Raw genomic sequence first — 144,179 nt, forward strand, 5'->3', positions numbered from 1 at the left:
TAATGGCATTCAAACCGTTTTTAGAAGTTATATAACAAAATAATTAATTAACATTGAAAATAGACATGCACATTAAGTATCATTATTAGTGATGAATGCCTATGAGGAACACGAAAGGAATAGCTTAATGGACCATTGACTTATTTCAAGTACTATATATACACACACTGAGATTTGTTTTGTCATAACAACAAAGATATCACCCTTTACATAAGAGGTAAGAATGATGGACAACCAATCTGCCAAAAATGTCACAAAATTCCTCATTCAATTTCAAAAAGGTTTTTTTCCTCAAAAGATGTTATCTTTATCTGCATTTTCGTTTTCACATGAGTTGAGGTTTTGCTATTGCTTTCTGGTGTCTTTCTTACGATTTTTGCGTTTACAAATACGGCTTTAGGGGAATATAAACCAACAGATCCACCTTATATTCATCTCTTGAGGCTTAAATGATATACCTATCACGTATGATACCATCCAATAGAGATATGTTTGATAACATACCTGATTTTGTAAAGACAATGTTTGCCATATTTGCTATCCTTTGTTCATGTTATGTAGCATTTGTAAGAGAAAAAAATGTTATAAATAAATCATTCCTATTAAGATTGTAAGCCAGACACAAAATTTGTTTGAGTTTTATGTATGATTGCTTTAAAATGTTTACACTTTTAAGTTGTAGTATCATGTTTTGTTGCAACTCATGAGTTTTTGAAAAGGACTTGCAATCATTGAGTTTTTTTTTTTAAAGAAAAAAATATCTTATTTTGTGTTGCTTAAGGAATTAATTTACTTCTTTTATTTTATTTTTGAATTGCTGGATTATCTACACTTTAGTGAGTTTACTTTATTCTTAAACCAATTATAATGAAACCTACAAACTATTTTAGGTAAGTTTTTATGATTGTGCATAATTTATCAAAAATCTAATGCTTATTCCTTCTCTTTTCTCTATTATTCTGTTTGTTAAAATTGAAGAGGTTCTTGCTTTGCAATGCTTAAAGGGTTTAATATACCTTTTTGTTGTTTGATTAATTTTTCATTTTTGTAAAATTTAAGGATCAAAATGCAAAATTTGAAAAATTATAACAATGAAGAAATTTGAAATTCTTAGCTTTTAGGTGTCATTCAAAATTCTCTAAATTTAACTTTAACAAAATACTTCATAAATTTCTATCATTTTGAAATTCTTTAAATTATTATCCAAATTCCAAATAATGGGATTCACCTAAAATTATTTGAATTCTCTCAAAACTTTACATGACCTCAAAACATTCCTCTGTTCAACGCACACTCTAAAAGAATGTGATGAATTTCATTCGATTCCATCTCACTTAGATTAAACCTTGCTCAAACTCTTCTAATTTTGTCACACCATTTTAATCTGACCGTAATCAAATTAGATACAGGTTCTTTATGTTCACCACATTTCAAGTTTTTTTTTTTTTTTTAAATTATTTAGTGATTTCACTAGTTTAAAATTTCATGATAGTTCGTGTAATTATGTTGAGTAGTTGTTATGAAATGACATTCTACTTTGTGTGTTTTTGGAGATTTGATGGGTTTGTTCAGATCACATGAAATTGCTGTTTTTTAATATATTTTTCTGGTAAATGATTTTCCTCAAAATATATATGTCTATACTTTGAAATTTTAATGAATGAAAAAAGAGAGGTTCAATGTATTGTTTACTGTTTACAGTGTGGTGAAAGATTCCATTTTTAGTTGTTGCTAAAAGTATTTTACTAAGGCATTATTTGGATAAACAACTTAATTAAGTGCTTATCTTGAAGAAAAAAACTTAATTGAATGCTTATAGTATAAGGTATTATGTACAAATTAGGCTTGTCTGGATTAAGTTATTTGAGATTGTCTACTAGCGTAAGCACTGTGATACTGTTTGGGAGAACTTTGAAAACACCTTATAATTGTACATAAGTTGTTTCAAGCTTACTTTTATAAGTTTTTCAAGATAGTTTACATAAACAAATTATAGGAAAAAAACTGACAAGTTCATAAGCCGTTCTCAACATTATTGACAGTATAGTTTATGAAAATAGCTTATAGGAAAACAATTTAACTTTATTTTATATTTTGTTATAGGAATAACTTATCCATTAACACTTATCGTAATAAGCGCTTATGCTACAAGCTATAAATTAAGTTGTTTATCCAACTTATTTGACAGTATCAAGGATCAAATTGATAGACAAAATAAATAATGGAGGGATCGATTTGATAGTGAATAACATAATTTAGGGACCAACTTGATTTTTAACGAATAATTCAGGGATCGTTCAACAGTATAACAATTGGTGTTGACTTTCATTTAAATTTATTTTTTTTATTAAAAAAGTTAAAAAAAAATCGATCAAATCCGTCCTTGTAAACCTGGAAGCTGACTTGGAACTCCACGTCAGTACTTAACGTGACATGTCAACACTGTTAACAGCAAGACTTGACGGAGGGACTATATTGATTGACATTTATAAAATTCAGGGACGTATTGACTATTTTGGAAAATTTAGGAATGAAATAGACCGGTGCATGCAAATTTGAGGACCAAAATGCCTATTCACTCAATAGAGATGTGTTAAAAGGAAAAAATTGATAGAGAGTAGCGCTAGCAACACTCTCTTTTGAACACTTTCTCTAATACTCACTCTTTTATTAGTTTAAATCACTGTGAGTCTACACGTTGAAAATAGAACCCACAGCGGTGGAACATACATTAATTTCATCAAATAAAAGAGTGAGTGTTAGAGAGAGTGTTCGAAAATGAATGTTGCTAGCATTCCTCTTTTCTCAGGAATTGAAGGGTTAACGCAAAAAATAAAATAAAACTATATATTTGGAAAAATCAAATTTATTTTTTTAACAAAAAATTGTTTAAAATAAAAATGGATAATTTTTTTTTGACAAAATAAAAATAGATACATGAAGAGCTAAAATTTTATAAATTTGACAAATAAGTAATTTAAATATTAAAAATTAAAATACACTAACGTAAATGAGCAGTACTAATTACAAGTTAATTTTCTTCTTTTAAAAATGACATCACAATCTAATTTGGAGCTGGTAGAATTTCCTTTGGCAAATAAAACTATGAAAGTAACACAGGTAGTAGTCCAACCCTTCACTCATTTTCTTATAAAAATCCTTTTGGATATTACATTGTGACAAACAAAATTTTATAAAACGACGGTTAATGTCACTTTAAATAATCATGATTTTTTTTAAGAAATAATCATGATTTATCTCTTCTCCAATTTAATAAAGAAACATAACATAAAGATCTTAAGAGTAAACTGAAAAAAGTTTAAACGTACATTACTTCATTTTCATAGATGTTCATTCTCAACTTTCAAGTAATATTATTTCTAACATTTCATTTTTTATTAGATGAAATGAAAGATATATGGATGAAGGATAAATAAGTATCGCTAGCATTAAAATGAGTATCGCTAGCATTATTCATAATTTCTAACATGTTATTCATGATTTTTTGAATATTAAAAAATATATTAAAATGAGTATCTCTAGCATTATTCATAATTTTTTGCAATTATATCTCATTATTTCACATAATTTTTTGCAACCAACGAAAAATACTAGGATGAAGGATAAATTTGTAAACACAATATTAAATTCAAATGGACCTAAAATGTTAGAACGAAAAGGGGAAAAGGGATTACGAAAACAACATCGTTGTACTATACATTAAAGGTCCATTAGATTTGCAAAAGGTAAATCCTAACAGAACAACACAAAACATAACAATACAAGATAAATTTCTAACGTATTAAACAAATATTTGTCTTTTACAATATTTGGTGGACAACAGATTATTTTATTATTTGAGGCAACTTGATTTTTTTTTTTCCTTCTTCTTTTCAAACACACCTAAGGAAACAAATATCTTTGCACCATGAAAAGAAGAGACTCATTCCATTGACCAATGAATCATAAGTTCATAACAAATATAAGCATGTCTATGAGCTTTAATACTTCTAAAATAATGCAAGTCTAACTCACCATCAAATTTTGAATAACAACGAACAAATAAAGATACTAGCAGAGTACATAAAGAGCTGTTTTAAATCTTCTTTATTTAAATTCAAACATTCTGAGTTCTGGACACCCCTTAGCTAGTCAATCACTCTTAACCTGTTGTAAACCAACCCCTTGGAGAGGTAATGTTCTGCATCCAAAGTTGCAAGCACCCTGCACCAAAAACAAAGAAAACTCTTTTGAAACATAACCTAACTCTGATTATTAATTGTAATTATTGTAGATATTGTAAGACCAATAGGCAACAATAACTATCAAAGCCAAAGAAAGCATAACACTTAATATTTTTACAACATGGTCAGAATTGTATCTAGTTCAAGTACACATGACAAAGCAATGTGGAGATTCCCAATGCATGCAATTTATCCTCTAACTAATGAATATGTATTATCATTTTTCCGTTTCAAAAACAAACGTACAAAATAAATCAGCTTCAAATTTACAAATACAATTAAACAAGAATTTGGTATTTTGAATATTCATTGTCAACTTTATAAATGAGCCTAATGGAAGAAGTTTCCATCACAAGTAAACAAAGGTCATCAAATAATTAGGGGCAAAAACTTTTGCTAATGCCAAATTATAAACAACTCCTATCATGACATTTAAAATGTTCTTATAGTTCACAGTAAAAATTACTGTGATGATAACAAAGACAAAAACAGGTAAACATGAGAACCAAATTCTAAGGACCTATAAAAGCAAGGAGAAAGTGGTATGACACGTTATTACGACCAACATGCTCAAGGTCAACATGCTTCCAAACAAATTTATATTGAATTCGTTTACATGTCACAGAAGAAACTCTGGGCCCAGCTAAATGAATTGATTGAAGGTGTTAAATTTAAATCTAATGGCATCTAAGCATGTACTATTCAATAATAATATATGCACCTTTAATGATCCATCACTTCTGAAGGTCCCTCAGAAACATCCAATTTTTAAAGGGAACAAGCATTCAAAAACATTATTGTCTTAGTGACATGAGGTACTAATAATGTTGACTGAAGTTTTTTGCTGAAAAGCGAGTTAAATCAGATACAGAATGGACGAATAACCTCAAAAACATATCCTTACAATAAATATCACGTTTCACTTGTCAGTCTCATACTTTATGCCATGGTTTGGGTTTAACTTCTAAATTCAGTTAATTAACTAATTCCTATGTTAGAAAAAAAAAAACATAGTTTTATATGAAAAAGTTAAATGAAGGCAAATGCCAATTTCACTTATACAAGAATGTATTCTTTAGGAAATCTCTGACCCAATATAAGATCATTTAAATACGAACTAGTTGCAAGATAACTTACTCAATTACAAAGGCAACTTTTGACAATCCACTCTGGAGGTGGCCAGAACAAGTTAAAATATTCAGGACAATCAGAGAGATGTGAAAGCCGACCTTTGATCCAAGTGAAAAACACAGGTCCCAAACCACATGTTTTTAAAATACAGGAAGTCGCCACCATCAGTAAAGACGACGCAATTTCCTCTAGGAACACACAAATCCGAAGCACAAGCAGAAAACGAACATTCATTCCCCAAGAACAAAACACCATCCCCTAAAGTTGTTAACTTCACCCACTTCTTCTCCTTCTCATCAAGCTTAAACACATCAATCCTCATAGCATCAGGACCCGGGAACTCGAAACAAAAACACTCATAAATGTCCACTAGCAGCAACTCTCCCTATCTCTCGACTAAGAATTTTTTGTCCCCGCCACCAACCAAAGGTTCAGAAACTAAGTAGACATTCGAGTTGTCCGGCCCAACCATAACTGTCAGACCATTTTTGTCGACAACATAAAGTCGCCCTTTGAAAAGGCAGATGTCTCCAAATTTAATTGACATGTCGGGGATCACCTTCCAATTATCATTGCTAAATTTCAACAGTACTGGTTGAGGGGAAAAGGTGAATTTGCCAAGAACAATAGGGTTTTTTCCATGGAGTGTGAGAATAGCGATCTTTTCAGGAGTGTATATGAAGTCAAAAGGAGATAGTTCAGGGAATTTGTTGTCTATAGTGAACATGCATCCCAAATGGAGGAGGGAGAATTTGTTGAGGTCGAGCACGTTTGGGAAATGAAAAGGGTCACATGAGTCAGTTACAGATAGTGGATGATGCAGTTGGGTATTTCCAATTGAGTTTTGACAATTCTTATCAACCAAGGGTGTAGGGTTTGTTCTTGTTGTTCCTGTTTTGGTTTGATGAGGAAGATAGTGTTTTTGGAGAGGTAACAAAATGAAGTATTGTCTTTGTTGTTGATGAAATCAATGTCGATGATATATGTGTTTGAGAATTTGAGGAGTAGGAACTGTAACGCCCACTTTGAAAGAGTCTAGAATATTCAAAAGTGTGTTAAAACTGATATTGGATACATTAATTATACAATACAGAAACGACATCAAGTCGAGAGTTTAGATACATCAACATCCAAAGTCATATGTTACATTATTACATCACCAAAGTTTACCATACAAGGCTAGCTACAATAGTTCATAACTAAACATCTCATAATATAACATATACATCAACTATATGAACACCGAGTTGGTTCCACGCAAACACGATCAATCCAAAGCTTTTTCTTTACCTTTTGCTTGAGAACCCTGTGTACTTGAACAAATAAGGAGAGGGATGAGACATAATGCCTCAGTGAGTTCTATCTAACCCCAGGCTAATGATAACCTCGGGGAAAGCCTATGGTTACCATGTGTCTAAAATACAACCTGGCGGTTTATTATACGTGTATGGGGGATTGTATACTTAGACGGTCGTGCATGCTAGGGCCGTCATAAGATTCTTCTTACTTGTTATAAGTCTTGCTATCACTATACGTATCATGGCGGTTATGGCAAGTCTAATACCGCTATGCCAAGAAACGATCTACGCATCAAGGCCTATTCATAACATAATCATGATACGATTCTAAGTTGGACGATTAGGGAAAACCTAAGATCGTCGTCGACGTAACTATCTTTACTTGTTCTACTACATAGCTTGAACGTATCTAACGTCGTCTCATAACCAAGTATAATTATGTTAGAAGTTAGCGTTGAACAATATTAAATCTGAGTTCATTTTACGGAGAGCCCCGGGGTGGAGTAAACCCGAGCACAATCCCTTTCTAACCGTTGGAAACCTATCTAAGGTATAACCAACGGAACTCCCTAAGTGACATGCGGGCCCCTTACGGCTAAACCCGTTTCACCTAATGGAAACCCCTTGAGACCAACCTAGTGTGGTTCTCAAGAGACACGACACCTACTTGTTATTTAAACATTCTTTGTGAATAAGATATCTAATCGCATCACGTCTGAACATAAATGAAATTCATGCGTACTATTCTAATTTCTCGACATACTAGGCCAAGGCTCTATATTTATTCCCTTGCTAGTTCATGTCTATTCCATATACATATAAGGAGAGACTCTCTCTCTCTCTCTCTCTCTCTCCCTCTCCTAGGGTTTACCTAGTTGATTAAAATATGTGTTCCATATGTCTTCCCATTTCCCTTCAACCAAGAGATGTCTAGGGTTGCAATTACATGTTCAAGAAATGAGGGTTTTATATTTGTGTTTACAATGAGTTTAATTGTAACACCCATACTAGACGTATCTAGAAAGCCTAGCAAGTGCGTTAATTTAGTACTGGATACATTAAAAATTTACAACAATAAAACTTCGAATGAATATAAAGGACAACAAGGGCGTTCGTACAATGATAATACAACTTAACTTTTCTAAAACATCATAAAAGCATCCTTTAAAATCCACTCCATCCAGCTGCAAGTACGAACGAACACTTGTCGCATCATCCATTCGGCTACTGGCTTGCTAATCCACCTGATATCTGAAACAAAATAGGATTGGGATGACACATAATGTCTCAGTGAGTTCCACCTAATCCTAGGCTAAAGGCAACCTCAAGGGGAAACCTACGGTCACCACGTGTCTACATTACAACCTGGCGGTTGATTATACGTGTGTGGGGACTTGCATACTTAGACGGTTGTGCATACTAGGACCGTCATAATTCATCTTACTTGTTATAGGCTTACTATCATACGTGTCATGGCGGTCAAGGGATCCTAGGACCGCTAACTCAAGATACGTTAAACGCATCAAGACTTAACATCACATATTCATGACACAATCCTAAACCGGACGATTAGGGGAACCTAAGATCGTCATCGGCATAACATTCTTTACTTGATCTATTTCATATCTTATACTTGTCTAATAGCATCTCGTGCTATTGCTCATAAACATAATCTTACATAAATTCATTTCTTGCAACATAAACATAAATAAAGTCAGGGTCATACTTGGTTAGCGTTGAACAAACATTATTATCTGAGTTCATTTTACGGATAGTCCCGGGTGGAGTAACCCCGAGAACAATCCCATACATGACCGATGTACGTACATCGGACTCCCTCGGTGTCGTGCGGGTCCCTTGCGGCTTGAACCGTTCCCCTTAGGTCGAGAACCTCTCGTATCCCCCTGGCGTGGATAACAAGAGACACGAACACCTACATCTTACTTACTCAGTGACATGCGGGTCCCTTACGGCTTAAATCGTTCCCATCATGAGAACCCCTTGAATCCATACCTTCATGGATTGCAAGAGACATGTCACCTACATATTCATTTTTTTAATCATAAACCTTAATCTTAAACATATCATGAAAGGTTAAACATTTTCATGCTTACTTGTTGATTCTTACATATGTGAAGAGATTAATCATCAATTCACGTCTTAACATAATGCTTGATTATCTTAAACATATGCGAAGAGATTACACTTCGCGTCTTATCATATTTAGGATTCTTGCTTAACTTTCTTTGTGAAAAGATATCCAATCTCTCACATCCTAGCATAAATAATTCATGCTAACTATCTAGTTCTTGATAACTATATCGAGGCTCTAGTTCTTTCCCCTTTCTTATTTTATGCTACCCGGATATAATGAATATTATTCTCTCGCATGCCACGTTTTACCAACATATTAAATACTTGTTTTATTCTTAAGTAAATATATAAAAACATGTAAAACATCTTTTCAGCAAGTATTCATGAGTTAGCAAGCATGGCATAATTTGGGTAACTAATCATAACATATAAAATTCCTAATATTCATATTATCCTCACAAGATAAAAACATAATCCCAAGGGTGGGAAAACTATCTATGGAACTCACCATAAAAGTTCTTGATTCTCTCAATATCTTTTGCCACAACTCAAAGCTCATATCATTGCTTTCCCTTCAAACCTCTTATCTTGCTCTTAGAAGCCTTATTTTCAGACCTCTGCTTCAGTCCTTGTCCATTCAATATGACTCACTTATGCAAAACTCGTACCCTGCAATATCCAGCATCAATGCCTTGACTTTAACAATTTAATTAAAATACCAAACGATATCGGTTTTGAGCAAACGACCACTCATTGGAAAGCTTAGGGTGTCAGGATTCCAAATATAATTTTTGTTTTGAGGATTAACCATCCAATTTGTACAGTTTAACAAAAGAGTGGACATTGGTACAGAAACGAGACTGAAACTTTCCCGAAACTTGCAGGTAACTTTTCTCCTACTATACTTAATAGAATTTAATAATTCTTGTGTCTAAACTGTAGGGAATTTCGTTATCTATCCACAGCAATAACAACCACTCAATTCAGAGTTACATGGAAAGAGTTATTAGCATTTCAATGAAGCCCTGTTCCAAAATCCGCAGCCAGAATCCAGCAGAAAATACCAAATTTTAAACATGTTTTCCGAACTCGTTTCAAATCCGAATCATACAAAATTTGTGTCTGAACTATAGGGAATTGAATGAGAAATCCAAAACTTCAGCAATCATTCAATTTCAAGCTACATAGAAATAGTTACGAATTAAAAACCAGAACTTGAGCTTACCACTATTTCATGAAATTCATCCATAATCCACCTCAAATTCAAAATTAATGAAACACTCACCTAATTGATTAAGAAACAGCCCCAGCTTAAGCTCCAATTCCAACTTTTCTCTGCATCAAAAACCTAGCTTCCCTTGAACATCTCTTTATGAGCTTTAAGATGGAAAAATTGCTAACCCAAGCTTCTATATACCTCCATGATTATGTACAAACCACAACATAAGCTTGATCATTCAAGAATCCAACTTAATCAAAACCTTAACTTCATAAAGGAGAGAAGAATTGAAACTTACCTATTAATCCAAGCTTCTAGCACCATTGGAAAACTTACACAACTTGTTTCATGATTTGGAAATAGTTTGGAAAGGATTAATGGAAGAAGAAGAAAAGAAGAAGAAGAAGAAAGAGAGGCGATGGAGAGTAGAGAGAAGGAGGAGATAAACTTTTCCAACCAAGAGAGAGAAAGGTTGGGAGAAAATGAGATATTTTGGGACAAATATCAAATAAATATCCTTTTGTGTGAAATTACCAAAATACCCTTTATCTTAAGCGTGTTAAATACGACTCTGAGACTTAGCTCGTATTTGACTGTCATCACTTGATAATGTTCTCCATAAACTTACTTTCCTTTATATTAATCTTATAGCACCATTGACGGTAATATTCCGACACTGACAGGCAGGATATTACATTCTACCCCTCTTAAAAAAAATTTCGTCCTCGAAATTTAGAGATCATTTAACATGTAACGAGTTCAAACATAACATTTTGAAATAATCCTTGCATTGTCGGAATCATTCTTCTCATAGTCTTAACTTAACTTTAAAACATCATGAGCAAAACTTATTCTTACGGCATATTGTACCATATATCTCGGATCCATATTACCTACTTAGGGTAAATCATTTATATGGGTAACTTATCGCTATCTGGGACACTCATGATTTGCCTTTCAACTGGAGTCTCACTAGAATCCAGGTTTGCCCTGCAGTGCTCAATTGCACCATTCAAGTAAGCATCGTCATCATTTAACCATCATGGCATCGAAGAGTATGAATCTCATCATACATAACTCATGAATCGTAATTCCTTCCGTGATAAAATTCTTAAACTTCGAAAGTGGATTCTTTTCTATTCCTTCTTAACTATATGTATGTTTCAGACACATATTGATGTATAACTCAGACCATGTAGGATCCTTGATCCACATAACAATATTTAGCTTCTTTATAATTAACAACTTAACCGGTTCACTTCCGTTGCGCTTCTCTGATTCCCATCGGTTTGTTGTAGCCAACACTCCATTCTATCGATACGAGTGAAACTTCTCATTCCTTCTCTTATACTTTATCATCTTCTTGAACTCTTCTCAAGACCATTCATGTGGCATCCACTTCTGCAACTTGCTCTTCATGAGGCCTTGTTTGACAGAATCTCATGATAGACTTGCCGTATTCTCATATTACCTTCTTGTAGTTGAACTTTACATACTTACTTGTAGATTTACCTTCTGTTGTATCACTACCATTCTTAAGTTTATTCCTGAGCAAATCTCGAATTCCCATAGCATGCTCATATTGCACACCGTGCATACCTTTCTTGAACATCCTACTTTGCATCTTCGTTTCTCGCATGCTATGCTTTGCTTAATCTTACCAATGCTAGCTCGTTAATTTTCTTCTTGAAGAAAACTTCATAATTTTGCACACGGATCATTGGTGTTGAGGTTTCTTTATTATATGTATAAAATATTGAATTTTGGGTCTCGGTCGTTACCATAAAATTCATGGAACGAGTTGATAACAACAGTGTCATCAAATCTTGCTCCAAGTGTTCAAATTATTTTTCATGTATTGTAACCAACCGGTACCTACGGAATTCCATTTAAAATTCATGAACACCAATTCCAATCACCCGTATGCGTATATCTTTTCTAAAATTTTATAAATTTCACAAACATTAAAATTTGTCATGGTAACGAGCCTTAGTAAACTAATTAAGCAAATCATAGATTCGAGGGGTAATTAATACTCCACCAAAACCTGAGAATTTTGTGATCAAACATAACTCCTCACCACCTAACTTCTTACTTCATGTCTTCACATCCATACCGTCCAATCATATACCGGAACCTCTATATTCTTGGTTTAAATTCATCTTGACTCTTAACACATTAACTTCTAAAGTTACCTTGAATCAAATCAATTTCGTTGATAGTTGCTCATGCCTTCTTTCTTTGAAAATCTTAGGGTGTGATATGCATTCGTCACTTGTTGTCATAAAGGTTTTCATCACTTAAAATATTATTGCGAAAATAACTCTCCAATAGTTACTGCAGACCCTAGAGACGAACTGACCATTTTCGGAAAAACAGAAACCTCGCCCGAGGTTCGCTATTGGTGAGCTTCTTCAGTTCAACATTTTTTTTTTCAAAAACCTACTTTACATAAAATCCTTATTTCTCAAGTAACCTAATGCATATCATTCATTCCCATTATTGTAAAATATTCTATAATATATTAATGGCAAGCATCAACCTAATTCGATACAGTTCTAGAAACGTCGGAAACTAATGCCTTAATCATGACGACATAAACTTTCGCTTAAACCTTTAACTTCTTCTACTACGAGTAACTTGCCTCGCTACATTGCAACTTATCGCACTTTCAAAACACCAGAACCTTGTCCACTCTGTGCTTACAAATCCATAACCTCATTCACATAACTCTACTTCTGAGAGTCTACTAACTCCGTCCACATATGTCGACTTCTCCTTATCTTGTAGCCTTGTACTTATGTTCCATAAATATATTTCCTTTCTATAACATTGTCCTACTCCAACAACGACTTTTACCGGAACTTCCGGTCCCTCTTAAACATTCTCAAATTCTTCACCTTCGGGTATTCAAAATATCTTTAACAACTTCCCCAACGTTGTCGAATCAACCCATCTTGACATAACCTTGCATTCCCGAAGAAATCATACTTAAACGGATTAGCCCACCGGCCACCATTTGGCATAATCAGTTTCTTACTATTCTTACTCCGAGTTCCTACCTTCTCAAATCATCTTCATCACATACTTCATTCCTCCTGGTCCTATTCAGCTCTCAGGAATCCGTTCTAACCGTCGAATGTTAAATTGAGTTGATCAGGCTCAACTAACATCAACAATTAAAACATTTACCTGGAACCCAATGATCCCACTTCCTTAGTTGTAACTTAATGACCCAAGGCATGGTCTGAATCGACCTGCTCTGATACCAAATGTAACACCCATACTAGACGTATCTAGAAAGCCTAGCAAGTGCGTTAATTTAGTACTGGATACATTAAAAATTTACAACAATAAAACTTCGAATGAATATAAAGGACAACAAGGGCGTTCGTACAATGATAATACAACTTAACTTTTCTAAAACATCATAAAAGCATCCTTTAAAATCCACTCCATCCAGCTGCAAGTACGAACGAACACTTGTCGCATCATCCATTCGGCTACTGGCTTGCTAATCCACCTGATATCTGAAACAAAATAGGATTGGGATGAGACATAATGTCTCAGTGAGTTCCACCTAATCCTAGGCTAAAGGCAACCTCAAGGGGAAACCTACGGTCACCACGTGTCTACATTACAACCTGACGGTTGATTATACGTGTGTGGGGACTTGCATACTTAGACGGTTGTGCATACTAGGGCCGTCATAATTCATCTTCCTTGTTATAGGCTTACTATCATACGTGTCATGGCGGTCAAGGGATCCTAGGACCGCTAACTCAAGATACGTTAAACGCATCAAGACTTAACATCACATATTCATGACACAATCCTAAACCGGACGATTAGGGGAACCTAAGATCGTCATCGGCATAACATTCTTTACTTGATCTATTTCATATCTTATACTTGTCTAATAGCATCTCGTGCTATTGCTCATAAACATAATCTTACATAAATTCATTTCTTGCAACATAAACATAAATAAAGTCAGGGTCATACTTGGTTAGCGTTGAACAAACATTATTATCTGAGTTCATTTTACGGAGAGTCCCGGGTGGAGTAACCCCGAGAACAATCCCATACATGACCGATGTACGTACATCGGACTCCCTCGGTGTCGTGCGGGTCCCTTGCGGCTTGAACCGTTCCCCTTAGGTCGAGAACCTCTCGTATCCCCCTGGCGTGGATAACAAGAGACACGAACACCTACATCTTACTTACTCAGTGACATGCGGGTCCCTTACGGCTTAAATCGTTCCCATCATGAGAACCCCTTGAATCCATACCTTCATGGATTGCAAGAGACATGTCACCTACATATTCATTTTTTTAATCATAAACCTTAATCTTAAACATATCATGAAAGGTTAAACATTTTCATGCTTACTTGTTGATTCTTACATATGTGAAGAGATTAATCATCAATTCACGTCTTAACATAATGCTTGATTATCTTAAACATATGCGAAGAGATTACACTTCGCGTCTTATCATATTTAGGATTCTTGCTTAACTTTCTTTGTGAAAAGATATCCAATCTCTCACATCCTAGCATAAATAATTCATGGTAACTATCTAGTTCTTGATAACTATATCGAGGCTCTAGTTCTTTCCCCTTTCTTATTTTATGCTACCCGGATATAATGAATATTATTCTCTCGCATGCCACGCTTTACCAACATATTAAATACTTGTTTTATTCTTAAGTAAATATATAAAAACATGTAAAACATCTTTTCAGCAAGTATTCATGAGTTAGCAAGCATGGCATAATTTGGGTAACTAATCATAACATATAAAATTCTTAATATTCATATTATCCTCACAAGATAAAAACATAATCCCAAGGGTGGGAAAACTATCTATGGAACTCACCATAAAAGTTCTTGATTCTCTCAATATCTTTTGCCACAACTCAAAGCTCATATCATTGCTTTCCCTTCAACCCTCTTATCTTGCTCTTAGAAGCCTTATTTTCAGACCTCTGCTTCAGTCCTTGTCCATTCAATATGACTCACTTATGCAAAACTCGTACCCTGCAATATCCAGCATCAATGCCTTGACTTTAACAATTTAATTAAAATACCAAACGATATCGGTTTTGAGCAAACGACCACTCGTTAGAAATCTTAGGGTGTCAGGATTCCAAATATAATTTTTGTTTTGAGGATTAACCATCCAATTTGTACAGTTTAACAAAAGAGTGGACATTGGTACAGAAACGAGACTGAAACTTTCCCCAAACTTGCAGGTAACTTTTCTCCTACTATACTTAATAGAAATTAATAATTCTTGTGTCTAAACTGTAGGGAATTTCGTTATCTATCCACAGAAATAACAACCACTCAATTCAGAGTTACATGGAAAGAGTTATTACCATTTTAATGAAGCCCTGTTCCAAAATCCGCAGCCAGAATCCAGCAGAAAATACCAAATTTTAAACATGTTTTCCGAACTCGTTTCAAATCCGAATCATACAAAATTTGTGTCTGAACTATAGGGAATTGAATGAGGAATCCAAAACTTCAGCAATCATTCAATTTCAAGCTACATAGAAATAGTTACGAATTAAAAACCAGAACTTGTGCTTACCACTATTTCATGAAATTCATCCATAATCAACCTCAAATTCAAAATTAATGAAACACTCACCTAATTGATTAAGCAACAGCCCCAGCTTAAGCTCCAATTCCAACTTTTCTCTGCATCAAAAACCTAGCTTCCCTTGAACATCTCTTTATGAGCTTTAAGATGGAAAAATTGCTAACCCAAGCTTCTATATACCTCCATGATTATGTACAAACCACAACATAAGCTTGATCATTCAAGAATCCAACTTAATCAAAACCTTAACTTCATAAAGGAGAGAAGAATTGAAACTTACCTATTAATCCAAGCTTCTAGCACCATTGGAAAACTTACACAACTTGTTTCATGATTTGGAAATAGTTTGGAAAGGATTAATGGAAGAAGAAGAAAAGAAGAAGAAGAAGAAAGAGAGGCGATGGAGAGTAGAGAGAAGGAGGAGATAAACTTTTCCAACCAAGAGAGAGAAAGGTTGGGAGAAAATGAGATATTTTGGGACAAATATCAAATAAATATCCTTTTGTGTGAAATTACCAAAATACCCTTTATCTTAAGCGTGTTAAATACGACTCTGAGACTTAGCTCGTATTTGACTGTCATCACTTGATAATGTTCTCCATAAACTTACTTTCCTTTATATTAATCTTATAGCACAATTGACGGTAATATTCCGACACTGACAGGCGGGATATTACATTAATGCTGAACTCAAGTGGTACAAAGATGTCCCAACAAGTTACTAGAATCAGCCGTAGCGAAACATGTATGTTGTTTGCGAATAGCAAAAAGTCCAGAAACTTTCCAGACAATTTCGCTATCAGCGAAATTAATAATTTTCCATGCTGCAGGTTCGCTAATGACATAGCTTGTTGGGAAATTTCGCTAATGGCGTGAAAATTTCGCCATTAGCGACTTTCTTGAGCTCAGACCCAGAATTTTCGAAAATGAGCTTGCCAACCCTCAATCATGAACCTGTTCTCAACTCTATACAACCAAAAAACAGGGAAACATAGGTATTGCAGAATACAACTCTTAAATTTCATTATCAAACATTATATTCTTGAATCTTAAGCATGGGAAATATTCAAGATTCAAGCTATTGCTTCCTAGCAAGATTATATCTCACCCCAAGGGAAAGAGTTACTAGCTAAGAACTCACCTTGAATGGTTTTGAAGTTGCTTCCAAATTTCTAAACCACAAAACCCTAGAAATCACTACTTCAGGTAAAGAATAATAGTTGAAATAGCTTGCTCCTATATGCACAACACTTGCAAAGACTCTTGCCTAAAGGATTCAAATGAAACTTGAGTGTTGAGGAAGAAAAAGGAACCGAGTTCCTAGAGAGAGATGAGAGCTCCAATGTTGTTGTTGACCTAGAGAGAGAAGCTTGAGGGAAAAATGAAGATTTTGGGGTCTAAAGCCTTTATATACCTTTCAAGTTCAAATGTCTAAAGTACCCTCATCTTAACTCGCGCACAAATCATCGTTAAAAGATAACACGTTTCTACATATTAAGCGGGATATTACAGGAACTTAAAGGGTAAAATGTTATGATGATTGGGGATGGAAGAAGAGTGCCAATTGGAACAAACATATCGAAAGCGAATAAGATCAAGTTCATTGTCGAGGCGTTGCGATATGAGATTGAGAAGATCCTTTGGGAGTTCAGACCAATCTGCCTCTGCCATGGATGGAGCTAGGTTTCTGATTTGTGTGGGATTGAGCTTTTGGTTCTTCTTATAAAGCTAGCGGCTCCTTCTTTTGAAATTTATGTGGTTTGTCTCACGTGGAAGCAAGGTGGCAGATTTTGACCAATAAATGAATGTCGCGTATCTACATATTTTGCAATCTGTAATTTATGACGTATTACCACTACGACTAAGAATCAATTAATGTTCAAAATTACTTAACATGGAAGTATCTAGTAAAATCTGCATTAAAAAAAGTAAATAATATGAGAAAGTCAAATTTTGACCAAGCTTTTGAGGTAGTGATAAATGTTGCAGGATGTGGGATTGAGACTGAATTGATGTAAACAGGAAGGAAATTCTTCCTTGAATATACACTTCATTATTAGAATTAATATCAAAAAAATCATGGAAATTTTTAAGGGAGGATAGATTGATGGTAGAAGGTTGGTAGACTAATCAAATTTCAATAGTATGATATAATGGCAGAGCAGCCTCTTATCGCTACAGCTGTAGAACTTCCATGTGTCACACTTTCCAACTGCAGCAGTCTCGTGCTATTCCTGCCACTATAATGGAAGATTATGGCCTGTTGTATATTGTCACAAATCTCATCTTTACCTCCCCACAAATAACTATGATGACTTCTACTTCAAATAAAAAAAGCTTAAGTAGTGGCCACCATAATCATTTATGGGCTGATCCATAATTACTCCTTTGGTTAAGCTCAATTCTTTTTATTTGGTCTCTTTTCATTCATTTTTACTACAAGTCCATACTCCATATATTATGAACTATTTATTTATTTTGAATTTATACTCTCCTATGATAAAGCAGTCACCACACAATCCTGTATTCTGTTATAGCATTTTTCAGGTCAAACCCTCCTCGCCTCGATGAGATAATTATGTTTCAAAATTCTCCCCATCTTCCATGTCTTCAACAAAATACAACCTCCTCTATCTAATACCTGGTGAGCTTGAGCTGCAAGTTCAGCCAAGAAAGCTTCTGGATGGCACTAGAGAGATTTAGTACATTAGGAATGTCTCCCCGGACAAGAAGAATCATGGGAACACTATATACCATTCACAAGCAATTTTGCCAATTTCACCTTGAAGACAAAATGAGTCTTGTTGGCGACATGCTGATAGAGCCATATGAATGAGATCTACACAAGGATAATTTGATGAAGGTTCACCTGAAAAGAATTTTAGACCAGATATTCCCTCAGAGTCAATCACATGGATGGGGAGTTCCTGGATGTGAATGATGATGTGATTCACAAGAATTATGAGAAGAAAGTGGGAGAGAGGAAGAAGATCTGTTACATTAGATTGAAGGATAAAAATGGTGTCTCTGACTCTGAAGAGTAACCTCTAGTTTTCTCATTCCCTTTTGCTTACTATCCAACGTCAAATAAGAGGATTTTGATTCGGAATCAATTCTCTACTTTTATGGACTTTAACTTCTTTGTTTTACAAATAAAGTTAAATGTTCTTTATCACCCATTATTTCTGCTATTCTAAATTTTAGACCCTATCGGGATATAATGCTGTTAGTCAACCTATTCATGTGTCCAAAAATGAAGATACGAGTCTAACTCGATAATGATACATAAATAAGATACTCTAAAAGTGGGACATGGCTCATATCTAACAATGTTTTGAAGTCTTGATTATGGAAATGGAACTTGGAAGTTATCAATCGGGTTTGAGCTTCAAATGTTAGAACTCAATACCTTATTTTGCAAATTGAAAGAAAGATTGTAACTAAGACCATAACTCTTATTTCTCTTTTCTGGTCTCAGAAGGTTTGTTGCCTCTAAACAATTAAATACTCCAGTCAAGATCAAGCTTACGTAAACTTAGTTGAGATATAAGCGTAACAGATCAAATGAGTTTCAACTTTACATCACCAAAGCAATTCAGGCGATCAAGATCAAAATAAAATAACCAAGATCAAACTTAAATAAACTCAATTGAGATATAATTGTAACCAATCAACTAAGTTTCGACTTTATAACACCATAATACGATAATAATGTTAACATCAAATCAAGATAACAGAACTAACCTTGAATATCGCAACTTGGTTAAAGAGAAGAGTTGAAGAATCCACCAAAACACTTATCCAGGAATCCAAATTTAACCTCATTTTCCAGCATCTTTTCATACCAATATGTAATAAGGGGTTAGTTGCTAAATATATAGTCTGCAAAAGTAAAAATAAAAGAAGATAATCAAGACCATCTAGTTTAGTCAATCTAACAACATAAACTGTTAGGGATATCAGCGCAATGCGGAAGCACAGGATCGATGCAATTGAGAATTAAAGAGAAGTAAGTAAAATAACAAGAGAAATAACACACAAGATTTACGTGGAAAACTCCTCAATATGATAAGTAAAAAACCACAGGCGATCACGAGCAAAGTTCCACTATGTAAAAGAAAAGAGTACAACAAGTCCTCTTATAGTGATGAGGACAAAGGACAATATTTTCTCTCAATATCTCCTAAAATACTCTCTAAATTGGAACAAAAATTTTCACCAAAAATACACTCAAGTGTATGTTACAAAGTGTGTTAATTTTTATGTGATCACTCTATGTATCAAGCCTTTTGTGTTGCTTACATATATATAGGCCTTAATCTCATACTTAAGAGTGAAGGAATCAAAGTTGGACCATCCACCTAAAGTAGGAGCTTGGAAGAAAATCATGATTTCTCTTGGTCAAAAATTGTAGGCTCATATTAGAAGGAAATTATTATTTCTCTTGGTCAAGATTGTAGGCACATGTTGGTAGCAAATTAGGATTTCTCTTGGTCAAGATTGTAGGCACATTAAATCCAAGAGTTACATACCTCACAAGTAAGTCAAACATAATGGCTTGTAAAAGTCAAACATAATGGCTTGAAAAAATGGAGAATTAGAGCCTCATAATCTAACAATCTCCACCTTGGTTCGAATTCGACAAGTGCTCATCGCCAAATAAAGCCCCGAAGGGCACTTAAGTGTTGTAGAGACCAACCAAGTTCAGACAATGCTGAAACTTGGTATTTGGAAGTGGCTTGGTAAGCATATATGCTGGATTCTCAGAAGTGTGAATCTTTTCAATTATAATTTCACCAGCAACAACAATATCTCGGATAAAGTGGTGTTTTACATCAATGTGTTTGGTCTTGTCGTGATAACGATTATTCTTGGTCAAATGAATAGCACTCTGGCTGTCACAAAACACAGTAAGAACACCCTGTGTAAGACCAAGTTCATTGACCAAACCTCGAAGCCAAATAGCCTCTTTAACACCCTCTGTTGCTGAAATATATTCTGCTTCAGTTGTAGATTGAAGGTTGACAGGTTCATCAAGCTCAGAAGCTTGATTGGCATGAAGGAAGTGGAAACTTGAATTAAGGGAGGATGTTAGTTTTAATTCAAGTTAGAATAAGTGTGTTTAGTGACTTAAACAAGTTTGTTTTGGTTAAGATCACATGTTTTCAATTAGTTAGTTTGTTATAGCAATTTATGGTTTGTTAAAGCCCATTTACGATTTGTTATAATTTGATACAGTTTAGAAAACAACTTGTTTTTCAAGTAACAAAGTGTATATAAACCTTTGTATAGTGCGACTCAATTACAATGAATGTAATCATAATTTCACAACTTTCATTCTTCTACTCAACTTCTCATACTCTCAAATTCACTAAATCACTCAAAACCAAGAAAACTCCAGAAACCATAATAACAGAATCTGTTATTGTTGCGTGTTTAATAAGCTTCCATTGTTGCACCAACAACATCTGCATACACAAACAATAGATGAATATAAGAACAAAGATTTATGCAATGTACAAAAATAAAATACAAATGATAAAATGATTGAAGTAAAATATCATGTATAAATTTATAGAAATTTCACTCATTTGTTTTAGACCTGATGTAAAGTTGAGGAAAGCCAACAATAACACCAAATTAAGAATTGAGTTCCTTGTGGTGTCCATGTTGTTCATAAAATATATGTTGTGAATTCGGACTCAAAATCACACCAATACAAACTATGATGTGTGGAGCAAAGGAAAGTAGTAACCAATATCAAAGTAAACACAAGCAATAACAACAGTAACAGCACCTAGATCTAATCTAGGAATCAAAGTGAAAAGCACAAAACCACAAGCAAAAGATAAAGGGAGAAGAGAAACAAAACACACCAAGAAATGTTCACCCAGTTCGGTCCAACTTGACCTACTCTGGGGGAGAGATTGATCTCTCCAATCCACTATCAATGAGCTCTTACAATGAGATACAAATGGGTTACAAGAAATTAGCTTCAACAAGCTCACAAAGAACAACCCTAATTTCTACCCATTTTCCCAATCTCACCAATGAACAAGACACTCAATGATTTTCACTCACCCAAGGTGTTTACAATGTTTCCCAACCTAAGAGAACCTCACTACAAAGACACTCAACCCTAAAGTTCCCTCCTCTGCAGTCCCAAGTTTTTCTCTCTTCAAGCTCTCCTTCAAAATCTGCAAAGAACACTTAAATAGTACTCTGCAACCGTCAAAATCGTGTCACGTTTTCCCAAATCGTGACACGTTTGGTGCGTACGACCCAAGGTACGACCAACCTTATCCTCAAAACTTGCCCAGCATGCCGAAAATCGTGTCACGTTTTCCCAAAATCGTGTCACGATTGGACACCCTGCAAAACATGCTCACGGCACTACCAAAATCGTGACATGCTTATGAAATCGTGTCACGATTTCTTTGTTCTTCCAAAACGCAAATTGAAGGCACTTTACAACATACTCCACCTTGCCTTCAAATTGATGATGATGCCACTTTAACCATCAATCACCAATCTCATTTTCTTTTCCTTGCATCCAACTACACCAAGTAGCTCCACAAGTATATACCAAACCCTCTTCAACCACGGAACGTCTCCCGCTTCCTTGAAGGTCACCTTGCATCCAATCACCCTTGGTCTTTTAGGTAATCGCACAAGCCACATCATACATTCTTCAAACCCCGGAATGCCTTCCGTCCTCATGAAGAATTCACATGCTCACAACTAGAGCATAACACCCAAGGCCTCCATAGTCGTACCATTCCTAGTGTCATCAACTCCACCTCAAGTTGAGCTTTCTCTACCTCAACTTTCGAATGCGTACACACACTATGCCTTCACCATGAAACTCCACCTCAAAGGTTGATCACGAGTATTATTCACACTGCTTCTCCAGGCTGATGTTGAGTGTTTAACGTCTCTCCAGACGAACCACCGCTCTACAAGGCATCAATACCAAGGTGAGAAACCTCACCTTCATCCTCCCAACAACTCACCACCAAAGCACCCGCATCCTAATACTCCTCGGACACAACTTGCGCGGAGTTCTCATTGTCATCTGGACAATCCCTCTTGAAGTGACCAAACTTGTGACACTTAAAGCACTTATACTTATCCTTGTTACCGCTCTTTGAGCTTCCTCGGTTACCTCTACCTCCACCATTTCCTCTTGAAACACTAAGGCCTTCACTATTTTCATCCGCTCTCAAGTCCTTGGACTTGGTCAACTCCTTGGTTCTCAAAGCCGCTTGAACTTCTTCCAAGGTGACAGTGCCTTCTTTGCCATAGAGCATGGTATCCTTGAAGGATTCAAATGATCTCGGTAGAGCACACAACAAGAGTATAGCTTTGTCTTCGTCTTCAAGTTGCACCTCAATGTTCTCCAAATCATCAAGGATTTTGTTGAACTCCGTCAATTGCTCCATCACGGTCTTTGACTCCACCATCTTGAATGAGTAGAGTTGTTGCTTAAGGAATTGCCTATGAGCCAAAGATTTGGTCATATACAATGACTCCAACTTTGACCACATTGACGCCGCGATAGGTTCCTTCGCGACATCCCTCAAAACTTTTTCCCCGAGGCACAAGACAATGGCACTCCTAGCCTTGTCCACCATCTCGGTCTTCTCCGCTTGTGTCATGGTGACCGGCAACGCACCTTCACCCTTCAAAGCTTTCTCACACTTTTGTTGTATCAACACTGCTTGCATCTTCACCTTCCATAACCCAAAATCATTACTTCCGGTGAACTTTTCAATATCCCACTTTGAACCCATGGTACTCACTAAACCAATTCACTCATATGCCCCACGGTGGGCGCCAATTGTTGTGAATTCGAACTCAAAATCACATCAATACAAACTATGATGTGTGGAGGAAAGGAAAGTAGTAACCAATATCAAAGTAAACACAAGCAATAACAACAATAACAGCACCTAGATCTAATCTAGGAATCAAAGTGAAAAGCACAAAACCACAAGCAAAAGATAAAGGGAGAAGAGAAACAAAACACACCAAGAAATGTTCACCCAGTTCGGTCCAACTTGACCTACTCTGGGGGAGAGATTGATCTCTCCAATCCACTATCAATGAGCTCTTACAAAGAGATACAAATGGGTTACATGAAATTAGCTTCAACAAGCTCACAAAGAACAACCCTAATTTCTACCCATTTTCCCAATCTCACCAATGAACAAGACACTCAATGATTTTCACTCACCCAAGGTGTTTACAATGTTTCCCAACCTAAGAGAAGCTCACTACAAAGACACTCAACCCTAAAGTTCCCTCCTTTGCAGTCCCAAGTTTTTCTCTCTTCAAGCTATCCTTCAAAATCTGCAAAGAACACTTAAATAGTACTCTGCAACCGTCAAAATCGTGTCACGTTTTCCCAAATCGTGACACGTTTGGTGCGTACGACCCAAGGTACGACCAACCTTATCCTCAAAACTTGCCCAGCAAGCCGAAAATCGTGTCACGTTTTCCCAAAATCGTGTCACGATTTCTCTGTTCTTCCAAAACACAAATTGAAGGCACTTTACAACAATATATATTCTTCAATGGTTTATATTGGTAAAGGTGAGAACATCTGAACAATTTTTTAATCATAAATTGATAGGATAATTAAAATAATGAGCACTCACTCACTCGTTGACTCACCTAGTTCTAGAAGCAAAGATGACTCACCTTGATCTAGAAGGATCTAATATAGGGAGTACTATTGAGTATGCTAGGATGCATTTGTCTTATTGTGGGTGTGCATTTACCTATATAAGCATTGTATGACCTTATAATGAAGAAATGAAGAATTTCAGTCTTATCTTTGGTTTCTTAGATAGGCGTAGTTAGAGTAAATTAATATAAATAAATTAGTTCAAATTTTATTTATAATATTTTTAAACATGTATCAGTCATATTTTTTTTCTAGATTGTATGATTTGTCATAAGTAATTACTTTTCAAAAATAGGTATTTAATTTTTTTAAGACAATTATATCTAGCCATATACTTTTATTTTATTTCAGATCAAAAGAATATTTATATATAAGAGTCACTTTCAAAATTCTCAGATATAAAAAACATTTTTTGCAATAAATTTTATTAAAAATATATATTATTTTTTCCTAATTATTCTTTTTTTCCTAGACAAGGCAAAAGTGAGGAAAATATCAAAGAGAAACTTAGACATCCCAACTGAGTCGGCACCCTCAAGAAAATCATATCCTTTACCACTCACACACACACACACAAGATTGGGCGTAAAACCAAACCTAAATAATTCCAAAAAATGGAAAAAGAAATAAACATAGACTAAGGGAAGCAATAATTAGGTAAAGTTAAAGGGTTTTGAAAAAAGTCTTCCCTAAATAAACATGGAAAGAGAATCCCTCCAAACATGTAGCCTGAATAGAGAGTCCCTTGTTAGAATGTTTATCTGCGCATAAGTTACCGGAGGCAAAAATGATTGTAAGATTCATATATCATCTTTAATACAATTCACTTGATCCAAATCATTTTTCCTTCTTTTTCGTAGCAAGCCCATATACATATTTTTCTCCGTCTTTGGTACCTAATTACTAGTGTAACCCACCAAAAGCTTATGTTCTTGCTTTGCTCACCGTCTTCTTGGTCTCTTTCTTAGTTCTCTTTAAATTCTATCAAGTTTCAGCATCTTTAAAACATTCTCTTTTGATTCTCACATTACTTTGAACACTTCTGTTCCACCACTAAGATTATTTACCCCTAGGTCTAAAACCTCTTGATTCTCCCGAAGTCCAATCCCATGTTCCATATTGTCCCACATATCATCTGCACTTCCTTATAGGTGCCACAAACTCCTTATAAAAGATCTTGTCTTGGAAAGATACTTGTTTTTCCGACTTTAAATGCCACCACTTGATCCATGGAGCCACACTGTGGCCTATTCTCTTCCCTCTCCTATAAACTTTTACTCCCATAACCAATACTTTATGTTGGATAGTCAAGCTCTCTCCAGGTATAACTCTACAGTTCAAACAAATCTTTCTGTCTGATTTCTTAATAAGAAAGAAATCTATCGAAGAACATGTCGCACCACACTTGTATGTGTTAAAATGCTCATCTCTTTTCCTAAAGCACCTATTTGCAATAGTAAGATCAAAAGCATACATAAAATCTAGGTTGTATTTACCCTCCACATTTATCTCTCCTAAGCGATACCCCCATGCAATCCCTCAAAATTACTTGAACTACTCCCTACATGCCCATTTAGACCCCCCCCCCCCCCCTTCTAGAAGATATTTCTCCTAATGGTATACCCTGAATTAAGCCTTCTAAATCCTCCCAAAACTTTACTTTAATATGTTATTCAAACCCTACCTGAGGTTTAATAGCCATAATAACATTAAAATGTTTTGTTCCACTACAAATTTTAGGGCTATGATTTGATCTTCTATCCATTTTACATCCATAATATCTTTCTTCCTCTCTTTATCCATAATAATGTCTACCTCATTTTCGATCTAACTTTTTCAGCGTACCAAAACTTAAAACATGAACTATCTAATCCTTTTGTCTTCTCACCCAGACACCCACCCACTTGGTTTCTTGCAGGCACATAAATTAATCTTTATCCTAGTCGCAGTGTCCACTATTTCTATAGATTTTCTTATAAGAGTGTCCATATTTCAAGTTCCAAAACAAATAAATATATGTAGGGTGCGGATGTTCGAACCCTAAACACCCCATGTATTCACCTTAAAGGTTAATTTCTCTAACAACTAGACTATTTGACCAAAAAAAACTTATTGACGACCCATGTCTGTCTTTCTATGAGTTTATAAAATAACTTTTATGGTAACTAATGAATTGTTTCTTTTTTCATTTTTAAAAATGAAAAAAAGGACAATCATTTTATTAATAAATTTACATAATTATTTAAAAAAAATTTGGAAAAAAAGCTGTGAATAAATCAGAGCAAATTAAATAAATAAGGCCCCAATTAACGCATCAAATAACCATTTATAATCCTAATTAGTAAAAGGTGTAGTAAATATTTTGATATTATTGTCTTTATCAACATGAAATGAATAGTCCTGTATTTTTGGATTACAATGAAAAAAACTAATTAAAATTTTTTTGATGACAGGAAAACAATAAGTTATGATAAAAATTATTTTAATACTGTAAGTATAAAAAAAAATTAAATTAAAATAGAAATACTACGAAGATCCTTTTATAGAATTGGCCTCTAAGGCATAGAAATACTACGAAGATCCTTTTAGTAATTAGTTTATTGCACTTGTCTTTCTCGACACAAAATGAATCATTTCAAACCTGAGTAGGATACAGATATAGTTACCAAAATTTTCATTAATATTTTTAAAGCATATACTATATATGAATACGTACTGATCCACAATTATCGCTCCCAATTCAGCAATCATAATCCTAATTGGGAAATAACTTGGTGAATATATACTATATATAATTGTCTTTCTCAACACGAAATGAATAATGTCGTAATTCTGAACTAACTACTCGTAAAAATAAATCACTGCAAATCTGTTTTAGATGCAAAAAAAATTAAAACAATCATTGTGATAATGGTGATATAAATAATTTCCTTAAGAAATTATTTTCAAATTAAAATTCCAAAAATAAAACAAAAAATTAAAGTTAAATTACACGCTGGTTAAGCATTACTTTTAGCTGAACATTTTTATATACAAACTATGACAACACGATTCTATTTCAACTTCAAGTTCAAAAACACTTTAACATCACTATTAAAACTGAAACTTCAAAAAGTTGAGATGAAATGGATATTATAAAACTTAAACAAGTGAGTTAAATTAAAATGATCATTATAACATAAAATACAATAGAATGTATATACAAGACAATATATTAACACCCAAATCATTGATTGAATATAACATTCACAAAGACATATTCTATGTTACTAAGAATAAAACATCTTTTTAAGATGAATCATCATTGTAGAAAACCAAATTTAAACTACAAATTTGACGCATTTTTTCTTCCAATTATAGGTCCAAAGCTACTGTTAGGGCAATCTTCTTCTTTCGTATTTTTGAATATATCATGTATAGTAGAAGATATATTCAAAGGTAAAAAAAAGAAGTAGTTCTAGTGCGTGATAGCCAAATTCATTTACTATGTTATCCTCTTGTCTGAGCAATCATTGATCAATGAGATAGCAGAATTTCACCATTTGAAATGAGAGAACATCCTGCAACTAAACTTATTGAAATTTACATCCAAGAACCGGTCAGCTCTTAGTTGGTTTGGTTTTGATTCTACCTTAGTATTATTGAACCAGATGGAACCGTAGTCGCATGCTTCATCTCGTTCTTATTATTTATTTTTTTTATTTTTTTTTGGTGTATGGTTAGTCATGGTTCGATTGAATCATGACTAATTGCATCACAAAATAAAATAATGATTTAATTGTTTTTGTCATTATAATTAGGAGACTTTATCTTATAAATCAAGTACTGCAATAAAATAATGAGATTGAGGAAAGAAGAACAAGGATCAATGGAGCAAACTAGTATTATTCATTCATTTTTTTTTTTTGCACCTACAACAGGGCAATACAAGACACTGGAAAATAAAGAAATACAAGACATTGAATTATTGAATTGGATTTAAACCAAGAAATAAATACAAGATTGGGGTCCTATGAGACATCAGCACAGACAACAAACCTTACGCTCCGACACTAATAATGAATTAAAAAATAAAAATAATGAAAGTAATCACATGTGTCGGTGCCCGGTGTCGGACACCGACACATGTCAGACACCAGACACATTCAATCTGAAGTGTCAGTGCTACGCAACTTGTATCTATCTAATTTTGAAGAGCAGGATAATCATGTGATGGAGCAGCTGGTTGAGAATGATTTAGGACATCATACAGAACAAGCAAGTTGAAAACTCCATGTTGTCTCAGCCAAGCAGTCAGTACTTCTCTAGGAGACACCAATCTTCCCAAATTATTCTCATAAATTCTGAAGGGTGACCCCATGCCATTTAGGAGTGCTTCAACAGCCTTTTTCAAAGTTCCATCTCCCAGCACTTTATTGTGTTTGCCCCAACCAGTTAAAATGCTGCATAACAAATAAAATGAAATTGTGATTAACAATTTAATCATCTTATTAATCAAATTAAATGAAAAAAATATAAAATTCATAGGTTGTAAAGATCCATACTTCACAAACTTAGGTAGTTGAATGCCTTGAAAAAGAGAACTATGCAGACTGAGCAACCATGAATGAACCATTGCACAAGCAGCACCACAAACTTTAGGGAAAAAGTAGTTCTCTTCCTCATCAATCCAGGCAATGGGTTGTTGTAAACCTATTTTCAAATACACATGATATATATGCAAAAAATCTAGCAAAACTCTAGACCTTGAGTAACAAGAATATTTGGCAGTCCCTGTATATTTCAAACATTTAAGAATATTGAAATAGTAGAAATGACCATGTGCTCATCATATTAATATAATGTTGATACAATAATAAAGATATAGAGTTAGTCAATAAGAGCATTCCCTTGAGGGCAAAACAAGTAATTTGCAAAAAAATGTAAAAGTAAATTATTTCAAGAGTACAAACATAACATAATGGAATATAACATTAAAGCAGAGTTTGAAGGTTGCTTTAGCATCATAATGTTGAATGTACTAGAAATTCACATGTATGCCAAATGTGGACATATTTATGTAATATAGTTCTACATAAGACAATCTAAGTAAACTCATAGTCATAAAATATATTGTAGCGGCCTTTGATGGCATCGAGATTCCAACAAAACAAATATATTTCTACAAATCTTCCTTAGGTCCCTAAAAAGCCTTCAAAATAAGCACTTCATAAATTTTCTTAAAACTGATAAAGCTTGATCCATTTCTCACTCACTCATAAAAAGAGTTGTGCAAAAAAAGTTTCAAACTAGTCCATATATGAGTATAACCTAAAGCAACCTCTGCGAAAAACTAGTATGGATTCTCCTGAAATCCATCATCATTTTCACCATATGGCATCCATGAAAGGATTAGGCATAAAAACCAAATTCATACTTACTAAATGGTGAAGCTAAATAATAAAAACCATAACTAAAACATGATGAAAATAGAAAAAAAAATATTAAACATAGTAAACAAATTATGCTAAATTGACAATTGTAACAAAAAAATGATGCATGCTCAACACAGGAGAAATTGCACATGCTCTCCTTGTAGGCAGATATGCTTATGGTAAAAGAATTTAACAATATAAAAGATCATAACTTTTTAAAAATAAAAATAAAAATAGTACTTGACTTAATCAAAATTCAAAACCAACAAGGTCTTGCATGCACCATTCCCCAATTCCAACTAAAGTGATTGTATCAATATTTTTCTCAAATTTAAATAAATAATTAAATATATTCACACCCCTCTTCGAATTTTTTTTAAGAAAAACTTTAAAGTATAAATGCATCATTAAAAATTAGTGATATCCCAACTATGTTGGCACCCAAGTAATCCAACAATCATCTATAACACCCGAAGAAGAAAAAAAAATATTCAAAACCATCTCTGAGTTTCGATATCACTTCAACAACAAAATCATCCTTAAAAAAGTGATGAAAAACAAAAACTCAAATCAAACATAAAGAATAAAAAAAAACTTAAATCTACTTAAACTAACTCATCAATTACACGTTCAATCAAACAAAACAAACAAAAGCAACCTAAATTGAACTTATTCAAACTCAAAATAGAAAAAACAATTCATATAAATAATAAATAAAAAAATTAAGCAAAAACAAAAAGCGTTGAAATTATACCTGAATGCAGAAACATATACAACATCAGAAAACCAAACAATTTCAAAAGTAGTTTGTTCTAACTTTGAAATTGTGCATCTAATTAGGGGAGTTAGGGGTCCTTTTTATACTAATTCTAACCCAAAAAGATAAACTCTAAATTAACCCCTTAGGCGAATTGAGTATGTCATAAACACGCCCGAAAATTTAAACATTAAAAATGCAATTTTTCCCTCTATGGAAAGGGTATGCAAATGGAAAACAGTTTTTGCTGAGTAAGCAAATAGTAATTGTTCATTGTATTAGTTCTCTTTTTCAACAATTCACAAATCTGTCTGATCCTTCTAGAAAACAAATCAACCTATTTATAATGTGATTTTCAAAAGTTTGTTAAATCATAAAAAATCTTCTTTTAATATGAAATTCAAGTATGAATATTTTTTAAAAAATTCAGATTTCTTTCTTTAAAATAAATTAATTGTTATGGTAGTAGATATTTTAGTAATATGGAAGATGACATCGACAATTATCGTGTTAACGATTTTATTATACTACTTGTTTTGACTATGTATACTTGCTCACATTTTTTTATTAAAATGGTTTAAATTAGTTTTACACTAACATCCATTGAAACATATTTTCAAATACTTATAAAATTTACTACCATAAAAATTTGTCATTATTTTAAAGTAACATGCATCTGAAAATTTAACAAAAAACCGTACATGAATTTATGAAAGAAATAAAAATAATTCATCACTTAACAAACAATTCAAATATCAAATTAAAAATAGGAAAAAGTGTATTCTATAAAGATAAAAGAGATATGAAAATTGGGGAATAGAAAACTAATACTCCCTCTATTCTTAAATACACGTTGTTGTTTGATCATGTGCATTGTTCACATGATATATTTTGACCATACTTTATTTACTAATATATACAGACAAATGTTAATATATAAGATATTGTTTGATTTGTCTCAAGTTTTAAGCCACTTATTTGGATGGATGTGATTTATTAAGAGTAAAAGAATCATTTTCGTGCGATATTGTTGGTTGCTCGATATTTGCTGAGAAAATAAGAAAATATTCAAGGGAACTATCGTGTGTTTATTGTGTATCATGTCTTTGTATTGATCGATTAGACGATCTCAATTGAGAAAGAATAAAAGAATCATTTTTTGAGCATATTTTTCGGTTTACTATGATTTTCTATAGGTAAATAAAATAGTTATATTTTTAAAATATAAAAAAATATAAATTTTTATGATAGATAATTAAAGATATTAATGGTCTAAGTTGTTAATAATATATATGAGCACCTGACAAGGACTGGAATCTGTAAGACATCCCAACTTCGTTGGAGTGTCTTTCATTCCTTTTCTATTGTCAGTGTGCCCTTGCCTTATAAAACAAAATGGTCTAAGTTGTTCATTGACATGTGAAAAGTGGTTGACTCTGACACGTATTTAGGAACGGAAGGTGTACAATCAATTATAATTTTTAGAACATTATAAATGTTTTACTTTATTATAATTACTTCTAAAGTTACATATATGGTTGACTGCGATTTGCTAACGGTGTATCATTTTTTACACTAACATTTTATATATAAAACAAAATTAAAGACTTCATTTCACTTTTGGTCCCATTTTTTACAGACTTAAATTTGTTGAGAATACATAAGAGGAATACAATATTTTAACATAATATTATTTGGTTTCTAGACAATTGGTCTTGTTGAGAATATAATAGAGGAACTAAAATATTAATTGCTCTATTATATTTGAGTCTAATCTATGGTTTAATGATAACAAACTTTTGTTCAAAAGATAAACTTATGATATTTGTTGTGTTATTGATTATTAATAAAACATGTTTGAACTTATGCTAGAAAGAATATGACTAGTATTAACAAGTAAGTAACAATATAATAAAATAGTTTAGCATTGTTTAGATGGAAATCATACATTTTTCATCTTTATCAAAGTTCTTGATGTGCCACCCAATTAGCAATATATAGTACCTTGCCCAACATTATACATTTGATGCATCATAATGGACAATCATATTGTTTGTGAATATTGAGCATAGCCCAATGCTTGTTTATGAACCATGTATGTTACATCCATATAGACTGAACATATCATTATGTACCTTAATCAATTCAATTATTTCACCATATTAAACTTTTTCAGAATCTTCTAAAGCATTAAAAATCATTCAAAATACAAGAGTACCTAAAAAGATATATTAATCAAACACTTTTCATATTACATCCATACGAAATTTCCAGTACTTTAATATTCGTATTTCAAATAATTCATTCTTACATACTTATATTTGTTGTGTAGCAAGTGTGAGTTAGAAGTCCCACATTTCTTATAAAAGTGAAGGTTGAGCACTTTATAAGTGAGAGAACCATTAAAAAAAATACTTTAAGGTTTAGGATTAAAGTGTGGTGTCCAACTCACTTGTGTGGTTGCTATATTCCTAATATGGGTGATCCACCGGACTCCCCTCATGACCGAACAATGGCATCAAAGTTGAGGTTCGACAATGGGTACCAGTATCAACGATGGTACAAATGTAATTGTTTTTGGATAAAATTGCTTTTTGTTGAGGGATGGGCATGATGAACTGGTGGACTCACACTTGACCTGGGAGATTGTTGTATGGAATGTATGAGTTAGATGTTCCATATTCCTTAGAAAGTTAGAGATTTATGACTTTTTAAGTGAGAGGACCCATAAACTCAATTCCTTAATGTTTTAAGTTAAAGTGTGGTGTCCAATTAACTTGTGTGGTTTCTCTGAACCCAATCAGAGTGATCCCCCGAGATCCACTCGTGACCCAACAATATCTTATCATTAATAAGTGATTTTGTTATCAACATATGCAAACATATTTGATATATATATATATATATATATATATATATATAGAGGTAGGATCCGTTGACACCAGGTGTAAGTTGAAAGACTTACACCAAATCTTATCCGTTAAAATTAATAAATGGTGTGGTCCAAAATATGGGAGCAAAAGATCTAAGATTTGACAATGGAGAGAATCAATTCTCTAAAAAAAATACAATTTGCATCTGATCACACAAGATCACCGTTATGTCGACGAGAAAAATCAAATCAGTCTTGAAACATTAGATCAGGTAACCGAAATAATGATTTTAAACAATTTGGTTAGTATATTTAGAGATAACAATGTCGTAATTGAATTTCAACTAAAACTTTATCCTAGGGCATGGGATCCTAAATTGGGTTTTTTTTTGTTACTTGGGTACAACCAAGTAAGAAAAGTAAAATAGAAAACCAAACATTCATGATTTCTCTGGTTGACGAATGTTATTTTGTATTTTTATCGGCACTGTTAATTTACCAAATTGCTAGGTTGTATGTTGATGGTGTGTTAGGAGTTCCAAGGATTTATTTCATCAGAATGAAAAGGGAGGAGATCATGTGCTTCTCTTCTATTTTCTTTTCTAGTTTAAACCTATGGAATGTTGTAAGCCATTGGATTACTTAGATTTAATGGCTAAGATTTGGTGTAAGTCAAAGTCTTTTGACTTACACCTAATGTCAATGGATCCTGACTCATATATATATATATATATATATATATATATATATATATATATATATATATATAAAGTTTTAGTAAACTAATGTAAATATGATATTATTTGAAAACTCGTTAGTGTTATCTTCAAACAAGATTTAGATATTATAATGTATTCATTATGACATCTTAATTAGCATATGGTTAAGCTTTTGAATCAACTTATAATATGTCAATATTTCTCAATTTAAAGAAGAATCATTTTTGTCCACAAGCAACAAAATATCAAACATTACATCATCATAAAATATAACTTGATTCACAAATTATTCTTAAAGGAAAACATAAATTGAAACATCTTAATGTTCCAAAAACAAAAATTATTTTGAAAGTCGTCGTCGTAGTGAGATTAATATACTGATAACTTATGTATCAACACATCTTAAGTAAGCATGTACAATTTCATGATCATTGGGGAGCATCAATATACGTGTCAGAGAAAAAAAATTAGTATATTAATTGGAATAAAAATCTATTTGCGTTACAATTTTCAAGAAGAAATTTTTTCTACTCTAGAAATATTTCTTTCATTTCACGCTCTAGGACTCGATAATAAACTCAGTTGCATAAACCAATAGAAAAACGTGTAATTAGAAATTTAAAACACTGATTTGAAATATATATGAATAAAGTGTCTCATACCTAATTTCTTACTGTTGTCATACTCCTAGAGTTGTGGTATTAAAAAAAATTGAAAAAGGTGTAATTGTGTGATGCATCGAGATCTTATACCCGAATGGCTGGTTTTCCTCCTTTTGGAATATTTCTTTGCTTTAACACTATAGAACTCAACAACAAATTCAATTTCATAAACTAATAAAAAAACTAAAATTGGCAATTTAAAACATACTTGAAATATAGATGAAGAAATGATTTCATACCTAATTTCTTATCGTCGCCATTCTCATATGGTTTTGGTGTTATGAAATTGCAAATGTTGTAGTTGTGTGATACAACGGCATCTCAGATTTCAAAGGTTAATTTTTCTCCTCTAGGAATATTTCTTTGCTTTCAAGCTTGATAAATCACCAACAACATCAAGTTCATAAACCAATTGAAAAACATGCAATCGGCGATTTAAAACACTGATTTGGAATATAAATGAAGAAATTATCTGATACCTAATATAATACCATCGCCGCGCTACTAGGATTTTTATATTAAGAAATTGCAAATGGTTTATGTTCTGGACCGGTCGAAAACACCCAAGGCCCATTTACATAGGCCCAATACAATCCAAGCCCAAATACCGCATTTGGCAACATTACTTGCAACACAACCCTTCCTCGCGAGGTGCGTACACGGAGCAATTGAGACCAGTTCAAACGAACTGCAACGTCTCATTGCAAGTTCCTGTGAATCTCTCTCCGGCGGTTACACTTCCCACGATTTCGTAACCGCCAGACACACATATGCCATTACAACGGCTCTGCAGCCACCCACCTCTATATATAAGGGACTCCTAGCAGTCCCCAAGGTAGAATCCACTCTCCCTTTAAACTCTCATTCTCTGATCTCTACTGACTTGAGCGTCAGAGTGCCTAGAGGTACACCCCCTCGCCGTTCCAAGAAGCATTCTTGACGCATTCGACCACCATTCAAACCACTGCATTCAAAGCGCCGGAAGTCACCTTCTGATCATGTACGACCAGTGGCGCCGTCTGTGGGAACATAAGCTCTCTCCGTTTTTAAAACTACTAAAAACCAAAGCTTTGCAAAAAAAAACTACCACGACTGCCAACGGTGCCAGCTCACGGATACGAAGTGAAGTTCGTGTCTGTAACAACCCGATTTTCGCTAGATTTATTTTATTATTTATTTATGTGTGTTATATGTGTTCTTATGTGATTATTTGCCTCTGTGTGTATTTTTGGTTGGGAATTGTAGAATTCGGTGTTAGAAGGGTATTTTAGTCATTTTGGACTTAGGGGCATTTTGGTTATTTTGAGAGTAGGGGTAATTTTGTAATTTGGTTGAGGATTAATTTTGGTACTTAGTGAGAGTTGTTATTTTACTAAGTGCTAGGGAGTTGTAGTAATTTATTTTATTTACAGGTAGGTAACCGTTAGTATTACTTTTTACCGTTAAGTGAGTAGTAATATTTTGGGGTTGGAATAGAAATGGGTTAGGCACATTAAGATATTGTGAGTTGAGCCCAATTAAATAGGACCAATATAAACTCATGTTAGTAGAGAAATAGGGTTTTTTCATCAGCATTTTACAATAGAGAAAAGATAGAGATAGAGAGAAGATAAGGGTTCAAGAAGAAGAAATAGAGAAAGGGGTTGGAGGCTAGAGCTAGAAGAGGAATTCATCATCTAGGAGCTAAATTGAAGCTTGGGTTAGAGATTCTTGGTGTTAGAGGTAAGAGGGTCAGGCTTCACTCATAATTTCATAACTTTTCCCTTTTACCCATTTTTATGAAATTGATGAATTGATTTTAATTGGTGTAAATTCATGCATGATTGTTGTTGTTATCTTTGAGAACATGATTTGTATGATAATTGTGTTGTTGTTGTTGAATTTGCATGACAAAATGGGTTTATATGCATACAACATGTTCTTGAGTGAAATTGATGATGAAAAATGTTGTGGTTGATAAATTGATGATGAATGAAGTTGTTGTTGTTGAATTGTGGATGAAATCATGTTCAAATGTTGTTGTTGTTATCTTGGCATATGTTGTTGCTGAATTGATGCAATGGGTGTCATTGGAATGATGAATTATTGATGAGTTTGTTGTTGTTGTTGAAAGTTGTGGCAAATTGGTGAATTGGTGAATTTTTTATGAAATTAAGTTGAATTGTGATGTTGATGATTTTTAATGAATGAAACAAGTTGATTATGATGAGTTATGGTATAATGATTTTCTGTTTTTGGCCATTGATTAGTATTGAGAAATCGTTTGGGAGAAAATTAGGATTTCTTGTAAAAGTGTTTTTTAAGTGCATTTGGAAATAAGTGATTCTGGGATAAGCTGGTTTGAGAATGTGAAAGTATAGTTTTTCAGAAAAATATGATAGGATTAATTGTGTAGAACGCGTAGGTGAAAACGGAATTGAATTTGGGTTAACGGTCGAGATTGTACGAACAAAACAGCGAATCGGAAAAGCCGGGACAACACTGAACTGCATCACAGGCGTCAGTTGCTGGCTGCTCACGCTTGAGTGCAGTACACCTATGACTATGAACTGCTTACATAGCCTCTACTGCACACACAAGTGACTTGTGAGAATACATGGCATAGGCAATTGAACTTGTTTACTTGGTTTTGGCTTAAATGCTCAATTATTTTTAATGTTGTGACTTTGAGGGATGAACTTGATTGAAATTGAGTTTTGAGAGCCAATTGTATATGAATCCTTTATGGATAGTTTTTATACCTTATGTGAAGATGATTGGTGGTGTATATATGTGACAACTATATGTTGCTTGAATTATGGATGTTGTTGGTAATTGTATAAATGTTAAGTGGTGGTGAATTGTTGTTAATTAAATATATACAAGTATTGGTGATGTTGAGGTGATTAGTTTATGTGAACATATGCATTGTAGTCGAGTCATATGTTCATGCATTCATGACTGATGGTGGTGGATTTTATATCCAATTGAGGTGATTACGATGTTTTTGTTGCATCGAAGGTGACGACCTTGAGGTGATATGGTACCGCATGCATCTAGATGAGTCTAGAGCCATTGCATACATTGTTGGTGAATTGAATTGCATTTGAGTTGTGCATGATGATTGAACTTGTTAATTGTTAATTGATATGGTTGAAATTGTGATACGTGTATGATACACTTGTTGATACGAACTTGGAATGATGATATTGAATGATATGAGTGTTGTGAATACTTGTGAAGACATGTATGATTTGTTATTCTTCGTTCTTGAATATATCTTTCATTTCCGATGTTCTTATTAAATCTTATATGGATTATGATGATGTATTGCTAACCCTCAGTGGTTTACCACCAGCCTTTCCGTATGGACGGGTAGATGGAGCGCATGGTGCTTAGATTGTATGCTTGATGTTGTCGAGTAGCGGAGTTCCTCCTTTTTATACGCAAGTGTCTAGATTAGGGCTCTGATCTAGGGTAGTACTTGCATGTTGGATCTTGTTTTGATCATGTAGTTGGAGTTGAGACATTGATTGCATCTGAGAGATGTATTTATTGTCATGAGATTTGGAGATGTTATTCACATGGTTATATATATGTTCAGCTGCTATGTTTATGAGACTTGACAATTTATACATGTATGTTGTTTTTGTTTTGATGACGAAGCATCTATTTCTAGAATATATTTGTATATTCGCGCGTTTTACCGCTTATTAGAAGTAGGGTGTTACAAGTTGGTATCAGAGCTGTGGTTAGTCCTTGTCCGAACTAGTATCCGTTGATTTTTCCTATTAGTATACGAACGGTAATGAGTTACCTTCGATACTTGTCTAGTTGTGGTTTTGTTCTTATCTGTTGGTTGTTTTTCCAGTTGTATGCGACATGTACGGAAGTACTGTAGGTACTTGTTCTGGTGTTCCGTTCTTTTACGAGGGTCTGAGCTAAGTGGTGTTCCGTTCTATTGGATAGAGAAGCTCAGTTGTTTGTGGTTGTGGTTTCTGCAAAGTTTGAAGAGCTTTCGAGGTTTTGTCCGTACATCAATGCGGAGGATGCTATGGTTTCTAAGTGTGTGAAGTTTGAGATCGGTTTGAGGCCCGACATCTATCAATACATTTGTATTCAGGAGATCAGTGACTTTGACACTTTGGTGCATAAATGTCGTATGTTTGATGACGCCGGAAGGGCTAAAGCTAATCACTACAAGGCTCATAATGAGAAGAAGGGAAAGGGTCATGGATTTGGGAAGCCGTATAGCAAGGACAATGGAAAGAAGAAAGAATCTGGTGGAGGCTCTAAGTCGAATGTTGTTGAGGTGAGGTGCTACAAGTGTGGAACTTTGGGTCATTACTCTAATGATTGCAAGAAGGGAGAGAGTTGCTACAAGTGTGGGGAAGCAAGTCACAAGGCTTTTGAGTGCAAGAAGGAGATTACTTGCTACAATTGTGGTGAGAAGGGGCATATCAATACTAAGTGTACCAAGCCGAAGAAGGCGGCGGGGAAGGTGTTTGCATTGAATGCGGAAGAGGTGGAGCATCCGGATAATCTCATCCGAGGTATATGTTTTATCAATAGTACTCCTTTGATTGCAATTATTGATATTGGTGCTACTCATTCTTTTATCGCGGTTAGTTGTGTTGAGCGTTTGGGTTTGGTTGTGACTCCGTTGTCTCGAAGGGTGGTTATCGACACCCCAGCTAGTGGTTAGGTGACTACTTCTTTATTGTGTGCTAAGTGTCCTGTTAGTTTTGGCAATGTTGATTTTGAGTTGGATCTTGTGTGTCTTCCGTTGAAGCATATGGACGTGATTTTTTGTGTGGATTGGATGTTGACTTTTGGTGTTAACATTAATTGTTTGACCAAGAGTATAATGTTTTCTAAGCCGGTAGCTGAGGAATGTGGGAAGTTCTTGACCGCAGAACAAGTGAAGAAGTCTTTGGATGGTGAAGCTAGTGTGTTCATGATGTTTGCTTCCTTGAAGGAAAGTGGAGAGAAAAGAGTTGATGATTTGCCGGTATTGCAAGAATTTTCAGAAGTTTTTCCAGACGACATTATCGAGTTACCGCCGGAAAGGGAACTTGAGTTGCAATTGATTTGGTACCAAGAATGAGTCCTATTTCGATTGCGCCGTATCGGATGTCTGCATCAGAGTTGGGTGAGTTGAAGCAGCAGTTGGAAGAGTTGCTTGAGAAGCAGTTTATCAGACCGAGTGTTTCTCCGTGGGATGCTCCAGTGTTGTTGGTTAACAAGAAGGATGGAAGCATGAGGTTGTGTGTGGATTATCGGCAGTTGAACAAAGTAACAATCAAGAATCGGTATCCGCTTCTGAGGATTGATGATTTGATGGATCAATTGGTTGGTGCGGAGGTGTTCAGCCAGTTTGATTTAAGGTCAGGATATCATCAGATTAGAGTAAAGGCGGAAGATATATCCAAAACTGCGTTCCAAACGAGGTATGAACAATATGAGTATTCTGTGATGCCATTTGGAGTATCTAATGCGCCAGGTGTCTTCATGGAATATATGAATAGAATATTTCATCCTTTTCTGGACCGTTTTATGGTGGTGTTTATAGATGATATTTTGGTGTATTCGAAGTCTGAGGAAGAGCATGCCGAGCATTCGAGGATTGTGTTGGGAGTTTTGACAGAGAAGAAGTTGTTTGCTAAGTTGTCAAAGTGTGAGTTTTGGTTGCGGGAAGTGAGTTTCCTTGGTCATGTGATTTTTAAAGGTGGTATTGTCGTGGATCCGTCAAAGGTTGATGCAGTGTTGCAATGGGAATCACCTAAGTCTGTTTTTGAAGTTAGAAACTTTCTTGGTTTGGCAGGTGATAGACGTTTGGCAAGTGCACCAAATACTATCAAAGTAGTAAAAATATCGATGCCACGAGGACTGTTTTTAACTTCAATAATTCAATCGCGTTATAAAAATAGGATGTATAAAAGTTTATTTTAGTTTGCCACTAGGCAGTAGATTTGACTTGATTTTATGAAATCAAATAAAAGAATTAGATTTCATTAAGAAAATATGAGAAAGATGAGATCAGGTCTTCGAATCCTCTATGTTTCCCCTAATTGGTTACTGCACCTATTGTTACTAATGATCTTCTAGTTTCACGATAGTTAACAAATTAGCCCTAATCAATCCCTTGAGTTAGGACCCTCTTCTTAAACTACAGCCCCTAATTCCTTAGGTGGTCTAATAATCCTTGAAGGTTTTATGAACGTTAACCTAATATCACTAACAAACGATTATCCATTCCTAGACTAACCATGTTTATTAGAACAATTCAATTAGGTCTAAGTCGAAAGCTATGGTCAGTAGTCATTCGTTCTTACAAAATCATGTTTATATTTGATCAGGATATAAAAAGCATTAAGAACAATTGAATTGAATAAAGACTAGAAATTCATTAATAAACAATAGAGTTTCACAGCAACATATGATCAATTAGGGTTACATAAGTTCATCTCCGACCTAATCTCTAAGATATTTAGCTACTCATAATTGAGTTTACAAATAGCATAATCAATGAAAGAACTAAAACATACATAAACTGGGTTAGAGATGAAGAAATCCTCTGCGCTGCAGCCTTCTGGGTGTTAAAATCGCACTTTAGCTCTCCAAAATCGTAATCCCCTTTGTTTGAGATTGACTTCAGCTTAAATAGGCAAGTTCTGATCGCCCAAAATCGTACCACGATTAGATAAATCGTACCATGATTACATCTTTAAACCCTTATTTCCCTTAAAGCCCTTCTTGAAATCGTATCACGATTATATGGATCGTATTACGATCCAGCTTCTTCAAAAACATGCCTTCTGACTTCAAAAAATCGCATTGGGATTGGAAAATCGCAGTACGATTGGCTGATTCCAGTTCTTCCAAATTTGTTGCTTTTAACTGCTCCTGGGCACTTAATGTTGCTTAGAACTCTACCAAAATGTCAAAATAAGTCCTAAAAATTACGTAATGACAGCATGTCATCACAACCCCAAACTTAAGCCATTCCTTGTCCTCAAGGAATTCATTTGCAAAATTGACAGCCGACAGTAAAATAAAAAATACCTGATCAAGTAATAGTACCCAAAAAGTTCAATCACCTTACTAGCTAAAGATGAGCTAGTTTGACTTGTTCGCATCCACCAATTCACAACTCCACGCAACAATTTGAATAGGGTTCACAGTCGACAGGCAATCTACATATTACCATACGCTTGAAAAGTTTCTAAACGTCAATCAAAATCAATGTCAATGCATACTTTGAGGTCTTTAAGGGTTATAACGGGGCTTAGGTGAAGGTGGGATAATATTTGGATAAGTAGGCTACACAAAATTTGAGTTAGGCATTCCTACGGAAGATAAAGCACAAAATTCAATCCTTCATTCATTCACCTTGTGGAACAACAATCAATTTTAAGGTACTAGAGAATATTTTTAACCTTAGGGACAATCGAGTTTGAAGTTACTCGGATTTTCAATGTTTTGTCCCTTTCTTTTCATCATTCATTTTCATTTTTTTTTCATACACCATTTTTGTGTATATTTTGCATGACAATTTCTTTTTCTTTCATTTTTGTTCTCTTATTCTCTAGTACCCCCACCCCAAACTTAGTTGGTTGCAAATTCCAATAGCAACCCCAAACTTAATCTTTAGCAACATTCTACAATGCCTTAACTCAAAAAATACATTAAGGGACAAATCCTAAAAGTCTCTAGGCTTGTAATGTAGTTTGTCATCGAACAAAAAGTTCTAATCCTACCGGCTCAAATTGGCTAAGAAATGGATAATATATAACAATTAAAATCAGGGTAGGCTTCAAAAGGCTCACAGGACCAAGCGCTTTTGCCTCAGTGCGCTAATGACAAAGATCAATCAACAGTAAAGAAAAATCGCAAGTTCTAGAAATGTAGATGCATGGAATATTCTAATATATGTAAATTGAAAAACAAAATTTGGCAATGAACCTTATGGCTGAGATTTCTGGGAGTTGTGACTACCTATCTTTACTGCCGTACACTTCGCCTTTGAAATACCAAGTCACTCCTCCTTTTGAACTTTTGGAATATCACTTTGATCAAACATTTGTTACTAAACTGTAAAGAGTCAACTAACAAACAAATTCGTCAATAATAAACAAGTGCAAATTTATCACAAAAGGGGAAATAAGTTCAACGGACTTTTGACATTGAAGGGAAATTAAAAACAAAATGAAACGAAAGCAAAAGTAAATCTAGTGGGTTGCCTCCCACTCATCGCTTCTTTATCATCACTAGCTTGACTGCTAAGGATCCTTAGAGGTCCTTCAGAATGAGTCCCACCCTTCCTTTTGGTAGGTTGCCACCTAGGTATGGCTTAACTCTTTGTCCATTCACTTTGAAACTTCGATCTCCTTCAGGTGTTACTAGTTCAACAGCTCCATATGGTGACACAATTTTGACCAAGAATGGTCCAGACCATTTTGACTTGAGCTTCCCAGGAAACAGCTTCAACCTGGAATTATACAACAAAACTAGTTGTCCACAGTTAATATCCCTATACACTAAGTTTTTGTCATGATACCTTTTTGTCCTGGCTTTATAGATGAGCGCATTTTCATACGCTCTAAGCCTCATCTCCTCAAGTTCATTAAGTTTCAAAAGTCTTTTCTTACCAGCGGCTACTTGATCAAAATTTAAGACCTTAATGGCCCAATAAGCTTTATGCTCTAGCTCGACTGGGAGATGACATGCCTTCCCAAAGACTAACTGATAGGGTGAAAACCCAAGATGAGTTTAAAGGCTGTCCTATATGCCCACAGCGCGTCATCTAATTTCCTAGACCAATCTTTCCTATTTGACGCAACTGTTTTCTCTAGAATTTGTTTCAGCCGTCGGTTTGAAACCTCTACTTGACCACTACTTTGTGGGTGATAGGGAGTTGCAACTTTGTGCTTAATGTTATACCTTTTTAGCACATTTTCAAGAAAATTATTGCAAAAATGCTTCCCCTCATCACTAATCAATACTCTAGGGGTTCCAAACCTAGTGAAAATATTCTTCTGAAGGAAGTTGACAACAGTTTTGGCATCATTAGCAACACAAGGTATCACTTCAACCCACTTTGTGACATAATCTACACATACTAGAATATGGAGATAAGAGTAAGAGGAAGGGAATGGTCCCATAAAATCAATACCTCAACAGTCAAATGGTTCAACTTCAATGATTCCTTTTAGGGGCATTTCATTCCTCTTTGATATGTTACCTGTCCTTTGGCATCTGTCACATCTTGTGACAAAGTCGTGGCAATCCTTGAAAAGTGTGGGCCACCAGAATCCACTTTGCAAGACTTTTGCAGCTGTCCTTTCTCCACTATGGTGGCCTCCATAAGCTGAGCTATGGCAGTGCCACATGATACTATGTGCTTCCTCACCTGCAACACAACATCTAATCAAACCTTCAGTGCCTACCTTAAACAGATAAGGATCATCCCACAAGTAGTGGTTCGCATCTTTGAAGAACTTTTTCCTTTGAGGGTAAGTCATATCATCAGGAACTATGTTACCGGCCTTAAAGTTAGCCATGTCAGCAAACCAGGGCCTTTCTCCAATAGCAAACAGCTGTTCATCAGGGAACTCGGCCTTGATGGCCTTCTCCTTCTTTGTCACCTCATCATTCTCCAGCCTTAAGAGGTGATCAGCTACCACGTTCTCAACTCCCTTCTTGTCACGAATCTCAAGATCAAATTCTTGCAATAATAGGATCCACCTCAACAGTCGAGGCTTTGAATCCCCTTTAGTCAAGAGATATTTAAGAGCTGCATGATCTGTAAAAACAATGACTTTGGAGCCTATTAGATAAGAACGAAATTTTTCCAATGCAAAGATTACAACAAGCAATCCCTTTTCAGTTGTGGAATAGTTAACTTGATTTTCATTTAAAACCTTGCTTTCATAGTAAATTGCATGGAAAAATTTGTTCTAGTGTTGGCCTAGGACTGCACCAACAACATAATCACTTGCATCACACATAAGTTCAAATGGTAAATCCCAATCGGGTGCAATGATTATTGGTGCAATCACCAACTTGTTTTTAATCAAAGAAAAAGAATTTAGACATTCAGAATCAAAATTAAACTCGTTTTCTTTGACCAAGAGGTTACAGAGGGGTTTGGAAATTTTAGAAAAGTCTTTTATGAAACGCCGATAGAAACCGGCATGCCCCAAGAAACTCCTTACTCCTTTAACATTAACGGGTGGAGGAAGTTTCTCTATAACCTCTATCTTAGCTTGGTCCACTTCAATGCCTTTAGCACTTATTTTATGCCCCAAAACTATACCTTCAGTTACCATAAAATGACATTTTTCCCAATTCAAAACAAGGTTAGTTTCGGTGCATCTTTTAAGTACAGCATTTAAATGGAACAAGCATTGATCAAAAGACTTACCAAAAACAGAAAAATCGTCCATAAATACCTCAATGTTCTTCTCTATCATATCAGAGAAGATGGAGAGCATACACCTTTGAAAGGTCGCCGACGCATTACACAGCCCAAAGGGCATCCTTCAATAAGCAAAAACACCAAATGGACAAGTGAAAGGCAGTCTTTTCTTGATCTTCCGGAACCACTGCAATTTGATTATACCCCAAATACCCATCCAAGAAGCAATAAAAGGCTTGGCCATCCAATCTCTCAATCATTTGATCCATGAATGGTAATGGAAAGTGGTCCTTTCTTGTTGCGGTATTCAACCTCCGGTAGTCTATACACATTCTCCAACCAGTGACGGTACGGGTGGGTATTAATTCATTTTTTTCATTAGCCACCACCGTCATTCCTCCTTTCTTAGGCACCACGTGAACTGGACTCACCCATGAGCTATCTGAGATAGGGTAGATCATACCTGCATCTAGTAACTTCAGCACCTCTTTCTTCACCACTTCCTTCATTGTTGGGTTAAGTCTCCTTTGAGGTTGAACCACCGGTTTGTACTCAGCCGCCATGTGTATTTTTTTCATGCAATAAGCTGGACTAATACCCTTCAAATCAGAAATGTTCCACCCCAAAGCTCCTTGATTGTCCTTTAACACCCTCATTAATTTTTCTTCTTCCAAAGGTGTCAAGGTATTGCTGATGATTACTGGTTTAGAGGCATCTTTGGTGAGGAAAACATACTTCAAGTGATAAGGAAGTTCTTTTAATTCTGGATTTTTCTCTCCTTCTCCACTCAAAATAGGAGCATCCCTAGAGTACTTACCCATTAATTCTTCTATTTTTACCGGTCCCAACTCTTGCTTTCTTGCTTCTAGTTACTTGACACAATCACTTACTTCAAGATCTTCATCATCATTACAACTTTCTATAGAATTCACAATTGCACATTCAAGAGGTTGTGTTGGTTGATGTTCACAAGAGTCATCTTCAACTATTTCTTCAACAACATCAATCTGGTAGCACTTGGGGTTTTCATCTTTGTGCTTCATGGCCTCAAATATATTAAACACTACTTGCTCCTTGTGGAATCTCAACATTAGCTCTCCTTTTTCAATATCAATCAAAGCACGACCAGTTGCAAGGAAAGGTCTTCCTAGAATGAGTGGCATTTCTTCATCTTCAGCCATATCTAAGATCACAAAATCTGCCGGAAACACCAAGTCATTAACCTTGACTAGCACATCTTCAAGCACACCGAAAGGATAAGAGATTGACCGATCAGCTAAAGTAATGGTCATTCTTGTTGGTTTTGGTTCCCCACACTTAAGCTTCTTCATCATTGAAAGAGGCATCAAGTTGATACTTGCTATGTTCTCATCATCCTTAGGCTCCCTTCTTTTAGTTAACAAGTCCTTCATGAACTTAGCATATAATGGCATTTGATCAACAACTTCACCGAAAGGAATATTCACCTGAAGTTGTGAGAAAAGTTGCATGAACTTCTTGAATTGACCTTCATCCTTTTCTTTCTTCTTGGCTAAGTGAGGGTATGGAAGCTTCACATATGATGGAACAACTTGTGGTTTATCTCCATCTTTCAAGATTTGACTCTTCGACTTCCTCAAGATTGAATCCTCATCAATTAACTTCTCACTTTTTTCTCGCTCTATTTTTTTCTTCCTTTCATTTTCAACTACTTCATGATCACTTTCTTTTTCAACTACACCCTCATCATTCTTTTCAACTTCACCATCTTCCTCCTCCTCAACTACTACAACATCAACCTTCTTTGGAGCTTTTGGAACTAAAGGTGTCAAAACCTTTTTGCTCCTCAATTCAATAGCATTACAAGACTCATTCTTAGGGTTGTCTTTAGTCTTACCTGAGAATGCGCCTTTGTTTTGTTCAGCCAATTGCTTAGCTAATTGCCCCAGTTGAGTTTCAAGCATCTTCCTGGAAGCTTCATTGTTCTTTCTTTCAGCCTCTTGACTCCTCTTCATCTCTTCAAAGTTGCCTTGAGTCATCTTCATAAAGTTCATCATCGTTTCCTCAAGAGCTGATGGCTTTCTTTGTTGTTGTTGTGGAGGAGCAAGCATCTGAGAATTTAAAGCGTTTTTATTTGAGTAGCTTAGATTGGGATGCTTGTTGATTCCTGGACTGTAGTATTGATTTTGCCTTTGATATCCTCCCATGTAGTTAGCTTCTTCACTAGACCCTTCTGGTACACATTCACCATTGGGATGTTCCTCACCACATAAGTCACACTTGATTGCAGCCACTTGTTGTTGCTTATGGGCCAAAGTGAAGACTTGAAACTCCATAGTTAGAGCCTCGATTTGTTTGTTCATGGCTTCTTGGTTAGCAAGGATAGCAGTTTGTTCACTCACCCCAAACACTCCTCTTTCCTTCTTCTTAGCTTCAGCACGATACTCATTTCCAGCCATGTTTTCTATTAAAGCTTGGACTTCATGATCAGTTTTGCTCTTGAGACTACCTCCCGCGGAAGCATCTAAGAACATCCTAGTGTTTGGTGTTACCCCCTTAGTGAAGATTTGGAGGTATTGTTTCTCGGTGAACTCATGATTAGGGCATCTCTTAAGAAGCAAGTTGAATCGCTCCCAAGCATCATATAATGACTCACCTTCTCCTTGCTTGAAGTTAGAGATCTCCATCTTCTTTTCCCAATACTTAGACATAGGGAAATATTTCTCAAGGAACTTCAGCTCTAACTCTTCCCATGTTTGGACAGTCCCGTTGGGTATTGTTAACAACCAATCTTTTGATCTTCCCGTCAAGGTGAAAGGAAATAGCTTTAGTTTCTTTTGTGCTTCAGTCACGGTGGCTGGTTGCACACAAAACTAGCAAGTTTCAGCAAAGCGGCTCAAGTGTTCATGGGGACTCATAGCTTCAGTCCCATCGAATTGTTTGTCCCTCAAACCGTTGAGGACAGTTGTCTTGATGTCGAAAGCAACGGGGTTGGCTGGTTGAAAAGTATAGGTCAGTTGACCGCGATGAGTTGCTAACCCGTAGTCTCCTAGCTTTGGTCTTTGTGCGGGTTCTCCCATGATAGCAGATTGAGGAGAAGCAGATGTTTCAGATTCAGTTGAGAGTGGCTCCGGTATTTGTTCTCGAACACCCGGTGGAACGGAATGAGATAACCATCGCAACCGGGAAGCTTTCCAGAGTGCTCTAGCAGTCCTTTAAATTTCTGGATTAAATTCGAGATCGTCGGCGCTCACCTTACCTCGCATAAACAGCAAAATACCTTAGTAGCACTGCACAATGCAAAGTAATCAAATGAATACTAAAACAAAAAAATAAAATAAAAACAGAAAATTAAATTGCAGAAATCCTAAATTATAACGTAATTGCCTTGTTGAAATAATTCAACAGTCCCCGACAACGACGCCAAAAACTTGATAGACGTTTGGCAAGTCCACCAAATACTATCGAAGTAGTAAAAATATCGATCCCACGAGGACTGTTTTTAACTTCAATAATTCAATCGCATTATAAAAATAGGATGTATAAAAGTTTATTTTAGTTTGCCACTAGGCAGTAGATTTGGTTTGATTTTATGAAATCAAATAAAAGAATTAGATTTGATTAAGAAAATATGAGAAAGATGAGATCAGGTCTTCGAATCCTCTATGTTTCCCCTAATTGGTTACTGCACCTATTGTTACTAATGATCTTCTAGTTTCACGATAGTTAACAAATTAGCCCTAATCAATCCCTTGAGTTAGACCCTCTTCTTAAACTACAACCCCTAATTCCTTAGCTGGTCTAATAATCCTTGAAGGTTTTATGAACGTTAACCTAATATCACTAACAAACGATTATCCATTCCTAGACTAACCATGTTTAGTAGAACAATTCAATTAGGTCTAAGTCGAAAGCTATGGTCAGTAGTCATTCGTTCTTACAAAATCATGTTTATATTTGATCAGGATATAAAAAGCATTAAGAACAATTGAATTGAATAAAGACTAGAAATTCACTAATAAACAATAGAGTTTCACAGCAACATATGATCAATTAGGGTTACATAAGTTCATCTCCGACCTAATCTCTAAGATATTTAGCTACTCATAAGTGAGTTTACAGATAGCATAATCAATGAAAGAATTAAAACATACATAAACTGGGTTAGAGATGAAGAAATCCTCTCCGCTGCAGCCTTCTGGGTGTTAAAATCGCACTTTAGCTCTCCAAAATCGTAATCCCATTTGTTTGAGACTGACTTCAGCTTAAATAGGCAAGTTCTGATCGCCCAAAATCGTACCACGATTAGATAAATCGTACCACGATTACATCTTTAAACCCTTATTTCCTTTAAAGCCCTTCTTGAAATCGTATCACGATTATATGGATCGTATTACGATCCAGCTTCTTCAAAAACATGCCTTCTGACTTCAAGAAATCGCATTGCGATTGGAAAATCACAGTACAATTGGCTGATTCCAGTTCTTTCAAATTTGTTGCTTTTAACTGCTCCTGGACACTTAATGTTGCTTAGAACTCTACCAAAATGTCAAAATAAGTCGTAAAAATTACGTAATGACAGCATGTCATCAACATGATATTATCGGAGGTTCATTGAGGGATTCTCTAAGTTGGCGTTGCCATTGACGCAGTTGACTCGGAAAGGGCAAGCTTATGTTTGGGATGCTAAGTGTGAGAAGAGTTTCCAAGAGTTGAAGAAGAGGTTGACTTCAGCTCCAGTGTTGATTTTGCCGAATCCGAAGGAATCGTTTGCTATGTATTGTGATGCTTCTAAGATGGGTCTTGGTGGCGTGCTTATGCAGAATCGTCAGGTTATGGCTTATGCTTCGAGGCAGTTGAAAGTGCATAGGAAGAATTATCTGACTCGTTATTTGGAATTGGCGGCCATTGCGTATGTGCTGAAGATTTGGAGGCATTATCTGTATGGTTCTAAGTTTGAAGCGTTCAGTGATCACAAGAGTTTGAAGTACTTGTTTGACCAGAAGGAGTTGAATATGAGGCAGAGGAGATGGTTGGAGTATATTAAGGATTTTGATTTTCAGTTCAGTTATCACCCTGGGAAGGCGAATGTTGTTGTTGATGCTTTGAGTAGGAAGCCATTGCATATGTCTGCTTTGATGGTTAAAGAGTTGGAGTTGATCGAGCAGTTCCGAGATTTGAGTTTGGTTAGTGAGTTGACGCCGGATGGTGTGAGGTTGGGAATGTTGAAGTTGACAAGTAATATCTTGGAAGAGATCAAGAATGGTTAGAAGGAAGATTTGGAACTTGTAGATCGAGTGGTTTTGGTTAACCAAGGTAAGGGAGGAGACTTCAGGTTGGGTGAGAACGGTGTTTTGATGTTTCGTGATCGTGTTTGTGTACCAGATGTTCTTGAGCTTAAGAGAAGGATTTTTGATGAAGGTCACAAAAGTAGTTTGAGTATTCATCCAGGAGCGACTAAGATGTATCAGGACTTGAAGAGGTTGTTTTGGTGGCTTGGAATGAAGGAAGAGATCGCAGAGTTTGTGTATGCTTGTTTGGTTTGTTTGAAATCTAGATTGAACATCAGAGACCGTCAGCTTTGATGCAACCGTTGTTTGTGCCAGAGTGGAAGTGGGATAGTATCTCTATGGATTTTGTTGGAGCTTTGCCGAAGACTGTGAAGGGCTGTGATTCGATTTGGGTAATTATTGATCGGTTGACGAAGTCGGCACATTTTGTTGCTATTAAGACCGGTATGTCTGTGGCGAAGTTGGCTGAGATCTACATTGAGCAGATTGTTAGATTGCATGGTACTCTTTCTAGTATTGTGTCGGATCGGGATCCGAGGTTTACTTCTAAGTTTTGGTAGAGTTTGCAAGTTGCTTTGGGAACTAAGTTGAGGTTGAGTTCTGCTTATCAACCCCAGACTGATGGTCAGACGGAGAGGACTATTCAGAGTTTGGAAGATTTGTTGAGAGCTTGTGTGTTAGAGCAAGGTGTCAGTTGGGTCGAATGTTTATCGTTGAATGAATTTACTTACAACAACAGTTTTCATTCTAGTATCGGAATGGCACCGTTTGAGGCTTTGTATGGTCGGAGGTGTAGGACTCCGTTGTGTTGGTATGAGTCAGGTGAAAGTGCTTTGTGTAACACCCTATTTCTAATAAGCGGTAAAACGCGCGAATACATCAGACATATTCTAGAAATAGATGTTACGTCTCCGAATAAACCACAAAACATACATGCATAAAGATCATGTTACACAACATAGCAGCGGAACATACATATAATTTATAAAAACATCTCCAGATCTCAACAAAATACAATTGTATTCTCCAATTCTCAAATAACAAATAACATCTCAACTCCAAATACATAGTCCAATAAAAACCATCATGCAAAAACTACCCTAGATCAGAGCCCTAATCTAGACACTTGCATGAAAAAGAGGAACTCCACTCCTCGGCATCATCAAGCAAACAACTAAACTACACCTGCACGCCGTCTACCCATCCATACAGAGAGGTAGGCGGTCCACCACAGACCACTGAGGGTTAGCATTACATCATCATAATCCATAAAAAATTTAAACAAGAACATTGGAAATGAAAGATATATTCAAGAATACAGAATAACAAATCATACATGTATTCACAAGTATTCATGATTCTCATACCATTCAAAACCATTCCATATCATCATTCCAAGTTCATATCAACAAGTGTACCATACACGTATCACATATACATAACCCTTCCTCCTAGAAAACCAGCATCACATGATTATTATTATCCCCCATCACTTACATTTCAAGCTATCACATTATTATCATAGCATAGCATGCATATTCAACCTCTAATCAAGTCATCAACAAAAGCTCATCATTTATCAACATCAATCAATGAAAACATTACTCACTTCATTACTCATCTAGCATGCTTATCTCAACAAGTACAATTCATCATTTCCAAATTATAAGCAAGCAATCATCATTATCAAAGAAATCACCATATCATATGTATGTATATATACAATTCTCACCTCATCATTATTATCCAATTAATTATCATCAAATAGATTCACCAAGTGTATAAGTACAAACAATTAAGACATGCAATTAGAGCATAAATCAATTATTCACAACCATCCACAAAATTCACCAATGTACTTATACATCAATCCACACAATCACAACATTCACCAAATTTCACCAATGTACTTTGTCGCGTCATTTTTCGGAGATCAAGGCTATTTGATTAGCTTTTGACTCACTTTATTATTTCACGAATGAACATTTAATTTTTTGAGAAAAAGGGGAAAAAAGTTCAAACACCCCACATTTTGAAAAGATTTAGGGTTCGGTGGTTAGTTACATAAAGGGAAGGTGTTAGCACCTTTTATGTCCGTAGTACTCTACGAGAACCTCGTGGTTTTATTTAAATGATGTGCTATAACTTGCTTATTTTTGAAAAAAAGAATTTGAAATGATTAAAAAAAAGGGAAGACCTAATTATCTACATTTTATTGATTTGGAAGGACGAGTCCCTTGCCTACGTACCCGTGAGGGATCAAAATCACGTAGTTCGTGGTAAAAATTGACGTTTGATTGGTTGTGTGTTTTTTATTAGTTTGAAAAAGGTTTTAAAAATGGAAAAGCCAAATGGCAAAATGAATTTGTTTGTATTTTTTATATTAAAGAAAAATGACTTGAAATATGATTAAATGGATTGAAGTTTGATTAAGGAAAGAAAATAAAAAGGACGTCACTCGATTTAAGATCAAGGTTTATTATAAAGAAAAATATTTTTGTGTTTTTTTAACTATTTGCATGTTTTTTGTTGTTTTTTTTGAATAACTAGAATAAAAATTAAACTAACGGAGCATAAAGAAATAAAAGCGTAGGGATCCCCATGGTGGCGTTGGGCCACCACAAGGGCCTTTGACCTAAACTACGAGGCATAAAAAAGTAAAGCATACACACACGCACGCACACATGCATCTAAGCTATTACAAAAAAACCTATTAATACATCCTACGGTCTGCGAGAAAATAAATAAAATACATTAATACCTATTTTACATTCTAAATGGTGTGCAAGAAAACGAAAATAAATAAGTTACATTAAAGCCTACTATACAATCTAAATTCTTGCTTGTAAAATAAAATGCCAAAATATAAAAAAAGGGGGAGGCAAACTAAACATGATAAACCTAACTAAGAAAGAAAGGATGTGAAAGGAGCGAATAAATATGCAATGCAAATTAAATATGCAAGTTATATGTGATGTGAATTAAATATGCAAATTATATGTGATGTGAATTAAATATGCAAATTATATGTGATGTGAATTAAATATGCAATGCAAGAGTAATCAAAATAAATAAAATGCAGGGAAAGGGTGCAGGCAGTAAGTAGGGACGTGCAGTAAGTAAAAATGATGGAACCGGGCCTAAAGAACTTGAGGGGCGCTGGGCTTAAGGGATTGATCTGCGCCGTCTGATTAAAAATCAGACAACCTAAAGCAAATCACTATTGATGGCATCAGGGACCATTGGATTGGAAACAAAAGGAAGGTAGCATGTGGGTGCGTGATAAGACCATGCACCCTTGCACACTGGAACATTGCACCTATAAAGAGGTGCGTTCCCTTTTCTTCACTCATTCAGACTCTTTTTCTCTCTTCCCTCATGTCTCTCGCCTTCTCTCTGTTCCTATTCTTTCTTCTTCTTTTCTTCTTTTTCAATAACACAAAATAAAATAAGCTTACTTCCCTCTTCTTCCTCTCTCTATTCATGTTCTTCTTTTTTCAACAACTTTCCAGCGAGCTTCAAACAAGCCGCCATGGTTTCCAGTTTCCGGTGGGGGTTAGGGATGGTTCCGGCGACACCATAATTCCGATTCCTTTCTACTCTATTCTTATTTTAACAGATTCCTGCAACAGTATATATATATATATATATATATATATATATATATATATATATATATAAACAAAACCTTAGATCAATACATAGAGAAACGGGATACCGTTCTTTAGTTACGGATCTGGATGGCCTTATCGTTTGTGTTTGAGCATGACAGCGGCGATGTCGTTGTTGCAGTAGACCTGGGGCTCGAGTGGTTCTGCCTTGCCGTTAGTTGAGTTCGGTTTGCACCTGTTCCTGGTTTGTGGTGTCGAATTGCCTCAGATGCGGTTCCGGTGTGCGACGACGATGATTGTTGTAGGTTGTTGACGAAACTTCTCTGTGTCGAGGTTTGATGATGATGCGTGATGTTTGGGTTCTGGATTTGCTTGGACTGTGACGATTGATTGGTGGTTCGATGGTTTGTATGGGTTTGAGTTGTGTTGTGACCGCGAATGGATATTGGGATTGAATGGTTTTTGGGTCTGTTGCGACTTGAATTATTGTGCGGTTGGTGTATGATTTTTGTGTATAGGATCCTGTGTATGTGAAACTGTGAAATTTGTGTGTCGGCTGTGTTGTTGATGATTTTGTGATTTGCTGGTTTTGAGTGTGATGATTGAGGGTCTGATACGGTGGTGTGGGTTTTGGTGTTGGAAAATTGGTCTCTTGTGCCGTGTTCTATGATGAATTGGCCCCCTCCCCCCTTCATGTGTATGTGCAGGCTTGGTTTTATAGTGTTGGGTTAGGGTTTGAGAAAAAAGAAACCGAATTCCTGGCTTGCAGAGAAGGACATGTATCTGTTGCTGGAGAATTGCTGATAGGCGCAGAAATGGTTGCGTTGGATATGGACTGATGAAGCTTCTGTTTGGATTTGAACTTGGACTCTTTTTGGACTTTATCAGATAATAATAAAAGAAAAATAAAATGATAATAGAAGCAATAAATACAAACTATACAGACTTGGACTTATCCTTAAAAGAAAGTAATTAATTAAAAAGAAATGAATGACTAATTAAAATAAAAATCGAATTAATTTAAACAACATAAAAGATGGAAATTACGATTAAAAAAAGGCAGAGAGAAGAGTACCCGACTCGGTACCAAAAATGAGGTATTTTAAAATACTTCTCTGTCGAAATTTCACTGAAAAGTCAAAGATTGAACAGAGTCAAACGACACGTGTTAGTGTATGTATGTAGGATCCTTAGGTCAAAAATTGGGGTATGACAGATGCCCCTATTTAAGTTTCTTCGTCTGGAGATTTGAAGATGGAATCTTTAATTCGATCGGAGCGAAGAGACTTAAATACAAAGTACACCAATTTTGGACCTAAGATGCTATGAATGCTCGTGAAATGCTTGTTTGAATGCAGGACGACAAAGTTGACTTGACTGAGACGAGAAACAACGACGGGATACCTAAACTCGTTGAAGAATGGGATCCGACTCCGCTAGGGGGAATGCAGTTTTACTGGGGAAAATGATTGTCTACTACCGTATTGGTTTGAGACGATAGCTTAATGAAGACAACACTTTTAGCGACATCTCTGGAACAGCTGACGCTGGGGACAAAACTATTGAAATTGAAATTGAAATTGATTAGTGACATCACTGGAACAGCTAACGCTGGGGGATGACACCATTGAAATTGAAATTGAAATTGAAATTGATTAGTGACATCACTGGAACAGCTAACGCTGGGGATGACACTTTTTATAAGACAAGAATTTTTTGCAAGGTATCCGCTTGACACACGGGTAACAAAAGATATTTGCAAGCTATTCGCTTGACACATAGGTAACAAAAGATGTTTACAAGTTATTCGCTTGACGCACAGGTAACAAAAAATGTTTGCAAGCTATTCGCTTGACACACATATAACAAAATATGTTTGCAAGCTATTCGCTTGACACATAGGTAACAAAAGGGGTTTGCAAGCTATTCTCTTGACACCAAGGATAACAAGAGTGGTTTGCAAGCTATTCGCTTGACATCATGATAACAGTAGAGGTTTGCAAGCTATTCGCTTGACACCAAGATAACAGTAGATGGTTTGCAAGCTATTCGCTTGACACAGAGGTAACAAAGGATCTTTGCAAGCTATTCGCTTGACACAGAGGTAAAAAGATATTTGCAAGCTATTCGCTTGACACAATAATAAGTGAAGATCGAACTGAAAGGATACAGCCAAAAAAAGATTATGGGTGACTGATGCAACCATGTATGAATGATGTTGTGTCTATATTGTGTATGCATGAATGTGAGAATATGTGAAAGTATTAATGTATGAATGTACGGTTGTATAAATGGATGTATGAACGTATGAATGTAACTTGTACGACTGTATAAATTGTATATGATGGGTAACTCGATGAAACGAGACAAGACGGGTAAGATGGGAGGCGGACTGATATCGCAGTACAAACACTCGGCAAGCTTCCTTGGAGATGATACTATTGTGAACAAATCGAGCCATTTGACGGGGTAAAACCTGGTACAAGGTAGCGGCTGATGCTCCTGGGGATAAAGCCCATTGTTGATCAAAAGTCTGGAAGAAGTCGCCATTTGTAAACCGGCACGGAGTGTTATTCCACTGGTATGCTTCAACAGTCATGTTTTTTTGTTTTTTTTCTTTTGAAAATCCCTAACTTTTGCCTGGACCGCCCTTTCGGGTTTTCAGTCCACCGGGAATATATTCCTTTTTTATGCCCCTAATTTTTGCCTGGACCGCCCTTTCGGGTTTTCAGTCCACCGGGACGCTCTCTATTGCCTAAGCCGCCTTTTCAGGTTTTCAACTTAGCAAGCATTTACTTTTGTATTTCTTTTTTGTAATTAATTTTTTTTTTGACCGTGAAAGCATCTTGCTAGAAGCAGAGGTCCTCTCCATAATGCTTAGCCATGTTTCTCTTTCGGAATGTAACCGTTCTCGAGGCGGATGTTGATGTACGCTTCAACTACACATGAGTTCAAAGAGAGTGTGTTTGTTGTTCACACTTTTCAAAAGATGTTAAAAAAAGAGTTTTGTATTTTGAAAATTTTTGCTTTAAGTGTTGCCATCAAAAAGAAGAAATTTTGCAAATAGAATAAACGGAAGTTCCAAATAAATGGGCACAGGCTCAAATTTAATGAATTGAGTAGTGGCCTACCAATGGCGTTGCCCCACGGATCTTTGAAAAATTTGGAAAATGGTAAATATATGGGAAGGTACATTGAACACAATAACCGTTATACTTCATGAAAACTTTGAATGCCCCAGTTCCGAGTCTTTGATCTGCAGATGCTTCGAATCGGAGGTTCTTTTGACGACTGGATGCCCCAAGTGGATTGTGCTGACTGATGCAGTTACTTGTCATGATCCTTAACTTTTGCATAGATCGCCCTTTTGGGTTTCGACCTATCAGGATAATCATTTTTGTTCATGTCTCTAATTTTTGCCTGGACCGCCCTTTCGGGTTTTCAGTTCACCGAGACGCTCATTTTTGCCTAAGCCGCTTTTTAAGATTTGCGACTTATCGAGCTTTTATTTTTTGACAAAGTATTTCTTGACTGCATCGGCATTCACGGGACGTGTGAGTTTGTCACCATACATAGTTGTAAAAGTCATTGTACACGAGCCTTCATAGTTAGGCGCCCACTTGCCCCTGGAGTCTGGTTGGAAAGTAGTACAAAGTTCCCTTCTTGAAATTCATGGGGACGAACCTTTTTGTTGGAAGTTCGTTTCAAACCTCCTTTTGAATATATTTGTACAAGGTCGTCATGCGTTTATATTCGATCATGTTTGGACTTTAGCAGAACTCCTATCAAAGGGACTTCGACCTCCACGGAAAGCACAACCTCTATGTTGCATATTGGGGAAGGAGGGGGGTTGCCCCTGTTGAAATGTGTAATGAAGCACAATACTCCTGTGAGGCAACGGTAACATCTCATGCCAGTCTTTGTAAGTGACTGCCATCTTCTGATAATCTTCTTGATATTTTGTTTTGTAACTTCGACGGCTAAGATGCCCCAGTATGCGAGAGATATTGTCTGGAGTCTCTTCATTTTCCTCTTCTTCATCTTCGGACACATGGAGTTCAAAGTCGGGAGAGAGCATATAGTTAATGTATTCAACGGGTTTATTAATGCATGATTTGATTATTGATATAAACATTATGATTATGCAGATACGTGGAAATGATTAAAGGGAAAATAATTTTTTTTTTGTTTTTTGTATTACCATTTTTTCCAGAAAAAAAGCACAAAATAAAAACAAAGTCGGGATCAAAGCGACTTTTTTAATGATGAAAATACATAAAGCAAAAAGCCCTAAACAAGTTCACTTCCGTCTCGGGAGGGACGAAAGGATTTTTATTTTTTTAAAAAACATAAAGCAACAAACAGACATATTAATTGAACAGATGAGTAATAGAAATAAACATCAACAACGATCCGATTGCAGATTAAACATTTCATGTGTCAACCTTAGATACCAAGATCCGATAGCGGATTAACTTGCACATTCAAATTCAAACTCTTCGAAAGGTATAAGGTTTTTTCGGATCAACTTCTGAACTATCTTCTGCAACGCAAAACAGTGCTCGATATCATGACCTGGTGCCCCTTGATGGAAAGCACAAAAGAGATCCGGCCTGTACCGGGATGTCAATTTTGCTGGCACTGGAGGAGGTGCCTTAGTGTAGACCAAATTCTTTTCGAGTAATTTTGGAACAACTCTGCATACTTCATGGGAATCGGATCAATCTGTTTCCTTGAAGCCTGTTGTCGAGGCTGTTGTTGACATTGTTGAAATTGGGGTTGATAACCCGGATTTTGAACAGCACTTATGAAAGGCATATCAGCGGAAGCAGGGTGATAAGCCAAATACTGTTGTTGAGGCTGACTTTCCACCACATTCATTTCTTGGTCTTCCTCCTCTGAACGGTCAACGGGAACACTTTCTTTGACCAGACGTCCTTCTCGGACCCCTTCTTCAAGGCGCATTCCTATAATCATCATCTTTGCGAAGTTGTTGGGAGCACTTCCAACCATTTTCTCATAATAAAACTGATCTAGAGTCCTCAAGAAAATCTTGGTCAATTCTTCCTCTTCCAGAGGCGGACAGACTTGATCGGCAAAATCTCTCCATCGCTGGGCATATGCTTTGAAAGATTCATTATCATTCTGGGTCATGGCTTGCAGATCGTCTCTGTCTGGGGCCAAGTACAAGTTGTAGTTGTATCGTCGGACGAAGGCGTCGCCCAAATCAATGAAAGTTTTGACATCATCACGACTTAGGCCCGTGTACCATTTCAAAGCGGCACCAGTCAAACTATCTTGAAAGTAGTAGTTAAGAAGCTCATCATTGCCGGCTTGAGGGGACATCTTTCTGGCATACATTGTCAAATGGTCTTTAGGGCAAGTATTCCCTTTGTACTTCTCAAAATCAGGAACCTTGAATTTGGGTGGTATCATGACATTTGGTACCGAGCAGAGATCATAAGCACTCTCCCCAAACATTTCTTCCCCACGGAGAGCTTTCAATTCCAACCGTAATGCATCAAACTTCTCTCTCAGTTCTTCTACCTGGTTATATGCAACCACACTTCCTGGTTGATAGATGGGTTTATGAACCAAAGGAGCTGAGTAGGTCATAGCAGCTTGAGGGAGCAAAGGGCCTGATTGTTGCACAAAAGGAGTTTGAACCTTAGAAACAACGGGACAGAGTATTTCACTAGCACTTAAAGGTGTACTCCAGAGATATCCTTCCAGCATAGCATGTTGAGGAGTACTAGCAAACACTGTTGAAATCGGGGTAGTGGAAGCAACCGTCTGAGCTTGAGTACTGACAATAGGAAGAGATACTGGCCGACTCTGTGCAACCGTCATCAAAGATACTAAGTTCTTCAAAATCTCATTTTCGGCCTGGAGGGTTGTCACCTCTTCACGAAGCTTGTGGTTCTCTTGTTTAAGATGATCCATTCTGATTTGCTCGAGTGGTGTAGATGCGAGTAGACTGATAGATTGACCTTTTGTGGGCAGAAACAAAGTATGAGACACAGACTAGAAACTATGAATGCAAAATGATGCATGATACTTATGCAAAAATATTTATTTTATCGAAGGATTTGTCAAAGTAATTGTAAACATCATAAGGAACATTGTTTCATTTGATAATTGAAAATATTACAAACAGTCCCCTTTTTGAGAGCAAAAGCAAAACTAAGGAAAAAGTTCCTAGCAAAGCTAAAGTCTAGTTAAGACTTTTGAAGATGTATTTATTGATGTTAAAGTTCATACCTTTGTTGTTTACAAAAAACTGATCTAAGTCCTTCGATATTGAATTTTTTTTTTTTTATGAATGAATGCATGTATGCATGAATATGCTACAAAAACTGAGAAAACATGGTGAGGTTTAAGGTCCATGATGATGGAGTCAAGGGTATGTACGCCATTTGGTAAGGACTATGGTTTTATTTGCACTTGTAACAAGGGTTCTACCAAGTTCCCAGAGTTGTCAACCACTTCCGAACATTATCGGGTTGCGGAACTACTTCCGGTCCCACAACGTTCGTAAGAAAGTCTCGTCTGAGTGTAGTATCGCGTATCAACCAACTCAAGACTACTCTTGATTAGCCACCGCACTACGTCCTAAAAGGCCAAGATGGGTTAAAGGTAACTAAAGGTCCTCAACATTAACATTCACTTGAAAATAGCAATGCCAATCACGACTACTCATGTCGACATAAATTACTTCCAAGAGACCTCCGTTGAGTGGGGTTATCACATGTGCCATATCCCGAAACTTACTCTCGGTATGGAACTTTGATTATACCACCATCCTATCTTATGTTTCCCTCAAGTCCAGGTGTAGAACTTATCTCACCACTCACGTTTAAGAAAGGAGAAAGAAGAAGGAAGAACAAATATTTACACGAATTTCCATCTTTTATTTTTTTGATTTTTTTTAAGCAAGTTATAGCACAAAAATTAAATAAGACCAAGTTAGGCTCAACCCTCTTAGGGGGGTCCCCAGTGAAGTCGCCATTTCTATCGCGTCATTTTTCGGAGATCAAGGCTATTTGATTAGCTTTTGACTCACTTTATTATTTCACGACTGAACATTTAATTTTTTGAGAAAAAAGGGAAAAAAGTTCAAACACCCCACATTTTGAAAAGATTTAGGGTTCGGGGGTTAGTTACATAAAGGGAAGGTGTTAGCACCCTTTATGTCCGTAGTACTCTACGGGAACCTCTTGGTTTTATTTAAATGATGTGCTATAACTTGCTTATTTTTGAAAAAAAGAATTTGAAATGATTAAAAAAAAGGGAAGACCTAATTATCTACATTTTATTGATTTGGAAGGACGAGTCCCTTGCCTACGTACCCGTGAGGGATCAAAATCACGTAGTTCGTGGTAAAAATTGACGTTTGATTGGTTGTGTGTTTTTTATTAGTTTGAAAAAGGTTTTAAAAATGGAAAAGCCAAATGGCAAAATGAATTTGTTTGTATTTTTTATATTAAAGAAAAATGACTTGAAATATGATTAAATGGATTGAAGTTTGATTAAGGAAAGAAAATAAAAAGGACGTCACTCGATTTAAGATCAAGGTTTATTATAAAGAAAAATATTTTTGTGTTTTTTTAACTATTTGCATGTTTTTTGTTGTTTTTTTTGAATAACTAGAATAAAAATTAAACTAACGGAGCATAAAGAAATAAAAGCGTAGGGATCCCCATGGTGGCGTTGGGCCACCACAAGGGCCTTTGACCTAAACTACGAGGCATAAAAAAGTAAAGCATACACACACGCACGCACACATGCATCTAAGCTATTACAAAAAAACCTATTAATACATCCTACGGTCTGCGAGAAAATAAATAAAATACATTAATACCTATTTTACATTCTAAATGGTGTGCAAGAAAACGAAAATAAATAAGTTACATTAAAGCCTACTATACAATCTAAATTCTTGCTTGTAAAATAAAATGCCAAAATATAAAAAAAGGGGGAGGCAAACTAAACATGATAAACCTAACTAAGAAAGAAAGGATGTGAAAGGAGCGAATAAATATGCAATGCAAATTAAATATGCAAGTTATATGTGATGTGAATTAAATATGCAAATTATATGTGATGTGAATTAAATATGCAAATTATATGTGATGTGAATTAAATATGCAATGCAAGAGTAATCAAAATAAATAAAATGCAGGGAAAGGGTGCAGGCAGTAAGTAGGGACGTGCAGTAAGTAAAAATGATGGAACTGGGCCTAAAGAACTTGAGGGGCGCTGGGCTTAAGGGATTGATCTGCGCCGTCTGATTAAAAATCAGACAGCCTAAAGCAAATCACTATTGATGGCATCAGGGACCATTGGATTGGAAATCAAAGGAAGGTAGCATGTGGGTGCATGATAATACCATGCACCCTTGCACACTGGAACATTGCACCTATAAAGAGGTGCGTTCCCTTTTCTTCACTCATTCAGACTCTTTTTCTCTCTTCCCTCATGTCTCTCGCCTTCTCTCTGTTCCTATTCTTTCTTCTTCTTTTCTTATTTTTCAATAACACAAAATAAAATAAGCTTACTTCCCTCTTCTTCCTCTCTCTCTATTCATGTTCTTCTTTTTTCAACAACTTTCCTGCGAGCTTCAAACAAGCCGCCATGGTTTCGAGTTTCCGGTGGGGGTTAGGGATGGTTCCGGCGACACCATAATTCCGATTCCTTTCTACTCTCTTCTTATTTTAACAGATTCCAGCAACAGTATATATATATATATATATATATATATATATATATAAAAACAAAACCTTAGATCAATACATAGAGAAAGGGGATACCGTTCTTTAGTTACGGATCTGGATGGCCTTATCGTTTATGTTTGAGCATGACAGCGGCGATGTCGTTGTTGCAGTAGACCTGGGGCTCGAGTGGTTCTGCCTTGCCGTTAGTTGAGTTCGGTTTGCACCTGTTCCTGGTTTGTGGTGTCGAATTGCCTCGGATGCGGTTCCGGTGTGCGACGACGATGATTGTTGTAGGTTGTTGACGAAACTTCTCTGTGTCGAGGTTTGATGATGATGCGTGATGTTTGGGTTCTGGATTTGCTTGGACTGTGACGATTGATTGGTGGTTCGATGGTTTGTGTGGGTTTGAGTTGTGTTGTGACCGCGAATGGATATTGGGATTGAATGGTTTTTGGGTCTGTTGCGACTTGAATTATTGTGTGGTTGTTGTATGATTTTTGTGTATAGGATCCTGTGTATGTGAAACTGTGAAATTTGTGTGTCGGCTGTGTTGTTGATGATTTTGCGATTTGCAGGTTTTGAGTGTGATGATTGAGGGTCTGATACGGTGGTGTGGGTTTTGGTGTTGGAAAATTGGTCTCTTGTGCCGTGTTCTATGATGAATTGGCCCCCTCCCCCCCCTTCATGTGTATGTGCAGGCTTGGTTTTATAGTGTTGGGTTAGGGTTTGAGAAAAAAGAAACCGAATTCCTGGCTTGCAGAGAAGGACATGTATCTGTTGCTGGAGAATTGCTGATAGGCGCAGAAATGGTTGCGTTGGATATGGACTGATGAAGCTTCTGTTTGGATTTGAACTTGGACTCTTTTTGGACTTTATCAGATAATAATAAAAGAAAAATAAAATGATAATAGAAGCAATAAATACAAACTATACAGACTTGGACTTATCCTTAAAAGAAAGTAATTAATTAAAAAGAAATGAATGACTAATTAAAATAAAAATCGAATTAATTTAAACAACATAAAAGATGGAAATTACGATTAAAAAAAGGCAGAGAGTAGAGTACCCGACTCGGTACCAAAAATGAGGTATTTTAAAATACTTTCTGTCGAAATTTCACTGAAAAGTCAAAGATTGAACAGAGTCAAACGACACGTGTTAGTGTATGTATGTAGGATCCTTAGGTCAAAAATTGGGGTATGACATACTTATACATCAATCCACACAATCACAACATTCACCAAATTTCACCAATACACAAATTCGCCAAGTCATATATTCAATTATGACACACTCATCAATTATTCAAATGCATGCAATGTTCTAGACTCTTCTCTAGATGCATGTGGTACCAAAACACCTCAAGGTCGTCACCTTCGATGCAACAAAAACATCATACTCACCTTAATTGGATATAAATTCCGCAACCATCAGTCTTGGATATAAAATCCACCACCATCAGTCATGAATGCATGAACATATGACTCAACTACAAATGCATATGTTCACAGAAACAATAATCACCTCACCATCACCAATACTTGTATATATGCAATCATCAACAATTCACCACCAATTTAACATATATACAATCACCAACAACATCAAAAATCACACAACATGAAGTTGTCACATAATTACACCACCAACAATCAACATTTAACATGTTCAACAAACAACATAACATAAACATGTTCATCACCATTCAATTAGTATATATACATCGACAACAATTCACCACCACTTGACATATATACAATCACCAACAACATCCACAATTCAATCAACATATAGTTTTCACATATATACATCATCAATCATCTCCACATCAATCAACATATAGTTGCCACAATTCTACATAATTCCTTACAATCTAAATAAAGGAACAAATACAACATATGATCACAAACATCATATTCATCACTCAATAACCATTCATACACCATTTCATAGTCATATTAATCTATTCATAAAGGGTTCATAAGCAATTGGCTCTCAAAAATCATCTTTAGTCAAGTTCGTCTCTCAAAATCACAACAATTAAATTAATTGAACATTTAAGTCAAAACCAAGTAAACAAGTTCCAATGCCTCAACTAAGCATACCTCTAGACCACATATGAGTGCAGTAGAGGATACCTTGGCGTTTCACCGGCCAAATACGACGAATTCTTGAAAAACTCAAAGATCGTCTCATTTTATCACTTTCCCAAAATTTTCCATTTTCAAAGAAAAACAAGTTCAAACTTGATGAAACCAATCACAATCATTTTTAGAAATCATATAAACATTATACAACTCTAATCCCACTACAATTTTCGGAGAAAAACGAGTTTTCGGAAAAAAAAATCGACGTTTAGACCGTTTTTATAAAAGTTAGACGATTTTCACAAATCCAAGTCCAAACCAATTCAAATCATGTTCCAGTAGGATTATAGGTATAAACAGAGGTTAATTAAGTCCAAAGAAACATTTTAGAAGTATCGGATTGGTCCCCAAGTGCACGAAACGAAAAATCAAAAGTGGCTAAACCTGCGCAGGTTCGCTTAAGCGAAGTCACAGTTCGCTTGAGCGTACTCAAGTCAGAACCTACATGCTGGTTCGCTTACGCGTTCGCTTAAGCGAACCATCACAGTTCTGCAGCAAAAAATGTTACGGGTTCCACCCCTTTTCACCCCAAAATCCAATTTTCAATCCCCCAATTCCCAAACCAAGTTCCAGAAAGTGTTTATGGGTCAAAATATGTTCAATACACTTAAACAAACATGAATCATGCATCCGAAACAACAATTTGGCTCATTTCATCAAAATCATGAAATTTTCTCAAAACACCAACATAACCACAAATCTCCTCATGAATCCATAAATAATGATTCCAATTACACCAATTCGATTCTAACAGTTCAACAATCATCAACAACAACTAATGAACACAAATTCATGCACAATTCCACATCACAACTTCATTTTTCATCAATTTTGCTCAAGAACACAAAGCACCAACAACTATGCATTTAAACATGTTAAGTCACATACTAACATACAATTATCTTATAAATCATGTTCTCAAACATAACAACAACAATCATGCACGAATTTACAACAATTAGATTCAATTCATCAATTTCACAAAAATGGGTAAAGAGAAAAAGTTATGAATTATGGTTGAAATCTATCCCTCTTACCTCTAACACCAAGATTCTCTAACCCAAGCCTCAATTTTGCTCCTAGATGTTGAATCCCCTCTTTGCCTTCTAACCCTTGTTGTTGTTGTTGCCTCTAGTCTCTATCTCTTCTCTTCCCAAATGAAATGAAATGAATAATGTTTGTAAAACCTAGTGTTACCAACAACTAGAGTTTATATACTAGCTCTACTCAATTGGGCTTATCTCTTAAACCTTAATGGGCCTAACCCATTTCTATTCTAACACCCAAAATGTCACTACTCACTTAATGGTAAATTATAACATTAACGGTCACTTAATGGTAATTAAAATAATTACTACACCCTCTCTAGTAACTTGGTAAAATAATACTCCTACTAAACATTAAAAATAATCCTCATCCAAAATTACAAAATTACCCCTACTCTCAAAATGACCAGAATGCCCCTAAGTCCAAAATGACTAAAATACCCTTCTACAACGAATTCTACAATTCCCAACCAAAAATACACACAGAGGCAAATAATCACATAAGAGCACATATATCACACATAAATAAATAATAAAATAAAACTATTTCTCGCTAGGGGAAGCCACATTTCTCGCTAGTCCCACTATTTATTTTCATATACCCAATTGTATTGAAACTTTGATTACTAATGAAATTCTATAAGCACTTTTCTCTATAAAAAAAAAAACAATTTGGTTAGTATATTTAGAGATAACAATGTCGTAATTGAATTTCAACTAAAACTTTATCCTAGGGCATGGGATCCTAAATTGGGTTTTTTTTTGTTACTTGGGTACAACCAAATGAACAACCAAGTGAGAAAAGTAAAATAGAAAACCAAATATTCATGATTTCTCTGATTAACGAATGGTATTTTGTATTTTTATCGGCACTGTTAATTTACCAAATTGCTAGGTTGTATGTTGATGGTGTGTTAGGAGTTCCAAGGATTTATTTCATCTGAATGAAAAGGGAGGAGATCATGTGCTTCTCTTCTATTTTCTTTTCTAGTTTAAACCTATGGAATGTTGTAAGCCATTGGATTACTTAGATTTAATGGCTAAGATTTGGTGTAAGTCATTTGACTTACACCTAATGTCAATGGATCCTGACTCATATATATATATATATATATATATATATATATATAAAGTTTTAGTAAACTAATGTAAATATGATATTATTTGAAAACTCATTACATGTGTTATCTTCAAACAAGATTTGGATATTATAATGTATTCATTATGACATCTTAATTAGCATATGGTTAAGAGAAAAAAACTAATATATTAATTGCAATAAAAATCTCTTTGCGTTACAATTTTCAAGAAGAAATTTTTTCTACTCTAGAAATATTTCTTTGATTTCACGCTCTAGCACTCGATAATAAACTCAGTTGCATAAAGCAATAGAAAAACGTGTAATTAGAAATTTAAAACACTGATTTGAAATATATATGAATAAAGTGTCTCATACCTAATTTCTTACTGTTGTCATACTCCTAGAGTTGTGGTGTTAAAAAAATTGAAAATGGTGTAATTGTGTGATGCATCGAGATCTTAGACCCGAATGGTTGGTTTTCCTCCTTTTGGAAAATTTATTTGCTTTAACACTATAGAACTCAACAACAAATTCAATTTCATAAACTAATAATAAAACTAAAATTGGCAATTTAAAACATACTTGAAATATAGATGAAGAAATGATTTCATACCTAATTTCTTATCGTCTCCAATCTCATATGGTTTTGGTGTTAAGAAATTTCAAATGTTGTAGTTGTGTGATACAATGACATCTCAGATTCCAAAGGTTAATTTTCCTCCTCTAGGAATATTTCTTTGCTTTCAAGCTTGATAAATCACCAACAACATCAAGTTCATAAACCCATAGAAAAATGCAATCGGCGGTTTAAAACAATGATTTGGAATATAAATGAAGAAATTATCTGATACCTAATATATTACCATCGCCGCGCTGCTAGGATTTTTATGTTAAGAAATTGCAAATGGTTTATGTTCTGGACCGGTCGAAAACACCCAAGGCCCATTTACTTATGCCCAATACAATCCAAGCCCAAATACCACATTTGGCAACATTACTCGCAACACACCCCTTCCTCGCGAGGTGGTGCACGAAGCAATTGAGACCAGTTCAAATGAACTGCAACATCTCTTCGCACGTTCCCGTGAATCTCTCTCCGACGGTACACCTCCACGATTTCGTAACCGCCAGACACACATATGCCATTACAACGGCTCTGTAGCCGCCCACCTCTATATATAAGGGACTCCTAGCAGTCCAAAAGGTAGAATCTACTCTCCCTTTAAACCCTCATTCTTTGATCTCTGCTGACTTGAGCGTCGAAGTGTCTGGAGGTACCCCCCCCCCCCCCCCCCCCCACCGTTCCAAGAAGCATTCTTGACGCATTCGACCACCATTCAAACCACCGCATTCAAAGCGCCGAAAGTCACCTTCTGATCAGGTACGACCAGTGGCGCCGTCTGTGGGAACATAAGCTCTCCCCGTTATTAAAACTACTAAAAACCAAAGCTTTCCAAAAAAACTAGCATGACTGCCAACGATGCCAGCTCACGGATACGAAGTGAAGTTCGTGTCCATCAACAGGACGGAATGACATCTTCAACTTCTCCTGTGGGTACACCTCGAGAGGATGCCATACAACTACTCCCTCATAAGGATATCCCTCTCGAAGATAGGCCACTGCAAGGTCCCCTACAACCTACAGAAACGGCCGAGAACACTATGCTGACAGGTGCCCTTGTCACTAACATGATATGCACGGTTCAACGATAAACGTCGTTAATCAAGAGACTTCTATTGCTCAACCACAACTGCAAGAGACTTCTAATCAAACAGAATTACAAAGAAAAATGTTTGAGGTTGAACACTTGATATACAATCAGTGGTGTTCTCAATACAAATCAGATACAGACTCTTAAGACTCTAGAATTTCTAAGATATGAACTTTGAAACAGAAATTCTAAGTGAACTTTGAATGTAGAAGAATTTCAGCAGAGTTTTGGCACTATAAATTGTAGTTGAGTCTTATGTTCAGCATTACCAATCTCTGAGTCTTCGCTCCTTTATATAGAGGTGTGAAAGAGACGTTGTGAAATTGCCAGCGCATCAAAAAGAGTTGTTTGAAGCTTTGATCAATCACCAATGATCTTTTGCCTGATATGGTTGTTGTCCTATGAAGGATCAATTTCAAATCCATTCCCATTGTGTAGGAACATCGTTGCAGGCAGAGCTGTATTTCAGAGCTGTTTTCTTGTCTTGTAGCTGAGACAAAGCAGAGTAGTGGAGGTAGTGGTTGTACACTTCGTACAATTGTACTTTGTCAACGCTTTTTGAAGATAAGCATCCAATGCCTTCAAATCCACTCAAAATGACCGTTGCTTTACATTTCCCGTCTTCTGCAATGCTTAGACGAGTTTAAATCCATTGAACAACCTTTGAAGCTTTAAGTCTTGCATCTCCTGATGAACTGCAGCTTCTGGTGATCTTCAGCTTCTGATGAGGTTGCTTCTGATGAACTTGCTTCTGATGACGTCATCACTTTAGGAGCGTTTTGTCTTCAGGAGCACTTTTGACTTCAGGAGCACTTCTCTTCAGACGCTTTAAGCTTCATTTTTTGTTGATTTCTTAGCTCTCTTTTGTTCATCCAGAACCTATTTAAGATGTAAGTTTTTGTATATGGTCTTGTACACTTGAACAAATATTAGCTAGTCCAATAGACAACTTTTAATACCTTGTTATCCTCAAAACTCTCAAAGGTTCATTGTTAAACACATTTTGTTCCAACATACTTGGGCGATCTTAAGGCCTAAAAGGAGGTCGTTGGGAGTACAACTACTGATCAGGGGTGTGTTTTTCAAAGGAAGTTGAAGAGGAAGGATGTGAATGCCAAAAATGATGGTGGAATGGAGGAGGCTGCGGTGGATACCGACCCGCCAGAGACTTTGGGTGATGGGGTGAAATTCTTGCAGACTGAATAGCCTCGGGCTAAAAAGATGAAGGCTAGGAAAGGTCCTGATGCTGGAATGGGGCGAGGTGGGAAGGATGTTGGGACTAGCCAGGTTCCCTTAAATGCTCAGGTGTTGACCTTGATTAGCTGTTTGATTTTATGAGTATTCCTAAAGGTGTAACAATTTTCATATTTGGTTTATTCTTTATTATATCATTGAGTCGTACAAAAGTTGATAGGTGTGAATTTGTTTTGGTCATATCATTGATGTCCAGAAAGTTGATGATACAGAAATTTATGCATTTAAGATCAGGTTGATTTGATGATACAAAAATTGATCACATAGAAATATGTTAGCTTCTTTCGATATCAGAATGAACAAAGGGAATAAAATTCAATGATGTATTGTTGTATTTCTATATAGGGATTTCAATATCAAGGGAATATGACTACATTAAGGATCTCAAAAAGGATTTGGACATTTGGAAAATAGGATTTAGAGTACTTGATTCTTGGATTGTGACTGGTAGCAATGAGAATCAACATATGGAGTTAGTTAAGATTTGTTGTAATTTCCTTTATGATTTATCAAAGTTACTTATTAGTGTACATTTTGATTTATATCTGTTTTTTTGTTTCTTTCTCGGATTTAAGGTGATCGAGTTCATTGCACCAATATCTAAAGGCATCAAAGTCAAATGGTGCTAGCTATTGATGTACATGCGGACAGGATGTTGATGCTCCATTGATTAGGTTACATATTTAAAATTTAATGTGGTGGATGAGTGCTTTTTTGTTTGGCACATTTCTGATATGTTTTTTTATCTATCCATTTTATCAGATACTAGGTAATTATGCAAGTTGTTCATGATGGTCACAAGGCTGGGTTTGTGTTTTAGGATAGTGAATGTCTTCAGGTTATTGGTATTATTGTCCAAGCTCTTAGGAAGACTATGCAAGAGGTATCCCTAATTTAGTTTTCATCTTATTTTCTGCATGGTACTTATATAATTGTATTTATTTATGAAGGTCAGTGATGATGATCCTAAAATATATTCAAAACATCTAGATAAACTACTCGGCCATGAGTTTGTGTTACGTGTCAAGTATCAACCATATACTATCATCAATTATCCGTTTTAGGTTTTTCCCGCGATCCTGCTGTAATCAAGGAAATTAAATCTCATCTTCAGCCCGATGAAATTTAGCTAGAGGAGCAACAACTTGATGAGGTTCTTTGTGTCTGTCCTGTTATTTTTTTTATAATTGATTTGATTGTTTCTTTTTCTATCACTTATATTTAGTTTTCAATTTTATTACTGTAGAATATTATCTATGATAATCCAACCCAGTCATTCATTCTCGAGAAGAACAATGCTTCTACTGAGTGCTCAGATTTCCTTAACATTCCCAAGGTATAATAAACGCGTTGAGTTTCTGTGTGATTTAATGAATGATAGTGTTATTGTATTTATTAATATTATCTTCATTTTAAGTATGAGAATTTTATGCTTATTACAACAATCCTTCTCTACTTGTGGTGAAAATGATTTGGAACAAGTTCGGAATTGCATCTGATGCCTATAATCCAACGTAATTGTCTTCCACTAAGTTGGTCAAACACATCAAGAAGGAGTGATTGACCTTTTCTTTGTCTGCTTTTTTGAAAACATGTCATCAACTCTTGCGAAGTTATTTGACTTGCATGTGTAATTAGGTTCTGGGTTAGTCAGGATCTCTAACTAAAAAATAATGGTTGTTTCCAAAATTTAATCTGATAAAGACATCATGTATGTAAGTTGAACAACATTTCTTGAATTTTAAAGTCTTTTAGCATGTGAAACACATAAGATTGGTCATAATTTATGATTTAAATTTCTGCCTCTTTCAAAATAAAACAAAAATTGGATGAATATGGTCACCAATTAACAAGAAAAGTTAAACTCGTATAATTTGTTGCATAGGACTGATAATATTAACTTTATCAGTGCATTATGTCATTTAGTTGATTCGCCTATGATCTTAACCTATATTCTTAGAAAAGATGCATCAACATTGTTGAAACAAATGAAAATTAACATCTCTTAAAAAAATTGCTGAAACAAATGAAAATTAACATCTCTTAAAAAAATTGCTGAAACATGATGCATACATTTAAAGATAAAAATGTTTATAGCATTCCACGGAAACACATTTGTAGAAACAATGATGTTACAAACTACAGAATATAACTTTTATGCAATGACACCTAATCTTAATCATTGAAAAGCATGATAATGTTTACTATATAGCTACACCAAATTCTCTTGATCATAATGAAAGAGGCACTTTCTATATAGCTACATTGTCGTCGATGGCAGTTTCAGGACATGTCTTTGGAAAAATCGGAAGTTTAGAATCCAAGCAATTATGCATTTATAAGATACAGCGCATTGCGTCTAAAAAAAATACATTAGTAAACATACATTTGAATTAATCGGTTGACAACATATTAACTTATTCAAACATATAACAAAGATTTTCAAAATAATAGTGTTCAACCCGTGCGAAGCACGGGTTTATAACTAGTGTGTGTGTGTGTGCATATATATATATATATATATATATATATATATATATATATATATATATATATATTATAAAAGTAATAATCTTAAATTTGATTAATAAACATTAATGTTGAAGATATTGGTCAAAGATAATATTATAATATTAAAGTCAAATAATACATTTTTTAAAGGAAAGCCAAATGAATACATAACTTGTGGCAGAAAACTTTCAAACCTCAAACCACTACGAATGTGTCGTTTTTCAATTTCACACTTCTTTTCTTTTGTTTTCTTATTTTATTTAATTTTGATCACTAGTAATAATCTTAAATTTAATTCGGTTGAAAAATATTAATGTTATTATTGGTCAAAGATTTTTTATTTTGTTGAAGATATTGGTCAAAGATAATATCATAATATTAAAGTTAAATAAATACAATTTTTTTTAAGGAAAGTCAAATAAATACATAACTTGTGGCAAAAACTCTCAAACCTCAAACCACTAGGAATGTGTAGTTTTTCAATTTTCACGCTAATTTTCTTTTGTCTTTCTTGTTTAATTTTTCTCTCTCATGGTTTGAACAACGGTTTCAGTGTTGAACTCATTCATCGTGACTCCTCAAAATCACCTCTCTATCACCCGACAGAAACTAAGTTCCAAAGAGTTTATAATGTTGTGCGTCGTTCAATCAATCGTGTCAATCACTTCACCAAACAAATCTCTCTCAATACAAATCAACCTGTATCGACTTTAACCCCAGAATCAGGTGAGTATCTCATTAGTTACTCAGTTGGTACCCCACCCTTTAAGGCTTATGGTTTTATGGATACAGGTAGTAACTTAGTTTGGCTTCAATGCCAGCCTTGTCATGCATGTTTCAATCAAACCTCTCCTATATTTAATCCTTCAAAATCTTCCAGTTACAAAAATATTCCATGCTCTTCTAGTATATGTAAAGATACGAATGAGACACATATCTCTTGCTCCCACGGCGGAGATGTTTGTGAATATTATATTACATATGGTGATGATGTAAAGTCACAAGGGGATCTTAGTAACGAGACTTTAACATTAGATTCGACCTCCGGCTCTAGTATCATAGTTCCCAATGTTGTGGTGGGATGTGGACATGCAAATGTGCTGACAGATAGTAGTCAAAGCTCGGGTATAGTTGGAATGGGAAGGGGACCAATGTCACTTATAAATCAAGTAGGCTCCTCATTTGGTAGCAAATTCTCTTACTGTTTGATCCCTTTTAATAGTGATTCTAGTCAGTCTAACTCCTCTAGCAAACTTAATTTCGGAGATGATGCTGTTGTTTCGGGTGAAATGGTTGTTTCAACTCCTATGGTCAAGGTCAATGGTCAAGAACTCTATTATTTACTAACATTAGAAGCATTTAGTGTAGGAAACAATAGAATAGAATATGGAGGAGGAGCAAATGCTTCTACTCGGAACATCATAATTGACTCAGGTACAGCGCTTACTTTGTTGCCGAATCTTTTTCTCTCTAAGTTGGTATCATATGTGGCACAAGAGGTTAAACTACCACGTATCGAACCTCCTGATCATCAGTTAAGCCTCTGCTACAATACCACTGGGAAACAACTAATTGTTCCTGACATTACTGCACATTTTAAAGGTGCAGATGTTAAGCTAAATTCTAATGGCACATTTTTTCCATTTGAAGAGGGGATTATGTGCTTTGGTTTCATCTCATCTAACGGTGTTGAAATTTTTGGGAACTTAGCTCAAAATAACTTGTTAATTGGCTATGACCTAGAAAAAGAAATTATCTCGTTTAAGCCTGCCGATTGTACCAAGTATTGATGGAGTGTAGACGTGCTTTACCTAAATTTGGTTATATCACAATAATAATAATAATTGCTTATTTTTACATCTTAGTTTTCCATTGTACTTTATCTTTTTTAACAAGCAAACCTTTATTAATCACCACTGCTCATGTCACAAAAAAATTAAAAAGTGACAATAAAAATCGCAATGTAGATGTTAAATCACAACATTCTGCCTCTAATTAACTTGTATAAACAATCACAGTCTTCATTTTTCTATTCATAAATAAATCATAAGAATGGTAACTTATGGTGTTTACTTTTTTTTTTTTTTAAAGAACTTATGGTGTTTACTAAAGTTTCAAGTTTGGGTGTAAATATAACGGTTTCTAGTTATGCGGTAGTTGATTGTGCAGTGCATCTGATGGATGCTGGAACGTGGCAAGACAGATTAGACATGGACCTGATCCGCACATGACGGTACCAACAGTTGTAAAGTGGATGAAACTGGTATTAGGATGCCTAAAATGCAACTTAGATGCATCCTTTTCGACAAGGCTAAAATACAAATGCAACATATTTGTATCAAGGATGATCAAGGAACTTTTGTTCTTGCTAGAACTAAATGGTACCCTCTTCTCGTCGACGAATTTATGAAGTAAATTTGGTAGTAAATTAATGTGAGTCAAATGTTAGAGACGAATTTAGATATTATTTTTTGTCAAAGACTGAATTTGGTCGCAAACAAATTATTATGGATCAAATTAGTAGAATTTTTCATTTATACTTGTTTGTAGGAGTCACTCTTAAGTTTATTTGTGCAGATTTCATGAATTTAAGAATGGTTTGCAGTGTCATATAGCTTTCAGTCTCATGGTTCTTTAAGAGAAGATGCATATTTAGAATTATCCCATCAAGAAATGTTCCTGTTAGGACTTTGGTACTTCAAATTTCTTTAACTTTTGACTAAGATCCTCTTCATTAACACATAAATATTAATTATAAAGATGAGTGTTGAATGAATGAAAATGAACCATGATACAGAGTTTAAAAAACATCATAATGATGAGAAGACAAATGAATAACCTACATAAAAAGCAGTTTTAATTCAGCGTGACAGTTTAGAGTAGTTTTCATTGACAGTAATAACATGACACATCTTGAGAAACCAAATATAGGAGACACAACTTAATTTAATGATATATAAGATAGTTGCAGAAATTTATTTATAAGAGAAAGTAGAATATTATAGTTACTAAGATGTTGTTTTTCCCATTGAAAATGATTTTGTCCTCAAGATCAAATTTCTATTTCCATCAATCCAACAAAAAATTGCTTAGTAAAACAAACAGTTTCCCCACAACAGAAATGAAAAATCATCTTATTGGCCACTCGACACATATTTTCTGTCAAACACCAACAACATCATTTCTTGTTTTCTTGAAAAACAAATGTATGTACAAGTTGTTTGTAATATATAGCATTCCTCTGCATCCAACGATTACTTAATCTTCAACTATATCTATTTAACCAACATGTAATAATACTCTTGTAGAGTTATATGAACATATTTCATATATAATAAACTCACTCCATAATATACATCATCAATACAATCATACCAGTCCAAATTTATAAAATTTGTCGCAGAAGGGATAAAATTAACTGATATACATAGTTCACTATCAATTTGCTAGTACTCCGGATTCATTATATAATTTACAGTGAGAAAATAAATCATAAAACAACCAAATCATGAAGAGTGAATGTAAGAACCTGCACTCTCACTTGAGTCAAGCTTATAAATATCAATAAAACTATACTAAAACTCTGCCAACTAATTTGTCAAATATTTTAAGATTTTGGCAGTATGTAAATAAGAGGCAATATATGGATCAAACTAAATGATGAAAGGAACTCCAACATAGATAGGCAGAACAGACAAAGAGACTGGATCCTAGCTTTATGGCCTATCTAAATATCTTCTTGGAAATATAACACTTTTGCCAATTTCATGGTCATGCTCTCAGGATATAATAACAAGAGATTAAATTTGCATATTGCCATGTTTTGTGCGTGAAGCCATTGTTGTCTCATGTCCTCTTTCTTTCCCTCGCCCCTGTATAAAGTGACAAAAGTTTCTGTTAAAACTAAATGAAAAGATCAAAATCTTAATAAATCAAATCAGAGAAAATTTATAAAAATAAAATGATAAATTCATTTTCTATATATCTAATAGTGAGAATTACACACCAAGTAATAAGTACATGATTTATGTACAACGAAGAAAACTTCAAAATTTATATAATAAAGGATGAACTATCATAACCTGATCAAAGTAAACGAGAAACAAAGAGGACAGATAAAGTCAGAACTACATTTTTCACAATGTGCTTTTTAACAAGGGAAGCAAGAAACAAGAGTTTGCAACCATAGTTACATATATCATGCCCTCGAATACAAACTATGGAGAAACTAGCATTCCAAACACTAATGTTATTAGACAATAGATGGGTTGATTATGTTCAAAAAATTCTCTCTTTTTTTGAATCAGAAAAATTCTCTCTCTCAAATGACATCATAAGGTTTGGTAAATAATGGAGTAGTTCATAATATCCCTTCTATAAATAGAGAAGATTCTCAAGATCATTATTGCTCTCAATTCAAAAGATAGTAAGGAACATTTTTAGGCGACAATGATAACATTTGGTCAGTTTCTTAAACTAATGTGATTTGCTCTAACTGCAAAACTAGTTGAAATATGACAGGGAATGAATTCAACTAACATGCCAAATAATTAGGAGAAACACTAAAGATCAACTTCAACACATATAATGAAACTTTTTTTTAAGCTGTCACTGTAAAATGCTTCTTTTGCACCTTTGAAACTGCAAAAAACCTCAAATTAGATGAAAAATATAACAAATTAGATGACTAGTTTTTTTATACTAAATCATGCAATATTCCATCATCCAATTTCTTTGTATGTCTCTATACAGATGGATGTAGTATACAACAAATAAGCTTCATATTTATAAGTGATTCAAAAAGATATAATGACCTATGATAACAATTTACAAGGGATTCAAAAACAGGTACAGTGGTTAAATATCAGAGAGAAAGAAGTCAGATGACATAGATAAAAGGAAGACATGCGAGGTAAATGAATTCAAAAGATAAATCATACATTGCAGGTGCAAAACACACTACAAGTGCTAATAGTTTTAAAATTACATGGTCCTCCTTATGCCTATTTTGGTTATATTTAGAGATAAATCATGCTCTTAACTGAAAGTTGAATAAAATGTCTGCTTGATTCATAGAAGGGTAGCATTATGGACTACAACAACTAGGAGTACACAACTATAGAGATAACTACTCTACAATCTCTTAATTAAGGTCTATTTTCAATCCATCACTGTTAGAATAATGTCACTTTAAAGAAATATTACAAGGCCAATCAATTGTAAACCATACCTTCTCTTAATACCTTACAAACGCAACTCGGTAATCCACTCTGGAGGTGGCCAGAACAGCTTGAAATATTCAGGATAATCCGACAAAGGTGAAACCTTACCATGATCCAAGTGAAAAACACTCATTTTACATTTCCTGATATTAAGACCATGGAAGCTACGAGAAGATGTACTAAAGATGACAAAATTCCCATTGGCTAAACCCAACTCCGAAGCAGAAGCAGAAAACGAACATCCATCCCCCAAGAACAAAACCCTATCTCCTAAATCCGTCAACTTGACCCACTTTTTCTCCTTCTCATCAAGCCTAAATACATCAATCCATACAGGAACACAATAATTTTCATAGCCATCCACTAGCAACAACTCACATTCACTCTCCACCAAGAATTTACTTTCCCCACCAAACACTGGCTCGGCAATCAAACAAACGCTCATGTCCGGTCCAATCATAACAGTCTGACCAGTTTTGTCTACCCCATAAGGCCGCCCTTTAAAAACACAAACATTTCCTCCGTGGGAGTTTGACATGTTGGCTATTGTTGTCCAACCGTCATCCCAACAACGAAACATCATCTCCTCCTGAGTGAAGTCACGAGTGACGATAAAAGGAGGTTGTTCCTCCCGACACATGGCGGCAACAGAAAAGCTAAAGAAATTCTGATGTCCTCCGACCGGGTGGTGCATGTACAGGTGGTGCATGTAGAACATGCAACCGAGATCTCGAAGCGAGAGTTTGTTAAATTCAAGCACATTATTGAAATCTGAAGATAAAAGCTGGTTAAATGAGAAAGGATGCCAAAGTTGAGGTTTACCGTTCAAATCTGGACCGATTCTGATCAACCAAGGGTTGAGAGATGGTTGGTGTTGTGGTGGTTTGATGAGAAAGATGGTGTGTTTAATGAGATGGCTGGTACAATATTTGCTGTTTAGAATTTTGAACGGGTCAGAGTTGGTATCTGGAAATAGTGGAAGGTTTATAGGTAAAGGATTTTTGTGTTTGTGGTTAGGGATTGAAGAAGAACGCCATGATACAGAACGAAAATGAAGGAGGCAAAGTTCATTCTCGAGTTTTTTTGAAATTAGTTGAACAAGTTCTGAAGGAAGCTGAGACCAATCTACAGCCATGGATGCTAGGGTGGGTTTGTTTAGGCGTCTCCATGTTTGCAGTTTATCAAGTTATAGCAGATACATTATTACTATTTTGTAGGACAAAGATACATTTTAAAATGTAAATGATCTACTTCTTATGCAAAAAGCCAACGTTGTAATTAATACTATTACTTGCTTTGAAAATATAACAACAATTAAAGAAAGTTTACTTGCATCTGACCATTTACACACGGCTCAACGCAGCAAGGATCAGCAATTTATTGATCTTTATTGGTAAAACATCTGTTTGACAAAAATATCATTTTAATCTTGTAATTTTTTTAACTTTCAAAAAGAAATTCTTTTATTGGTAATAGTCAAACGTGTTAGCAAAACATTTGGCACACGACAAGTGGTTACCTGTTATATGAAATACTCCCTCCGGTCCTTGTTATAAAAAACAATTGATTTTTTTGATTTATTGTGTAAGTGATGTATCTAGTCTATATTTCTAATAAAATGCATTAATTATTCTATGAACCTAAAAAGTCAACTTTTTCTTATAATAAGGACCAGAGGGAGTAAAAGTAATCGTTGCAGATAAAGTTAAAAGAAAATGTTAACATTGTTTATGCATCTAAAAGTAGTAACTTTTGCATTGAAAATTGTACGGTTATAACTTTAACAAGTGTTTGACTTAATTTTTAAGGCATGATTTCTTTTTATGGGTTCCTTAAAGAATGCCCTTAGGGCACTTGTTAACAAGAACCCATCATTAAATGTGTTACTCCCACCGTTCCGTTTTAAATGACCTAATTTAAAAAAGTGTATTATTCATATATATTTTGACCCCATTTTTCTACTAATATATAAATACAAAATATGACATATAAGATCTTGTTGGATTTGTCACAATTAATATTTTCAAAATATCAAATTTTTATAATTTTTTAATAGATTATTAAAGATATTTAAGTTCAAAATTGTGCATTGACATACGTGACAGGGTCAACTAAGTCATATAATATGGAATCGAACTAAGTCATATAATATGGAATCGAGGGAGTAAAAATGTGTAATAGGTGCCGGTGCTGACTTATACAACTTTCAATTTCAATCTTTGTAGTTCGATTTAGTTGACGATGTTCAGTAGCCACCTCCACACTTGGTCGATAACACAACCAAATGGTTCAAATGGTCTTGTCCTCAACATCAGGTTTATATTTTCCTCAATCCAACAAGAAAATTGCATTCTAGTACAAACAATTTCCCCAAAAAAGAAATACAAAATTATCTTATTGGGCATTTACCACGCGTTTTCCATCAAACACCAACATCATTTCTTATTTTCTTGAAAAACGAATGCATGTATTCATGCATTTCATATTCAAGTCGTTTTGCATTTCCTCATCAAACAGTTACTCGATCTCAATCTATATCCATATAACCACCATGTAATAATACTTACCTTTTACCATTATAAACTAATTCCATATTACAAGTAAAAAATTAATAAAATCTGTAGCAGAAGAGATAAGATCAACAAGATAAACTTGGCTAGCTATAAAAACCAAGAGTTAGCTTAGCACTCCAAACAGCAAGTAACTCATAAAACAGAAAGATATACATCGCCACCAAAAGAACTATAATTTAAAACCATAAACAGTAAAAGAACCTGCACTCTCGCATCAGTCAAGCTTTACAAGCAACAATTGTTGAAAACATTCTTAAACTCTGCCCTTCTTGTAAAATATTTTTTAGATTTTGACAGATATAAATAAGAGGTAATATGTGGTGGAAAATAAGCTGTGAGGAGATTTTTACCACGTTCAAACCTCTACTAAATAATGAAAGAAACTCTAATATAGAAGATACAAAATTAAGAGACGGGGCAAAAGAAAAAAGAAAACTAGGTAGATACTAAGAAAGAGCATTTCAATGGTTAATTAGTAAAATAACTTGCATGCCTTCAGAAAAAAAAAAATGAATGCATATGCACATATCAAAACAGTACACACCGCATTCATCCCTGCATTCATCTGTCAACTTCACAACATGAACCTTAACGGACGAATTTTCACTTCCTTGTGTTGCTGATTGAAATTCGACTTTCCTGCACAATAGTGACTGTTCCTTTCCAATACTACAACAGAAGCAAAAGCTCCCATAGTAACAGAATGTAATTAAAAAAAAACAGTAATTCTAAAACCAAGAATGCTCCACACAAGAGTAAAAGCTCCCATAGTAACAGAATGTAACAAAAAAAAAACAGTAATTCTAAAACCAAGAATTTCACAAAAAAGTAACTTGCATTCTTCATTCCTTAATCTGCTTTGTCTTCTTAGCATAGTCTTATAACAGACCTCATACATTGTCTTGGATTTTCACCCCACTAACTAAATGAATAACTAAAACCTTTGTATTTCACTCTCAACCAACTCTACGCTAATAGTTTCACTGCCTTTGGTTCTGACTCAAACACCACTAAGCTGCCAAGTTGCTCTAAGCACTCTTTTGTATTGTTAGGAATAGCCGAAGACATACCAATCCACTTTAAGATCTATAAACTATCTATGCTCTACCATGTTGTCAAGCTCCAAGGCCCATAACAGCCATAAAGATTAGACAATCCAACTCATTTCATTCATAACAAACAAATTTAAAGCCAACCAGCTTGACAGTTATTAAAAAAAATCCAAATTTTAATGTAAACTAGTTCTAAAAAATACACGAGCTTTGCATCAAGTGAATCATTCATATAAAGACAAGGGATTGAATAGAGAGAAAAGATAAGAAAATGATGAGTAACAATAATCAATTAGAAATTATAGCTCTTCAATATATAAAACATGTATAGTGGCAACTGAAAATCACTGACTAAGGAAATGGATTTTATCCCATATTCATAGAGCAAGTCACACAGTTTTAAGTCATTTGATAGAATTGAAGAACTTGAAAAATCACAAGCCAAGATCAACATTAAGTAAACTTAATTGATACTTAAGTGTAACTGATGAATTGAGTTTGAACTTCACAGCACCATAACAATGCAGGTGGCCAACAACAAAATAACATAACAAAGATCAACCTTAGGTAAACTAAGTTGAGATATATGTTCAACTAACCAATTAAGTTTCAACTTTACAACATCGTAATAATGCAAGAGGTCAACATCAAATCAAAATAACATAGCATAACAAACCCTGAATAACCAACAACTTTCTTACATAAGAGAGTTGAAAAATCTATAAGAACGCTTATCCAGCCATCCAAATGCAACCTCATTTTCCAGTATCTTTTGATATGAATATGTAATTGGGAGTTTGTTGGTAAACATATAGTCTGCAAAAGTAACAATGAAAGAAGATAATCAAACCCAACAACATTGTTACATCTTATTTAGAAACTTCATAACAACAACAACAACTTGTCATGGTGATGTACTCCATATATTCATATATCTATACATTTTATTACATAAGCTACCCCTAAAAACAAAATTCATCAAATACATTCAGATTTCAGAAAAAGCTAGCTGCATTTATAAAAAAATGAATTGAGTTCCTGAAAAATCAGAAGTGTAGATACTTATAGTCAATGTCACATCTCAAATTTTTCTAAGCAATAGTCAGAAGGTTTATCCAATCTAAACATAAACTAAACACAATAATGCACTATGAATCACTATCAAATTAGAAACTTTTCAATAGAAGATAACATACTCTGTCAAGAGTTCAGATTTTGAGGATCCACTCCGGTGGCAAGAACAAGTTGAGATATTCAGGATATTTAGACACACGCGAAAGCCGGTCTTGTTCTAAGTGAAAAACACGGTTGCCACGTATCATATTGTCAATACAGAGGACAGATTCATCAATGAAGATTGCACAATTTCCTTTTGGAATACATAGATCTGAAGCAGAAGCAGAAAACGAACATCCACGCCCCAAGAAAAAAACCCTATCCCCGAAATTCCTCAACTTCACCCACTTCTTCTCCTTCTCATCAAAATCCATCAACCTCACCCACTTCTTCTCCTTCTCATCAAGTTCAAAAAAATCAATACTAAGAAAATTAGATGACTCATCAATAGCCAATAACAATAACCTACCCTCACTCTCCACTAGCATTTTATTCCACCCAGGACAATCAAAACCCAACCGTTGAGCTGCTAACTCGACGCTCGTGTCCGGTCCAATTGTAACAGTCTGGCCGGACTGGTGGACCACGTACAACTGCCCTTTAAAGACGCAGGTGTCTCCATAGACAGATGACATGTTGGAAATCAGTTCCCAATGCTCATCGTGGTCACGGAAAAGCAGCGGCTGATGGGAACAATAACTCAATGTGCCGAGTACGAGAGGGTTTTTCCCATGGCACGTGACAGCAAGGACCGTTTCAGGATGCATGTAGGTTCCGCGTTGATTTTGGTATGTGAAGTCGTCTTCGTCGACGATGAAATCGGTTCCTAAATGAAGAACACAGAGTTTGTTGAAGTCAGTCACACGAGGACGGGCGGGGGTTTGTTCTTGTTGTGGTCGGGGATATTTGATGAGTGGGTGAAAGAGTTTTGTTTTGCCATGTGAGTTTTGGGTAAATCTAATCAACCAAGGACGACGAGGAATTAGGGTTTGTTCTTCCTCTAGTTGCGATGGTGGTGGTTTGACAAGGAAGATACTGCGTTTGGAAAGGTAGCAGGATGGAGAGTCGGTGTTGTTGATGGAATCAATGATCTCGTTGTCGTTGTATTTGATGGAATTATCTTCATACTTGAGGAGTGGGAATTTGAAGGGTAAAATGTTATGGTGATTTGGGATGGAGGAAGAACGCCAGTTGAAACAAATTGATCGAAAGCGAATGAGATCGATTTCAGTGTCGATTCGTTGCGATATCAGAGTGAGTAGATCCTTTGGAAGTTGAGACCAGTCTGCCTCCTCCGCCATGGAAACTGACGCTCCTAATAATAATATAACAATGATTAGCACAAATTAAAAAGTGCACGTTGGTTTATATGAAATAATGCAAACAAAAAAACTTAAAAATTGAAATAAAAAATGAATAATACAGGGACAAAACTGAAAATCGCAAAAATCGTAGAAGCTTAACAATGAGGTGCATATATCATCATCTTCATGATGCAATTGCAACAAACAAAAAACATTTCCAAAAATAACAGAATGGTCTATTAAACAGAACTTCAAACAACAGAATCGTAGGGCATCGTTTGGAGTTTGAGAACGAAAAAAAAAAAAGATTAATCAACGAAATGGTAAAGTAATAAATAATAGGTAAAGTGTGATATGAAGGTTACCGAAGAAGCTAGCAAGGAAGGAATGTCGGTAACATATCTTGTTTAAAAAACAACGACGCTAGAATGGTGACTATGTAAGCATGATTGTACAATAATCAATTATCATAAATAAGCAATTTTTAACAACTTATATTATTAATAAAAGAAAGCAAACAAAGCCATGGCAGTAGCAAAACAAAACAAAGGCTACAAATTATTTCAATGCATAAGCATAATGCATTCATATTTAAATTGAATCAATTTCTCAATAGTCAATCCCCTATTCTGAAACCCTAAAAAAATCCCAATTCTCAATTCTAAAACCCTAAAACAATCAATTGTAGAATGAAAGAGAATTGAGAGAGTAGAGAATCAATGGACTTACCTAGGTTTGAAGAAGAAGAAGAAGTGGAAGAGAGAAGAAGATGATGCTGCCTGAGACTGAGACTGGAAGACAAGAGACTCATTGCATTGACTGGATTTGTTTCTTGTCAGAAGAGTAGAGACGGAGGGAATAGACATTTTGGTCCTCTAATTTGTACTCATCGGTCAATTTTATCCCTCAATTCTTTGAAATAGTCGATGCGTTCCCCGACTTTATAAATGTCAATCAATTTAGTCCATCCGTCAAGTATCCGCGTTAACAAGTGTTGATGTGTCATGTTAGGCGTTGACATGAAGTTCCAAATCAGCTTTCATCTGTACATGAACGAATTTGATCGAATTTTTTTTAGAATATCCTTTTTTAAAAAAAGTCAATACAAATTGTTACACTGTCAAATCGATCCCTGGTCCATGAATTATGTCACTCACTATCAAATCGATCCATAAATTATTTATCTTATCTATCAATTTGATCCTTCATATTATCAAATCAATGCTAAAAAACTAAGAGTGTGTTTGGATGAGGTAATAGAGAAATTTCAAAGAATTTAAAATTCTAAACAATTTAAATTTTTCAATTAAATTACTTTCATTTCTCAATACTTTTGTTTGGATGGAGTAATAAAAAAATTCATTGTCATCATTTTTAGGCTACTTCTATAAATTTTAATTTTTTAGGGCAAAATTTGAAAATTAAAATTAGGGGTCAATTGTAAATTTCAAAAATTTTGAGGGGTGAAATTATAATTTTTGAAAAAATTGAGGGGTCAATTTGCAAATTTTTGGGGTGAATTTGAAAATTTTGGAAAATTTGAGGATAAAAATGCAAAACTTGAAAATTATAATAATGAAGAAATTTGAAATTCTTAACTTTTAGTTGTCATTTAAAATTCTCTAAATTTAACTTTAACAAAATACTTCATAAATTTCTATCATTTTAAAAATTCTTTAAATTGTTATCCAAATTCCAAATAATGGGATTCACCTAAAATTATTTGAATTCTCTCAAAACTTTACATTACCTCAAAACATTCCCCCATTCAACACACGCTCTAAAAGAATGTGAAGAATTTGATTCGATTTCATCTCACTTAGATTAAACCTTGTTCAAACTCTTCTAATTTTGTTACACCATTTTAATCTGACCGTAATCAAATCAAATCAGATACAGGTTCTTTATGTTCACCACATTTCAAGTTTTTTTTTTTTTAAAAAAAATATTTCGTGATTTCACTAGTTTAAAATTTCATGTGCTTTTGTTGAGTAGTTGCTATGAAAAGACATTCTACTTTGTGTGTTGTTGAAGATTTGATGGGTTTGTTTAGATCACATGAAATTGCTGTTTTTGAATATACTTTTCTGGTAAATGATTTTCCTCAAAATTTGTATGCCTATACTTTGAAATTTTAATGAATGAAAAAAAAGAGGTTCAATGTATTGTTTAGCGTTTACAACGAGGTGAATGATTCCATTTTTAGTTGTTACTAAAAGTATTTTACTAAAGCATTATTTGGATAAACAACTTAATTGAGTGCTTATAGTATAAGCTATTATGTATAAACTACGTAATATCCCGCCTGTCAGTATCGGAATATTACCAGTCGATCGTGCCAGAGGATTAAAGTTCATGGAAGGTAAGTGTAATGGAAAATATTTACTATGTGATGTCAGCTTAATATGAATAAAGTATCAGTGTCGTATTACACATACTTGAGGCAAGGGCATAATTGTAATTTCACGAAAAAGGATATTTATATGATTTTGGTGAAAAATATCTCATTTTCCCTTATCCTTTCTCTCTCTAGGTTGGCAAAGATTTCTCCTCCTTCTCTCTACTCTCTTCATCGCCTCTTTTTCCCTCTTTCTCTCCACCAATCCTTTCCAAACTTCTTCCTTCCATGGCATGCTTTTAGATTATGTTTCCTCATGATCTCTTAAGCTAAGGGAAGCTTGTACTTTGTTTGATTTCTCTACTTCTCCTTTCAAGAAGGGATTCAAAAGTTAGGGTTTGGATTTGAACAAGAAGCTAGGGCTTTTGATTGTTGAGCATATTGTTGTAAAAAAAAATATTCATTCGAAGTTTTAATGTTGTAAAATTTAATGTATCCAGTACTAAACTAATGCACACGCTAAACTTTCTAGATACGTTTAGTGTGGGTATTACAAACTAGGTTTGTCGAGATTGAGTTATTTGTGATTGTCTACTAGCATAAGTACTTTGAGACTGTTTTGAAAACACCTTTTGACTGTACATAAGATGTTTCCAGCTTATTTTCATAAGTTCTTCAAGATAGCTTACGTAAACAACTTATAGGAAAAACACTGACAAGTTCATAAGCCGTTTTCAACATATTTGACAGTATAGTTTATGAAAATAGCTTATAGGAAAACAATTTAACTTTATTTTATGTTTTGTTATAGGAATAGCTTATCCATTAACACATATCGTAATAAGCACTTATGCTACAAGCTAAAAATTAAGTTGTTTATCCAACTTATTTGACAGTATCAAGGATCAAATTGATAGATAATATAAATAATTCAGGGATCGATTTGATAGTGAATAACATAATTTAGGGACCAACTTGATTTTTAATGAATAATTCAGGGATCGATTTGAAAGTGTAACAATTTGTGTTGACTTTCATTTTAATTTTTTTTTTTTTATAAAAAAGTTAAAAAAATTCGATCAAATTTTTCCTTGTAAACGTGGAAGCTGATTTGGAACTCCACGTCAGTGCCTAACGTGACATGTCAACACTGTTAACGGCAAGATTTGTCGGAGAGACTATATTGATTGACATTTATAAAATTCAAGGACGTATTGGCTATTTCGGAAAATTTAGGAATGAAATTGCCCGGTGCATGCAAATTTGAGGACCAAAATGCCTATTCACTCAATAGAGATGTGTTAAAAGGAAAAAATTGATAGAGTCCTTTTCCTACGCAACTAGTGCTAGCAACACTCTTTTGAATTCTAACAAAAAAAAACATTCTCTTTTGAACACTTTCTCTAATACTCACTCTTTTATCGGTTTAAATTGCCGAGTATACACATTAAAAATAGAACCCACACAAAGTGGTGGGACATACATTAATTTCATCAAATAAAAGAGTGAGTGCTAAAAAGAGTGTTCGAAAATGAATGTTGCTAGCATTCCTCTTTCCTCGGGAATTGAAGGGTTAACGCAAAAATTAATATAAAACTATATATTTGAAAAAAAAATCAAATTTGTTTTTTTAAACAAAAATTTGTTTGAAATAAAAATAGATACATGAAGAGCTAAAATTTTATAAATTTGACAAATAAGTAATTTAAACATTAAAAAATAAAATACACTAACACAAATGACCCGTATTAAGCACAGGTTAATTTTCTTCTTTTAAAAATGACATCATCACAATCTAATTTGGAGCTGGCAGAATTTCCTTTGGCAAATAAAACTATGAAAGTAACACAGGTAGTAGTCCAACTCCTTCACTTATTTTCTTTTTTTGGTCAGGTAGCCTAGTGGCTAGAATTCACCTTATAAGGTGAATAAGTGAGGTGTCCGGGGTTCGAACCCCGACCCCTACATATAATAATGCATTGCCCTACCAAATCCTTTTGGGTATTACATCGTGAAAAACAAAATTTTATAAAACGACGGTTAATGTCACTTTAAATAATCATGATTTTTTTTAAGAAATAATCATAATTTATCTCTTCTCCAATTTAATAAAAAACATAACATAAAGATCTTAAGAGTAAATTGAAAAAAAGTTTAAAAGTACATTAATTCATTTTCATAGATGTTCATTCTCACCTTTCAGGTAATGTTAGTCATACTCATTTTAACACATTATTTCTAACATTTCATTTTTTATTAGATGAAAGATATATGGATCACAATATTTTGGAAATAGAGACTACATAAAGATAAAGATGTGAGATTCATTTGTATTTCATCCAATAAAAAACTGAATATTTAAAAATATATATATTAAAATGAGTATTGCTAGCATTATTCACAATTTTTTGCAATTATATCTCATTATTTCACATAATTTTTTTGCAACCAACGGAAAATACTAGGATGATGGATAAATTTGTAAAAACAATATTAAATTCAAATGGACCTTAAAGACTAAGGTCATAGAATGTTAGAGCGAAAAGGGGGAAAGAGACTACGAAAACAACATCGTTGTACTATATATTAAAGGTCCGTTTGATTTGCAAAAGGTAAATCCTAATAGAACAACACAAAACATAACAATACAAGATAAATTTTTAACGTAATAAACAAATTTTTGTCATGTACAATGTTCGGTGGACAACTGATTATTTTGTTATTTTAGGCAACTTGAACTTGTGACAAAAAATACAACTAAAGTTGTCATATCCCATTTTTTTCCCTTCTTCTTTTCAAACACACCTAAGGAAACAAATATCTTTGCACCAAGAAAACGAGAGACTCATTCCATTGACCAATGAATCATAAGTTCATAACAAATATAAGCATGTCTATACGCTTTAATACTTCTAAAAAAATGCAAGTCTAACTCACCATCAAATTTTGAATAACAACGAACAAATAAAGATACTAGCAGAGTACATAAAGAGCTGTTTTCAATCTTCTTTATATAAATCGATCAAACAATGCTTCTAATTAAGCATCTTCTGAGTTCTGGACACCCCTTTGCTAGTCAATCACTCTTAGCCTGTTGTACACCAACCCCTTGGAGAGGTAATGTTCTGCATCCAAAGTTGCAAGCACCCTGCACCAAAAACAAAGAAAACTCTTTTGAAACATAACCTAACTATGATTATTAATTGCAATTATTGTAGATATTGTAAGACCAATAGGCAACAATAACTATCAAAGCCAAAGATAACACTAATATTTTTACAACATGGTCAGAATTGTATCTAGTTCAAGTACACATGACAGAACAATGTGGAGATTCCCAATGCATGCAATTTATCCTCTAACTAATGAATATGTATTCTCATTTTTCCGTCTCAAAAACAAACGTACAAAATAAATCAGCTTGAAATTTACAAATACAATTAAACAAGAATTTGGTATTTTGAATATTCATTGTCAACTTTATAAATGAGCCTAATGGAAGAAGTTTCCATCACAAGTAAACAAAGGTCATCAAATAATTAGGGGCAAACAATTTTGCTAATGCCAAATTATAAACAACTCCTATCATGACATTTAAAATGTTCTTATAGTTCACAGTAAAAATTACTGTGATGATAACAAAGACAAAAACAAGTAAACATGAGAACCAAATTCTAAGGACCTATAAAAGCAAGGAGAAAGACACGTTATTACGACCAAGATGCTCAAGGTCAACATGCTTCCAAACAAATTTATATTGAATTCGTTTACATGTCACAAAAGAAACTCTGGGCCCAGCTAAATGAATTGATTGAAGGCGTTAAATTTAAATATAATGGCATCTAAGCATGTACTATTCAATAATAATATATGCACCTTTAATGATCCATCACTTCTGAAGGTCCCTCAGAAACATCCAATTTTTAAAGGGAACAAGCATTCAAGTATGGACATCTTAGTGACATGAGGTACTAATAATGTTGACTGAAGTTTTATGCTGAAAAGCGAGTTAAAGCAGATACAAAATGGACGAATAACCTCAAAAACATATCCTTACAATAAATATCACGTTTCACTTGTCAGTCTCATACTTTATGCCCTAGTTTGGGTTTAACTTCTAAATTCAGTTAATTAACTAATTCCTATGTTAGAAAAAAAAAATAGTTTTATATGAAAAAGTTAAACGAAGGCACATGCCAATTTCACTTATACAAGAATGTATTCTTTAGGAAATCTCTGTCCAAATATAAGATCATTTAAATACGTACTAGTTGCAAGATAACTTACTTAGTTACAAAGGCAACTTTTGACAATCCACTCTGGAGGTGGCCAGAACAAGTTAAAATATTCAGGACAATCAGAGAAAGGTGAAAGCCGACCTTGATCCAAGTGAAAAACACAGGTCCCAAACCACATGTTTTTAAAATACAGAAAGTCGCCACTGTAACGCCCGTCTTAACTATTTAATTAATTCAATGAAGTTTAGAATATATTTATAAATATATGCTTATATGATTTATAATTTGTGTAATTTATGTGATTTATGATTTGAGTAAGTTATATGATTTATGAATGAATTATGTGGAGTATTTGATGTTGTGAAGTTGTTATGTTGGTGTGAATTATTTTATTATTAAATAAAATAAGATATTAGAAATAAAATAAAAATATTAGAAGTTGGGCTGTGAGGTGGAAAGAGTAAGTTTATAGGTGAGATGAGTAATAAGAGTAAATAAATAATACAGACATAAGTGGGAAACGTTTTTACGTGAAACGCTTTTGGAGAAAAGAGAGAAAGAGTCAGAAGAGGAGAACCAGAGGGAGAGGCTATCGATTCTGCAATTACAAGGTAAGGGTGAGACTAATTCTCAATATTATTAAGAGTATGATTCTATAGGATAAATTTAGCATGATTAGACTAAGTTTTGGTGAGAATTGGGAATTAGGTTTAAGACCGAATTTGATGATTGATTCATGAAAAGATGTTAGGTTGATGTTAAATTAGTGTACAGAACTTAGATACACCATAAGATGATAATTAGATGTTGAATTGAGGATAAAATTAGGAGATTAAGTGAAAAGTTGGAATTTTTAGGTTTCTGGCCGTACTGACATTCATCGCTCGCACCTGCGAGCAAGAACACTCGCATCTGCGAGCTAGAACCCAGAACTCGCAACTGCGAGCAATGCAACTCGCAACTGCGAGTGACCTGTGAGCTCGCAACCGCGAGCAGAATAACTCGCCACTGCGAGTAAATACGTAGGAACCCAGAATGCACACTTTGCTCGCCATTGCGAGTGAAGTTACTCGCCACTGCGAGTTAGGCTGTTAGTTGCCCAAAATTGTCCCGATGCGATCCTTTCGCAAGTGTAGTCTTGAGATGACCTTAGAAGTAAGTTAGAGAGCTGTTTAGGATGCTTTCATAAGCTCCAGAAGTCTGTTATGGTGACTGAAATTAGAAGTGTTACTACATGAATGCTATAGTGATGTTTTGTGACATTTATATTGATGTAATTAATTCTTTATGTGAATGTTAACACATTCCAGTGTTGTTAATTGTTGTATGTTGCTGCTGTTTTCTGTTGTCGACTGTAGTGTCTTGAGGTTGCATGAGTCGGTCTATGTTGTTGGAATTTAAGAAGTTGTCCATGATTATGAGTCGTATGAGTTGTACACGTCGTTGTCTAAGTTGTTGGAAGTCGAGTTCATTGCATACTCATTAAAGTTGGGGGCTTTAGGCCCGGCAGCCTTTGTGCTCATTAAAGTTGGGGGCCTTAGGCCCGGCAGCCTTTGTGCTCATTAAAGTTGGGGGCTTTAGGCCCGGCAGCCTTTGTGCTCATTAAAGTTGGGGGCTTTAGGCCTGGCAGCCCTTTGTGCTCATTAAAGTTGGGGGCTTTAGGCCCGGCAGCCTTTGTGCTCATTAAAGTTGGGGGCTTTAGGCCCGGCAGCCTTTGTGCTCACACGTTGAAGAGCCTATTATGCTCATTTTGTTGCTGATTGGTACCACATGCATTTGCATATCAAGAAGTTCATGATGTTTAAGTTGTCAGGTTGTTGTCGAGTTGATAGAGTTGCATGGGCAAAGATGAGTCGTGTTGTTAAGTTGTTGTTGAGTTGATAGAGTTGCATGGTCAAGGATGATTTGTGATGAAAATTAGTAATGGTATTTGATGATTGTATTTGTTATGTAATGAAAAATGTGCTAATTGTTAATTGTTGATATGTTATTAATGTTTAAGTTGTTAAATGCATTTTATTGGATTATATGCTTAATGTATTGATTATGAAATCTCACCCCTTCTGCGTATATGTTGCCTCGACCGTGGGTAATGTGCAGGTAATAAAGATTAGAGGCGTTCATGAGTGGACTCTTTGTTGGTGTCTAGGTGCTCTGATACGTAACGGGATGGGGGCTTGCTTTTACTTCTATTCCTTACGTGTCTCTTTTATGAACTAATTTATGAGATTTTCCAATAAGGCCTGCGTGCCAAGACTTTTAGATGTTGAACTATTTTTCGCTGCAACAATTTTAAGATTTTCATGATGTTGAATTTGAAGGATAATTATTATTATCCGTTTTATGATTTAAATGAAGTATGTGACATTCCGTTGTGATCAAAATACTCTGATTTTAAATGAAATTTTTATGTTGGGAAAACGGGGTGTTACAATTGGTATCAGAGCAGGTCGGTCCGTCCGGCCAAGTAGTTGAGTCGCGTAGTGTCATTTTACAGTTTTGTACTGTATTTAAGTTGTCCTGTTTGTTGTTTGTTGTTTAACCCTTAGTATGAACTGGTTGGAGTACAACCATGTTCGTATTAATTGTTTTAGTAAGTCGGTGTACTCTTCTTCAGCCGAAGAAGAAAGTGGAGCAGAGTTTTTGTCTACTAAGCAGCTGAAGCAGTTAGCACGTGATGGAATTTTGATGTTTTCGTTGATGGCGTCACTATCTATTGAGAATTAAGCAGTGAGTGATAAGTTGCAAATTGTGTGAGGATTTCCCGAAGTTTTCCTGAAGAGATTGTTGGTTGATCTTACCGGCACATTAGGAAGTGTCTGCCGCCGGAGAGAGGTCGAATTTTCTATTGATCTTGTTCCGGGAACAAAGCCTGTGTCAATGACACCTTATCGTATGTCAGCTTCTGAGTTGGCTGAGTTGAAGAAACAGTTGGAAGATTTGATGGATAAAAAGTTTATTAGACCAAGTGTTTCACCTTGGGGAGCGCCAGTGTTGATAGTAAGGAAGAAAGATGATAGTATGAGGTTGTGCATTGATTATCGACAACTGAATAAAGTAACTATAAAGAATAGATATCCACTTCCTAGAATTGATGATTTGATGGACCAGCTGGTGGGTGCACGTGTGTTCAGCAAGATTGATTTAAGGTCGGGTTATCATCAGATTAAAGTAAAAGATGAAGATATGCAGAAGACGGCCTTTAGGACGCGATATGGTCATTATGAATATAAGGTGATGCCTTTTGGTGTGAGTAATGCGCCTGGCGTGTTTATGGAGTATATGAATCGCATTTTCCATGCATTTTTGGATCGCTTTGTGGTTGTGTTCATCGATGATATTTTGATTTACTCTAAGACAGAAGAAGAACATGCAGAACATTTGAAAATCGTTTTGCAAGTGCTGAAGGAGAAGAAGTTGTATGCTAAATTGTCTAAGTGTGAATTCTGGTTGAACGAGGTAAGTTTTCTGGGCCATGTTATTTCTAGTAGTGGTATTGCGGTTGATCCATCTAAAGTTGAAGCAGTATCACAATGGGAGACTCCTAGGTCAGTTACAGAGATTAGAAGCTTTTTGGGTTTGGCAGGATACTATCGAAGATTTATAGAAGGATTTTCTAAGTTGGCACTTCCGTTAACACAGTTGACGTGTAAAGGTAAAGCCTTTGTGTGGGATGTTCATTGTGAGAACAGTTTTAATGAATTGAAGAAGCGTTTGACGACGGCTCCAGTTTTGATTTTGCCAAAACCTGATGAACCTTTTGCAGTGTATTGTGATGCGTCCAAATTGGGCTTAGGCGGTGTACTTATGCAAGATGGTAAAGTTGTTGCTTATGCATCAAGACAGTTGAGAACTCATGAACGAAACTATCCTACTCATGACCTTGAGTTAGCTGCAGTCGTATTTGTCCTTAAGATTTGGAGACATTACTTGTATGGTTCGAGATTTGAGGTGTTTAGTGATCACAAGAGCTTGAAGTATTTGTTTGATCAGAAAGAACTGAATATGCGACAGCGGCGGTGGCTCGAATTGTTGAAGGATTATGACTTTAGTTTGAATTACCATCCAGGTAAAGCTAATGTTGTTGCGGATGCCTTAAGTAGGAAGAGTTTACATATGTCTGCTATGATGGTGAAGGAATTTGAACTACTTGAACAGTTTAGAGATATGAGCTTAGTTTGTGAAATGTCGTCTCGGAGCGTTAAGTTAGGAATGCTGAAAATTGATAACGATTTCTTGAAAAGTATTAGAGATGCACAGAAGGTTGATGTTAAGTTTGTGGACTTGTTGGTTGCTAGTAATCAAACTGAAGATGGTGACTTTAAAGTCGATGATCAAGGTGTGTTGAGGTTCCGAGGTAGGATTTGTATTCCAGACAATGATGAGATAAAAAGGATGATTCTGGAAGAGAGTCATAGGAGTAGCTTGAGCATTCATCCGGGAGCTACAAAGATGTATCATGATTTAAAGAAGCTGTTTTGGTGGTCAGGATTGAAACGTGATGTGGCACAATTTGTGTACTCTTGTTTGATTTGTCAGAAGTCGAAGGTAGAGCATCAGAAACCTGCTGGGTTGATGACACCGTTAGATGTACCAGAATGGAAATGGGATAGTATATCCATGGATTTTGTGACAAGTTTGCCGAATACTCCTAAGGGAAATGACGCTATTTGGGTGATTGTTGACAGATTGACGAAGTCGGCACATTTCCTTCCGATTAATATTAGTTTTCCTGTGGCTCAGTTGGCAGAGATTTATATTCGAGACATAGTGAAATTGCATGGTGTTCCTTCAAGCATCGTGTCAGATAGAGATCCACGATTTACTTCTAGATTTTGGAAGAGTTTGCAAGAGGCTTTAGGTTCTAAGTTGAGATTGAGTTCGGCTTATCATCCTCAGACAGATGGTCAGTCGGAAAGAACGATTCAGTCACTTGAGGATTTGTTGAGAGTATGTGTGCTTGAGCAAGGTGGAACTTGGGATAGTCATCTTCCGTTGATAGAGTTCACTTATAACAATAGCTATCATTCCAGTATTGGGATGGCACCTTTCGAGGCTTTGTATGGTCGGAGGTGTAGGACTCCGTTGTGTTGGTTTGAGACAGGTGAAAGTGTGGTTCTAGGACCAGAAATTGTTCAACAGACTACCGAGAAGGTGAAAATGATTCAAGAGAAGATGAAAGCGTCGCAGAGTCGACAGAAGAGTTACCATGATAAGCGTAAGAAAGACCTTGAGTTTCAAGAGGGAGACCATGTGTTCTTGAGGGTTACTCCAACGACCGGGGTTGGCCGTGCATTGAAGTCAAAGAAGTTGACTTCAAAGTTTATTGGTCCTTATCAGATATCAGAGAGAATTGGCACGGTGGCTTACAGAGTTGGCTTACCACCGCATTTATCAAATTTGCATGATGTATTCCATGTGTCGCAATTGAGGAAGTATGTTCCAGACCCGTCCCATGTGATTCAGAGTGATGATGTGCAAGTTAGAGACAACCTTACGGTAGAGACCTTACCCTTGAGGATTGATGATCGCAAGATGAAGACGTTGAGAGGCAAGGAGATTCCTCTAGTGAGAGTTGTTTGGAGTGGAACGACTGGTGAAAGCCTGACATGGGAGCTAGAGAGTAAGATGATGGAGTCTTATCCAGAGTTGTTTTCTTGAGGTAAATTTTCGAGGACGAAAATTCTATAAGTTGGGGAGAGTTGTAACGCCCGTCTTAACTATTTAATTAATTCAATGAAGTTTAGAATATATTTATAAATATATGCTTATATGATTTATAATTTGTGTAATTTATGTGATTTATGATTTGAGTAAGTTATATGATTTATGAATGAATTATGTGGAGTATTTGATGTTGTGAAGTTGTTATGTTGGTGTGAATTATTTTATTATTAAATAAAATAAGATATTAGAAATAAAATAAAAATATTAGAAGTTGGGCTGTGAGGTGGAAAGAGTAAGTTTATAGGTGAGATGAGTAATAAGAGTAAATAAATAATACAGACATAAGTGGGAAACGTTTTTACGTGAAACGCTTTTGGAGAAAAGAGAGAAAGAGTCAGAAGAGGAGAACCAGAGGGAGAGGCTATCGATTCTGCAATTACAAGGTAAGGGTGAGACTAATTCTCAATATTATTAAGAGTATGATTCTATAGGATAAATTTAGCATGATTAGACTAAGTTTTGGTGAGAATTGGGAATTAGGTTTAAGACCGAATTTGATGATTGATTCATGAAAAGATGTTAGGTTGATGTTAAATTAGTGTACAGAACTTAGATACACCATAAGATGATAATTAGATGTTGAATTGAGGATAAAATTAGGAGATTAAGTGAAAAGTTGGAATTTTTAGGTTTCTGGCAGTACTGACATTCATCGCTCGCACCTGCGAGCAAGAACACTCGCATCTGCGAGCTAGAACCCAGAACTCGCAACTGCGAGCAATGCAACTCGCAACTGCGAGTGACCTGTGAGCTCGCAACCGCGAGCAGAATAACTCGCCACTGCGAGTAAATACGTAGGAACCCAGAATGCACACTTTGCTCGCCATTGCGAGTGAAGTTACTCGCCACTGCGAGTTAGGCTGTTAGTTGCCCAAAATTGTCCCGATGCGATCCTTTCGCAAGTGTAGTCTTGAGATGACCTTAGAAGTAAGTTAGAGAGCTGTTTAGGATGCTTTCATAAGCTCCAGAAGTCTGTTATGGTGACTGAAATTAGAAGTGTTACTACATGAATTCTATAGTGATGTTTTGTGACATTTATATTGATGTAATTAATTCTTTATGTGAATGTTAACACATTCCAGTGTTGTTAATTGTTGTATGTTGCTGCTGTTTTCTGTTGTCGACTGTAGTGTCTTGAGGTTGCATGAGTCGGTCTATGTTGTTGGAATTTAAGAAGTTGTCCATGATTATGAGTCGTATGAGTTGTACACGTCGTTGTCTAAGTTGTTGGAAGTCGAGTTCATTGCATACTCATTAAAGTTGGGGGCTTTAGGCCCGGCAGCCTTTGTGCTCATTAAAGTTGGGGGCCTTAGGCCCGGCAGCCTTTGTGCTCATTAAAGTTGGGGGCTTTAGGCCCGGCAGCCCTTTGTGCTCATTAAAGTTGGGGGCTTTAGGCCCGGCAGCCTTTGTGCTCATTAAAGTTGGGGGCTTTAGGCCCGGCAGCCTTTGTGCTCACACGTTGAAGAGCCTATTATGCTCATTTTGTTGCTGATTGGTACCACATGCATTTGCATATCAAGAAGTTCATGATGTTTAAGTTGTCAGGTTGTTGTCGAGTTGATAGAGTTGCATGGGCAAAGATGAGTCGTGTTGTTAAGTTGTTGTTGAGTTGATAGAGTTGCATGGTCAAGGATGATTTGTGATGAAAATTAGTAATGGTATTTGATGATTGTATTTGTTATGTAATGAAAAATGTGCTAATTGTTAATTGTTGATATGTTATTAATGTTTAAGTTGTTAAATGCATTTTATTGGATTATATGCTTAATGTATTGATTATGAAATCTCACCCCTTCTGCGTATATGTTGCCTCGACCGTGGGTAATGTGCAGGTAATAAAGATTAGAGGCGTTCATGAGTGGACTCTTTGTTGGTGTCTAGGTGCTCTGATACGTAACGGGATGGGGGCTTGCTTTTACTTCTATTCCTTACGTGTCTCTTTTATGAACTAATTTATGAGATTTTCCAATAAGGCCTGCGTGCCAAGACTTTTAGATGTTGAACTATTTTCCGCTGCAACAATTTTAAGATTTTCATGATGTTGAATTTGAAGGATAATTATTATTATCCGTTTTATGATTTAAATGAAGTATGTGACATTCCGTTGTGATCAAAATACTCTGATTTTAAATGAAATTTTTATGTTGGGAAAACGGGGTGTTACAGCCACCATCAGTAAAGACGATGCAATTTCCTCTAGGAACACACAAATCCGAAGTACAAGCAGAAAACGAACATTCTTTCCCCAAGAACAAAACACTATCCCCTAAAGTTGTTAACTTTACCCACTTCTTCTCCTTCTCATCAAGCTTAAACACATCAACCCTTATAGCATCAGGACCTGGGAACTCGAAACAAAAACACTCATAAATGTCCACTAGCAACAACTCTCCCTCTCTCTCGACTAAGAAATTTTTGTCCCCGCCATCAACCAAAGGTTCAGCAACTAAGTGAACATTCGAGTTGTCGGGCCCAACCATAACTGTCTGACCATTTTTGTCGACAACATAAAGTCGCCCTTTGAAAAGGCAGATGTCTCCAAATTTAATTGACATGTCGGGGATCACCTTCCAATTCTCATTGCTAAATTTCAACAGTGCTGGTTGAGGGGAAAAGGTGAACTTGCCAAGAACAACAGGTTTTTTTCCATGGAGCGTGAGAATAGCGATCTTTTCAGGAGTGTATATGAAGTCAAAAGGAGAGAGTTCAGGGAAGTTGTCGTCTACAGTGAACATGCATCCCAAATGGAGGAGTGAGAATTTGTTGAGGTCGAGCAAATGTGGGAAATGAAAAGGGTCACATGAGTCAAGTAGAGATAGTGGATGATGCAGTTGGGTATTTCCAATTGAGTTTTGGACAATTCTTATCAACCAAGGGTGTAGGGTTTGTTCTTGTTGTTCCTGTTTTGGTTTGATGAGGAAGATAGTGTTTTTGGAGAGGTAACAAAATGAAGTATTGTCTTTGTTGTTGATGGAATCAATGTCGATGATATATGTGTTTGAGAATTTGAGGAGTGGGAACTTAAAGGGTAAAATGTTATGATGATTGGGGATGGAAGAAGAGTGCCAATTGGAACAAACAGATCGAAAGTGAATGAGATCAAGTTCATTGTCGAGGCGTTGCGATATGAGATTGAGAAGATCCTTTGGGAGTTCAGACCAATCTGCCTCTGCCATGGATGGAGCTAGGTTTCTGATTTGTGTGGGATTGAGCTTTTGGTTCTTCTTATAAAGCGAGCTGCTCCTTCTTTCAAAATTTACGTGGTTTGTCTCACGTGGAAGCACAGTGGCAGATTTTGACCAATATATGAATGCCGCGTATCTACATATTTTGCAATCTGTAATTTATGACGTATTACCACTGTGATAAGAATCAATTAATGTTCCAAATTACTTAACAAGGAAGTATCTAGTAAAATCTGCATTAAAAAAAGTAAATAATATGAGAAAGTCAAATTTTGACCAAGCTTTTGAGGTAGTGATAAATGTTGCAGGATGTGGGATTGAGACTGAATTGATGTAAACAGGAAGGAAATTCTTCCTTGAACACACTTCATTATTAGAATTAATATCAAAAAAAAATCATGGAAATTTTCAAGGAAGGACAGATTGATGGTAGAAGGTTGGCAGACTAATCAAATTTCAATAGTATGATATAATGGCAGAGCAGCCTCTTGCCGCTACAGCTTTAGAACTTCCATGTGTCACATTTTCCAACTGCAGCAGTCTCGTGCTATTCCTGCCACTATAATGGAAGATTATGGCCTGTTGTATATTGTCACAAATCTCATCTTTACCTCCCCACAAATAACTATGATGACTTCTGCTTCAATTAAAATGAAGCTTAAGTAGTGGCCACCATAATCATTTATGGGCTGATCCAAAACTACTCCTTTGGTTAAGCTCAATTTTTTTTATTTGGTCTCTTTTCATTCATTTTTACTACAAGTCCAGACTCCATATATTATCAACTATTTATTTATTTTGAATTTATACTCTCCTCTGATAAAGCAGTCACCACACAAACCTGTATTCTGTTATAGCATTTTTCAGGTCAAACCCTCCTCGCCTCGATGAGATAATTATGTTTCAAAATTCTCCCCATCTTCCATGTCTTCAACAAAATACAACCTCCTCTATCTAATACCTCGTGAGCTTTGTTTTATCTTGGTTTTTCGGGTGTCAAACATTGATTAAGTTTGAACCTTTTTTAACCTTTGATATCTCATTTTTTCTTGGGAAGGGAAAAATAAGAAAAACCCTTGAGAATCGAGGTCCGGGAGTTGTTTTCGCTACGGGAAGGTGTTAGACACCCATAACGACTATAGTATCCTATAGGAACCGTCTTTACTTTCTACGCGCGCGCTTTATTTTTAAATGCTATTTGAAAATGTTTATTTAAGCCTAATAGTTTACTAAGTGGAGAATTGGAGGGAGAAGAAAGTGTTTGAATTTTTATTTTATTTGAATTGAAGGAATTTTGATTCCCTGCCTACGTACCCTTTTAAGGGATCAAATCCACCGTAGTTCTCTTCCAAAAAATGTTTTTTGTTTTTGTTGGTCGATTTTAAGTTTGAAAATGGGAATTTTGAAGAATGAGAGGCCTCAAGGGCATAGGATTGTGAAATTGTGAGGTGGAAGTAGTTATTTTGCAAAAGAAGTCTAAGTATGCTTAAAATTCATTAGGATTTTATTTAAGAAAAGAAAGGGAAAATTCAATGGGATTTTGATCCCAAGGTTTATTTAGAAAAATATTTGAGTGAAATTGTTCATATTTTTTGGAAAATTGATTTTTGCCTAAGTTTCAAAGTTCCTAGACATACATCTAAGCATACATTCCCTAATCATACATCTAAGGCATGCATATCCTAAACATACATCTAAAATATCTATGTGATGTGTGTGCATGTGTCGGTGCTTGTGTCGGTGTACATCATTAGAGTCCATTGTCCTTTACATCATTGGCCTAGATACATGCTATGGTCTTGCAAGAATTAAAAATTGCATGAAGTAAAATACACCACCCTAAGTTTTTACATGCTAAGCCTTGGTAAAAATTAAAGTGCAAGAAATTAAAGTGCAAGAAATAAGAGATGAAAATATGATGTGAGATGCTATGGAAATGAGACATGAAACAAAAGGGGTTAGTAGCATAAGACATAATATGGAAAATAAAGCAAGTAGAAATTGCATTACAAAACGAACAAAACTTAACCAAAAGGTAACAAAAAACTCAAACAAAATGGTGAAATGGACTTGAAAAATTGCCATAACATCAAAGCAAATTTAAGGCTTAAAATTCACATATCAATGGTAATTTTCAAATGGTTTACTTCAGCCACATTACGAGAATCATAAGGACAAGCATGAGCCAAGACCTATAGTGCATTTTCAAATCCATTTTACACATTATTTCTCATGGTAACTGTAACGCCCCGTTTTTCAGCACCAAAAATTGTGTCTGTTTTTTTTTTTTTTAACTAAACGAAAGTGTTAAACCTTTTTAAGCACAAGTTATAAACTTCTATTAACAAAATAAATTAAAGGTTCCTTTTCAAAATGAACGTCAGAGTTATATAGAGCTTTGTTTGGCAACGGAATAATTTACAAGACACAATTACATCCCTGGAAAGTTTCCTATCAAAAGTATTTATAAAAATTAAAAAGAATCCTAAAGCTGATCTTAGACTCAAATAAAGTTGGGTATTGTACCCACAACTAAAATATACTAAGGTTATGTTCCTATCGATTATGTGAGTGGTCTCAACTACATACCCCTTGAACATGATCTATCCCGAAGCTAAGTTAAACCCACAAGGCGAAATAGTTCGCTCATCCGTGAAGGTGAAATCACCATCTTCCACGGTGGTAGCTCGTCTTCCTTTGGAATCTTCACAATCTAATGGCGTATAGCCCACACATCCACTGAAAGGGTCACCAATCCAAAAATAACAAATATCCAGGAAGCATAAACAGAGCAAACATTATACATGGATTAAAGATCTCATTTTAACCCATGTATGGAAACAAGTAGAAATTAAGATTAATAAATATTATTAAGACTCGATTCCTAATGCAATGCAGACTCTACATGAGTGTGAAGCCTATCACAGGACATCACATGCATATGATTCCGGAATTAATACACCTCCGCAGAGGGTTGTGGCAACTCCACATAAGGAGATGAGTATCTACCCATCTATCAGACTCAATGATCCACTACGGGATAAGGTGGTCTTCAACGCACCCCGTGCCACCTCTCCGGTGTGCACCTCGTGACTCCTCTCTGGTGGCCACGTTTACTATGAAATGCATGAGCATACGATTCCCCTTATATGCTAATTCAACAACTTACATATCTCAATTTTAGCATAAGCATATGTAAATAATTTATCTCATGCATAAAAACTGCACATATATAATCATTTATTCACCTTGGAAGTTAAGCATCATCAATCACGTATGAAAATACGGAGCAATTATACATAATAAATTATCATATATAAATATATCTAAAAATGGATAGGTGCCCTTACCTCAGAGACATCAGAGATCCTCAAGACTCTATAGCCTTCCAAGTAAAGGTATTTATTTATCTTCTTACTCACTTCTCCAAAACTCTCACTCAAACTCTCACTTGTCTCTCAAAGTTCATGACACCGACACTTATCAGAAAGGAAAAGAACCAAGGCAAATAGAGATAGATGATCAGACTTGAGAGAGAGTGCGAAAGATAGAACTTAACTAGTTTAAGGACGCTACAAATTTTGAAGGTTAAGAATAGGGTCAAGATCTTTGCAATTATTTTTTTTATTAAGGTAAAGTTAAAACTTCTACAACTTATCTTTTTCTAAAATTAACTAATTTTTCAAAATAACTTTTGATTAAGAACACTTTTTCTAGTTCAATTTAAAGTTATCTTATTTGAAAAAAAATATTGAATTATAATAATTCTTAATATCTGTCTCTAAAATTTTACGAGAAGTTCAACAGAGTCTCCTTTACTTTTTATCTCGTTTCTCAAACTTATTTAAGCCCGTTAATACTTTACGCGCGATATCTAAATTTATCAACAATATCATAAACATTATTTTCCATTGTTTTTAAAAGCAGTTGAGATCATAAATCAACCATTTATTCATTATTATTTCTAAAGGACCAAAGACAGACATAATGAAACTATTATTTTCTAAAACGTTATTTTGAGAAAAGAAATGTAGCCGGTATTATAAATATTTATTCTAAAGTTCTCTTTCTAAAAATATTACTATCTTTAGTGTCTACTAACTATTCTTTTTATGTTACTAACTAGGTTATTAGTTTTAGATTAAAAGTGGTAACAAAGGTATAATTTTAAGTTCTCAATAAATTTACCAAAAGTAGTAAAAATATAATCAAACTTCATAATCTATTTCATACTAAAAAATAAGTTTAATTACCAAAGTCCATGACTACAACGCATAAGTCTTCTAAATCCAATTAACATTATTTTGTTTTACACAACTCACCCACATAGTAACTTTGTTAGTCATGGTAAAGTCAAAGTCCAATATGTCCACATATTATTATTTTTTTCTTGGCATCGTCCATATGCATATATACACACGTTAAAAGTCCAATATGTCCAATGTTTCCGGGGAAAGTTCCATATATGGCGAAAGGGTGTTGGCTTAAAAATATATCCGAAGCTTAATTATTTTACATTCTTTTTAGTTAATTTTTCATTGTCAAAGATAATAATTTCTAAAAAATGGTTTGTCGAGAAACCTCCAACCCATATATAATTTTTTTTCTCTAAAGTTGTTATTCTGAAAATAATAGTACCTTCCTATCTTTCTTTTTTTAAGTTACTAACTAAATCAAATGAAAGACAATTATTAATCTTTTAAATAAACTATTCATAATCTAATATGTTTTAACCTTTAACCCAACTCATGATAAAGTGATCAAAGAATATATTTTTGTCAAAAAGAACCATATATGGTTCGACCAACACATGAATGAATCAAAGTGGAAAGGACTTTGTTCCTTTAAGAGCCTACTACTACTATAACTATTTATTAGATAAAGTAGTTTTTAAGAATAGAACTTGAAAACGTTTTTCTATGGACAACAAAAAGGTTTGATTAAAGAGGAGGTAAAATAAAAGGAAGGAAATTGTTACCTTATTTAAGCTTCTAGGTACCATAAAGTCATAATAGTTTCTAACTCCCAAACACCACCACTTAATTTTCTTCATAATTACTTATAGAAAAATTACTTTCAGGTCATTATCAAACTTATACAAAATCCTACCATCTAATGCTGACAAATTAGAAAATAATACATTTTATCTTTCAACACAATGTTCGTACACGGTTTCTTTCCAGTCCCAATTGACGTTGTCTTGACAATCTCATGAAGAAACCCAATGATTTCCTAAAAAAAAAATTACATCTATAAGAACATTATAATCGGAGAAAACACATAAATAAATTAAACATATGACTATACCATATAATACGTCAGTTTTGAATTTTCCATCTTGAATTTCCTTAAATGACTTAAAGCGAAACTCATGAGTATGAAGGGAGTTCACGGAAGAGAAATTGAAGTAGAGAAAGAAGGGAGCTCACGGAAGAGAAAAGGAAAGGAGGGTGAGTGTTTGTATATTATATTTAGAAACATGCTAAAAGAATCCAAGCCTAGTTAATTTTAGGTGGCTACTAATCTTCACAAAGGAAGACCAAACACTATTCTTTACCACTTAAGGATAAATATGAAGAAAAGGATTTCTAGAGAGAGAGAAGTAGGTAACGAGAGAGAAGAAGAAAGAAGAAATAGAAAGAAGAGAAAAGCCTTTGAGATTGATTGGCTTTGACTTGTGTGTATATACATATATATGCAAGTGAAAGAAATTATATAGAAGGGTGAAAAGAAAGAAGAATGAAGAACAAGAAAGAAGAGTAGTAAAGAAATAAAGAAGAATGGAGTAATAAAAGATAAGAGAGAAGAATGTAAGAGAGAGGACGAGGGAGAAGAGAGAGGATGAAGTGAATTGTGAATGAGCTACTTGTGGTTGCATACATGCATATAAATAAGTAAAAATATTAGAGTATGCACATGTGTGTGTGTGTGTAACCGTGTGAAAAAGGGATAAGGGGAAAAAGATATTTTCCTCCAAAGAGTAGATATTCTTTTAGATCCAATCTTCATTTTATACTACGTGTTTTTATGAGAATATTTTCGATGGAAAAAAATATTTTTATTGCATAAATCAATCATAAATAATTTTATGAGTCTATACAAAAAATTTCATACAAAACGGAGTTTGTTTTAAAAATTAAGCGCGGTAACTTTTCCGTTTGTGGAAAAGACTGAAAATTAAATTCTCGAGAAATTTTTTGAAAAATTTATCATGAGTCGCTATTGCGACAAAAACCACAAAATATTCGAGTTGCGATAAAAATTCATCGTCGAAGGTATTATTTATTTAGATAAATAATAACTAAAATAGATATGGGAACATAATATTATATTATTAATATTTATTTATTTTCAAAATTACGGGTCTTACAGTAACGATACACATTGCTTACGGAACAAGAAATTCACAACTTGCACTTTCAAAACAGCAAAACAAACACAATTTTTTAGAAGTAAACACAGCACACGTTTGCATTTTAAGTGTCAACATGATGTGGCAAAATATTGGAATCAAAAGCATGTAAAAACTTCACAAAAATTGACAAGAAGTAACACAAAATCACAAGAGAATTTTACATAAACTCTTATCAATTTTTAACATGCAAGAAAAAAAAACACAAGAATCAAGTCTCATGTATCAATACCAGCCACAAGAATGTTGGTGCAATTTTGAAAGTTTTTTCAAGATTTTACCAAAGTTAAAAACACTAAACTAAACAAGCAATCAATATTTTCACCTATATTTTTCTAAGCAATTTTAACATATAAAACACATCAAGAATTAACAAAAATATCAAGAAGAACAACTAAATTTTTTTAGTAATTTTATCAAGCAATTTGGGGCAAACAGGGGTGTAGAAAGCAGGAAATATCAAAAACGCACAGGCAAGGGGGGTGTGCATAGCAGGCAAACACACAGGCATGGAAATTGGGCCTAAGAAGGGGAATGGACCGGGTTGGAGCGGGTCATGGAGGGTCCGGTTCGGTTGCTAGGCTATAAAAGAGCCTGAACCGGTTTGGTCCTCATTCTCAACCCTTCTTTCTCTCACTAAACCAACTTCTTCTCTCTTCTCACTCTAACACACAGACACGCCGGAGAAGAAGAGGATAGGAATTCCGGCGCAGTGGTTGCCGGCCATGGACGGCGGCGCCGCCGCGTCGGAAGTTTAAACTGCTCTTTTTTTTGAATTTTTTTTCACGAAAATGATCCTCTTCTCCTCCTCTACTCAGATCCGGCCTTAGATTTTTACAGACATGCTTCAAATAGCATAGATCTAAGTTCCAAAGATTCAAAAAAAGAACTCACAAAAGAGGGACAAAACCGTTACCTTCACGAGATCGGAGAAAAGAAGCAGAAAACTTCGATTAACTCCGGAAACCTTCTACCCCTGCTTCTTGCTCGCGAAACTGTCCGATCTGGATATTGTTTGAAGACGATTGATACGCGTTACCGCTCGTTGATGTTGATTTGTTTCTGTTTCGTCTCCTTCTCACGTTGCCGTTCGGCTTCTCTTCCTGTTCTGGTGCGGTTCCTACTTGTTCCTTCTTGGACTCTGTTTCGGTTCGGTGGAGTTTGATTGGTGATGTTTGTTGTTTCTGTGTTCGGATTTGTGATGAATATGGAGGTTTGAAGTGAAATTCGTGGTGGATTGTGGAGGTTGTTGTGGTGGCCGGAGTTGGTTAGGGGTGGAGGTGTGGTTGGTTACGGTGAGAGAGAGGAAAGAGAGAGAGTTGTTGAAGATTTCTCTCTGTGGTGATGTGGCACTCTATCAATGGGTCTGTGGTGACTTGGCCTGTGACTGGGCTTTTATAGGTGATGTGTATGATGACTGGACCAATGGTCTGTTGACACGTGGCATAACTAACTTTCTGGACAAATTTGCAATTAACCAAAAGATAAAGACTAATCTGCAATTAACAAGAAATAATGGGCTGGACTGTAAAATTGAAAAGGACTGAAACACAATTTTTTTTTAGAAATTTTTAGAATTAAAATGAAAAATTAAAAATAAAATTGAATTAAAATTGGTAAATGGAAAATAACGTAAAGTGAGACGATTAAAAATAACAAAACGGACTAAAATGAACCAATTACTTAAATGAGGTACTTTAAAGTAACCTCTCCCTGTCAAAATTTCGTGTGAAATGACCAAAATGCCCCTAGGGACTAAAACGACTCGAAATGACTCAGATGACTTTAACAGGGAATTAAAGCAAGAGGTTATCCAAGCAAATTGAAAAGACTCAGAGATAATTTTTAGGGATTTAACAGAGTCCTATCACTGGAAATGACTAAAATGCCCCCAGGGGCTAAATTGACTCAAAATGACTTCAAATGTAATCTTTGGAATGGGTTTTGACATGGAATTGAAACAAGGACTTATACAAACCAATAGAGAAGACTCAAACAATTTTTAAGGACTAAAATGAGTTTGAATGCAGGAAATGACTAAAATACCCTTTTTCATGAAATTTTGCAAATAGACTTGGAATAAAATGCAGAGAAAGATGCAATTGATCAGAGATAAACTCAAATGACTTGAAAAGCAAGAAAACCCTTTTAATGGTTCAAAATACAAGAAAATATAGACAAAATCACAGTTGAAAATATCATCAAACATAGACAGTAGAAAGTATGCAAATAAAGCAGAGTAAACAATCAGTGTAAATAGCAATAGACAGGCAATCTCTCAAAGGTCAAAGACACTTATCAGAGATGGAAAACATCTTAACAAATATTTTTAGGTCCAAAATTAGGGTATAACAGCTGCCCCTATTTAAGTTTCTTTGCCCGGAGAGTCACAAGACGGAGTCTTTGTTTGACGGGACAAAGATACTTAAATATTAGACATGACGCTATTTTGGACCTAAAAATATGCTTACACATTTTCAAACACTAATGAATGCCATGCAACATTTTCATTTATGAATGCAAGACAATTGAACCGGAATCTACGGGCTGTGTCACACCACCAGGGGATTTATAGACATCAAGGTAGAAAGAACGGGCAACAAATAGACAGGTACAAGCTGTTCTTTGGATCGAACTTGCTACTTGACCGGGAATACAAACAAAAGACAGGTAGATATAAGTTGTTCTTTGGATCGAACTTGCTACTTGATCAAAAACACAAACAGATAAGCAGGTACAAACTGTTCTTTGGATCGAACTTGCTGTTTGATCTGGAGACATAGACAAAAGGCTGATACAATCTGTTCTTTGGATCGAACTCGCTGCTGGATCAATACCACAACGTGTAGGCAGGTGCAAGCTGTTCTTTGGATCGAACTAGCCACTTGACCGAAAACATAGACATATAGGCAGATACAAGCTGTTCTTTGGATCGAACTAGCCACTTGACCAATAACAAGATACAAATTGGAAGTTTGATTTAACAAGATACAAATTGAGAGTAAGTTGATAATGACTTGATTTGAAGATAGACATGACCGTTTTCGTTGGCCCAAAAGCAAATTGAGAGTGAATTGACATTGACTTAAATTGAATTGAAAGTTGACATTGAGAGAGACATTGAAAGTTGAGATTAACAGAGACACAAACATGGAATTGGATTGAAAGTTTAACAGAGACATAGACATAGACATGGAATTGGATTGAGAATTTAACAGAGACATAGACATAAGCATGGACGTTGAAATTGAATTGAATTGAAGGTTTAACAGAGACAGAGACATAGACATTTGATTTGAGAGTTGGAATTGAATTGAATTGGAAGTTAAGATTGAATTGAATTGAGATTGAGATTGGATTGAATTGAAATTGAGACTGGAAATGAATTAAAGGTTGAGATTGAATTGAATTGAGAGTTGAAATTGAATTTGAAAGTGGAGATTGAATTGAATTGAAATTGGAGATTGAGTTGAATTGAGATTGGAAATTGAGTTGAATTGAAATTGAGTTTGGAAATGAATTGAAAATTGATTGAATTGAATTGAAATTTGAGTTGAAAGTTTGAGATTGAGTTGAATTGAAATTTGAATTGAAAGTTTGAGATTGGAAATGCAACATGTATGTATGATATAACAATATTATCAAATGTATGAGCACATAGAATGCATGATTATGCATGTATGAATGCTTGGAAATGCATGATTGGGGCTTGTAGTTTGGACAGAGAAGTTTCACAGAGATAGATAAGACATTGGAAGATTGGGCACGTAGTGACTTGAGCTACAACATACACACTCGGCTATCTTCAAAGGGGATGACGTCGTTGAAAAACGTATCAAAACCATAACTGAGAGAACCTGATCATATCATACTCGCAATAGTACATGCTTCTTGGGGGAGGCCATTTGATCAAAACCTTGGTAGAAGTCGCAAGCTGGATAGACTTTGAAAATTGCCCCTGAAAATTCTTTGAACAAGCTCGGGCAGAGGTCGCCATTTCTCAGGAATTAGTAATGGATATACATTGGATGTTTCACATGGAAGTCCTTTGGACAAGACTTTGGCAGAAGTCGCCAGTTCTCCAGAACCAGTGTTGGATAGAATTTGAATGTTGCACCTGTGGTCAATGCTTTCATTTTCATTTTTCATTCTTTCGTTTTTCAATCCCATTTTTGCCTGAACCGCCCTTTCGGGTTTTCGATTCACTGGGAATAAATTCTTTTCATTGCCCCATTTTTGCCTGAATTGCCTTCATAGGTTGTTAATCAGCAGGGTGCTCATTTTTGCCTAAGCCGCCCTTTTGGGTTTTCGACTTAACGAGCTTTTCATTTGCATTTTTCCATTTTTCGTTTTTTCATTTTTTATTCTATTTTTTCATTCTTGCCATTGACCACAGTTTGTCCTGGAGAGATTGTATGTACATATTGCATGTTGAGATGGATGTTGATGCATGTTTCACCTGTTCATAAGTTCAAAGATAGTGCGTGTTTGTTGTTTGCATAAAAAGATTTTTTTTGAAAAAAGATTTTTGAAATTTTGCTTTAAGTATTAGCATCACAAATAGAAGAAATTTTGCAAGTAGAAGAAATGAGAGTTCCAAATAAATGGGCATAGGCTCAAACGGATGTAGAAGAGTGGTAACCGGCCGAGGGCGCAGCTCCACAGATCTAAAAAGTTTGGAAGATGGTAATCATATTTGAAAGGATACATTGAACACAATAACATTGTTCTCACTGGCAACTTTGAATTCCTTTGTTCAAATGCTTGAATGGTAGACACTTCCGGATTGCAGATGCTTTGAAACACAGATGTTTTGGAATTGTAAGTACGTTGAACTGGAGATGCTTTGAATTTGCAGATACATTGAACCACAGAGACTTTGCATTGGAGATGTCTTGAATTTGATACGCCTTGCATAGTAGAGACTTTATATTAGAGGTATTCCGAACTGGAGTCCTCTGATAGATGACGTTTTGAATCGTGGTCCTTTGATAGCTGAGATGCCCCAAGTGAGTCGTGACTGACTGATACAGTTACTTGTCTTTTCATTTCAATCTCATTTTTGCATGAACCGCCCTTTCGGGTTTTCGGCTCATCGAGACGCTCATTCTTGCCTGAGTTGCGTACAATCTCAGTGAGCTTTTTCATATTCATTTTTTGTCCCTATTTTTTGCCTGGATCGCTCTTGCGGGTTTTCGATCCACCGGGAAGCGCATTTTTGCCTAGGCCGCCCTTTCGGGTTTTCGACCTACCACGCTGTTCTTTTCATTATTTTTGACAAAGTATTTCTTGACTGCATCAGTATTCACAAGACGAGAAAGTTCAACACTATTCATGATTGCACGAGTCATTACACCACAGGAGAAAAACATCTTGACGACATAGGGGCTTTCATAGCTCAGCCTCCACTTGCCCCTGGAGTGGGCTTGAAAATATAAGACCATACTTGAACGTGAGATCTGTTTCTTGAAAAGCACCGGGATGGACTTTCTTGTCGAAAGTTTGGTCCATCCACCTCATGATATAGTTGACCATGGCACAAAGCATTAACATTCAAATTCAACAGATCACATTTGTTTGAGCATCATTTAAACACAGACAAACTTGCCTTCCATGAGAATTTTCAATGACATGATCATGACTTCCACTGGGAGTACTGATTCCATTCCATATACCAGAGATAAAAGGATTGCCCCAGGTGAATCTTGTCGGACCTGACGCAGTTGCTTTGTCATAAATCCTTAATTTTTGCATAGATCGCCCTTGCGGGTCTTCAATCTATCAGGATAGACTTTTTGTGTCTCTAACTTTTGCATGGATTGCTTTAGTCCATCGAGACGCTCTTTTTTGCCCAAGCCACCTTTTAGGTGTGTGACTTGTCGAGCTTTTTGAAATTTTTTTTTATATTTTTCTTTCTCTTTTTTTTTTTTGATAAAGCATTCACTGACTGCATTGGGGATCATAGACATGCGAACTTGTCATTATCATTTGGAACTAGGCGTTCATTTGCTCTTGTTGATGTGTATTGAAGTACGATATCCATGCCAGACTAGTGGTAGCTCCCTGAATCAGTTTTTTTTAAGCAAATGTCCTGCGGGACAATCTTCTTGATGCTTATATTTGCAGCTCAGATGACTAGAATGCTCCAGTTGGCGAGAGATCTTATTGGAAAACTTCTCATCTCCAGCTCCTTCAGCTTCGAACATAGGAACTCAAAGTCGAGAGAGAGCACAGTGTTACAGTGTTCAACGGGTTTATCAATGCATGCTTTGATTTTGAATAGAAATTATGATTATGCAGGTATTCAAAAATGATCAAAGTGAAGTAAAAAAAATTTTACGGTTTTTTTTGGTATTACCATTCTTTCCAAAGAAAGCACAAAGTAAAAAAACAAAGCCGTGATAGAAACGACTTTTTATTAGTGATGCAAACACATGAAGCAAAGTGCCCTAAATAAGTTCACTTTCGTCCTCGGGCGAGACGAAAGGTTTTTTTTATTTTTGAAAAACAGCAAACAAACACAATTATCAAACAAACAACCAGTAGAAAACATCAACAAAACATTTCAGTTGCAGCTGAATATCCCATGTATTAGCAGTAGGCGCCATGCCCCTGGTTTCAAACTGATTTCCACATATGGACAGAAAGATGTTATCCTCAATCAATTTATGGACTTCCATTTTCACAGAAAAAACAATGCTCGAGCTCAAGGCTTCGTCCCCCTTGGTGTAAGGTGCAGTAATGGCCGTATCTTGCTAACAACAGGTGCATGATTTGAAAGAGAATTGTCTCGGACATTAGAAGTATTATTTTCAAAAGTTAACTCCCCATTGTATATCAGCTTCTTCACAATATACCTAAGAGCATAACATCCCTCAACATCATGGCCCCTAGCACCTTGGTGAAAATCGCACCTGAGATCGGTACGGAATTCGGGATGCATAGGATTGGGTGGAGGCTTGCCCTGCCTAGTCTGACAATGCCCTTTAGCGATAAGAAATGGGAGCAATGTAACATATTGCATCGGTATAGGAGGAAAGATTTGCTTAGGTTGGGGACCCTGATGTTGCCGTTGAGGCTGCTGAGATTGTTGGAGATTCTGTTGTTCTTGATGCTGGTAAAGTTGAAACCGGGTCTGATAACCGGGACTTTGAGCAACTTTGATTACAGGTCTTGATAGCAGCATGTTTCTGAGCAGCATGGAAGACAGGTATCACAGTTGCAGTAGATTGATGACCCAAGTTTCGGGCAGCCTTGATAATTGGTTTAACAGTGGCAGCATTGGAGTTCACCATACTCACTCTTTGTTCTTTCTCTCCAGGACCATCAGTGGGACCACTTCTTCTGATCAGGTGTGTAGGCGTTGGAACCTCAGAGACATGGGGAAGAGGTACTTCATCAAGACCATAGAGCACAGGCATATGTTGGGGAGTATTGGCAACCTTTGTCAGAATCGGAACAGTAACATCAGGCGTTTGAGCTTGAAAGCTGGCTGGTGATGATAGTGTCGGCTGACCCTGTGCGGCTACCAATGTTGTCACCAAGGCGCTTAACCTCTCCACCTTCCCACGGAGTGTTGTTACTTCTTCGCGAAGCTCCTGAATTTCTTGTTCAAATGGACTCATTCTGATTTCTTGTTTAGCCTGAGCGTTTTACAGTTGTAGCTTGACTTTAGGCGGCAGAGACGACCCTCTTGTAGGAAAGAGAAACATGTGACACACGAACGAGAAACTATGAATGTAGAATGATGCATGATATGTACAGATGCATATGCAAAAGACTCTTTTTGTATTATCGAAAGGTTTTAGACAAATTAGAGCTTTTGTAAACATTATTAGGAATAGAAAAAGAGTTCCGGATTGTAGTTGATTCCACCCCGGGTACCAAGAAGAGGTACATTAAGAAGCTTTCCACCACCAAAGATAATTTCTTTGACTCTAGCAGCGGGAGTGAGCCAAACCACTTCATTAGGAGTGAGAGCCATGATCCTCTGTGAAATAGTCCAATTCTCTGGATTATCATGAAAAGACTTCGGAAGGTGCGAAATAAACCACCTATAGAGGAGAGGTATGCAGCAAAGAATATATCCACGACCCTTGCCGGATCGATCATGAACGGCATGATATGTGTCAGCTAGCAAAGTAGGAACTGGATTCTTGGAGCGGAAGATCACAATAGCATTCATATCCACGAAGTCATCAAGGTGTGGAAAGAGAATAAGCACATAGATAAGTAGTGCAAGAATAGCCTCAAGAGTGTCCTGACAAGTGGTCTGGAGACTAGCTTTCTCAAGTAGATACTTTCGAAGTGAACCCTCGGATGCGAGCCTTGGTGACAAGATTCTTGGAGACATCGGAGGTCTTGAGATAGAGATCCTTAGCAATATCCAAGGGCATAGGAGGATGCTCGAGACCCGTGAAAGGTACTCCCTTGGCTATAGGTAAACCAGTTAAAGAAGAGTAAGCCTCTAGAGTAGGTAACAACTGGAAGTCAGGAAAAGTGAAACACTGATACTCCCGATCATAGAATTGCACTAGAGTGTGCACAAGCTTTTCATCCACATTAGTCCGGAGAAGAGTAAGTAAGTCCCCATAACGGTGTCGGAAACCAATCAGATCCTCAACCTTGAGTGCCAAATCTCTCAAACTAGCCAAATCCACTTCCTTGAACTTATAGGACTTAGTCTTCCCCATTCCTACAATGTTTACAAATTCAATTTGTCTAAGCCCTTCGATAAATGCATGAAAAAAGGTTTATGCATGGATGCATGTATGCATGTATGCATGATCACATTCAAGTACGGAGAAAACATGGAGGGTAAGATTCAAAGTCAAGGAGTCATGGGTGGACACGGTGTCCGGTGAAACTAGGGTTTTAGGTAATAGTAACCAGGTTCTAAAAAGTTCCCAAGTCGCAACCTCTCCGACGAATACCATGGTGCCACGAGACGAACACTCGCTCCATGATTATCCGTAAGAAGGTTTAACTTGAGTGTAGTCTCGCGTGACGACTAAAACTCTAGACAACACTCAGTTTAGCCTCCGCACTACATCCTAGAAAATAGCCATGGATGGGTTCGGTTATCTATAGTCCATAGCGTCATAGAACAATTGGAAGTAAAGTGCCTAAACGCGACAAACACGCGCCGACAACATCACCCCCAAAATGCCTCAGCTATGTGGGATTGATCGCACAATCCAATGCACGAGGCAACCCCCGGATTGAATTGTCGATTATATCCCTCCTAAATCCTAAGTTCACTCAGCCCGGGTGCAGGGCTTTGATATTCTCACCCCCACACGTTTGCAAGAATTTAAACATTTATTCATATAAGAAAGCAAGCAAAAGAAGCAAGTAAAAACAAAGCGCAAGCGTGAAAATAAAAACTAGGCGTAACTCTCAGTTTCCCCAGTGAAGTCGCCAGCTGTTTTATCTTGGTTTTTCGGGTGTCAAACATTGATTAAGTTTGAACCTTTTTTAACCTTTGATATCTCATTTTTTCTTGGGAAGGGAAAAATAAGAAAAAACCTTGAGAATCGAGGTCCGGGAGTTGTTTTCGCTACGGGAAGGTGTTAGGCACCCATAACGACTATAGTATCCTATAGGAACCGTCTTTACTTTCTACGCGCGCGTTTTATTTTTAAATGCTATTTGAAAATGTTTATTTAAGCCTAATAGTTTACTAAGTGGAGAATTGGAGGGAGAAGAAAGTGTTTGAATTTTTATTTTATTTGAATTGAAGGAATTTTGATTCCCTGCCTACGTACCCTTTTAAGGGATCAAATCCACCGTAGTTTTCTTCCAAAAAATGTTTTTTGTTTTTGTTGGTTGATTTTAAGTTTGAAAATGGGAAGTTTGAAGAATGAGAGAGAGAGGCCTCAAGGGCATAAGATTGTGAAATTGTGAGGTGGAAGTAGTTATTTTGCAAAAGAAGTCTAAGTATGCTTAAAATTCATTAGGATTTTATTTAAGAAAAGAAAGGGAAAATTCAATGGGATTTTGATCCCAAGTTTTATTTAGAAAAATATTTGAGTGAAATTGTTCATATTTTTTGGAAAATTGATTTTTGCCTAAGTTTCGAAGTTCCTAGACATACATCTAAGCATACATTCCCTAATCATACATCTAAGGCATGCATATCCTAAACATACATCTAAAATATCTATGTGATGTGTGTGCATGTGTCGGTGCTTGTGTCGGTGTACATCATTAGAGTCCATTGTCCTTTACATCATTGGCCTAGATACATGCTATGGTCTTGCAAGAATTAAAAATTGCATGAAGTAAAATACACCACCCTAAGTTTTTATCTGCTAAGCCTTGGTAAAAATTAAAGTGCAAGAAATTAAAGTGCAAGAAATAAGAGATGAAAATATGATGTGAGATGCTATGGAAATGAGACATGAAACAAAAGGGGTTAGTAGCATAAGACATAATATGGAAAATAAAGCAAGTAGAAATTGCATTACAAAACGAACAAAACTTAACCAAAAGGTAACAAAAAACTCAAACAAAATGGTGAAATGGACTTGAAAAATCGCCATAACATCAAAGCAAATTTAAGGCTTAAAATTCTCATATCAATGGTAATTTTCAAATGGTTTACTTCAGCCACATTATGAGAATCATAAGGACAAGCATGAGCCAAGACCTATAGTGCATTTTCAAATCCATTTTACACATTATTTCTCATGGTAACAATACACATTGCTTACAGAACAAGAAATTCACAACTTGCACTTTCAAAACAGCCAAACAAACACAATTTTTTAGAAGTAAACACATCACGCGTTTGCATTTTAAGTGTCAACATGATGTGACAAAATATTGGAATCAAAAGCATGCAAAAACTTCACAAAAATTGACAAGAAGTAACACAAAATCACAAGAGAATTTTACATAAACTCTTATCAATTTTTAACATGCAAGAAAAAAACACAAGAATCAAGTCTCATGTATCAATACCAGCCACAAGAATGTTGGTGCAATTTTGAAAGTTTTTTCAAGATTTTACCAAAGTTAAAAACACTAAACTAAACAAGCAATCAATATTTTCACCTATATTTTTCTAAGCAATTTTAACATATAAAACACATCAAGAATTAACAAAAATATCAAGAAGAACAACTAAATTTTTTTAGTAATTTTATCAAGCAATTTGGGGCAAACAGGGGTGTAGAAAGCAAGAAATATCAAAAACGCACAGGCAAGGGGGGTCTACATAGCAGGCAAGCACACAGGCATGGAAATTGGGCCTAAGAAGGGGAATGGACCGGGTTGGAGCGGGTCATGGAGGGTTCGGTTCGGTTGCTAGGCTATAAAAGAGCCTGAACCGGTTTGGTCCTCATTCTCAACCCTTCTTTCTCTCACTAAACCAACTTCTTCTGTCTTCTCACTCTAACACACAGACACGCCGGAGAAGAAGAGGATAGGAATTCCGGCGCGGTGGTTGCCGGCCATGGACGGCGGCGCCGCCGCGTCGGAAATTTAAACTTCTCTTTTTTTTGAATTTTTTTCACGAAAATGATCCTCTTCTCCTCCTCTACTCAGATCCGGCCTTAGATTTTTACAGACATGCTTCAAATAGCATAGTTCTAAGTTCCAAAGATTCAAAAAAAGAACTCACAAAAGAGGGACAAAACCGTTACCTTCACGAGATCGGAGAAAAGAATCAAAAAACTTCGATTAACTCCGGAAACCTTCTACCCCTGCTTCTTGCTCGCGAAACTGTCCGATCTGGATATTGTTTGAAGACAATTGATACGCGTTACCACTCGTTGATGTTGATTTGTTTCTGTTTCGTCTCCTTCTCACGTTGCCGTTCGGCTTCTCTTCCTGTTCTGGTGCGGTTCCTACTTGTTCCTTCTTGGACTCTATTTCGGTTCGGTGGAGTTTGATTGGTGATGTTTGTTGTTTCTGTGTACGGATTTGTGATGAATATGGAGGTTTGAAGTGAAATTCGTGGTGGATTGTGGAGGTTGTTGTGGTGGCCAGAGTTGGTTAGGGGTGGAGGTGTGGTTGGTTACGGTGAGAGAGAGGAAAGAGAGAGAGTTGTTGAAGATTTCTCTTTGTGGTGATGTGGCACTCTATCAATGGGTCTGTGGTGACTTGGCCTGTGACTGGGCTTTTATAGGTGATGTGTATGATGACTGGACCAATGGCCTGTTGACACGTGGCATAACTAACTTTCTGGACAAATTTGCAATTAACCAAAAGATAAAGACTAATCTGCAATTAACAAGAAATAATGGGCTGGACTGTAAAATTGAAAAGGACTGAAACACAATTTTTTTTAGAAATTTTTAGAATTAAAATGAAAAATTAAAAATAAAATTGAATTAAAATTGGTAAATGGAAAATAACGTAAAGTGAGACGATTAAAAATAACAAAACGGACTAAAATGAACCAATTACTTAAATGAGGTACTTTAAAGTAACCTCTCTCTGTCAAAATTTCGTGTGAAATGACCAAAATGCCCCTAGAGACTAAAACGACTCGAAATGACTCAGATGGCTTTTAACAGGGAATTAAAGCAAGAGGTTATCCAAGCAAATTGAAAAGATTCAGAGTTAATTTTTAGGGATTTAACAGAATCCTATCACTGGAAATGACTAAAATGCCCCTAGGGGCTAAATTGACTCAAAATGACTTCAAATGTAATCTTTGGAATGGGTTTTGACATGGAATTGAAACAAGGACTTATACAAACCAATTGAGAAGACTCAAACAATTTTTAAGGACTAAAATGAGTTTGAATGCAGGAAATGACTAAAATACCCTTTTTCATGAAATTTTGCAAATAGGCTTGGAATAAAATGCAGAGAAAGATGCAATTGATCAGAGATAAACTCAAATGACTTGAAAAGCAAGAAAACCCTTTTAATGGTTCAAAATACAAGAAAATATAGACAAAATCACAGTTGAAAATATCATCAAACATAGACAGTAGAAAGTATGCAAATAAAGCAGAGTAAACAATCAGTGTAAATAGCAATAGACAGGCAATCTCTCAAAGGTCAAAGACACTTATCAGAGATGGAAAACATCTTAACAAATATTTTTAGGTCCAAAATTAGGGTATAACAAGCTTGAGCTGCAAGTTCAGCCAGGAAAGGTTCTGGATGGCACTATAGAGATTTAGTACATTAGGAATGTCTCCCCGGACAAGAAAAATCTTGGGAACACTATATACCATTCACAAGCAATTTTGCCAATTTCACCTTGAAGACAAAATGAGTCTTGTTGGCGACATGCTGATAGAGCCATATGAATGAGATCTACACAAGGATAATTTGATGAAGGTTCACCTGAAAATAATTTTAGACCAGATATTCCCTCAGAGTCAATCACATGGATGGGGAGTTACCGGATGTGAATGATGATGTGATTCACAAGAATTATGAGAAGAAAGTGGGAGAGAGGAAGAGGATCTGTTACGTTAGATTTAAGGATAAAAATGGTGTCTCTGACTCGGAAGAGTAACCTCTAGTTTTCTCATTCCCTTTGCTTACTATCCAAATATTTTCTCACCTTATCTCGGAATTAATCCTCTGCTTTTATGGACTTTAACTTCTCTGTTTTACAAATAAAGTTAAATGTTCTTTATCACCCATTATTTCTGCTATTCTAAATTTTAGACCCTATCGGGATATAATGTTGTTAGTCAACCTATTCATGTGTCCAAAAAAGAAGATACGAGTCTAACTCGATAATGATACATAAATAAGATACTCTAAAAGTGGGATGATGACATGCTGTCATTACGTAATTTTTAGGACTTATTGTGACATTTTGATAGAGTTCTCATGCAATTTATACTGTTATGGAGTGCAAAAAAGCTGAAATATTGAAGTCTGTTCGAAGCAAATCGCGCCACGCCAAATTCAAGCCGTGCTGCGATTTTTGGAAGCAAAATTCATCCTCCCTGTTGTAGGGAAATCGCGGCACGCCAATATATAGGCACGTCGCGATTTTGATGGGTCAGACCCAAGACTTCTATAAATACTGCACTCAATCTGAAGAACAAGGCTGACGATTTTGGAGAGCAAAGTGCGATTTTGAGACATCGGAGACGGCTAGAAGGGCGATTTCTTCAATCTTTTACCAATTCATGTATGTTTTGATTTCATTATTGATTATGCTATTTGTAAACTCAATTATGAGTAGCTAAATCTCTTAGAGATTAGATCCGAGATGAATCTTTGTAACCCTAATTGACACATGTTGCTGTGAAACTCTATTTTGTTTATGAATTCAATTCTAGTTTATTCAATTCAATTGTTCTTAATGCTTTTTATATCTTGATCACATATAACTTGATTTTGTGAGAACGAATGACCACTGACCATGGCTTTCGACTTAGACCTAATTGAATTGTTCTAATAAACAGGGTTAGTCTAGGAATAGATAATCGTTTGTTAGTGATATTAGGTTAACGTTCGGTAAAACCTTCAAGAATTATTAGATCACCTAAGGAATTAGGGGCTGTAGTTTAAGAAGAGGGTCCTAACTCAAGGGATTGATTAGGGCTATTTTGTTAATCATCGTAAATTAGAGAAGGATTCATAACAAATAGGTGCAGTAGACCAATTAGGGGAACTTAGAGGATTCATAGGATCTGATCTCATCTCTCTCTCCATATTTTCTTAACAAATCTTTATTTTCTATTACTTGATTTAATTAAAATCAAACCAAATCTACTGCCTAGTGGCAAAACAAAACAAACTTTTATACATCCTAAAATACAACGCGATTGAATTATTGAAGTTAAAAACAGTCCTCGTGGGATCGATATTTTTACTACTTCGATAGTATTTGGTGCACTTGCCAAACATCTATCATGGGACATGGCTCATATCTAACAATGTTTTGAAGTCTTGATTATGGAAATGGAACTTGGAAGTTATCAATCGGGTTTGAGCTTCAAATGTTAGAACTCAATACCTTATTTTGCAAATTGAAAGAAAGATTGTAACTGAGACCATAACTCTTATTTCTCTTTTCAGGTCTCAGAAGGTTTGTTGCCTCTAAACAATTAAATACTACTGTCAAGATCAAGCTTACGTAAACTTTGTTGAGAATATATAAGCGTAACAGATCAAATGAGTTTCAACTTTACATCACCATAGCAATTCAGGCGATCAAGATCAAAATAAAATAACCAAGATCAACCTTAAATAAACTCAGTTGAGATATAGTTGTAACCGATCAACTAAGTTTCAACTTTATAACACCATAATATGATAATAATGTCAACATCAAATCAAAATAACAGAACTAACCTTGAATAATCGTAACTTCCTTAAAGAGAAGAGTTGAAGAATCCACCAGAACACTTCTCCGGCAACCCAAATTTAACCTCATTTTCCAGCATCTTTTCATACCAATATGTAATAACGGGTTAGTTGCTGAACATATAGTCTGCAAAGTAAAAATAAAAGAAGATAATCAAGACCATCTAGTTTATTCAATCTAACAACATAAACTAAGCACATAACAAAGCAATATCACACAATCACATTAGAAACTTCTCGATGCAAGATACATACTCAGTTAACAAACGTGGCTTTTGATGATCCACTCTGGAGGTGGTCAGAACAAGTTGTAATATTCAGGATGATCAGACAAAGGGGAAAGATGACCATCTTGATAGAAGTGAAAAATACTCATTCCATGCTTCACATTCATATGATAGAAGAAGAAGTTTTCATCAATAAAGATGATACAATTTCCTCTGGGAACACACAAATCCGAGGCAGAAGCAGAGAAGGAATATTCTAACCCTATGAACAAAACCCTATCCCCTAAATTCTTGAACACCACCCACTGCCTCTCCTTCACATAAAGTCTAAACACTTGAATTATTAATTCACCGTAGTGATTGATGTCAACTAACAGCAACTCACCCTCGCTCTCCAGTAAGTATTTCAAGTCCCCACAATTACTAACCAAAGGTTCAGCAGCTAACTCGACTTTTGGGTCATCCTCCGGTCCAACTGTAATCGTCCTACCAGTATCATAACCGAGCCCGTAAATCCTCCCTTTAAACACGCAAATGTAATAACATACAGCTGGGAACAAGAAATAACTTTCAGCGGCTAAGTGGATGGAGAGTTTGCTGAAATGGAGCACTTCGAATGGGACATTAAAAGAATCAGTTGTTGGGTTTGGGTAGTCAGTTGAGATGAAGGAGGATTGAGATAGTTTGGTTTTGCCACATGAGTTTGGCTAACTCTAATCAACCAAGGATAAATTTGTTGTTGTTGTTGTGGTAGTTGTTTGATAAGGTAGAAATTATGTTTGGAGAGGTAACAAAAAGATATAAGAATGGGGTCGCTGTTGTTGTTGATGGATTCAATGTCGAATGGGTATTCTTGTGGAGTGGGAATTTGAATGATGAAATGTGAAAATGATTTGGGATGGATGACGTGTGCCAATTGGAACAAACTGATCGAAAGTGAATGAGATCGATTTCGGTGTGAATTCGTTGCGATATCAAATGGAGAAGCTCCTTGGGAGTTCAGACCAGTCTGCTTTCATTTTCAATGCCGCTATGGAATGGACGATGATGCCCATTTTTTTCTTCTTCTTGTTTTTGGTTTCTTTTTTTAGTAACGATAGAATAGAAAACTGATTAGTAAGGCTTTTAGGAGGTTGAAGGTCAAGATCAATTGTTCTATTTTTTCAACTAATTGAGATTCACGAGTTTATTTATAGTTGAAGAAAAAAGAGTTTATTAATTTCCTTCAAAAAAAAAAAAAGAGTTTATTAATTGAGATTGCGCGCTTCGTTGGTCAAAATAGTATAGTCTATGCTGACATTAGCTAAGTACTTTTAGACACTCATATGATAATAAGTAAGCATGTTAAGAGACTGATATGACAATATTTACTTAACTGATTATATGTATATATAAAAACTATAACCATACTACAAATATTTACTTTACTTCGGTGTTTAACCCTCAAAAAGATTTCAACTCCTTTAGAGACACTTAAAAATATAGTGGAATCTAATTAAAATAATAAAGAAGGCTTGATTAAGCATAGATGTGTAGAAGTTGTACTCTTGATCACAATTTAATCATGATAAATTATGTTGTTTTGAATTTAGGCTTTTATCTCCCACTCTTTACAAATAAATCTGATGAGCAAATCAAAAAGAAAGATAACCATGTGTTTTATACTTTTTCTTTTTTTGAAACCACGTGTTTTATACTTGAAGAAGGATAAATATGGGAGGTGAATCATTTAAAACACAATAGTGTGTTAAATTTGGATATATGATCATTTATAAATTTACCAATCTATGGATTGGGTTTATGGCAAAACAAATCAAAAATTAATAAGCAAATTTATCGAAATATTCATGAATAAAAAAGGGAACAACATCAAACCTGGTGATTCTAATGCCGATGAGAATTCACTTCAGCATTTTATGATTAAATTAGATTTCAAATAAACACAATCAATATGCATGACAGAAACATCAATAATTGAACCACTACATATAGCTGATGTGAAAATAAACAAAAATCCAAGATTTGAAGAAGATGCAACAATGAAAAATAAACACAAAATACGAGGAAAAAAAAGAATTTTTATACCTTTGAAATAACAAAATCATATTCTGCAATTGATTAAGGGAATGAGACAAAGAAGGAACTTTACCTCCATGTTTGTGTTTGTCGCCAATCATGAAGAAGTTTCGCAAATTCTTTTTTTAACTTTCTTACCCAATCTGTTTCAGCTTAAATAGGAGATGGGAAACACAACAAAGAATTAAGTGATTTATCCATCTTCAAAACCAATTTCACGCAATGAATAAAGTGGTTTTTCCATCTTAAAGACACACACAAGGCAATCTTATATAGAAAATGAGAAAGGAAAACCAATTCAATTATTCATTTAGATTTAGATACCCCACAAGTAGGAAATAATAAAGCTCGTGCTCTCTGATCAACATGAAACACGCCGACCCTGACAAAAGAGAAATTAAACTCTGTCAAACAGTTCAAATTTATAGGGAACGCGCGCAAATCAGGATCACTCTGGCAGTAAGGATATAATCTGACAAATTCAGCGCCATGGACCCATCATAGTTGAGATGGATTCTACGCAAACAGCAACCGGAAACAGAAAGGATTATGCATGTGGGAAAGGAAAAAAACCTTGCAAAATGATCATTGAGCATGAATATTTATTGGTAGTAGCTAGCTAACGTGTTAACAAAACCTTTGGCACCCCACAAATGGTTACTTACTGGTTATATGAAATAAAAGTAATTGTCGTAGATAAAGTTATAGGTGAATCATGAAATGTGTTACGAGTAAATAGTGTTGCACATGTGTGAGGGCAACATCTCAGATTTGAACAAAGACGAGGAAATCACGACAATATTCATTGAGGTGCTGGAGCTGACTTATATTACCTTTTGTCATAATAAACTAATTCCATAATACAAGTAAAAGTTAATAAAATCTAAAGCAGAAGAGATAAGACCAACAAGATAAACATAGCTAGCTATTAAAAGAACTATAAGCATGTATATTAAAATTTAAAACCATGGACGGTAAAAGAACCTGCACTCTCACATTAGTCAAACTTTACAAGCAACAATAGTTGAAAACATCCTTAAACTCTGCCATTTCAAAACAAAAAGGAAAACTAGGTAGATACTAAGAAAGAGCATTTCAATGTTTAATTAGTATAAGAACTTGCATGCCTTCGGAACAAACTTGAATGCATGCACAAAGCCAAACAGTACACACACATGCACCCCTGCATTCATCTATTAACTTCACAACCCGAACCTTAACGGACAAAATTTTCACTTCCATGTTCTCAAGGTCCAAGGCCCATAACAGCCATCAAGATTAGACAATCCAACTCATTTCATTCATTACAAACAACTTTAAAGAATTGTTTCTACCAAGTGCTTGAGCAACTGGGGGGTCTCTTCTTAGTACCTCAGAAATTAGCCTACTTGTATCTTAGTACCTCAGAAAGTACTTTTTTTTCTTTCTGTAGAATGATTTCTGAATCACCATTTGACTACTAACTAAATGCACATTATTGAAAATGAGTTGCTCCTTTATTTCAATTTAAGGAAACTAAGACAGATAGAAAGGAGACTACTTCAACTTAAAACACTCAGTTTCGCGCATATAAAGCTTTTGATTATAACTTTAATTCTGATTACAAATTGAGAAGCATATTATTCTTTTTAATTCATGCCGTGACAGCAACAGCACATATGAAGGCTCTTTGCCCGTCCTATGAGCAAAATAATGCAAGTCTAACTCCACCATCAAATTTTGAATAACAACAAACAATAAAGATTCTAGCAGAGTACACAAAGAGCAGTTTTCAATCTTGTTTATATAAATCAAACATTGCTTCTGACTTCTGGACACCCCTTAGCTAGTCAATCACTCTTTGCCTGTTGTAAACCAACCCCTTGCAGGAAATGTTCTGCATCCAAAGCTGCAAGCACCCTACACAAATTGATACGAAACATCATTACGACCAAGATGCTAAAGGTAATATACTTCCAAACAAATTTAAATTGAATTCGTTTAGATGTCACATACGAAACTCTGGGCGCAGCTAAATGAACTGATCGAACTAAGAACTGACAAGGCGTTCATTTTAAATTAATTGGTATCTAAGCATGTATTATGCTAAACATAAACCCAGGTTTCTGATATTTAGGTATTGGTAATGAAAAATGACTACACAGGACCCTCTCATGTTGCTGAGTATTCATGATATAGACTCTACTCAGTAATATATGGGATTGTTATAAATGCAACAACTGTGAGGTTAATGTTTTGTTTGCTACAGAAACTTAACATTCTGTTGTTGTATTTTATGTATTTTTAAAAATCATTGAACCATTGTCATTCTACGAATGTTTGGGGGAAAATAACCATTATATTGAAGACCATTCGAATTGTCCTCACACTTGCAAGAAATGCTCTTTTTGAGTTTCAAATGTTAGAACTCAATACCTTATTTAATTCAAGGACTAACAAACTCGCCAATTAGAAACAGAAAAAAGATGGGGAATCGATAAATAGGCTCTGTGAGCTCTGAAAGAATATAAGCTAGATTATAAAAAAATAAAAAAGATTACATAAAGACGAAAAACGAGGTAAAGATAAGTACACTACAAGTCTACAACTATCTCTTACTGCTAATGTATTTTGCAAATTAATATATAGAAAGATTATTTCACTTTTCAAGTTTCTGAAGGTTTGTTTCCTCTAAACAATTAAATACTTCTACATTAGAATTTTTAAAGTCACCAGTCAAGATCAACCTTAAGTATACTCAATTGAGATAAGTGTAAATGATCAACTAAGTTCCGACTTTATAACACCATAATATGATAATAATGTATTTGGTCAAAACATCATATCAAAAGAGCATAACTAAACTTGAATAAACACAACTTGCTTAAGGAGAAGAGCTGAAAAATCCACCAGAACGCTCATCTTCTCATATTAATATGTAATTAGGGGTTAGCTACTAAACATATAGTCTGCAAAAGTAACAATAAAAGAAGATAAAGCTCAAAACAAAACGCATGAAACATATTTAGATTTCTGAAAAGTTAGAAGTGCAAATACTTATTTACAAGAACATCTTTGCTACAAAAGCCATATTCAATGCAACAACATTTAAATATTTCTCTTTCTAATAATATAAACTAAGCAATATCACAATCACATTGGAAATTTCTCAATGCAAGATAACATACTGAGTTAGTGAAGCTGGCTTTTGATGATCCACTCCAGAGGGGGCCAGAACAAGCTATAATATTCAGGATAATCATACAAAAATGAAAGGTGACCATCTTGATCCAATTGAATAATAGTCATTATATCCTCCATATTCATACGATCGAAGATATCATCCATAAAGACGATACAATTTCCTTTGGGAACACACAAATTCAAGGCTGAAGCAAAAAATGAATATTCTAACCCTACGAACAATACCCTATCTCCTAAATTCTCGAACTTCACCCACTTCCTCTCCTTTTCATCAATTCTAAACACATTTATCCTTAATTCAATATCATGATCAGCAATGTCAACTAACAGCAAAAAACCCTCCCTCTCTAGTAAGAATTTCATGTTCCCACTATCAACCAATGGTTCAGCAGCTAATTGGACATTTGGGTCTTCCTCGATTCCAACTGTAATCAACCTACCATTTCCGCAAACCGCGTACATCCTTTGTTTAAACACGCAGATGTAATGAACAGTCTTTGAGGTGACATTGGGGAATAAGACATAATTTTTATGACCGCAACGTAAAAGTAATATAAAGGGAGGATTTTTGAGCATGATGAGAGTGAGAGGTTTTTTCCCATGGCAGGTGACAACAGAAACTGATTTAGGCAGCATGAAATTGGATGAAGAGGGACTAGAATCTTCAACGCGGAACTCGCATCCCAAATGGAGGACTGAGAGTTTGTTGAAATCAAGCATATCGAATGGGAAACTCCAAGAGTCGTCAGTTGAGAGGAATTCACGTTGAGATAGTTTGGATGTGCCCGATGAGGATTGGGTAATTCTGATCAACCAAGGTTGTTGTTCTTGGTCTTCTTGTTGTGGTGGCTTAAGGAGGAAGAAACTGCGTTTGGAGAGGTGACAGAACAAAACAGTGATGGTGTCGTTGTCGTTGAATGGATGGTTGAGGAGTGGGACTTTGAATGGTGAAATGTCAAAATGATTGGGGATGCATGAAGAACGCCAATTGGAACAAACTGATCGGAAGCGAATGAGATCGATTTCGTTGTTGATTCGTTGCGATATCAGATTCAGAAGCTCAGTTTGGAGTTCTGACCAATCTACCGCCGTCGTCATGGATGATGCTGCAGATTTGCTTCTTCTTCTTGATTTTCTTTTCGAGTAGCGAACGATAAAATAGAAAACTGAACCCTATAAATGATGAACAATGTTGCTGCCAACAATGAAGAAATGTAGCGTAAGAGAAATGAGGAGTTGAAGAAGGCATTGACGGAGTCGAAGTAGATTACGGCGGTGAAGAAGATGATTAAGTCGAGGTTTTCGGTAGCTTGTAGGTTTAAGAGCAACGGTTTTATTTTTTCAATTAGATAAGGGGCGGAGATGAAGTGGAACAATCCTACTACTATCACTTATCCTCATAAAACAAAACTTATCACTTATGTTAAAAAAACAATAAAAAGGCAATTTAATTCAAATGGTTAATGAACTTCACAAAAATTAAATTGTTCAGAAAAATCTAAATTCGACCATAGAATAATTCTTGGTCACGAAACTTCAGATTATCAGATCCCACACAAACCGAAAATTATCTTTTGAAAGGGACCGAGGGGATAATATATATCTTTTGGTATTAAAAATCATTAATATTTTTTTATAGACAGATGAGAATGTTATAGCCACTTAAAAACTCACACACATATAGAGGAGTTGAGGTTTGAACCCCGATTACGACTTCCATCCTAACATATTAAGGGGTTTAATGAAAAACTTTAGATTCTAACTTAGCTTCAAGTTACAGATTGAGAAGCATATTATTTATTTTAACTCATGAAGTGACAACAATGAAACGCATTCGATTAAGCCATCACAAGTGCTTGTAATCATATAGGTACGCTACAATCAAGACTTGATAGCTAAAAAACCATGAATAAATAGAAACATGAACTTGCATTAACAGATTAAAATTTATCTTAGCAAAAAGACTTGCACTAAAATAGTAAAAGAATGTATTCCTTCACCTATATGGATTAGAATACCAGTGGCTGAGAAAATATTATAAGATTCATTGAGAAAAGTTAAGAAAATAAAATAGTAAAAGTTTAAATTTTTATATTGCCATGTTTGGTCTCTCCACTCGTCCCCTTTCTCTCCATCGCCGCTGCGTAAAGTGAAAAGGCTTTCTGTAAGAAACTAAAGGAGAAGATCAAAATCTTAATAAATAATGTCTAGGCTAATATATAATTAATAAGTAAATTGATTTTCTATACCTAGTACATGCTTGTTAAGAGGAAAGAAACAAGCAAAGTAAATACAGAAATATAATTCCAAACACTGGGAGAGAGAGTTAATTAATTATCTTCTAGAACTATCACTCTTAAATGAAAACAAAAGGTTTGGTAAACAATGGAGCAGTACATCCCAGTTTATAATAATAACAATTTTCCTTAGTGATGTAGTGCATATTTTCGTATATACATCTTATCATACAAGTTACCACTCAAAACAAAATTCATTAAATACATTCAGATTTCTGAAAAAGCCAGCTGCATTTATAAAAAATGAATCGAGTTCCCGAAAAATAAGAAGTTTAGTCATAGCCAATGTAACTTAAAAAAATTATAATATTGTCAGTTATGGTAAAAGAGTTTATCCAAACTAACATAAACTAAGCACACTAATGCATTATCAATCACTATCACATTAGAAACTTTTCAATATAAGACAAGAACATACTCTGTCACGAATTCAGATATTGTGGATCCACTTCGGTGGCAAGAACAAGTTAAGATATTTAGCCCCACACGAAAGTTGATTTTGATCCAAGTGAAAAACACGTTGCCCATATAACATATTGCCAATAGAGAGGACAGATGAGTCAATAAAGACGACACAATTTCCTTTTGGAATACATAGTTCTGAAGCAGAAGCGGAAAACGAACATCCACGCCCAATGAAAAAAACCCTATCCCCGAAATTCCTCAGCTTCACCCACTTCTTCTCCTTCTCATCAAAATCCATCAACCTCACCCACTTCTTCTCCTTCTCATCAAGTTCAAAAAAATCAATATTGAAACAATAATATTTCTGATCAATAGCCAATAACAACAACTTACCATCACTCTCCACTAGCATTTTATTCCGCCCAGAACTAGCAGGAACCAAAGGTTGAGCTGCTAACTCGATGCTCGAGTCTGGTCCAACCGTAACTGTCTCGCCGGACTGGTCGACCGCGTAAAACCTCTCTTTAAACAAGCAGATGTCTCCATATTTATATGACCTTTCGGAGATCAGTGTCCACTGCTCGTCGAGGCCACGGAAAATCATCGGACGGTTGGAACAATGACTTAATCTGCCGAGTAAAAGAGGGTTTTTCCCATGGCACATGACGGCAAGGACCATTTTAGGGTGCTTGTCTTCGTCGATTATGAAATCAGTTCCTAAATAAAGGATGGAGAGTTTGTTGAAGTCAAGCACGTGAGGAGGAATTGGGGTTTGTTCTTTTGGTCGTCGATATAAGATGAATGGGTCGAAGAAGAATTTAGTTTTTCCATGTGACTTTTGTGTAACTCTAATCAACCAAGGACGACGACGAATTAGGGTTTTTCCATGTTGTGGTGGTTTGACAAGGAAGAGAGAGCGTTTGGAGAGGTAACAGAATGGAGAGTTGGTGTTGTTGAGGGAATGTTCAATGATTTCTTTTTTGGAAGAGTTGTAGTTGCCGGAATAATGTATGAGTGGGATTTTGATGGGTGAAATTTGAAGATGGTGATTTGGAATGGAGGAAGAGCGCCAATTGGAACAAATTGATCGAAAACGAATGAGATCAATTTCGTTGTCGATTCGTTGTGATATCAGATTCAGAAGTTCCATCGGGAGTTCAGACCAATCTGCAGATGATGTTGTGTCCCGCTGATTCTCTTTTCTTTCCTTCTTCTTTTTCATTACTCTTTCGTAAAGAATCAATGACAGCATAGGGAAGTATCAATGATTCTTCAATTCAAAATCCTAATTTTTTTTTGTTTTTGACGGAAAGAATAGGGTTAACTTCTCTGTGATATCAGAAATTCATATTTATATTAGAAGATCTTTCAGGATATAGGGTTTGGATATGAGTAAAAAATATAGGTAGCTTTTTTATATTAAGCTTTTTGCCAATTGTGCGATTTTGCACTCCCTCTTCTTTTCTTTTTTTTTTTTTGAGCGATTTTGCACCTATCTTTTGCCCCTTCTCCCTCTTTTAATGATGATTTTGCACAAAACACAATTGACAAAAAATGAGGTGCAACATCGCTAAAAAAAAAAGATCGCACAATTAGCAAAAGATAGGGGGAAAAATGCAATTAATTGTATAATAATTAAAGATGATTTTGTTTTTTATGAATAATTAATGATGGCTAATCCCTCAATAAAAAAATAAAATTAATGATTGTTAAAATTGTGTATAGATGATATTCGCAAATAAAATTCACCACGGATCGACACTGGATGGATATCATAATAGGTACAAACAAATAGAATTAAATAAACAATTCATATTTTAAGTATACGTACTCGTAGAAAATAAACTAAACATATTTTAAGTATCATAATAGATCCACTAACAGATGAAATTAATTGGAGTTAGTAAAATTATTAACACATAAAATAAACTAAACATATTTTAAGTTTCGAACTCGTAGAAATCCGTCCCCATTATTAAATTGATAAAATTATACAATTGTCGTATTACTTAAGTAAAAATCATCTCATTGTAACTTCAAAAGACATTGTGCAAATCTCACATGGAACAGTTCTAAAATGATCATTAGTGCCACAATTATTAATAATAAAGTATTAATAGAGTCCAAAGAGTAACAAAAACTTCACTATAATTGATTCAAAATTAATAAATGTTTATTTGACATTATTTTTTGAACGGAAAAATTTATTAACCAAATCTCTGCACAAGACGAACAAAGACCGACAAAACATAAACTTAAACGGCGCCGTATATAGGCGGAACACCAAAAATAAAATTCATACGCCTAACTTCTTAAACACCAACAAAGACACGACTCCATCGATGGCTACCATCAACACCAATAAAAACCAAACCTCCAAACCCAAAGCGATCACCAAAAACTTGAGGGAAAACCCAAACTCCATGCCGAATGACCGTAGAAACTAAATCCAAACACCTATTGCACACTATTTACACCAAACCTCTCCAAACGCACATCATACCCACCACAAACCCTACCAAAAGCACCTAATATTCTCATTACCACAATTGAGTCTAATTAAACACCTGGAAATGAGTTGTTCCACCACTCATTTGGATTTCACTGCCAATCAACTCAGGTTGCCAGAGAAGACACCAAATGTTCCAACAAATGTTTGTCAATATACATATGAAAATAAACATCTAAGAAGAACAAATGAAAGAAACATTGATAAATTTACATTTTTCAGTTGTTGCTTGACAAATAAAAATATTAAACATCATATTTTTTTTCTTATATTCCACAAAGCATTCTAAAATAAAATCAAAACATACCAAAAATAAATGAGTACGTTTCACAATTTATTTTCGGTAGATGATAGGGCCAAACCGCAAGTGCACGACCTATCGAAGTAATAGTAGTAAGTAGAGTTATCGTTCCGCTAGGGAGTCGGTCAATCCAATTAGCTTTTAGAAATTGATTAGAAGAGAAAGGAATAAGAAGTTGGAGAGTGCAGTTTTTGAAGGTAAATAACAATAATATTAAAAAGCCTTGGGATCATTGGTTCATCATAATAACGAATCTTTTCACAAGCAAGCCTTAAACTTATAATTACACGTTAATCCTAATTACTAACGACAAGTTTCTCTTTAGCATATCACAGCTCCTCTCGAAGTCAGTGAGTGTATCCCTCCAACAACCACACCTATTCTCATGGGTGATTGCCTTTGGGACCCTTGAAGATCGAAACTTTATGTGTCCCAAGGTTTGCTAGACTATTCTCATGTTTCGCAACCCTTGTCTAAATTCACTTGTTCGGATATCAAAGCTCCGCGTTCGCTTTATGAATTGATATCTGTGATGATGAATTAACCATTATCAAACCCTCCGCGTTCGCTTCCACAGTTTGATAATAATTAATTCATGTTAAAACGGTGAATTTAGATTAGGAATTAGGGTAACAATTAATTAGGGTTTAAGACTTGGCTTGATCCGGATTACGTCATTAGACTTATCCAACGATCCCAAGACAAAGAAGTCTACTCACTCATGTTCATCGTAGACATGGGGGAAGAAGAGAGAGTGCGATAAAAGTAAATTGCAAAGAAGAAAGTAAAACGAAATAAAGACTTTATTGAAATAGCAATTGAAATAAACAAAGTAAAAGATGATTGTTTTATGGTGGAGAGCTACTCTATTTATAGCTTTACAATCGACTTAGAAACTAAGCAACTAAAGGGATAAAACTGAGTTGGGGGAATATATTTTTGCCCCGTATCTTCGTATTCTTGCGCTGTAGTTTGCTCCAGTCCTCTTTCTTTTGCTCCAAGGCACCTTCCACCATATATTCATTCCTAAAATAAAATAAAAGACAATTTAAAGTAAAATATTCTAAAAGGAAATAAATTATAATAAAGCTAAATCAAATCTTATTTAAAACTAAACTAAATAAAGCATTAAAATAAACTAATCTATGACTCATCAAACTCCCCCACACTTGAATCTTTGCTTGTCCTCAAGCAAAAGGCAGTAAACATAGCAGCAACAAAAGATTTGATTATGGCAATATTAAGAAGAAATGTCTCTAGAGAAAGGCTTTGCCTCAAGTACACTAATTACAATTTCAAACACTTCTCATGAACCTATTCTACCCAACATCAAGTCTCAAGTGAGTGTGTGTGTGCAGTCCAACCCTTTTCTTGTTCCTGTATAAGACATATATTATGAGGAATAGGTTCTATCCTTAGTGCTAAAATAACCGAGAAAAGTCCTTTCTTCATTTCATATAAGAGTGATGGGAATTTGAGTTAAAAATTAAATTAGATATAACAATTAAGCACAAGGGGCTGCAGATGCTTAGGGGCTATCTATCCTCATAGGAAGTCTTTTTGGATGTAATTGTCCTTTCCTCCTAGATTCAAAATCACCCTAAGTAGTGCTGCAAAATTTTATCATCTTCGCGTAGGAAGTCTTTTTGGAGAGGGTGTCCTTTCCCCCTAGCATTGATGAATTTGTTTTCTTCATTTGAGGGATTTGGAATTTAAGTTCAATTAGGGAGTCACCACCACAATTAGGAAGTTAGGGATTGTCTTTTCCCCCACATGTTGGTGCCATTCTCCCGCCCCATTTAACATTAACAAATTAAAGAGAATATAACAATTAAGAACAATTTGATTAATTTTCCCACACAAACTTATACTACTTTTACTCTTAAGACTTTAAAGGGTCTAAGTTAACACTAAAGATAGAACGTGTTCCTTAAAATACCTATTCATACATTTACTCAAGGATTGCAACCGGGTGCTTTTCTCATTGGAGAATTTTCACATTAAAACAAGACATGGGTATAGCAAGAACATAAGAAACACAAGAACCTATTTTCATGTACAAGAGGCGACCTAAAGAAGAGACAAAACAAAAATTTTCATGCCATATTTACATTAAAAACAAGCTACTTAGTCATGCCTCTTGCTATAAAAACAAAACAAAAGAATAAAGTTCAAGGGAGTTTGGGAACACTACGACTCTAGACACTTTATTAGGCCTCCCCCCCCACACTTAGGGGAAGCATTGTCCTCAATGATTCAAAAGAAAAAGAAATTAAAAGAAGGAGGAGAAGTAGAAGAAGAAAGAAGGAGTAGAAGAAGAGGAGTAGAGAGAGAAGAGAAGGGAAGAGAGGAAGAGGAAAGCTCACATGTTATTGAGGTCCGTAAGGAGGACCTTGAAGTTGGAGGTGTTGCATCATCCGACGGAGCATCTCATTATTTTCATCATTGACACGGTTGCCCCTTTAAACTTCATTGCGAAGGCCGGAGATCTCAACGCCTTGCCTTTGTTGCTCGGTGCTCATTCTCTCGATTTCATTGTGAATCCATGTCCATCTTTGATTCTCATTAAGCTCACCGGTTTCATGGCCATGGTGCCCCTCTTGGTGCAAGTTAGCACCTTCTCCTTCATCATGGTGCAAGTTAGCACCTTCTCCCTCTTCATCATCTTGCTCACCAAGAACCTGCACATCATTAACATACAACCAATTTTCTTCCACCTCGGTGGTAGTCCGAGATGGGTTAGGCAATAAAAACACGATTGGCATATTTAGCTTAAGTTGGTAATGGAGCGGTGGACGATGTTTGATAAAATTCATAGCAATAAGGGTTTCTATGTTAAGCCTATTGTTTCCCTCAATTGGTTTGATCCCCTCATCTTCACCCACTCCAAAACATCTAGCTATATATGTAATGATGCCACCCACCACTATGTCTCCTCTACCGGCCGGCCTAGTACCGACAAAGTCTAGGTAATCAATCAAATAAAAACAAGTATTGACGGGGTGGTTGTGGAGCATTGCCCATAGCATGAACAATTCATCGGTTCTAGTGTTTCCTAGCTCGGTTCTACCCCAAATAGTGCAAGCCATTACCCTTTGGAGGTACCTAAGTACGGGGTTGTGGATGTTGCTAGCTTTGTTGGCTCTAGGAACATAGTTGGAAACGCCGGTGATGCGTGTCCAAAAGGCAGCTGGGTCATAGTTATCCGGTTTTAGGCTAGGATCCCAATGATCATGAATATATCCTTCATTTGCAAAACCTAAGGCTTCACAAAAGTGCTGAAGTGACATGTCATAATCGATATTCATTAACCGGAAAACAATTCTATGGTTAGGGTTATCAAAATTCAGCTTATCTTTAGTGAAAACAATTGAGCTTAAAAATTCATAAGTGAAGTTTTCATAACCCCTCATAGGTTTCAGCAAATCAGTCCAACCTAACTTTCCTATCAACCTAGAGACATCATCAAACAGTTCTAGCATATCTAAAGTATTGGGATCAGGATAACGAGAAGGATGCAAGTGTTTAGAGATTAGAATTTTATACCTGTCCCGTTGCTTGTTGTTTTTGAACTGGATCCCATGATTTTTCACTTGGGCTTGCTTCTTTGGGGGAGGTCCTCCTTGAGAGCTTGCTGGTTCTTTACCACTTCTTCTTGAAGCCATTGACCCTTGTTGGAATTGGTTTTGAAGGTTTAGGGTTTTGATGATAATTGTAGTGGGAAAGGTTGGTTTTGGATTGGGGTTGATGTTTAAGTGAGGTTTATGGTCTTAGATGTGGAGATTGGTTAAGGTTTTGTGGTGTTTGGGTTAGGTTTTGAAAGATTAGGGTTTTGGTGAATTGTGGGTTTGAATGGATGAATGATGTTTTTGCTTGGTGGTTTTTGTTTGGGATGAAGTTTGTGATTGATTGGTGAAAGAATTGAGTGGTTTGGTGAAGAATTGAGGGAGATATGAAGGTTTGAAGGTTTGAATGTTATGGAGGTTTAGAGAGAAGTTTGAAAGTAGAGAGAGGTTTGTGTTTTGAGAACTAGTCCTTGCACCCGTGCTGCCGCACGGGTCATACAAATTGCATATGTGTCAATCCTAAAAGCAAATTTTAATAGTAAGTATCAAACCTTGAAAGTACATCTTAGTGATCACACCTCTCTCTGTTGTTATGGATAAAATATGAAAATAAAACTGTATTAGTCTAAGAAAATAATGTGTTCTCTATGTATAATCTTATATGCTATATGTGTGAGATATATGAACTTCTTTTTGAGAAAACTTATCAACCAATTTACGGACCTTCCTTTAAAAAAAAACCAATTTATGGACCGAAAATGTATACCTAAACACAAAAAATAAGGAAAGGAAAGTAAAAGGAGAACCACATCACCTTAACAAAGCAGAAAAGCATAAATGATCACGGTAGTAGAGTTGGGCAATCATGCATATATAAGATAAGTTGGGGCAAGATTTTATTGAAAAAAATTAAAACCTTCATTTTTAGAGTTTCCAATCTAATGAATGGAACTTTTTTTGGATATCATAATCATTTTAATCTTCTTATCATGTTAGGACTGACTTTTCCTAAATTTTCTGACAATTTGATTAGTGTATACGTTTTTTTATTTATTTTATGTGGACATATGGATTTAATTATTTAATAATTGTAGCATACATATTTTTCTTTGAGGTATATAGTACTAACTGTCAAGTAAGTCTTTGTTTTCTCCTTTCATTTTGTGTGACATGCAGAATGGGAAGTTGCTTTTTTTTTTTCAATAGTGGAGGAAACTATTCAATTTGATAATTAATTAATTCTTTAATTCTTCAAAGATAATGGGAAAGTCAAGTTGTTAATTAATAGTGTAAATTATTTTTAGATGTACAAATTCAAAGATATATAAAGGGTTATGTTACAAGCCACCTTCATAAAAAGTAGTGTGGTGTCTTTTATCAAGTCACAACTCAAGGTGTGATTTTCACTTTTTTAGTTATAACTTTGATAAAAGACACCTTCATAAAAAGTAGTTGGTGTCTTTTAACAAATGCTCATAGAGTAACTTGATAAAAGACACCTTCATAAAAGGTGTCTTCTATCATAACCCATATATAAATATATAGAAGATAGAGAGATAGATGTGTAACTTGGATCATATCCTTTAACCTTCTCTATATATTGTTTTTAGAGGCACTATTCTTTATTCATCTCAATTTTATCTATCTTTATCTTAATTACACATACACAATGTTTATCTCTATCATTATACTTGGAGTAATATGTTTATGATTATTTTTATACGAAAAAATGGTAGACACTTGTCTTCACCTTTATAAAAAAACAGTATTATTTATAAATATACCCCTTATTTATATTACCAATTTGTATTAATTAATAGCCAAAAAATAAAGAGTAAGAAAGAGAAGAAAAACTATAACACCAAATTGAAGAGGAATCATCCAATAGTTTCATGGAGAAAGTGACGATAAACAACCATTTTTAATAAGCTTCTTCCTCACCATCAATGATGCAACAAAATAAAAAATAGAAGCATCATTTATCCTAATTCACAAAAAAAATCAAAAATCCACATACACATTAAGGAATAAAAAAATATATAAAAGAAAGTTCGAAAAATAGACGAATAAACATTTGAAGCTTAACTATTTGACCAATCTAAGAGTAACTTGACTCCCTATCAATTATCATATCATAGAAACCAGTTAATAATCTAGAGATAAGAGAAAAATTGTACCTACACTAATGAATAAATCGTCATATAATTAATACCAAGAAATATTGAAAAATGGATTCAAATCCAACACCAAAACTCACTGGTTTCTAGCTTTCATCTTTTGCAGGGAATCAAGACTACTACCACCACATAGTATTATTAGAATTGTGAATATTGTTATTTCCTTTCATATTTGAAGCTCTATGTCTCCTCATGTAGCCACCTAAAGCTTGTCCTATTGCAAACTCCAATCCACAAATAGAACACTCTTGTTTTAGACTTTGATAATCAAAAGATGAAGAGTAAAAGTGAGTGGAAAAACAACAATACAAAATTGAAGATAAACTATCCAATTGTTACTTGAAAGTGATGATGAACAAAACCCAAAATATGATGCACAAAATCACATATTTATACACAATGTTTTCAATGTAGAAACTAAAAATATTGAGATCATATTAGTGGTTGTATATATAATGAGTGAGTGTATGGTCATAATTAAAAAATGAGTTATGAAATAAAAAAAAAAAGCAGTTCAAAGGTTGTGATAGAAATGAATCCATCCATCCATAATCCATAATAAACATGTAAAGAATGTGTGAAGGAGGTATAACGTAAAATGAAACAAAAAGCATAACGTCAAATTAAAAGTTAATTGTGCCTTGTATTACTTGACCTTGTGTATTCTTTTTAATTGTTGATATCAACTGCTGTATTAATTCATTGTTGGTTTGTTCATGATATGCTATTCATTCATTTCAATCATAATGTATTAGTGGAAGCGATATTATAACACTAAAACAGCTACTGGTCAAGTGGTTAAAGTGCTTGGATGGAGGCTATGGGTTGCGAGTTCAACTCCCTGCAGAGACTTTTTTCAGAAATATTTTTTAAACCTCTCAAAAAAGGCAGGATTAGGTTTAGGTTTAGGGTTTCACAATGAGCATGCATTGTGAACCTTAGTATTATATATTAAGATGAGGAAGAAGAAGAGAAAAAATTTGTGATATAGGGTACAAGAGGTCGGGCACGGCCGTGCCACCCTTGGCACGGGCCGTGCCAACATTCTGACTTCAATGGCCCTTTTTTTTCTTAAAAACTTGGCACGGCCGTGCCAATGCTAGCACGGGCCGTGCCACCTTTCTGGTCCTGGGGCTTCAAAATTTTTCAATTTCTTGATTTTTCTTCGAATCACACTTGGACAATTACCTACAAAACAACTTAAAACAAAGAAAAACAAAACAAAAGCAATTAAATGCGTGGGTTGCCTCCCACGAAGCGCTCTTTTAATGTCATTAGCTTGACGGTTAGAAAGAGTCCTTAGAATGGATCAAAGATATCATATTGTGCAGATGACGCTATAAAACGTTCTTTCACAACATGATCGTTAAGCATGCAACAAGAGTAAAGAGCGGGACCTTTCATAACGTTTTCCAACTCAAATCCTACCATCTTATCACTCACTTGAAAGATGATCCTACCAAGTTTAACATCAATGAGAGCTCCTGCAGTTGCGAGGAAAGGTCTACCTAGGATTATAGGGACGTCATCGTCCTCTTCAATGTTAACGACTACAAAATCAGTGGGAATGTATATCCCCTCTATCTTAACAGGTATGTCCTCGACAAATCCTACAAGTTTCATGGTAGAACGATCAGCTATTTTTAATTCCATCTCGGTAGGTTTCAACTCTCCTATCCCTATCCTTTTAAGAAGAGACAAAGGCAGCAAACTAACACTAGCTCCTAAGTCACATAAGGCTTTGTTTATGGATTCATTCCCAATTTCACATGGTATGGCAAAGCTACCTGGATCTCTAAGCTTAGGGGGTGCTTCTTGGATGATTGCACTAGTTTCCTTAGCCAAGGCTATTGTCTCATTATGCTCTATAGCCCTTTTCTTTGAAAAAATTTCCTTTAAAAACTTGGCATATAGAGGCATCCTAGACAAAGCTTCAGCAAAGGGAAGTTTAATGCAAATCTTCCTAAGTATGTTAACAAATTTTTCAAACTTACCCTCTAGTTTAAGCTTATCAGGATTTAAGGGGGATGGAGTTTTGTTTTCTCCAAGTGATTTAGCTTCTTCTATCACAACTTTATCACCTAAGGGCTTGACATTTTCTTTCCCAATGTTTTTAACCTTAGGAAAAGTTTCGCCTAACTTACTACCCCTAAAAGATATGACATTAACTTGGGCTTTGGGGTTGGCTTCGGTTTGACCAGGAAAGACTCCCGGTGTTTGGGAAGATGTAGCCACTTGTTGGGCTATTTGGGCGATTTGTGTTTCAAGCATTTTAGAGTGAGTAGCAATAGAATCAACCTTGGTATTGAGCTTGGAAAGAGAATCATTCAGAAATCTAGTTTGGTTTTTGAGTTCTTGAAGTTGTTTGTTTTGGTTGGCAATAGAGTTTTCCAACAAAATTTCCAAATTGGATTTTTGAGTGAATCTCTGGTTGTTTGCATAACCGGGTGGTGCTACTTGTCCATAGGGATTTTGATTTTTATAAAAATTTTGATTTTGTCTCATCCCTTGGTTGTATTGAGCATAGTTCATTTGCTCAACACCGTTAGTAGCACTACCTAGTTGGCAATCAACACCAGCATGACCAGTTATACCACATATTTCACAAGAAGGAGTAGAAGCAGAATTGATAGCACTAACATTGAATTTTTCAAGTTTTTCAGTTAGTGTATCAATTTTAGAAGCAAGGTGATCATAGTTAGAGACTTCGTGTATACCTGCCTCCTTTTTGGAGGATGAAGAACTAGAGATGGCTCTCTCGTCGGTCCATTTGTAATGATTTTGAGCCATGTCTTCAATTAGGGCATACGCCTCCGTGTAGTTTTTGTTCATAAGTGCTCCACCTGCAGCTGCATCAACAGACATCTTAGTGGTATAAGACAAGCCATTATAAAAAGTGTGGACTATAAGCCACTTCTCTAGGCCATGGTGGGGACAAAGTCTTAGCATTTCTTTGAAACGCTCCCACGCCTCATAGAGAGATTCCCCATCTTTTTGATTGAACCGCGTGATTTGGTCTCTAAGTTTAGCGGTTTTAGATGGTGGAAAGAAACGGGCAATGAATGCTTGCCTCATCTGATCCCATGAAGTAATGGAACCGACTTCGAGGGAATGGAACCAAGCGCTAGCTCTATCCCTTAAGGAAAAGGGAAAGAGATGAAGTCTTACGGCCTCTTGGTTCTCCTTCATGGTTCCACTAATTCGTAGGAAAACAGAGATGTGAAGATTGGGATCCTCAGTGGGGGATCCCGAGAATTGGTTTTGCTGCACCAAGTTAAGTAGGGCAGGCTTGATTTCAAAGTTGTCATCCTCAACCGTTGGGTACACAATAACAGCTTGTGGCTCAGCCGTAGACGGCGTTGCATACTCTTTGAGAGTGCGATTGGCCATGGCGGTGTTATCTTGTGCGTCTCTCTTTCGTCTATGCAAATACCTTTCGATCTCGTTGATTATTACAACTCGATTTCTAGTTTTTCGCATAAAAGAATTGAGAACCCAAGAAGTTAAATATGACAGAAAAAAGTAAAAAGTTAAAAATAAAAATAAAAAGAAAAGAGAAAGAAGAAGAGAGTTCTAATCACTAAGAAAAAGCTAATCAAATTAGTTAACTCTCCGGCAGCGGCGCCAAAAACTTGATAGGGCCAAACCGCAAGTGCACGGCCTATCGAAGTAATAGTAGTAAGTAGAGTTATCGTTCCGCTAGGGAGTCGGTCAATCCAATTAGCTTTTAGAAATTGATTAGAAGAGAAAGGAATAAGAAGTTGGAGAGTGCAGTTTTTGAAGGTAAATAACAATAATATTAAAAAGCCTTGGGATCATTGGTTCATCATAATAACGAATCTTTTCACAAGCAAGCCTTAAACTTATAATTAAACGTTAATCCTAATTACTAAGGACAAGTTTCTCTTTAGCATATCACAGCTCCTCTCGAAGTCAGTGAGTGTATCCCTCCAACAACCACACCTATTCTCATGGGTGATTGCCTTTGGGACCCTTGAAGATCGAAACTTTATGTGTCCCAAGGTTTGCTAGACTATTCTCATGTTTCGCAACCCTTGTCTAAATTCACTTGTTCGGATATCAAAGCTCCGCGTTCGCTTTATGAATTGATATCTGTGATGATGAATTAACCATTATCAAACCCTCCGCGTTCGCTTCCACAGTTTGATAATAATTAATTCATGTTAAAACGGTGAATTTAGATTAGGAATTAGGGTAACAATTAATTAGGGTTTAAGACTTGGCTTGATCCGGATTACGTCATTAGACTTATCCAACGATCCCAAGACAAAGAAGTCTACTCACTCATGTTCATCGTAGACATGGGGGAAGAAGAGAGAGTGCGATAAAAGTAAATTGCAAAGAAGAAAGTAAAACGAAATAAAGACTTTATTGAAATAGCAATTGAAATAAACAAAGTAAAAGATGATTGTTTTATGGTGGAGAGCTACTCTATTTATAGCTTTACAATCGACTTAGAAACTAAGCAACTAAAGGGATAAAACGGTAAAGCTGCAACAGGGTAACTTGGGCCCGAAGAAAAGCAGCAAAAGAGTGTTCTGGGGACGGGCACGGCCGTGCCACATGTTGGCACGGGCCGTGCCAAGCTTCTGAGTTGGGGGAATATATTTTTGCCCCGTATCTTCGTATTCTTGCGCTGTAGTTTGCTCCAGTCCTCTTTCTTTTGCTCCAAGGCACCTTCCACCATATATTCATTCCTAAAATAAAATAAAAGACAATTTAAAGTAAAATATTCTAAAAGGAAATAAATTATAATAAAGCTAAATCAAATCTTATTTAAAACTAAACTAAATAAAGCATTAAAATAAACTAATCTATGACTCATCAAACTCCCCCACACTTGAATCTTTGCTTGTCCTCAAGCAAAAGGCAGTAAACATAGCAGCAACAAAAGATTTGATTATGGCAATATTAAGAAGAAATGTCTCTAGAGAAAGGCTTTGCCTCAAGTACACTAATTACAATTTCAAACACTTCTCATGAACCTATTCTACCCAACATCAAGTCTCAAGTGAGTGTGTGTGTGCAGTCCAACCCTTTTCTTGTTCCTGTATAAGACATATATTATGAGGAATAGGTTCTATCCTTAGTGCTAAAATAACCGAGAAAAGTCCTTTCTTCATTTCATATAAGAGTGATGGGAATTTGAGTTAAAAATTAAATTAGATATAACAATTAAGCACAAGGGGCTGCAGATGCTTAGGGGCTATCTATCCTCATAGGAAGTCTTTTTGGATGTAATTGTCCTTTCCTCCTAGATTCAAAATCACCCTAAGTAGTGCTGCAAAATTTTATCATCTTCGCGTAGGAAGTCTTTTTGGAGAGGGTGTCCTTTCCCCCTAGCATTGATGAATTTGTTTTCCTCATTTGAGGGATTTGGAATTTAAGTTCAATTAGGGAGTCACCACCACAATTAGGAAGTTAGGGATTGTCCTTTCCCCCACATGTTGGTGCCATTCTCCCGCCCCATTTAACATTAACAAATTAAAGAGAATATAACAATTAAGAACAATTTGATTAATTTTCCCACACAAACTTATACTACTTTTACTCTTAAGACTTTAAAGGGTCTAAGTTAACACGAAAGATAGAACGTGTTCCTTAAAATACCTATTCATACATTTACTCAAGGATTGCAACCGGGTGCTTTTCTCATTGGAGAATTTTCACATTAGAACAAGACATGGGTATAGCAAGAACATAAGAAACACAAGAACCTACACTACAAGAAAAACATCAAACTGAGACGGAATTTCGGGACGGAAATATATTCCGTCCCAAAATAATTAAATTGGGACGGAATTTGCGACGCAATTATGGCACAAATATTTTATTAAATATATCTTTATTGTTTTGGGACGGAATTGCAATTCTGTCTCAAAATTGGGACGGAATTTTTATTTCCGTCCCAAACTACAAGAAATTTGTCATTTTACGACATTACCTTGCGACCCTTAGCTTAGAACAGTTGCAGATTGCACTTTTGCAACAGTTGCTACGACGGTTAGACATAAGGGTCGCAGGTTTTATAGTGATTTTTTTTTTTAAGTACTCTTCACATTAATGCTTTTGGGCAAATATTGTCAATTAAACTTTTCCAATTTCAGTCTCGTTCCCACAACTCCAAAACCATGAAACCCCATTTTATTCCTCAATCTCACTTTCCCTCAAATTGAAACCTAAATCTCTACCACCCTTGTTCAATCGAAGGATTATGTTCCTTTATCCAGTTTCATTTAAGCTCTCACCCATAATTTTAACCCATTCCGTTTCTCCACAGTTCTTCACTCTTTGTTGTTCTTCAAATCCTTTTCGACCCATTTCTTTTCTACAGTTGCTCAGTTCCTTTTCTTCCAAAACATATATATAGGACAAGATCTACAAGATCCCGCCACGAACAACCTCCGGCGGTTACAAATGCGGCTAATGGTTCCAATCAGACAAGATCTGGTCCGGCCGTCTCCGCGTTGTGTCCCGCCGTGACCGGTGTGAGATACGGTTA

General features: G+C 35.4%; 5 protein-coding genes, 5 long non-coding RNA genes, 1 other non-coding gene and 4 pseudogenes across 13 annotated transcripts in view; 4 read left to right on the plus strand and 11 right to left on the minus strand.

Moving 5' to 3' along the window:
- Positions 1-5,381: 5,381 nt before the first annotated feature.
- On the minus strand, positions 5,382-17,267 carry LOC146936602 (F-box protein SKIP23-like; annotated as a pseudogene).
- On the minus strand, positions 7,688-9,796 carry LOC146936603 (uncharacterized). Its single transcript, XR_015030668.1, has 2 exons — positions 9,276-9,796; positions 7,688-7,924 (listed from the first exon to the last, which is right to left on the minus strand). It is a non-coding gene; the product is annotated as an uncharacterized LOC146936603 (long non-coding RNA).
- On the minus strand, positions 10,053-16,264 carry LOC146936604 (uncharacterized). 2 transcript variants are annotated; one of them, XR_015030667.1, is made up of 6 exons: positions 15,877-16,264; positions 15,645-15,776; positions 15,370-15,539; positions 14,868-15,028; positions 10,285-13,516; positions 10,053-10,176 (listed from the first exon to the last, which is right to left on the minus strand). It is a non-coding gene; the product is annotated as an uncharacterized LOC146936604 (long non-coding RNA). The 2 variants fall into 2 exon arrangements; XR_015030666.1 differs by having other exon boundaries at positions 10,053-10,184; positions 15,877-16,263.
- Positions 17,268-28,468: 11,201 nt separating the features above from the next.
- LOC146936605 (uncharacterized) lies at positions 28,469-59,932 on the minus strand. The gene is made up of 4 exons (XM_085749250.1): positions 58,695-59,932; positions 58,466-58,602; positions 28,830-28,977; positions 28,469-28,727 (listed from the first exon to the last, which is right to left on the minus strand). Exons 1-4 carry the CDS (start codon positions 59,930-59,932, stop codon positions 28,469-28,471), a joined length of 1,782 nt encoding a protein of 593 aa, XP_085605376.1.
- A 12,989-nt stretch (positions 59,933-72,921) lies between these two features.
- On the plus strand, positions 72,922-74,318 carry LOC146936606 (aspartic proteinase CDR1 pseudogene; annotated as a pseudogene).
- Positions 74,319-76,127: 1,809 nt separating this feature from the next.
- Positions 76,128-78,826, minus strand: LOC146936607 (F-box protein SKIP23-like; annotated as a pseudogene).
- A 2,909-nt stretch (positions 78,827-81,735) lies between these two features.
- LOC146936608 (F-box protein SKIP23-like) lies at positions 81,736-84,623 on the minus strand. Of its 2 annotated transcripts, none has more exons than XM_085751342.1 (3): positions 84,451-84,623; positions 82,498-83,732; positions 81,736-82,117 (listed from the first exon to the last, which is right to left on the minus strand). In XM_085751342.1, the coding sequence occupies exons 1-2, from the start codon at positions 84,530-84,532 to the stop codon at positions 82,510-82,512; spliced, it is 1,305 nt and encodes a 434-aa protein (XP_085607468.1). In that variant the 5' UTR covers positions 84,533-84,623; the 3' UTR covers positions 81,736-82,117; positions 82,498-82,509. The 2 variants fall into 2 exon arrangements, with proteins under 2 accessions (XP_085607468.1, XP_085607469.1); XM_085751343.1 differs by having other exon boundaries at positions 82,498-83,723; positions 84,451-84,565.
- Positions 84,624-89,921: 5,298 nt separating this feature from the next.
- On the minus strand, positions 89,922-99,285 carry LOC146936609 (F-box protein SKIP23-like). Its single transcript, XM_085751344.1, has 2 exons — positions 98,189-99,285; positions 89,922-90,513 (listed from the first exon to the last, which is right to left on the minus strand). The coding sequence occupies exons 1-2, from the start codon at positions 99,198-99,200 to the stop codon at positions 90,347-90,349; spliced, it is 1,179 nt and encodes a 392-aa protein (XP_085607470.1). The 5' UTR covers positions 99,201-99,285; the 3' UTR covers positions 89,922-90,346.
- Positions 95,628-98,140, plus strand: LOC146936610 (uncharacterized). The gene is made up of 2 exons (XR_015030670.1): positions 95,628-95,959; positions 97,857-98,140. It is a non-coding gene; the product is annotated as an uncharacterized LOC146936610 (long non-coding RNA).
- A 2,304-nt stretch (positions 99,286-101,589) lies between the features above and the next one.
- Positions 101,590-105,048, minus strand: LOC146936611 (uncharacterized). The gene is made up of 2 exons (XR_015030671.1): positions 104,517-105,048; positions 101,590-104,441 (listed from the first exon to the last, which is right to left on the minus strand). It is a non-coding gene; the product is annotated as an uncharacterized LOC146936611 (long non-coding RNA).
- A 13,711-nt stretch (positions 105,049-118,759) lies between these two features.
- Positions 118,760-122,197, minus strand: LOC146936612 (F-box protein At2g17036-like; annotated as a pseudogene).
- A 4,192-nt stretch (positions 122,198-126,389) lies between these two features.
- Positions 126,390-127,499, minus strand: LOC146936613 (F-box protein At2g17036-like). Its single transcript, XM_085749251.1, has one exon. It carries the CDS (start codon positions 127,497-127,499, stop codon positions 126,390-126,392), a length of 1,110 nt encoding a protein of 369 aa, XP_085605377.1.
- Positions 127,500-128,311: 812 nt separating this feature from the next.
- On the minus strand, positions 128,312-130,428 carry LOC146936614 (F-box protein SKIP23-like). Its single transcript, XM_085757719.1, has 2 exons — positions 129,117-130,428; positions 128,312-128,541 (listed from the first exon to the last, which is right to left on the minus strand). The coding sequence occupies exon 1, from the start codon at positions 130,353-130,355 to the stop codon at positions 129,129-129,131; it is 1,227 nt and encodes a 408-aa protein (XP_085613845.1). The 5' UTR covers positions 130,356-130,428; the 3' UTR covers positions 128,312-128,541; positions 129,117-129,128.
- A 10,148-nt stretch (positions 130,429-140,576) lies between these two features.
- LOC146936615 (small nucleolar RNA R71) lies at positions 140,577-140,683 on the plus strand. The gene has a single exon (XR_015033623.1). It is a non-coding gene; the product is annotated as a small nucleolar RNA R71 (small nucleolar RNA).
- A 3,051-nt stretch (positions 140,684-143,734) lies between these two features.
- Positions 143,735-144,179, plus strand: part of LOC146936616 (uncharacterized) — a 2,191-nt gene continuing 1,746 nt past the window's right edge. The window contains exon 1 of the long non-coding RNA XR_015030664.1: positions 143,735-144,179. This exon is cut by the window's right edge and continues 278 nt beyond it. This is a non-coding gene — a long non-coding RNA (uncharacterized LOC146936616).

The sequence above is a fragment of the Medicago sativa genome, chromosome 3 (assembly GCF_051527215.1).
Source record: "Medicago sativa cultivar Bolivia chromosome 3, Bolivia_mono, whole genome shotgun sequence".
NCBI classification, from domain to species: domain Eukaryota; kingdom Viridiplantae; phylum Streptophyta; class Magnoliopsida; order Fabales; family Fabaceae; genus Medicago; species Medicago sativa.

Coding starts and splice junctions, on each gene's coding strand:
- LOC146936605 (XM_085749250.1), bottom strand. CDS start 59,932: ATGGATCATCTTAAACAAGAGAACCACAAGCTTCGTGAAGAGGTGACA. Junction 58,603..58,694: donor ATTGATCCGATTCCCATGAA/GTATGCAGAGTT, acceptor ATCCCGGTACAG/GCCGGATCTCTTTTGTGCTT. Junction 28,728..28,829: donor CAACTACCTAAGTTTGTGAA/GTATGGATCTTT, acceptor TTTGTTATGCAG/CATTTTAACTGGTTGGGGCA.
- LOC146936608 (XM_085751342.1), bottom strand. CDS start 84,532: ATGAGTCTCTTGTCTTCCAGTCTCAGTCTCAGGCAGCATCATCTTCTT. Junction 83,733..84,450: donor TTCTTCTTCTTCAAACCTAG/GTAAGTCCATTG, acceptor TATTATTATTAG/GAGCGTCAGTTTCCATGGCG.
- LOC146936609 (XM_085751344.1), bottom strand. CDS start 99,200: ATGGCAGAGGCAGATTGGTCTGAACTCCCAAAGGATCTTCTCAATCTC. Junction 90,514..98,188: donor CGTCTTTACTGATGGTGGCT/GTAACACCCCGT, acceptor TAAATAGTTAAG/ACGGGCGTTACAGTGGCGAC.
- LOC146936613 (XM_085749251.1), bottom strand. CDS start 127,499: ATGACGACGGCGGTAGATTGGTCAGAACTCCAAACTGAGCTTCTGAAT.
- LOC146936614 (XM_085757719.1), bottom strand. CDS start 130,355: ATGCTGTCATTGATTCTTTACGAAAGAGTAATGAAAAAGAAGAAGGAA.